Source organism: Benincasa hispida, chromosome 8, assembly GCF_027475165.1.
Source record: "Benincasa hispida cultivar pf3 chromosome 8, pf3_genome.v1.1, whole genome shotgun sequence".
NCBI lineage: Eukaryota > Viridiplantae > Streptophyta > Magnoliopsida > Cucurbitales > Cucurbitaceae > Benincasa > Benincasa hispida.
This window is the reverse complement of record NC_143485.1, coordinates 38,282,830-38,427,008: the sequence shown is the minus strand read 5'-3', so window position 1 is coordinate 38,427,008 and position 144,179 is coordinate 38,282,830. Positions and strand designations below refer to the sequence as shown.

The window sequence follows — 144,179 nt, the reverse complement described above, 5'->3', positions numbered from 1 at the left end:
TAGTTGTACTTACGAGCGATCTGTGAAGGGTTATCACACTGTTGATTGGTTGATATGGATACATAGTATATCTATAGTAAGAAGAGTTCAACTGTCGGTCTTTAGTGAAGTGTCTGGTAGTTAACGGATGATGGATCCTGTGACTAAAGAGTTTAGTTAGTTATTCACGTACCATTGGAGCATCGAGCTACAGGTTCATAAGGTCCCCTTAGTAGCTCAATGGATTTAAGTTGAGAATCAGTTCTTGGTGTTGATTTGAAATGTTCAAATTGACAAGAGGTAATTCGATTATATATGATATGATCGGTGTGATGTATGAGATGCGTCAAGTGGAGGATTAATGTAAATGATATTTATATTAAGTTTCATGGAATAGAAAAAGAGCTATGGTATATATGTTTCATGAGATGAAATATTAAAACTATAGGTTATAAGTATACTATGATAAGTTGGTTATCATGTATATTTATAATAATATTAATTATTGGATAATTATCTCTTTTTCTTTAATAACCAATTGAGTGGGAGGTTATTGGTAGTTTCATGGTAACCGTTAGATATAAGGAAAAATGTTTTCCTAAATTTAGAAGTTGAAAGAGTTTCCATTTTCGGAAGATCTCACGGTGGCTGTCAAGTAAATACGATTTACTAAACAATAGCTAAAGAGAGACTAGACAATTATGGAGTGTTTCTATATGATAGTCACTCAGCTGGCCGATTAGCTAAACGATTGTGCAGCTTTTGCTAAAAGATCGCATAACCTTTGTTAAACGATTGGGCATCGTCTATACGATAGACTTGACATCTCCCACTTGCTTAATCGTTTACATGATTGTTCCTCTAGTCTCTTCCTCTATCCAAGTCCACACAGAGCCCACACTTCTAGATTCTCACACTGAGAATACCAAGGTAGCCATTGTGGTGTTGTCATACTCAACTCGACATTGTTCGAGGTTATTTGGAGGCCGTTCGTTGTGTTTGCTGTGTTTGTGATCTTGGTGATCTCTGTGTTCGTGGTCACTGTGATTGTGTAGTGTAATAGTCGTAGTGTTTGAGCATTCGGGTTTGCAGTCTTGTTGATTGTTCGAGCATTTTTGATCAAGGGAGATTGAAGATGAGTCTTCAAAGATAAGTGTATTCTTTCCCTTGATCGTATAGTAAAGCATGCTGTAATTTTGGTTTGTGCATAGCCTGTATGTTTCCATTTCTTGATTGTAATTGAGTATGTTCATATATGAATGAAATTTGGAACGATCCTTCCACTACTCATGGAAATCCTCATGTCCGATTTTCTTAAAAAACATGCAGCGGAAGAAAACAGGATCATTAAGCATTGTAATTTCTTAATTTTGACATCAAAATAAGTATGTTCATAGGGTATTAAGAGGGTTTCAACACATACCATTGAAGAATTCCTCCAAATCCAAGTTGCTCCTCACGTAATTTCATCTCCAAATCTTCAGTGAACCACCAAGAGATCTTTGCTACTATTCTCAACCTTGAATTTGAATGGTGGAACTCATAATTGAGCTGAATTTGTGAAGAATTTGGAGTGGGTTTTCAGGTGAAGAAGAATATTTGTTGCAGAAACAATTTTCCAGCAGCCTCCTACTCTCAATCTCAGTCGTTGTTTTTTTTCTTCTTCTATATGTAGGCATTGAAGAGCAACCCCTTGCATGAAGTTAATGGACAATGTGTGTTAATTTAGGAGAAACACCTCCTTACTTCACCAAAATGTGGAAAAGTCCACTACCAAGTTTCAAAATTTCAAATTCCATTTTCAATCTTTAATTTTAATTAATTCAAAATTAATTAAAAAAAACCAATATTTCAATTTTTGAAATTGAAATAAAAATGAAAATTAATTTTGATTTTTTAATTAATTAAATAGTAATTTAATATCAAATATTAAATTGATCACATACCTAATTTAAACATGAATCCTATTCATGTAATTAATATTTAAATTAATATTTAAATACTATAAACTCTCCAATTTCGTTTAATTTCGATAAATTAAACGTTAATTAATTATATCGAACATAATTATATAAACCCTAATTTGAATTTTAACTATTCAAATTCAAACCCTAAATTCAATTTGAACATTTTAAATTGAAATTCAATTTGAACACTTCAAATTGATATCATTCAAAATTCACTCAATTTACTAATTTAAGGTGTTCAGGTTTTACGAGCTAGTAGAGGGACCTTGTGGACCTACAGAGCATAAGCTCCAACGATTTGAGATTAATTGGCTAAAAATCTTTAGATTGAATTAATCAATATTCATTAACTATCGAGTCACACCACTATAGCTCAATGGTTGCACTCTTCTCACTGTAGATATATTTATGTCCACTTGATTTAACCATGATCAGTAAGTTGACCCTTCACATGTTGTTCGTAATAACGACTGGGTCAAATGTTGTTTAACCTCCGAAATTACGTCTTTCTCCTTAAGTTCCACTGATCCTCTAATGAACAATTGGTTTTTGATCGAATCACTAAACCGGATCCCTCTCGAGCCAATGAGAGGATGGGACCCCTTGCTCAATACCTGGTTTCAACACTTAAGAGAAAAACTTTACTCCTATCCCTAAATCGGGTACGCACGAATTCCATCTTGCACCCTATGTCCCTAACTATTTATCCGGTCTTACCCCCAAAATGGGGCTTGTTGAGTAGTGTTGTTGGACTACTCTCACCTATGCAGATCAAAAGATAATCTCGAATAAACAGGAGTTCATAGTTGACTCAGGATTAAGGTTAAGTTACCTAAGTCATCGTTATGAAATAGTCAGTCTTAAACAGTAAACAACGTTATAAAGTAAGAGTGACTTATTTCTTAGTCCGATCTTATGCAAACTCATTGTACAGGATGCCCCCACTCCTTATGATAATACATGAACGAATCAAGATCACTTCATTTGTAGCACCTTACAACAGATTATAACAACTACAGAGTAGGCCGCATCCGATAGTGTTACCAGAATAAGGTACCCAAACTTATTCATATACTATAGATCATTTTGGCTATTTACTCAAACTTGATCCATCTTTATTTCCCCACATAAATTTCAAGTATTCATATAATAACCATGCATCTAGTTTATTGGATTTATTTCTATAACTAAATAAACAATACATAAATTCAATAACAACTTTATTGAATCAAACTTCAATAATAACTTTATTAAATTTCAGAATAAGTTTACTGTTTACAAACCACGAGTTTTAGGACATAAAACCCAACATAGAACAAACTGTGCCTCTCCCAAAACTTTCATTCGGAATTGGGTCGCTGGCCGATTTTTAATTTTAATTAGTAGACCTACATCATTCTCAATGAGTAGAATATCATCTACATATAACACAAGGAAAGTTACTGAACTGTTGATGATTCTTTTGTACACATAAGATTTATCAACATTCTGATCAAAGCCATAATATTTGATCGCAATATCAAATCTTATATTCCAAGATCGAGAAGCTTGTTTCAATCCATAAATGGACTGATTAAACCTGTAAACTTATTGCTCTTGACCTTGGGTTATGAATCCCTCAAGCTGCTCCATGTATATGGTCTCCTCAAAATTGCCATTCAGAAAAGTAGTTTTGATGTCCATTTGCCAAATCTCATAATCATAATATGAGGCAATGGACGGGAGCATCTGAATAGACTTCAACATGGCAACAGGTAAGAAAGTCTCCTTATAGTCGACTTCCTCAACTTGGGTATAACCCTTTGCCACAAGTCTAGCCTTGAAGGTTTGCACCTTCCCATTAAGACATCATTTTCTCTTCTAGATCCATTTGCAACCTGTAGGTTTAACCCCATCAAGTGTTCTACAACATCCTCCATTGCCTTCTTGCAAAATAATGGATCCTCAACTATGATAGCTAGAGTTTCTGTTAAACCCATATAACGAATAGGCGGGTTTGCAACCCTCCTACTACATCAAGGGTCCCTCAATGTTTGAGGTGGATTTCATCTACTAGATGAAAAACTTCAATAACTCATATTGAGGTATTCGACTCTTCAAAAACTCTTGTTGAAGATTCAGTAGTTTCATTGGAAAGTTCATTTAACAATCTTACTGTGAGCTTATGCTCCCTTAGGCCGTCTTCTTCTAAAAAGGTAGCATTTGTCAACACAAACACTTTATTATTTTTAAGATCGTAAAATTAATAAAAGGGTTCGAATCCCACAACAGAAGCGTTCTTGTGTGAGATTGCCTTGTATCCCAAGACTTGATTTTTACAATAAACAAAAACCGTTGTACTAGATAGAGTAGATAAACACGTAAATTAGCATGCTATTGAGGAAAGGGTTAGAATAGTTCTTGCCTTTGTAGATTTCCCAAGTGCCATGAACAATCCTCTCCAAGGTTCCAATGAATGGATCTCCAAATGGCCTTGATCATGAACAACCCCTTGAGCGATCTTGAACACTACCATGAGAGTTACCTCGTTATTCTCTGAGATTCCAATAGAGGGATAGGTGGTATCCAACTATTGAGAGAGAGAGAGGAGAAAAGTGTTTTAGAGAGTTGAGAGGATTTTATGGCTTAGAGAAAATTATGCACAATAACACTAAGTAATTTTGTATTGTCAGAGTTTCTCTACAATCAAAGTTTATATTCTGTATATTCCTAAAGGGCCATGGGGAGGTCTTTATATAGAGAAGGGTCAAACATATTTCCCAATATATTTTCCTTTTCTATAATTAATTAAATAACATTTATTTAGTTAATTCGCCAATTTAATTAAATAACACTTATTCAATTAATTATCCCAATTAAATAACACTTATTCAATTTGCACAATTAAATAACACTTATTTAATTATTTTTGTGTGTGTGTGTGTGTGTGTGTTATTCTCAATCCCTAAGGAGAATACAAGAGGTTTCATTTTATGGTGGTCCCCATCTGGGATTTCAAATTAGAGATCTAAGAGAAGAAGATTCGGGTCGAGGGAATACATGAGGAATTGATTGGCTTCAAGGGTAAGTGTCATCTTCTTCCCTAATTCTCCCTCAAAAGCATGTTGTAATTTTTGTTTATTAATGCATAATCTTTGTTTTGGATCTATAAAATTTATGAATTATATGAAAACTAAAATGGGAACGATCTCTGCTTCCGCTATGAATCCTTCGTTGGTTTCCTTTCAGTTTATGATCTCTTATATGATCTTCCTCTAAAAATGTAGTATTTTTCGATACAAACACTTTATTTTCTTGAGGGGCATAGAACAGACCACCTCTCGTTTCCTTATGGTAACAAACAAATTGGCACAATCTTGAACGAGGTTCCAACTTTTTAGGATTTGTCACTAACACATGTGCATGACAACTTATAACGGGCAGAAGTGCACATTATTAAACAATGCTGGCTTGCATTGATAAAATATGTTAGATTGCGTCCAAAAAGCATTAAGTTTATAACATTGCGGTTGCATGCTTCTATCGCATAGAAACAGTTAATTTTTGTATTTTTATGCAGAATATGCGTTGGCGCAAGGCGAAAAGCGCGATCACAAGAAATCAATGGTCGAGCGCAACATCACCGCAAGGCGTTTCGGTGATTTATGTTCGCAAACATCTGCTCAAGAAGGATTGTCGCATAGAGTCACTGCAACTTGGCAGACGCATCTGGTGAAAGGCGTAATTAATCACGATGGGACAGAAAGCTGATGACGGTCGAATCCAAATTAAGTTGACAAGCCGCTAACGATAACAACTACATCCAACTTTTCGGTGATAAAATTCGGTGCATTAGTCAAAGAATTAAAGCCATCCCATCCGTGCAATCATAAGAGAAAATCTGCCTTTCACCCCGAAGCTCTATAAATACCGAAGGCATCCTTCAGAAAAGGAGTTCGAATACTTAGAGAATTTTCCCATAGTTTAGCCTTGTCCATAGTTTCCTTTTTGTTTTAAGGCGGAGCAAGAGAAAAGCCAAGATGCCGGAAGATCACTCAAGGAAACTCGAGAGAGAACCCTGAGGCGTAAAAGCATAGAGCGGGCCGACTCTCGTGAGAGCTAGAATATTATTTGAACACGAGTAGAAAGACAATGTAAAAAACCTGGGAAGCAAGAGATTGCTACCGGGCTCTTTATTCTTTTCTTGTATTGTTATTTTGTACTTCAACTTTATATTTATACAATGGAAGTTCTTATTCTACATATGTTCACTCTCTTAGCACGCATGAGTAGCTAAACTAGTCAAATGGGTTGAGAATAACTAAGTTAACATAACCTAGGATCTTCATCGCATGCGATTATCTTGTTTTATGTTGTGTCCAACACCCGTTTAGAGCTACTCAAGAGAGTGTCTAAAGAAAAAACCTAAAGATTCAAGAGAGTGAGATTAGATTGGTATAAGCAAGAGATAGAGACTTAAAGATAAGTTCTGTTTGTCAACTTGCATCGCATGCACCCTAGAGATAGGTATGATATTATGTGGTCGCATTATTTGTGTGTGTGTCATTTTTTCATCGCATAAATAAGAATAGAGGCTTATGTGTGGGCCCTATAAACTTAGCGCATATATCGCATGTGTTTTAGCATTAGAAGCCGTAGCATTCACACCTAGAGGTGGTTTACTATTGTATATGTGTTGCATGATCGCATAGCACGAACGCATCCTAGGAAGTGTTAGCCAAAACCCTTCTCAACCTGTTCACCACATACTCATCGCATCTTCCGTTTTATCAACTCTTTTCGATACTCCGCCGCATTTGTTTATTTTCATTACCACAAAAAAAAAAAAAATCACAACAACTTATTTATTTAGTTGGTTACCACAAAGTTTTCTGAAAAATTATCACTGCATACCGTTTCCCAAGTCCCTGAGTTCGACCTTGGACTTACCAGGAAACTCAGTGGGGTTTACACTTGGATTCCACTGAGACAACTTGAGTGCTCAACGCAACTCCATCATCGCATTTCATCCATAATTCCACATCATAAAATAACGCATCAACAACCCCAGATTCTGAAGTAATGTAAATTCGGTTTACACCTCCTTCATAACTCAAAAGGTGTTTCAGAACTACTCTTCGAGGGAACATTATTCAAGATGTGAACTATAGTCTCTATCGCATGCCCCCAAAACGAGTAAGGCAATTGAGCATAACTCATCACAAAACGAATTATATTTAATAAGGTTCTATTTTTTCTTTCTGATACACCATTTTGCTGAGATGTACCAGGTGCTGAGAGTTGGGATTGAATTCCATGTTCTATCAAATAGTTCTGGAATTCTAAATCCATGTACTCCACCTTGATCAGATCGAAGTATTTTAATTGTTTTACCTAATAGGTTTCCAACTTTAACCTTATACTATTTGAACTTTTCAAAAGCTTCAGACTTATATTCCTCCATTAAGTAGAAGTAACCATACCTCGAATAATCATCTATAAAAGAGATGAAGTATTCGTACCGTTCTCTAGCCTTTACATTCATCGAACCACATAGATCTGAATGTATGAGCTCTAAGGGCTCTTTGGCTCTATGACCTTTTCCACTAAAAGGTCTTATAGTCATTTTTCCTTTGAGACAAGATTTATATGGAGATAATGAATCATCTTCTATCTTGCTTAGAAGTCAATTCCTTACCAATCTCCCAATCCTATCGAGATTTATATGACTTAATCTTAAATGCGAAAGGTATGTATCATTGTTATTGGAGAAATTTTTCACCTTTTAGTTTGAGTATTAGCAGTTTTAAACATCTCATGATTTAAAAGTGCTTTTGATTGAGTTGGTCTTAAGACATATAAGTTGTCTTCTAGTAGCTGAACAAATAATCACATCATTTTTCATATTGAATGCTTTATTTGAATTAAAAGAGACAGACTATGATTGTTCAATTAAACAAGAAATAGAAACAAAGTTCCTCTTCATCTTGGGAACAATGTATAAGTTTTCTAAAAATAGAAATCTATTTCCAAAGGACAACTTAGTAAATCCCACTGCATGGCTAAAATGGCATCTCCCGTTCCAACCTTGAGCATCATTTCAACCTCTTCCAACTGCTGGAAGGAACTAATTCCCTGTAAAGAAGAACAAATATGATTAGTGGCTCCTGAATCAAGTATTTAGACATCATGGTTATTTTCTACTAAACAAGTTTCCAAGACCAATAAATCATACTAACCTTCCTTCTTTTTCTTCTCCTCAGCAAGGTACTTAGGGCAATTGCATTTCCAGTGACCATCCACATTACAGTGGAAGCATTTACCCTTGCCTTTGCCAGCAACGGGAATCTTCCCATTCTCTCCTTTTTTTTATGGATCTTCTTAGTATCAGAAGTTGAAGGAGCAGACTTAGTTTCAGAGGATGAACCCTTATTTAATCTTTTGGAATGACAACATTTGCCTCTCCTACTACTGGTCCTTTGCCTTTCATAAAAGACTGAAAAGTTTGTAACTCGTTCAGAAGGGTAGTCAGATTGTATTGTATTTTGTTCATTATCGCATTACTGCAGAACTGAATAAAACTCTTCGAAAGAGATTCCAAAATAAAGGATACCAGACTCTACTTGTTTATGGCTGCATCGTTCATTTTGACAACATTGAAATGGACCATCAGGTCGAAAACATGTTCTCTCACTGACTTCATATGCACATTATAAATGTATTTGAGGGCCTCGTGCCAGATCTGAGTGGACGGTTGTCCAAACATCATGGCTTCATGCTTCGTGGTAAGTATGTCAGACAGACTTGCAAAGATGTAGACTCGGGCCTTGTCATTGGCCTTCGTCCAATGGTCATAAGCATCCTTCAACACTTGAGATGCATTTCGAGCTAGGACTAGAGGACATTCCTCCATCAAGACAAACCACAGATCATCAATACCAGAATCGTATCTAGGTCAGATTTCCACATCACATAGTTTTACCGTTTAATTTCTCATTTTGAAGCACAAATATGATTGTGGAAAACATGTTAAAACATATAACAATCAATTGCCCTTATTAGTTATTTTTTTCATAACCTATTACTTAATTATCCAATCATTTTAGCAAAAAAAAAAAAAAAAAAAAAAAAAAAAAAAAAAAAAAAAAAAGAAAAAAAGAAAAATAACATATTTAATCAAAGAACCCTAATTAAACTATTGATTTCAGTTTTTTGCAACAATACTTCAGAGGTTTAGAGCAACAGCCACCAAAGAGTGATCAACTACTCTTCTCCTGAATTGAGACAATCTCAGTCAACGAGAATAACTCTTATTCCTATAATTTTTAGCTACTTTTGTTTCGATCAAGGATTAATTAACTATTAATTCCTCTCGTAAGTGTGACCAACCCATTTTTTAATCCCAGAGGTACACTTCAACAGGCTACCGAAGGGAAAGATAACTGTTGAAGATTAACCTAAGAAACCCTATCCATTGTTGGAGTTTGCATTGTTCTGACCATATGATGAGGCCCTCCTAAGGGATGGTCACTCTTAGATGACACACAGGCGAACCATAGGAATCTCATGGTGCAACCTAATGGTGGATACCGTGGGAAACGTTGACACACATCCCTTTCCCACATACTATGAATACTTTTCCATTCACCTTGTTATTGAACTATGCAAACACTCTCAGAAGGGAGGCCACTCCCAAGGCGACACGAAGTCGAGCATGAATCTCACTGTGTGAACTCTTAGGGACATGAAAGCTGAAATTTGATATACCATATATACCAACTTCCTCACACTAAAGTATTCTGATATTTTATTAGGATTTATAATATTTAGTTAAAACCCAGACTAATGAATTTTTCTAAGTCCTTTAAATTTGCTTAATATAACATTTATATTGAATAAATACTTGATTTCATTTATTAAACTCTTTTAATAAAGTCAATCAACTATTGCATGCTTATAAATTATTTTCCCAATTCACCTTCCAGGTCGGTTCTCAGGTAGAGATGTTCCGTTTCTGTCAGCTTAAATACCCCTTCCTAGATAGAACCTTCCTTATGGGCAATTATTTTATAAATTTAATCTTTTATTGAAAATCATTTTAATCCTATTAAAACAAATTTAAAGAAAATATTAACTCATCCCTAATCCCATTAGAAATAACATGAGTCAATTTTAAACAATTAATTTGACCTATGTTTACATGCAATCTAGATTATAGATTTCAATCAATCTCTTTATACTATAACTCTTTATAAATTAATGAATTATTAAATCTATAAACACATCAAGCATTCACAGAAATCATTCCACTATTTATTAGAACAATTTTAATATATAGTATGATGCATGGACATGCTTAGACTAAACATATATCACTAAAATAACTCTTATACTATGATGCATGAGCATGCTAATTTAATCATGCATCTACAAATATAATCCTTTATTTTTAATTATGATGCATGTACATGTTTATCCTAAGGTTGGTATTTTTGAATATATATGACATGCAAGATGTAATATGAATTAAAAATAATAATTTAAAAACATACACCCAATGCACAATTAAATTAAATAGCAACAATTGGACCGATTTTGGCAACCTAAAACAGATTGATTGATTAAATTAATATAACCATTATACTAATTTAATTAATTAATATAAATCAAAATTACAAGAGAGGAAAGTTAGGTCAAAAGTCTTCAACAGCCAAAACGCACGCGCGCTGCATCACTCCGTCTAAACTTCAAAGCGTTGCAACATTGAGGGCAACGTTGCAACACTACGACTGCTGTTCAACACCTCTACCCTGCAGCGTTGCAACGCTGTGCGATAGATTGCTATTGTTCTTCCTTGTTTCGGCTCCGAACTTATCTCAAACACTTCTGTTTGATCCCGATCTCTTCAACAATCGTTATTCTATCGATCGACATAGATTTACAAACTCGAAGAAATAATTAAATTTCCCAAAATACAACGGGCCCTTACAATTTAATCAAATTAAAAAGTAATATAGTGCCAAAATGACAACATCCAATTTTACAAACCAACATTCAAAAACTCATAATGTAGAATATTGAACCCACATCTACACGATTTTGTTTCGAAAAATACGAAGAATGAAGATACAAGGAATTGACTCTGATACCAATTGAAGGAATTGAATCTCGTAGTGGATGCATTCTCGTGTGAGATTGTCTTGCATCCTGCAATTCGAATTTTTATAATAAAGAAAAAAAATGATGTACTAGACGGAATAGATAAACACGTAAACTAGCAGGCTATTAGGGAAATGGTTAGAACGATTATTACCTTTGTAGATTTTTCCCAAGTTCTACTAACAATCCTCTCCAAGGTTCCAACAAACAGATCTCCAAACGATCTTGATCACGAACAACCCTTTGAGCGATCTTGAACACTACCACGAAAGTTACCTCGTTATTCTCTGAGATTCCGATAGAGGGATATGTGGTATTCAACTATTGGGAGAGGGAGGGGAAAAAAGTGTTTTTGAGAGTTGAGAGGATTTTATGGTTTAGAGAAAATTATGCACAATAATACTAAGAAGTTTTGTATTGTCAGAGTTTTTCTACAATCAAAGTGTGTATTCTGTGTATTCCCAAAGGGCCATGGGAAGGTCTTTATATAGAGAAGGCCAAATACTTTTCCCGATATATTTTTCTTTTCTATAATTAATTAAATAATATTTATTTAATTAATTAGCCCATTTAATTAAGTAACACTTATTCAATTAATTAGCCCGATTAAATAATACTTATTTAATTCACACAATTAAATAACACTTATTTAATTTTGATTTGTATAATAATTAAATAACTATTTATACATCAAACTCAATTTAATGTATACATCTAATTATCATATACATCCCATGTATATGTACAAAATCTCTGTATTAATTAATCCTTTGTGAATCTAATTCATTTGAATTAATTTGAATCTTATTCCAATATTATTCTCTAATTTAATTATAGATCATGCCCATAATTAATTATATATTAATCTCATTAATATATAGTTTTCTCAAATTAATTTGAACAATTCAAATTATCCCTCTTAAGTATTCTCTAGTGAGCTAACGAGGGGACCTGGTAGGCCTATAGATTAGAAGCTTCAACAATATGAGATTAATTGGTTAAATCATTAACCAAGTTAATCAATATTCGTTAACTGTGGGTACACTCCACTAAAGATCCACAACTACACTCTTCTCACTATAGATATATTTCTGTGTCCATGGATATAGACCAATACCATCCAGTTAGTTCTTCACAAGTGTTCGTAACTCTAACTTGGTCAAATTACTGTTTTACCATTGGGTTACCGTTGGCTCCTTAAGTACCAACGCTCCTTTAATGAACGATTTGTTTATGGTCCAACCAATAAATAGATACCCTCTCGAGCCAATGAGAGGGTAGGGCTCTTTGTTCAAGTCCTGGAGACACCACTTAAAGGAACACTCATCTACTTACCCTTAAGGTGGAAATGGGTGAATTCCATCTTGTATTATCATGTTCCTAACTCCCCACTCGGTCTTGTCCCTAAAATGGTAGGCATATTAGGTGGGTGAACTGATCATTCTCATCCTTTCAAATCAAAGGACAATCCCTCATGAACAGAAGTTCATAATTTACTTAGGATAAAGACTAAATCGCCTAGGTCATTCTATTGAAATAGAAACCTGACTAATCAATGGTGTTACATCTAGTGATTACTATTTTGCAGTCTAGTCTCATACAAACTCATTGCATAGGATACCCCCATTCGTGTGTCACCTATGCAAACGCATTTAGATCATTATGTTTGTATCAAATACAAAGTGAGACGTATCCATAATGTTACCAAGATTAACTATCCAACCTTATCCTTATATTATAGACTCTTTAGGCTATATCTTGAACATCAATCCCTGTATGTCTCCATATACAGTTTAAGACTCATAAGATAGTCTTGGATGTTAATTTATTGGATTTAGGATTATTAATACAAAATAGACAACAATAGAAGCAATAAAATGTATTGAATTTACATCTATAACTCTTTATTGATGATGATCAATTAATAATGTGACAACCCAAGTTTTGGTGTAATTTAAATTCAATTATTTTGTAATATTTGAGGATTGTTTTGAAATTTTGGAGGTTAAATTGAATTATTGTAAAAAGATAATTCAATTTTAAATTTTTGCTTAAGTGAAGACTTTTGCAATTTAAAAGATTTTAGGAAAAATTTGGGATTTGCTTTAATTTTAATTAAATTTGAATAATTGGATTACAATTGGGAGTTTTTGAATATTTGGATTTTGGAGAAGATAATTAGAATTAATTAGTTTGAATTGAAATATTTGATTTGAATTTAATTCCCAAAAAGATTTTAGATTTTTAAATCCAAAATTATTTTAGATTTTAAGTAGGGAAAAGGAAAGGGTTCTTAGGTATTATTTAAGTTATTTAAGAAAATAAAAAGAAAGGGGAAGTTAGAAAAGAAAAGAAAAAAAATCATATCTCTCTCTCCCTCTCGAACACGCATGCGAGACTCCCCCTATCTCTGTTTCTTTTCCGTAAAGTGCCACACTGCCCTAGGTTGCCTCGTTCCAGCCACTTCACCAAGCGACCAATTGTAAACGCCGAATTCTACGTTTCCTATATAAATATGTTTAGCCATGAGGATGTTATATTAATTATTTGATAAGTGGAAAATTTATGGTGTAGTTACAGGGAATTACAAATGTAGGAAAAAAGAGAAAGAAGAAGAAAGAAAAGACTAAAGAGACAATAGTTAAGTTTGGCCAGAAGCACTAAGTTAGTTTTAGATGAGGTGGCGGTTTAACCTTTAAACATGGGAGGTGGCAAGAAGTATAAAAGGAAGAAGAAATTCAGAAGCTCGGTTTTGGCAAATGACTTGAGCAAATTAAGTGAGATCAGTGCCATTCGAAAGCTAGAAGAATCTAGTTTTCGAGGTTGGTGTACCAGAGAAAGATCTCATAGGAAGAAGAGCAAAAAGCAAAGAATTCACAGAAGGGGTAGATTCTTAGATTAATCAAGGCCAGGGGTGAAGATTGGAAGCTCCAGGCCAAATTACAAGGAATTTAGGGCTGAGGTTTTAAGGTAAGAAAGCTAACTCAATTCTAAACAATTTGTAGATGAAGTTTCTTGAAAAGAGTTCTGAATTTTGAGTTATGAATTTTTGAAGTTGAAACAGAAAATTGGTGCATAAACAGGCAGCTACTTGGGAAGATCAAGCAAGCAGCTCACCATAGAAAGCGGGAACGAGATAAGAAAGATGTGGATCTCGCTCAAGACACAAATCTCACTGGTTTTGGACCGAATCTCGCTCTAGACAAAAATCTCGTTGGAAAATTTGGACTGAATCTCGCTGGAGAAGGCACAACTCTCGCTGGAAGTGGTCAATCTCGCTATGATGAAGTTTTGCTAGTGAAGTGCTTGATCTCGTTCATGAGGATTTCACTCATAATGATCATCTCGCTAGTAATGTTGATTTTGTTGATGAAGATTTCATTAGTAAACAAACTATTTGTAGCATTTTGATTGGTATTCTAAGGAATCTAACCAGGATTATGTCCTTTCAGGCCAAGAGCAGCTAGGAGAGGCATATAACCCGTTAAGAGCCCCGACGAGTAGTGAGTGACTAAAATGAACTTAATTCTTTCAATATTTATGTATAAAAGACCATGCAATTTACAATAATGTTGATGGTGAGTTTATACTCTCTTAAGCAACAAATGTTTAATGAATTGCCTAGCGTTTCTTCTCCAACTTGTATATGATTTAACGCATGCGAAGGTATATTTGTGAATTCATTACAAAGGCTAAGTTCCTATGATGAAGCATGCATGCCTGGAGAAAGGCTATGATGGAATGATACTTTATGTAAATGGTATGTGATTCGATGCTAGAAAATAACTCAGTACTGAAGGACACGGGGAAGGTATCTGGGTAATAGTACCTAAGGTGTTGACGGTACTTAGAAAACTCCACATGCACGTAGATAGTTCTAAATGAGAGGCCAAAGTATGGGTCTCACAGGCCATATACTAGCAAAGAGAGGCCAAAGTATGGGTCTCTTGGCCGGTTACAGACGTTGGGAACTAAAGTGATGTATGCTCGTTCTCAACTAAGAATTAATGATGTTTAATGATGCTTAAGAATGTTTATTAATGTTTATGTTTAAAGGAAGTTGGTTGAGATGTCCTCAATACATTTATATGTTTATAATAATGTAAAGCATGGTATAATATGATTTTATAGTCACTCACTAAGCTAATAGCTCATAGATTTTCCATATTCTCCTTTTCCAGGTAGCGGTCAGATTCCTCAAGGTTGATCCTACTGCTGCTTGCCATTGAAAGGTCTGGCTTGTTAAGAAGAACTTAGGTTGATGGTCTATATATATGTACACATGTTTTAAGAGGGATCATGGCTTTGTTAGTGAGTTTGGGTCCTATTGTAAATATTCTACTTGTAGATATTATGTCATGACTGTTTTGCATGTGATCATATAATATACATGAAGCCTTTTGAAGGCGAGCATTTTATATTCATTAATAATATCTATCAAGTTGGCACTCAGGTTAGAGGGTTAGGGTGGTAAGTGCTGGCAACAGAGCTAGTAACTGCTACCATCACATCTTCTTCTAGGTTATGAGGATAATCTGGGAGGGGATGTGACACCAGCAGCCACGCCTTTGTCGAGCTCCGCCAAGCCTCAGCCTAAATGTGAGTTTTGATTGAGGAAGGTGTCCTTTCTAGGACATGTGGTGTCAAAGGAAGGAGTCTCCGTTGATCCTGCAAAGGTTGAGGCGGTTACAAGTTGGCCTTATTCAACCTAAGTCAAGGAGGTGTACAGTTTCTAGGATTGGTAGGCTACTACCAGGGATTTGTGAAGGATTTTTCTCGCATAGCCAATCCATTGACTCAGTTGACTAAGAATGGAGCTTTTTTTTGTTTGGTGTAAGGCTTGTGGGGACAGTTTCCAAGATCTCCAACAAAAGTTGGTTTCAACTCCAATTCTTACAGTGCTAGATGGATCAGGTGGTTTGGTTGAAGGAAATTAGACATGAGGATTTTCATGAGCAGCAGAATGATCGTTCTAAATTCCATTCGAAATTGAACACTAACAATTACAGTACAAAATGGAAACTAACAGGTTATGCAACAACTAGAAATTATAGTATACTGACAAGATAACCAAGGGATAGAATATACATACCTTTAAAGACTCATTCTTCAAACTCCCTCGATCACTCCAATGCGTCCAAGAACAGAACCTCAGCCTTCAAACATAACGACCAGAACAACAACATGATCTTTTAGGTTATCATTTAAGGCATGATTCACTTGTATATCCCATATACATGCTTAAGTTTACATACAATAACCATGGATCTTTGTTTTTGGATATGAGTAAATGCAAAATAAAATAACTCTTATTCTATTCATAACAATGTGTACAGTGTTTACAAACTACGAGATTCCGGGAGAATTAGGACACCAATCCTAACATTTGTGAAGGAAAGGTTGGGGTATGTGTGAAGGAAACCAAACACGAGGATTTTCATGAGCAGCAGAATAGATCATTCCATATTACAATCATGTATGAACATTAAAAATTACAGTCGTAAACAAAACAAACAATTATGCAATCAATACAGAAATTACAGCATGAAACAACAACCGAACAAGGAGAAAAGCAGAAAAGCTATGAACGTTTGTCGACTCTTTCCACGATCCTTGCTCACGAACGCTCAAACACAACAACCTTGAACGCTCAAACAACACGACCGCTCCACAGTACGAATACCGCGCATTGGCATTCTGCGATCACCTTGGTCACGAACACCCCAGCAACATGAACGGCCTCTACAAAACCTCGACGGTGTCGAGTTGAGTATGACACCACCAAGAAGGTTACTTTGGTATTCTCGGTGTGAGAATCCAGAGGGTGGGCTCTGTGTGGACTTGGTATGAGGTAGACGAAGGAGGATTCAACAATTGTGTACACGATCGGGCTAGTGGGAGATGGCTGAAACCTATCGTATAGGTTAACAACCAATCATTTAGCGAAAGCTAAGCGATCGTCTAGCAAAAGCCAAGCGATCGTTTAGCAGCGTGTTTATCGCCTACAAACACTACATGATCGTTTACCTTTTGTCAAGCTGTCGTTTAGTAAATCTGTATTTTCTTGACAAGCTCCATGAGTTTCTTTTTTCGAGAGAGAAATCTCAAAACAATTTTATCAAAAAACTTATTAAAATTAGGAAAAAAAAATTTCCTTTTATCTCACGGTTACCATGAACCACTAATAACCCCCCACTCAATTGGTTATTAGAGAAAAAGAATTAATTATCCAATAATTAATATTATTATAAATATAAATGATAACCAACTTATCATACTATATTTATAACTTATCGTTTTAATATTTTATCTCATGAAACATATAAACCACTGTTCTTTTTCTATTCCATGGTACTTAATGTAATTCTTATTTACATTAATCGTCCACTAGATGTATCTCATACATCATACCGATCATATCATATATAATTGAATAACCTCTTGTCAATTTGAACATTTCAAATCAACACCAAGAACTGATCCTCAACTAAATCCATTGAGCTACCAAGGGGACCTTATGGACCTATAGCTCAAAGCTCCAACGGTACGTGAATAACTGACTAAACTCTTTAGTCACGGGATCCACCATCCGTTAACTGCCAGACACTCTACTAAAGACCGACAACTGAACTCTTCTTACCTCAGATATATTATGTGTCCACCTTAACCAATCAAAAGTGTGACAACCCTTCACAGATCGCTTGTAAGTACAGCTAGGCCAATAACCGTTATGCCCCTATAGTTACATCTAACTTCTTATGTACCACTGATCCCTCTAATGAACATAAGTCATAACCCTACTATGACTGAGTCCTCTCTTCTAAAGAGAAGCTGTGGCCACTATGTTCAATCCTCGGAATCAACCCTTAAGGGAGAAATCTCTCTACTTATCCCTACTTTGGGAAAGGAGTGAATTCTATCTTGTGGATTGAGTTCCCAGCTCCCAGATTAGACAAGTCCCCAAAAAGGTAGACATGTTGAGTTGGCAATCTGGCCACTTTCATCCATACTAATCAAAGGATCGTCATCAAAGACAGGAGTTCCCAAAACATTCAGGATTGAGGTTGTGTCACCTATGGTCATTTAGGTGAGATGTAAGTCTCTAGTATCAACGGCGTTATATAAGATTCTAGTCATCTCGTGGTCCAAGTCTTATACAAACTCTTTGTATAGGACACCCTCGCTGGTATGTCTCTACATGAATGGTCAGGATCTACCATCTGTAGTAGTTTACAACACTTGCAAACCTCTACAAAGTGGACCGTATCCGTAGTGTCACCAGGATCAGGTATCCCATATTAATTCTTATACTACATACCTATTTAGGTTATCAATTAAGACATAATCCACTTGTATATCACATATATATGCTTATGTTTACTACAAACCTATTTGTTTATTGGATATGAGTACATCACCTTAATACTTGTATATCACCTTTAATCTTATACTACAGACCTATTTGTTTATTCGATATGAGTAAATGCCAAAATTAAATAACACTTATTTTATTCATCAAACAATGTATATCTTTACAAAAAAACGAGACTCTGGGAGAATTAGGATACCAATCCCAACAGTGTGCTGATGCACAAGGTAAGGTAGTTACTTATGCATCTTATCAGTTAAAGAACAATGAACGGAACTATCCGACGCATGATTTGGAATTGGTAGCGATGGTTTTTGCCTTAAATATTTGGAGGCATTATTTAGATGGAGAGAAGATACAAATTTTTACCGACCACAAAAGTTTAGAATACCTCTTCACCCAGAAGAAGTTAAATATGAGATAGCGCACGTGATTAGAGTTGGTGAAGGATTATGACTGTGAGATTCTGTACCATCCAGGAAAGACAAATGTAGTGGCAGATGCTCTAAGTAGGAAGGTAACTCATTCAGCAACCCTTATTACCGAATAGACTCATGTATGTAAGGAACTTGAACGGGTTGAAATTGTAGTAGTAGTGCGAAAAGTCACTGCACAGTTGGTGAAGTTGTCAGTGCAACCGAGTTTGAGACAGAGAATTATTGATGCTCAACGGAGTGATCCTTGCCTGGTTGAGAATGTTCATAAGGTGGAGTCAGGGCAGGGTGGTGAGCTCTCTATATTCGCAGATAATGGTCTCCTTTATCAGCGACGTTTATGCGTACCAGCAGACAGTTACCTGAAGAATGATTTGTTGTTGAAAGCTCTTAGTTTCCCATTTTCGATACATCCTGGCAGTACCAAGATGTATCAGTATTTGAAACGTTGTTATTGGTAGAAGGACGTGAAAAGAAAGATAGCATGAAAGCCTTGAGGCAGAAGCCAGCAGTCTTTTTGCAACCCTTAAGCGTATGAGAGTGGAAGTGGGAGCATGTGTCTATGGACTTCATCATGGGGTTACCTTGAACAACAAAGGGCTTTATTGTAATTTGGGTTGTGTTAGACAGGCTCACTAAACTAGCACATTTTATTCCAGGGAAGTTTACTTTTTCAGTGAGTAAGTTGGCGTAGATATACATGAAAGAGATGATACGGTTGCATGGAGTACATATGTCCATTGTGTCAGACAGAGACCCTCACTTTATATCTAATTTTTGGAAGAGCCTTCAATCAGCGTTGAGTACTCGATTGGATTTTAGTACAACTTTTCACCCACAGGCTGATGGTCAGACAGAGTGTTTAAACCAAACGTTGGAGAATATGTTGCGCACCTGTGCGTTGGAGTTTTCAAGGAGTTGGGACTCCCACCTGTGGAGTTTGTGTATAATAACAGTTATCAGACTACCATTGGCAAGTCGCCATTTGAGGCCTGATAACGGGCAGAAATGTACGTTATTATAGTGCAAAGATATAAAACAATGAAGGATTGTGACGGTAAAAATATATTAAATTGCATCCAAAAGCATTAAGTTTATAACATTGCGATTGCATGCATCCATCGCATTGAAAAAAACTAACTTATGTATTTTGTGCAGAAAATGCGTTGGTGCAAGGCGGAATTGCGATCCAAAGAAATTAACATCTGAACGCATTAAGAGATTATGATCACAAGACTATGTGATCGTTTGCGTTCGCGAAAATCTGCTCAAGAAACTGGCCGCATAGAGCCAGCACATCAAGGTGAAAGTTTAATAAATCACGATGGGACAGAAAGCTGATGACGGTCAATTTCGAATTAAGTTGACAAGTTGTTAACGACACACTATAACAAGTACACTCAACTTTTTGGTGACAATTATTCACGCATTAAACAGATAATTAATGACATCCCATCAGTGCAATCATTTGAGAGAAAAAGCTCTTCACCCTGAAGCTCTATAAATATCAAAGGCTGCCTTTGTTGAAGGAGTTCACGCAGTTCAGAGAGTTCAACATATAGAAGATAGCTAGCCTTTATTCATAGTTTCCATATACTTAGAAGGCGGAAGTGAGAGAAGGGAAGAGACACTGGAAGATCGTCTTGGTCAGCTCGAGAGAGTGTTAGGGAGCATAAAAAGCAGAGAGAGGGCCGACTCTTGCGAGAGCAAGAACATCTTTTGAGCGGAGTAGAGAAGAACAATGTAAAAGCCTTGGGAAGCAAGAAATTGCTACCAGGCTCTTTATCTTTATTTCACATTGTCATTCTGTATTTTGATTTCATATATAGAATGGAACTTGCATTTCTACAGTTGTTCACTCTCTTTACAATATGCATGAGTAACTAAACTTTCGAATGGGTTAAGAAGTACTTAGCTAACATGACCTAGGATCTTCATTGCATGCGATCATCTTGTCTTATGTTGCGTTCCTCACCCCTTTAGAGCTACTCAAGAGAGAGTCTAAAGAAAGAACCTAAGAGTTGAGAAAGCTAGGTTAGAATCTAGACTTGAGAAAGCAAGATTAGATATGCATAAGCAAGAGATAGAGACTTAGAGATAAGTTCTGTTTGCCAACATGATGCGCCCTAGAGATAGGTTATGGTAGTATGCGGTCACCTTGTATATGTGTGTGTCAATGATCATCGCATAGACAATAATAGAGGCTTAGACATAGGTCCTATAGACATCATCGCATACATCGCTGCGTTCTAAAACTAGAAGCCATAGCATTTGCATTGAGAGATGACTTGCTGTTGTATATATGTAGCATGATCGTATAACATGAACGCATTCTTAAGAAGTGTTAGCTAAATCCCTTCTCAACCTGTTCCCCCGCATACTCATCGCATCTTTCGTATTATTAACTCTTTTCTCAACTCTGCTGCATAAACTTTATACTTCAAACAGCATATCAACCAACACATTGATTTATTTGTTATCGCAAAGTAATAAAAAATTAGTATACTGTTTCCTTAGTCCTTGTGTTCGACCCTGGGCTTATCAGGCAACTCAGTAGGATTTATACTTGGATCTTGCTGAGAAAACTTTCATACACAACGCATATTCCACCATCGCATTTTATACCATTATTTCATCGCATTAACAACAACGCATCAAGGCCTTATATGGAATGAGTTACAGGTCTCATGTATGTTGGGATGAGGTTGGTGAGAGGAAGTTTCTAGGACCTGAGCTAGTAAAGACCATGGATGAACACATGCAAATAGCTCAAAACAGGTGTAAAGATTTCAAGTTTGAAACTGGCGACAAAGTGTTATTAAAAGTGGCATATATGAAAGGTGTTTTGAGGTTTAGAAAAAAAAAAGGGAAGCTAAGTCCACGATTTATTGGGCCTTTCGAGGTCTTGGAGCAGATTGGCCTTATAGCTTATTGGTTGGCATTGTCACCATCTCCCTCTTCAGTTCACAATGTTTTTCATGTTTCGATGTTGAGGAAGTATGTGGCAGATCCATCCCATGTGTTAGACTTAAAACCAATACAGTTGAACGAGAACTTGAGTTGTGATGAGAAGCCTATTTAAATCCTCGCCAGGGAGGTGAAGACTTTACGCAACAGGGAGATAGCACTTGTAAAAGTTTTATGGTAGAATCACCAATTCAAGGAGGCTACATGGGAACGAGAGGATGAGACAAGAACCCAGTATACGGAGCTTTTTCAATAATAAACTTTCGAGGACGAAAGTTTCTTGAGGAGGGAAGAATATGACAACTCAAGTTTTTGTGTGTTTATATTAAGTTATTTTGTAATATTTGAGGATTATTTTAAAATTTCGGAGGTTAAATTGAATTATTGTAAGAAGATAATTCAACTTTAAATATTTCCTTAACGGAAGGATTTTGGAATTTAAAAAATTTTAGAGAAAATTTGGATTTACTTTAATTTTAATTTAATTTGAATGACTGGATTAAAATTGAGAGTTTTGGAATATTTGGATTTTGGAGAAGATAATGAGAATTAATTAGTTTGAATTGAAATATTTGATTTTGATTTAGTTCCCAAAAGGATTTGGGATTTTTAAATCCAAAAATATTTTTGATTTTAAGTGGGGAAAACGAAAGGGTTTTAAGCTATTATTTAAGTTATTTGAGAAAAGAAAAAGAAAAGGGAAGTTAGAAAGGAAAAGAAAAAAACTCAAATCTCTCTCCCTCTTGAACACACGTGCGAGACTCCCCCATCTGTTTCTTTTCCGTAACGCGCCATACGGCCCTAGGTCACCTTGTTTCAGTCACTTCATCCAACAACCAGCAACCCCGCCCTTGTCGAGCTCCACCAAACCTCAACAACCAGCAACCAGCAACCGCGCCAGCGTGTTTTTTGCTCGGAGTCAGCCACACGCCTAGCTGATCGACGTCGAGTGACACTGCTGTTCCAGATTTGAAGCCGCATGCTCTAGCCGACGTGTCGTTCTTCGCGTACGTTTGTTGGGTTCCTCCGCCATAGAGCCCAGCTGTCGTTCGTACGTCTCCGACTAGTTGTCTATTGTTGCACCGTTTTGAGTTGTTTTTCGCCAAAATCTTGGGATGTTAGGTAAGTTTTGGGTTTTATTTTTGAGTTTTCTTTGAAGATTTTGGTTACCTACTTAATTTTGGATCTAATTTTTTGACACCCATTTTGTTTGGGCTTTAAATTTGTTGGAATCGACAGGACCCTGAGAACGATGAACAGTAACTGGTCAAGGCACGACGGCCAAGCAAAGAGCAAAAACCTGCAAAACAGAAACTCGATAGCTCGCTCTCTTTAAGAAGTTTTGCGGCTCTGCCCAAGTTTGCAAACATGTCTGAAAATTTTCACGTCGTCCCTAGGATAAAACAACCAAGGAAACTCGATCGAAAATGCACTGTTACCGACCGTAACACACACCTTGCTAACTCACTGCTCGGAAAACTAAAATGGAAGAGTTAGGAGAGGAAAATTGGAATGGAGTGAATGAGTTGTGTTTTCGAATTACTGAAGGTCATGCCTTTTATAGGCCTTCAGCATGGAACGGTAAGGAGCGAAATAGGCAGTAAGCCTCAGAACGTGCACGGATCAATCGCTTGCACGAACGAAGCGGACTTGCACGAACAGGGAAGGCCTTTTCTTTTGTTTTTTTGGTTAAAAAAATAAATAAAATAAAAATATTTTTATTAAAATTAATAATCACACACTCACCTTGCCTAATCGGATCGGACGACGAAGGTGCGTGGGATGCCCACCGAACCCACATTGGTCTATCTTCTCACTCCCTCCAAAACATAGGTACCCCTTGGGGCCTAAACCCAAAACTCAAGATTGGAGTACATAAGGGTGACTTCCAAATCCAAATTTTCCAACCAAAGGTTGGTTCCCTGTTGTTTTTGAAAGTTAAATTTTCACCCAACAATCCTCCACTTGGAAATTTAATCAAAAAGAGAAAGAGAAAAAAGATTTTCATTGAGCAGTTTCAGTCTATATAACACTATGCATAAGAAAAGGTGTCTTACGACTTGAACCTTTACATAGTGTAGATGATTCAGAATATACTAGAGTAACCTTTGGTTTTGAACTCTATCTCTAACAGCATCTCACACAGAGTGTCATTAGTGTGTAGTACGAAAACCCGTGCTTTAAGGTCTAGCACGTGTATCCCGATTTAGTGAATACTCTAGAAAGTTATCCTAAAAACACCATAGGAAGCGACACTTACTTCCACATTCATACAGGTGAGTCTATCAAAAGTACTCATGGAGCTAGGTACCCCACTTGTCATCAAGCATAGATCTCATTAAGAACTGAGTTCAACCTTTCTTACGCTTCAGGATAACATGCTTAGACTGTAAGTCATAGGAATAGAACTTTGTGTTTGGTTTAGCATTATTCACTATATATCACTCGTGATCAGTTATTACTTGTTGAACTTGTTTCTTTGGATCTTTAGTCTACAAGTGGGGTTTTCCTCACCGTGATTCATCTTTCTATAGGCATGAGTCCCATCCTTTTTGAGGTTCTAAAAACCTTTTCTCTGGCCAGTCCTTTTGTCAAAAGATCTGCCAAATTTTCATCAGTTCATGTGTGATCCACTCTAACTACACCAGTAGTGAGAAATTCTCTAATGGTATTGTGCTTATGACGTATTTGCCGTCTCTTTCTGTTGTAGTTATGGTTCTGAACTTTTGTGATTGTTGCAGTACTATCGCAATGGATCAATATGGCTGGTACCGGCTTTTTCCATAAAGGAATCTTTGATAGCAGACTTCTAAGCCAGCCTGCTTCTTCACTAACTGTCACTAGTACTATCATTTCTGACTCCACCGTATATTGGGCTAAAATAGTCTATTTCTTGGACTTCCAAGAGACAGCTTCGCCAGCTATATTAAAAATATAGCCACTTGTAGCCTTTGAATCATCTGAAAGAGAGTTCCAGTCAACATCGCTAAACCCTTCCAGGATAGCAGAAAACTTTTGATAATGTAATCCTAGGTTTTGGATTTTCTTAAAGTATCTCATTACCCTTTCTATTGCATTCCAATGCTCTTTACTAGGTCTACTTGAAAACCTGCAAAGTAATCCTACAACATAAGCTATGTCAGGCCTAATGCAGTCAGTAGCGTATCTAAGACTGCCTATGATGCTCGCATACTCAGATTGATTAACACTGTCACCAATGTTCTTGAACAACTTGACACTTGGGTCATAAGGAGTACAGGCTAGTTTACAATCAAAGTAATTATATTTCTTTAGAATCTTTTCTATATAGTGAGATTGATCCAAAGAAATTCCCTTTTCAGACCTATTTATTTTTATGCCTAAGAATATATTAGCTTCTCCTAAGTCTTTCATGTTGAAGTTTGCACTCAATATGATTTCAGACGTGCATGTTCGACCCAAAGATCAATAAATCATCTACATATAGACACAAGATAGTGCAGAGGTTATTACCAAACTTATAGTAGATGCATTTGTCACTTTCATTAACCTTGAAACCTTTAGATAGGATAAGGTTGTCAAATTTTTCATGTCATTGCTTAGGAGCTTGTTTTAGTCCATAGAGACATTTGTCTAATTGACACACTTTATTTTCTTGACCATGGACTACAAAACCCTAAGGTTGCTCCATGTAAATATCTTCTTCAAGTTCACCATTTAGGATAGTGGTTTTTACATCCATCTGATGTACTATGAGGTTATAAAGGGTAGCGAGAGAGAACAGGACACAGATTGAGGTAATTCTAGTGACAGAGGAGAAGGTGTCAAAGAAATCTACATTTTCTCTTTATCTAAAGCCCTTTGCTACTAACTTGGTTTTAAATTTGTCGACAGTCCCATTAGGTCTAAGTTTTCTTCTTAAGATCCATTTGCACCCTATTGCCTTATAACCTGGGGGCAGATCTACTAAGTGCCAAGTCTTATTTGACTCAAGTGAGTCCATCTCATCAGTTATGGCTTCTTTTCATAGGTTAGCATCTACTGAGGATAGGGCAACTCTCAGATCTTTAGGGTCTTCTTCTACGTTGTAGGTCAGGAAGTCATTTCCGAAATCTTTGGCGGTTCTAGTTCTTTTGCTTCTTTTAGGTTCTAGGTCAATTTTCTCTCTAGGGTTAGGATTTCTAACTAGGGTTATACCACTTGATCCAGAGCCCCCATTATTCCTTGATTTAAAAGGAAATCTATCTTCAAAGAATTCGACATCATTTGACTCAATGATAATTTGGTTCACTAGATCATAGAACCTGTAGGCTTTATTATTTAAGGCATAACCTATAAAGACACATTCGTAAGGTCTACTAACCAACTTTCTCCTTTTTGGGTCTAGAAACCTTACAAAGGCTAGACAACCCCATGTTCTAAAGTAGGACAAGTTTGGTTTTTTATTCTTGAGAATTTCGTAAGGTGAAGTTTTGTTTTTAGACTTTGGGATTCTATTTAGAACATAACACATGGTAAGGACGATTTCACCCCACCAATAAGGCGCAACTTCTGAACTAAGTAAAATAGCAACCACGAGCTCAGCTAAAGTTTTATTTTTCCTTTCGACTTTTCCGTTCATTTCAGGAGAATAAGGTGCTTCGTGTATTATTCCATGTGAGTTAAAGAACTCATTGATGACATGCAGAAATGCATGTCATCTTAGGCCTTTTATTTAGAATTATGAGGACTGTTAAGCAGAATATGTGGCAATTATGTTAGGAATGCATAAGAAATTGAGCTTGTGACGTTCAACATTAAGAATCTCAGCTAACCCATTATTATGCATTATTATGCTTTCAATTGTCTATTTTTGTAGCTAACGTAAGAAGTGGACGAAAACCCGAAAATCGGACTACCGCATAAACGACCGCATGCGAAGAAACTGTCCATCGTAAAGCGAACGTGTTTGATCAACGCATGGGTGTTGCGGTAATCAGTCGCATGCGTCCATCGCATGGGAGTTGCGCTCGTCAAGCGATTGCGGTCATCGTGTAGAAGTTGCGGTATTAAGAGAATGTGGTCACTGAATGATTGTGGCTACACGATAACGCATACTAATGGGATCAACACAAGGTTGGTGGAATGAACGCATCAACGCATCTACCTCGGGAAAATCAAAATATGATCTTGACATTTCACCTATCACGCCATTAGCAGTAGAGATTTAGAAAGGACTAAACGAGCCGTGAATGTCAGAATCAGAGTAGTCCATTAATGATGTCGGCGATCCAACTCTATATAAAGAAGCCGATGAGCAGAATTCCAACTTGTTCGGGGATTATCCCTAAAACTCAGGGTTTCTCCCTACGACCCAGAAAAATGCGTGAGAAAAAGCTTGAGAGTTCTTCATCTCCCTCTTCCATTTCGAGTGATGACTGGAGCCTTCGACCGAAGCTAGATCTCGAAAGAGTCAGCTCCACTGCACATCCATGGCACCACCGGCAGCCTTGACGCATATCCGCTGGAAGCAAGTCTTTGCTTCCAACTGGTCATTTCATTTTCTCTCCTTTTCTTATATTGTATTGTATTACATTTTGTGATTAAGGAATTAATACATTATGTGTTTAATTCATTTCTGTGTTTCCTTCGACTCCATCTTCAACTTAGCATCTTTAACTTCATTGCATCACTTAGTGAGATTGCTAGAGTATCACTTACTTAGTCATGTGGATTAGGGATATTAAGCATGTAGCAAACCACCGGAAGGTGCGTGTTGCGTGAGTGTGTGAGAAAACCTTATTTGCTTAATGTGAAGCTGTAGCACGCTTGTCCATGAGTAGAGTCAGCAACAACTAACTGCCTGAGAGGGTAAGTGGTTGGTCTCATTATACAATGTAAGCAAGTATTCACTAGGAATAGGAATAATCTTACGTTAGCCAAGTTTATGTGGTTACCTTGTCTTATGTATGCTTCCATTGCACCTTTAGAGTTACTCGGGAGAGAGTCTAAAGAAAGAACCTGCCTCGAGAGAGCTAGGTTAGAATCTATGCTCGGAAGAGCTATGTTAGTGATATGCGGCCATCACGCTCATGTAGCGAAAGAAGCACGTGAGCGGGTTATAGGGGTTTAGGCTGGCGTAGGCTTCTCGGCACTTTCGCATATCCACCGCATACATCCTAGAGTTAGGTTCAAGTGTGTGTAGCATGATCGCATGGTTTGCGTTGACTAGGGTTGCTCTTGCGGTCACTCTTAAGTATTGCAATGAAAACAACTCCACATTTTATCTATTTTTCCATTCATTTTTTCATGGCAAGAGTTATCGTGTCTCTACCTCTCATTCATATTCTCATTTCGTTGCCTGTTAGCTAGGAGTAGGAGTAGTGTTAGCTTAACAAACCCTCCAACATTCTTTTATTCAATCGCTGCATGCACATTACTGCATTCATCCAGCTACAAGTCCCTGAGTTCGACCTCGGATCACCCGAGAAACTTGCGTTCACGTTATACTTGGCATGAGTGCAAGAAAACTTGTGACAGGACACATGGTCATCGCATACATTCGTTAATGCATTGTCATTCCAACGCATGACCATCGAGGCATGACAATCAACACATACCTTAAGAACATGCATCATTTATTGCGTCGATGGAATTTTAGTTGTTGAGTAATTGACTACTAATTTCCCGTCATCAAGTTTTTGGCACTGTTGTCGAGGACTTGGCAGCTAATTGTTTGTTGAGTTTTGTGTCTCTGCAGGCAACCTTTTTATCTTGGGAGTATTGAAGCTTGTGGACCAGGTTGCAAACAATATTGAAGTGTAAGCGATGCGTTGAAAGCCAGTATTGACCCAAAGGTAGAAGGGCAATCAGTCGCATGAGCTGAAGGTAATTCTAAGCACATGGTAGCAACATGTGCCCAACAATTGCCGGAAGTTCCAATGGTCAAGGCAACTTCACCCAAGCAGTTGAGAGTAATCTCTTGCATGGAAGACTCCTTGCGGTGCCAACACTCCTACTTTTCCAAGGATGTCTTCTACTCTATCTTTACCTTGCTTTCTTAGTTTAGGTTATTTTTATTTTTTTTCGTTATTTTGGATAAGCAGCTGCTTCCTTCGTTGTGGTGCGATTGTTCCTTGTAGGTGCATCAATAAGTCTCCTCAGTGCGCAATTCAACGGAAGAATTCCTTTCATCCTTCAACGCATGGCTTCAATCGCGTGAATTTCAACGCATAATCGCATGCGTTGTTCCGCCTAAGGTTCTTTCTTGTTATCCTTTATGCATTATCCTTTTGAAATTCTTTCCTTCCCGATTGCATTGCTTTGCGGTGTTTCTATGATGGTATGTATAATTCATCGCATCTTCCAATTAATCATCGCAAGGTGCTCCTTACTTTTATTAGCTTCTTCAAATTTTGAAAGTCTTAAGTTTTATTTTGTGCAAACCTTCGCTCAAACATTTATTACGACATTCCTGTGACTGTGCTTTTAGCTTTGCGGTGAGAACGTTGCCAACCTCTAAGTTTGGGGGTGGCAGCGGTATCGGAGAATTACGTTCATTACATTGCAGTCATAAAAAAAAATGGTGAAAAGAATTTTTTAGAATAATAACTCTACTGTCAACACAATGGGGAAACCTATGTTGATAAGAGTTAAGTTGTGAAAGACACTTACCCATGGTTAGATGTCCGCATGACACACGTGGGGACAAGCCAAAACAAAGGTAATTCAGTAGGATCAACGCATAAACGCAACTTCTCTGTCCGGCATAAGCCAAAACAAATGAGACAAGAGTTGAGTTGAATATGGAACGCAACCAAAGTTGGATGCCCGCATGACACACGTGGGGGTAAGCCAAAACGAAGAGCGTAACCAGGTTCAACGCCGCATGCATTCTCAAAAGCTAAATGCAAAGTTGCGGTGAACTGTATTGTTTTTCCTTAAAGGGGCTTCTGTTTTTTCTGTTGGTTCTGGTTGCTGGAGCCACGGTTCTGAATTTTGCTCTTTGTCCCCTTAGGTTTTTGGTTAGGTTTTACCATGGTAGAGGCGGGTATCCCAGGTATTGCATTCACCTCCTCCCTCTAGACCTGCTTCCGAGCTTCCTCCTCGATCCTTAGCAGAGTTATAAGACTCTCCAAGGAGAACTCCTTGTTCTTATGCCTCAAAGTGTTCTTAAAGTCCTTCCACAAAGGGGGCAGTTTATCAATAATAATAGCAACTTGGTATTGTTCGTCTAGAGGCATACCTTCAGTAATCATCTCGTGGGCTATCTTCTGAAGTTCATGGGATTAGGCCTCCACAGATTTGTCATTCATCATCTGGAACTTGAGATAACGACTAACAACATATTTCTTCAACCCGACCTCCTTGGTGTTGTACTTCTTTTGCAGGGCATCCCAGACCTCCTTCACTGTCTTTATTATACTATAGTAGTCATACAGATCATCAGTCAAACCATTTGAAATAAAATTCTTACAAAGAAAGTCTTTCTCCTCCCAGTTAGCAGCTTCTTTTATCTGTTACTCAGTTGGTTCTTCTAATGGGACGATCGGCTTAGCTCTAGTACAAGTTTCAGCAACCTTCTTGATAGTGAGAAAGAACAACATCTTTTGCTTCCACCGTTTGAAGTTCGCTCCTTCGAACCGGAAAGGACAGTTGAGGTCAGATATCATAACGTTATTGTTGCTACTGATGATGTGGCGGGAACGTCTTAAAATTTTGGAATCCGCAAGACCTTCAGAATGACAAACAGTAACCGATCAAGGCACGATAATCAAGTAAAAAACAAAAACCTGCAAAAAAGAAACTCGTTATAGGCTGAGTCACAGAACTTGTGCTCTTTAAGACATTTCGCGGCTCTACCCAAGTGTGCAAGTAGATCTGAAAATTGCCACGTCGTCCCCAGAATAAAGTAGTCAAGGAAATCCGATAAAAAATGCACCGTTATCGATCGAAAATGAACCATTACTGACCGGAACACACACTCTTGCTAACCCATTGCTTTGTAAACAAAAATGAAGAGTTAGGAGAGGAAAATTGGAATGGAATGAATGAGTTGTGTTTTTGAACTGCTAAAGGCCATGCCTTTTGTAGGCCTTCAACGTGGAATGGTAGGGAGTGAAATAGACGGTGAGCCTAAGAATGTGCATGGATGAATCGCTTGCACGGACGAATCAAACTTGCGTGAACGGGGAGGACCTTTTCTTTTATTTTTTTCGGTTAAAAAAATAATATAAATAATAATATTTTTATTAAAATTAATAATCATACACATGTGCACCTCGCCTCGCCCGACCGACTAGACGGACGACGTGGCGGTGTGCGTGTGGGACGTCCACCGAATCCATATTGGTCTATCTCTTTACTCCCTCCAAAACATGGGTACCCCTCGAGGCCCAAACCCAAAACTCAAGATTGGAGTACATAAGGGAGGCTTCCAAATCCAAATTTTGCAATGTGGGATTCTCCAACCAAAGGTTGGTTCCCTCTTGTTTTTGAAAGTTAAGTTTTCACCCAACAAAATTCGAGTTTCAGGAGAAGTTTGAAAGCTAGGAACTTCTTGTCGAACGTTACAAGGATCGATTTTTGGAGGATTTTGGTATGTTTTGGATGTATTTTAGCCCTTTGGGCATTTTGGATTAAGAGTAATTGTGGAAATTTTAGTTAATCAATTTTGGATTTGATTTATGTTCATATTGGACAAATAAATTGAACTTTGAAACTGGCTTTGAACCAAGCCACAATTCCGGTAAGTTGAATTAGTGACGTTTAGACCAATTTGGTTAATTGGGTTTGGACCTCAAAAGATAAGTTAAAATTTTGGATTCATTATCCTAGGCCATTGTTGCTAAACTAAATGGTGTTTTATGTTATAGAATTGATTCAAGTTTACCAAAGGTTTTAAAGAAGATTAATTTTGTGCACTAATATTTGTGATCAAATTTGATGTAAGTAATCTTATTACTGGAACTGCCTTTGTGCCAGGCGATAAATTTATGATTAATTTTGAGGATTCTAAGACTGTCTATACCGAGATGTATAAGGATAAATAAGTTGACCTTGATTATGTTTTAAAGTATGTTATGAACGCCAACATGAACAAAGTTAATTTGTTATTACGATGTGCTAGATGAACATTGAGCATGATGATATGCATTTGCATGTTATGGGACTAAGTTTTATGATGCATGTTATGTTTATGATAATGGTAGTTACCCTACCCATAATTAGATATCCACTCGAGGTGGCAATCTCATTCGTGATTTCACCAATGGTTTGTGTTTCCTTTGGAATTCACCAAAGGTGGTGATCTCCTTCGAGATTTCACCAGAGGTTTGTGTTTTCTTCGGGATTCACCAGAGGTTTGTGGGTACACCTAATCTATGGTAGAATGAGTTCAACTATGCACTAGTTAGCCATCCCATGGAAAATAGAGGTTTATGCACGTCCCACTAGAGAGTGGCATCTAGAGGACAAGTGATCCATCTGTATGTCTAACTATGTACGTTCAACTATGCACTACTTACTGAGTATTTTATACTCACTCTTCCTCATGTTTACTTTTTAGGTAAGGATAAAAACACACTATCGAATGACAAGTGAAATCTGTGATTGAGCCATTGGGATCAGTCATATGCTAAGCTCATGTTTTCAGGATTTCATTTTTAAAATTTCAAGTCTTGATGTTTGAACTCGAAGTGTTGGTGTTTTCGCTTTAGACTTTGTAAAAGAATTTTCTGGTTTTAAGGGTACCCTGCTAAATGAATTTCAATTATTTAGTTTTAATAAAGTTAATTATTTTATGCTATTTATTTGGTTTCACTAAGTCATGAAAAGATTTCAATTTGAATTGTATGCATGAATGTCTATAGTAACGACCTAGTTTAAGTCCTAGGGAGCCATATCGTTACAAATAACATTTACTATTTACGAGTTTTAGGGCAAAAAAACCCAACAGTAACCACCTTTCTTTCCTCTAGATTAACCTACAAATAGGTACAATTTTGAACGAGGTACCAATTCTTATTATTTACCTCAAGTACATATGTTAGGCAAACCCAGATCCCGAAATGGCGTAAACTACCTTTACGACCATTTCATAATTCCAAAGGTATATGAGTAACACTTTTGGATGGAGCACAGTTCAAAATGTAAGCTGCATTCTATACTGCATAACCCTAAAACAAATCAGGTAAGGAAGCATAACTCATCATAAACCGAACCATATTCAACAGAGTTCGATTCCTCCTTTCTGATACACCATTCTGTTGAGGTGTGCCAGATGCCGTGAGTTGGGATACAATTCTATGTTCGAAATGTTTTAGTTGTTTTATTTAATGCATTTTCAACTTCAGCCTTGTACTTCTTGAACTTTTCAAGGGATTTCGACTTATGTTGCATTAAATAAAGATACCCATATCTGGAATAATCATCAGTAAAAGTAATGAAATACTCAAGCCATCCTCTTGCCTTAACATTCATCGGACCATAGAGGTCTAGATGTACAAGTTCTAAGAGTTCTTTGGCATTGTGACTTTTTTCAGTAAAAGATCTTTTAGTCGTTTTGTCTTCAAGGCATGACTCACATAAAAGTAAAGAATTTTCTTCTAACTCAATTAGAAGTCCATTCTTAACCAGAATCTCAATCCTATTGAGATTTATGTGTTCTAATCATAGGTGCCAAAGATGGGCATTTTCTTTAGGTGAAATTTTATGTCTTTTATTATGAGTTACTGCAGTTTTAAAAAGTTCAGTATTGAGGAGAGCTTTTTTTGCCAATAGTCTTAGCACATAAAGATTATCTTTGAGATTTGCAGAACAAATATGCACATAAACATTCAAGTCTCTATTATGAATGGCGTTATATAATTAGACAAAAATTTTGTGGTTCGGTCTTATACAAACTCCTTTGTATAGAATATCCCCATTCACATGTCTAATACATGAATGATCAGGATTAGATCATTTGTAGCACTTTACAACATTTGTAACACCTGCAAAGTGGGTCATACTCATAGTGTCACAAGGATAAGGTACCTAGCCATATCTATATACTATAGACCATTTATGTTATCACTTAAACATGATCCATCTGTATGTCTCCACATACATGTTTAAGTTACAACGATGACCATGGATGTTAGTTTATTGGTTTGTGATTAATGTGACTAAAATATCATATATTTCATAGACAAAGTTAATAAAATATCAAATATTATTAATCACATATATGTTTGTTCATACAAGGTTTACAAACTATAGGACCCTACGAGATTTAAAGCATCAACCTCAACACTATCCAGGTTGAATAATCATTCTCCACTAAGCAAGTTTTTAATACAAGTAAATCGTACTTACCTTGCTCGGCCTTCTTTTTTTCTACCAAGTACTTGGGACAATTCCTTCTCCAATGTCCCTCCTGGTTGTAATGGAAACAAATTCCCTTTGCAGCCTTGGCCTTTTTGGGCAGCAGCTAGTAGGTTAGCTTTCCCTTTTTCACCTTTCTTCTTCTTCTTCCAGTTTTTGGTACTAGAAGAAGAAGGCACAAATTTAGTTCTAGAGATCGAGCCTTTGAAGAACTTTTTGGAGGACGAGGTAACATTTGCCTCACCCTTCTACTCTTTGACTTTCATCAAGGATTGGAAATTCTGCCGCTCATTAAGAAAGGTGCTCATATTGTAGTCAATCCCATTCATAACAACATTACTATGAAACTGTAAGATACTTTCAAGTAAAGTTTCCAGGATGAAGCTAACCTGACTGGCTTCATCAATGATAGACCCATTCATCTCAGCCACATTAAAGTGGACCATCATGTTGAGAACGTGTTCTCGAACAGAAGCCCCCTCTTGCATATGAGCATTGAAAATGAATTTAAGAGCATTATGCCTGAGTTGAGCGGACGGTTGTCCGAACATTCCTCGTAGAGACTCCATGATCTAACAGGCAGTGAACATGGGCTCATGCTTCTTGGCGAAGACTTTAGAAAGCCTTGCCAACATATATGCTCGAGCCTTTTCATTCACCCGTACCCAATGCTCGTATCCCTTCCGAACGTTTCAAGTGCCATTTTGAGCTAGGACTGAAAGACATTCCTCCACCATGGCAAATCTTAAGTCATCGATGATCAGAACTGTATTAATTGTGTTTTTCTAGATGATGTAATTATCGCCAGTTAATATGTCGGCGGCAAGCATATTTAAAGTTGTGGAATCATTTTGAAAATTGTTGAAACATACAATTTATTTATATTAGTAATCCATGCATTACCCACTTTCGAAAAACCAATGAAGATTAGCAAAATAATTTAATGCACCCTATGTGACATCTATTTTGCAATGATGTTTCAATGAGGCAGGCTAAAAGCCACTGTATGGGGACCAGGTACTCCTTCACTGAAATGAGACCATCTCAACCAATATACAGAACAACTTCTTGTTCTTTTAAATATTAGTCACCATTGATCAGTTCAGAAATTGTTAACTAGCTTAACATTTTCTTGTAAGTATAACCCCTCATTTTAGATTCTAGAGTTCCGCCACAATGAGCCAACCGTAAGGAAAAACCGATTGGGATAAAAACTAAAACAATCCTATCCATTTCTGGAGTTTGAGCAAAGAGTCATGCAAATGCCATCCGTAGGGGGATACAAGCAAAGGTGACTCGAGGCCGAGCATGAAAATTTACTACAAACTAATGAGAGAGACCCTGGGATGTGTTGACACACGTCCTGCTCCTACTTACTACAAAACACTCTCTCCATTAACCTTGGTATTGACCGATACAAACACCACCTAGAGGGGGACACAAGCAAAGGTGTTTTGAGGCCTAGGTCTCACGATGTGAACTATGAGGGAGAAACGTGAAAAGAAAAAATGATGTATCATATATCCCATTTTCCTCTTATTGAGTTTTTTACCTAGGGTTAATTTAACTTAGAAAAATATAGGTAATTATTTTTACTAAGTGATTGTTTAAGTTTGCCCAAAAGTAACACTTACTTTAGATAGTTAAACAATTTTAATTAATGTTCATTAAACATTTTAACAAACCTTAATCAACAATTGTATGCTTGTAATAAGTTCCCAGGTAGAGGTGTTCCGTTTCCATCAACTTAAATACCCAAACCTAGACAGAATTAGCCTTAGACAAAAGTCCCTTATAGATACATTTGCTACAATTTTAATCTTTTATTAAAACCAACTTAATCCTATTAAATTGATTAAAAAAGATCAAACTAATTTCTAATCATATTAGAAATATGTGAACTTAGATCTATGTGAATCATATTTTAAATTATTTTAAAAATGATTTTAACCTAAACTTGTATGCAACTTTGAACTATTGATTTTAATTTCTAATTTAATTTAATTATAACAATTATAAAATAAATGAAACAAATTAAAACCATTCATTGCATTTCAAATCATACTTGGGAAAAATTACAACAATTATAAAGTTACCTAAAGTAATGACATGCTTCATGCAATTCCCATTTCATTATTTAACATACATAATATTTATATACTAACACTATAATAATTTGGGTCTTTCTCAACGATGGAAACCGTGGGCAAAAGTTCAGAACACCGTCGGCCAAACCTTTCCTGACGGTCCGTCAATCGTCGGCCAAATCGTCGAGACACCTTCGTCTAAGAACCTTTCCCGATCCATAAAATTCATGCCATAGGGGAAAAAGTTATCTCGATGGATGGAAGATGGGGGGTTTTTTGTCGACCCTAAGACACCATCGGGATAAGCTACCTTATCCCAACGGTCGTAATTTATAAGGACTGTCGGGAGATAAGACTTATCCCGACAAATCGAAGACACCCACAAGTCCGCAAGTCCTTAACTCCAAAATAACATTACATGATAACAAACTACCTATAAAACACAATTATACAACCTAACTACGCTCGTCGGGAGATGTATCTTCAACATAAATCTCGAGATACCTACAAAATATAAATTTAAATAAGTTTAATACTCAATATACCATATACCAATCTCAAAATGAATATAGAATTTAAAACTCAACTAAGAACATTAATGAATTGAAATAAACCAACTCTCCCTTTAACTTCAAACTAAACTCAATATAGAACTTAAAACCCAATTTAAACTTAATCATAATTATACATTTACCCTTATACCAACTTTAAAACCAATATAAGAACATTAACAAATAAAACCCACTTTAACTTCAAACCAACCCGTATTTATAAATTTTAAACTCAAACTCAATACCCCCCTAACCATATACTCAATATAGCATATACCCATCTCAAAATTATTCTCAACAGCATAGAACTTAAAACTCATATGAGAATATTAAGAATTGAAAGAAACCAACTCATATCTACATATTTCAATCTCAAACCTAATATAGAACTTAAAACCCAATATTAAACCTAATTTACCAATTTTAAACCCAACATACCAATATGAACAAATTCAAATGAAGTTTATTAATGTTGGGATTGGTGTCCTAATTCTCCCGAAATCTCATAGTTTGTAAACCTTGTACACATTGTTATTAATAAATAAGAGTTATTTTATTTTCATTTACTCATATCCAATAATGGTTATTGTATGTAAACTTGAGCATGTATATGAGATATCGAGTGGATCATGCCTTAAGTAATAACCTAAAAGGTCTATAGTATAACGATAAAGGAGGGATACCTTATCCTGGTGACATTACGGATACGACCCGCTTTGTAGAGGTTTACAAGTATTGTGAACTACTACAGATGGTCTGATACTGAGCGTCCGTGTTCGTAGCATTACCAGTATAAGGTTTCTCTCCTTTATCCATATCCTACAAACCATTTTGGTTGTCACTTAAGACATGATCCACCTGTATGTCACTATATACATGCTTAAGTTACATAAAGCCAACCAAGGATATTAAGTTTATTGGTTGTGGTAAAATAAAACATCTAAATGTGTAAAGTCAAGAAGTGAAGTAAATATCATATATATTATACATCACAAGCGTTCGTACAAAATTGTTTACAAACTACAAGATGTTCTTAACCAGGACCCGTCTCATCACCTCATCCTCTTGAGGCGTCTTAGGACACATGTCCTTAGACAAAGTGACTTCATGCCTGAATGGTAATAGGCCCTTTTTGGAGTCCTGTATTGAGTACTTGAGCAAGATTTTGTCAATATATTATGCCTGAGACAACACTAGAACTTTGTTCTTACGATCTCGAAAGATTTGTATACCCAGAACAAATTGAGCCTCTCCTAAATCTTTCATTTGGAATTAGGTCGCTAACTAGTTCTTAAATGCAGTCAGTAGACCTACATCATTCCCAATGAGTAGTATATTGTCTACATACAACACTAAGAAAGCTACTGAACTGTTGACTATCTTCTTGTAAACACAAACCGAATACGATTTGATCGCAGTATCAAAGGAATATTCTAAGATCGAGATGCCTTTAGCCCATAAATGGACCGATTCAGTTTGCAAACATTTTTCTCTTGACCTTGGGCAATGAATCCTTGTGGTTGCACCATGTAAATGGCCTACTCAAGATTGGCATTCAGAAAAGCCATCTTGACATCCATTTTCCAGATCTCATAATTATAATAAGTGGCAATGGACAGGAGGATGCGGATCGACTTTAACATGGCAATAGATGAGAAAGTCTCCTCATAGTCGACTCCCTCCACCTGGGTATAGCCCTTTGCCACAAGTCAAGCCTTCAAGGTTTGCACCTTCCCATCAACACCCCATTTGCACTTGTAGATCCATTTACAACCTATATGTCTTACCCCATCAGGCTAATCTACAAGATCCCATATTGAGTTGAAGTACATCGACTCCATCTTGAGATTCATGGCTTTGACCCATTCATCTCGGTTAACATCCTCCATTTTCTGTTGATAAGACAACAGATCCTCAACGTCGCCATCTGCCACCATAGCTAGCATTTTCGTGAAACCTAGATAATGATCAGGCGGGTTCGTAACCCTCCCACTGCATCGAGGTTCCCTCAACTCTTGAGGTGGAACCGACCTACTAGATGAACTATCATTAACAATTCTTGTTAATGAAGCAGATCCTTCAATAACTCTTGTTGAAGTTTCAGTAATTTCTTTGGAAAGCTCACATAACACGACTTTAGATCGTGAACTATGCTACCTGATATGATCTTCCTCTAGGAAAGTAGCATTCCTGGAAAGAATCACCTTTTTTTCAGACGGATCATAAAAGTAACCCGCTCGTGTACCTTTGGAGTAGCCTACAAAGAGGCATAACCTCGATTGTGATTTCAACTTATTGGGATTTTTCTCAAGCACATATGCTAGGCAACCTCATATGCGGAAGTGACGTAAACTAGCTTTACACCCGTTCCACAACTCTTGAGGTGTTCTCGTAACACTCTTAGAAGAAACACAGTTGAGTATATATATACCACAGTCTCCACTGCGAAACCCCAAAACGAGTCAGGTAAGGAATCATAACTCATCATCGAACCATGTTCAACAAGGTTCTATTTCTCCTCTTCGCTACACCATTCTGCTGAGGTGTACCCAGCACTGAGAGTTGGGAAATGATTCCATGTCCTAATAAATAGTCCTGGAACTCAAAATCTAAAAACTCTCCACCTCAATCTGATTGAAGTATTTTAATTCATCTATCCAAAGCATTCTCAACTTCAGCCTTAAATAGTTTGAACTTTTCAAAAGATTCAGACTTACTTTGCATCAGATAAACATACCCATGTCTCAAGTAATCATCAGTAAAACTGATAAAGTACTCATAGCCTCCTCGAGCTCGCACATTCATAGGACCGCAAAGGTCAGAATGTACTAATTCTAGAGGCTCTTTAGCTCGATAACCTTTTCTAGTAAAAGGTCTTTTAGTCATCTTACCCTCAAGGCAAGATTCGCACACTGGTAAAGAATTTTCTTCTAATTCTAGAGGCTTGATGTGCCCTCATCGAAGGTGCCAAAGTTGGGCATTTTCTTTTTGAGAAACTCGTTGGTGTTTAGATTAAGTTACAACAGAATTAAACATCTCTATGTTATGGAGGGAACTTAAGGCTAACGGTCTTAGCATATACAAGTTATTTTCCAGTTTAGCTGTACAAATTTCAACACCATCCTTATGAATAAACACTTTATTCAATTTAAAAGAAAGAGTGTAATTGCATTGTAATAGATATTTTACAGAAATAAGGTTCCTTTTTACTTAAGGAACTACAAAGATACCTTTTAATACAAGAAACCTATTCTGTAAAGTTAACTGGATGCCTCTCACTACCATAGCTGAGACGACGTGCCCGGTAACTACTCACAACGTCATCTAACCAGCCTCCAACTATCGCCAAGATCTAATTCCCTAAAAAGAAGAGAAAATATGATTAATGGCACCTGAATCCATTATCCAGGCAGAATCATCATTATCCGCTAAACAAGTTTCTAACACATGTAAATCACATTTACTTTTGTCTGCCTTGGCCTTAGCCTTGGTTGTCTTTCTTTCTATCAGAGCCTCGTGCTTGAGTTATTCAGACGGCTATCTGAACATTCCCCACAGGGACTTCATGATCTCACTAGCTGAGACCATGGGCTCATGGTTCTTGGCCAACACGTCACTAAGACTGGCCAAGATATAGGCCCAGACCTTCTCATTTTCCTATGACCAATGCTCGTACGTCGCCCGAACATCTCAAGTAGCGTCCTGAGGTGGAATAAGAGGATAGTCTTCCATAAGAACAAACATCAAATCCTTGACAATGAGTATCGTTGTGAGCATATGTTTCCAACTCGAATAGTTTTGGCCATTCAGTTTTTCAGCGCTAAGTAAACTGATAGTGGCCGTAGCCATTTAAAACCGTCACTGAAAAATGAATAAACTTTTATAAGACTTTGCAAAACCACATTTTTAACCAATTAGTTTTAGCAAGACAGTTTCCAAGTACCCTAAGTGATAGGACTTCTATTTTGCAATGATGCCCTAGCAAGGCAAGACAAACGTCACCGGTGGGGTGATCAGAGTTTCCTTCACTAAGATGAGACATTCTCAACCATTAGGCAGAACCAACTCTTATAACTGTACCTAACAGCCACCATTTGTTCGGTCCAGAATTGTTAACTCTTAATAATTCCCCATGAGTGTAACCTCTCGTTTTCGGCCCCAGAGTCCCGTCCTAATGCACCCACCGTAGGAAAAAAGCAGATTAGGACAAGAGACTAAGTAACCTTATTCTCTTATAGGAGATCAAACAAAGAAACACGCAAAACAACCATCTTATAGGGGGACACTCCTAGGGTGCCTCGAGGTGATGCATAGAAACTTTATTTAATCCAATGAGAGAGACCATGGGATATTCTGTCGCACTTCCTGCTCCCATTTATTATGAACATTCTCTTCCATCCACCTTGATATTGACCTACCCAAACACCATCCTTTAAGGGGACACTCCCAGGGTGTCACGGGGCCGAGGATAGATCTCACGGTGTGAACTATGAGGGAGAAATGCGAGAGGTTTAAATAAAGCATCAAATGCCCCAAGTACCTCCCACTGAATGTTCTACCTAGGGGTTTATTAACTTAGACAATCCAGCTATTGATTATAATCTAAGACATTTATTAAGTTTAAACAAAAACAACTTTTGTCTTTGAAATAAAATAAGTTCAAGTAGTCACATTAAACCCTTTAATGGATTATTCTTAACTTGTATGCATGCATCAAATCTATCTAATTCACCTTTCCAGGTAGGTTCCCAGGTAGGGGTGTTCCGTTGTCGTCACCTTAAATACCCCAGCCTAGATAGAACCCGCCTTAGACAAAAGGTCCCTTATAGATAGATTTGCTACACTTTAACCTTTTATTAATTATTTTCGTTCAAATTTCATTTTATAATCATTATAAAATAAACAACTAAAAACCAAATGCCACATAACGAAGTATTTATAACGCTTATAAATATTACGCTAAATAAATAATGCATTCATAAATATAACCCTAATATTATATGATGCATGAGCATGCACTGACGTAATTTAAATCATGCTTCACTAAATCATAACACTTATAATAAAGAGAATATGCATGACCAATGCATAACCTAAGGTGGGATTTATCTATATATGCGTACCATATGACATAAAAGAAATATACATCGCATGTATAAAACCATGGATTAATGGACTGGGATGAACCAACACAAAACCAAAATAAAAAAAAAAAAAAAAACTATCTATTACAATATTTCATTGAACAAATCAGTTCACAAGTGAACTGGGTATTGAACCGCAGAGCAAAACACCCATCGTTTAGTAAACGCCTGCAAGTAAACGATCATGTAGCGCACACTAGACGATAGCGCGAAAAGCTAAACGATCACATAGACAACAATGAGGCCGCGAAGCCTGATCGTCTAGAAGATCGCTTAGCATGCAAAAGGTAAACAATTTACCACACATTTACTTCGCGATCGTATAGTCCGTAACTAAGCGATGAGGCTTGCTGAGCTATACGATCGTCTAGTGCGCAAGCCCATTAAACGACAGTCGAGCATCCGATACTCAGCAATCATTTACCTCATCGTCTACACGACACAACCAACGCTTAATCGTCTTCTTCCTCGAAGAAAAGCAACCCTTGCTCCAAACTTCATCACAAACGATTATTTTTCCTCCACTAGATATAAATCATATTTATATCCAATTTTCTCCAAATTAATGCATCTCATACATAAAGTTAATTATATCATATATAATTAACTAGTTCAGTTATACCATATATAATCAAACTCCCTCTTATCAATTTGAACATTTCAAAATGACCCAAAAAATAATTCTCAACTTGTATCCAAGCTACCAAGGGGACCTTATGAACCTATGGCTCAAAGCTCTAATGGTACGTGAATAACTGACTAAACTCTTTAGTCACGATATCCACCATCCGTTAACTGCCAGGCATTCCACTAAAGACTGACAATTGAACTCTTCTTACAATAGATTTATTTCTATTTCTATTGGATATAACTAATCATCAGTACGATGACCCTTCACAGATGCTCATAAGTATAGCTGGGCCAATTTACCATTTTGCCCCTGTAGTTACACCTTACTCCTTAAGTACCACTAATCCATCTAATGAACAATACAACATAGTCTTACTATGTGTGAACACGTCTTGGGCCATGAGAATGTGTGTGGCACCACATTGTTCAAGCCCCAGGATCAGTCCTTAGGAGCGCAATCTATCTACTTACCCCTACTTCGGGGAAGGAGTGAACTCCATCTTGTAAAGCTGAGTTCCCAGCTCCAAAATTAGACGAATCTCCAAAGTGGTAGGTTTAAGTTGGCTCTCTGGCCATTCGCACCCATGCAAATCAAAGGACCGCCCTCAATGGCAGGAGTTCCTAATTCACTCAGGATTGAGGTCATATTACCTATGGTCATTCTAGTGAAGTGAAGTCACTGTTGTGACAAAGTTATATGACAAAACGTTAACACTTCGTGGTCAGGTCTTATACAAACTCTTTGTATAGGATGCCCTCGCTCGCATATCCATTACACGAATGATCAGGATCATACCATATGTGACAATTCACAACACTTGTAACTATTCCACAAAGCGGGCCGCATCCGTAGCGTTACCAAGATAAGGTTTTCCTCATATATCCATATACTACCAGACCATTTTGGTTGTCATTTAAGACATGATCCACTTGTATGTCACTACGTATATGCTTAATTTACATAAAGACAACCAGAGATATTGGGTTTATTGGTTTATGGTAAAATAAAACATCTAAATGTGCAAAGTCAAAAAGTGAAGTAAATATCATATATATTATACATCACAAGCGTTTGTACAAAATTGTTTACAAACTACAAGATACGAGACTTTAGGGCACAAACCCCAATATATGGATGATATCCTACTCATTGGAAATGATGTAGGCTTTTTGACTGACATTAAAAAGTGGCTAGCTACACAATTTCAATGAAAGATTTGGAGAGACACAGTATGTTCTAGGGATCCAGATCATTCGGGATCGTAAGAACAAGAGGTTGGCTTTGTCTCAGGCACCGTAGATTGATCAAATGTTGATCAAGTTTAGGATGCAGAATTCCAAGAGGGGTTTATTACCCTTTAGGCATGGAATTGTTTTGTTTAAGAATCAGTGTCCTAAGACACCTCAAGAGGCTAAGAAGATGAGACGGATTCCCCATGCTTCGGCTGTTGTAAACTTAATGTATGCAATGTTATGTACCAGACCTGACACTTGCTATGCAGTAGAGACTATCAATCATTATCAGTCCAATCTAGGATTAGATCACTAGACGACGGTCAAAACAATCCTCAAGTATCTTCGGAGAACGAGGGACAACATGCTCTTGTATAGAGATAAGGATTTGATCCTTACAGGATACACAGACTCTGACTATCAGACTGATAGAGATTCTCATAAATCGACATCAAGGCCAGTGTTCACTCTGAATGGAGGGGCTATAGTTTGGCGAAGCATCAAGTAAGGATGCATCGCGGACTGCACTATGGAAGTCGAATACTTAGCCGCTTGTGAAGCTACTAAAGAGGCTATTTGGCATAGGAAGTTCCTTACAGATTTGGAAGTTATTCCAAATATGTCTTTCCCAATCACTCTCTATTGTGATAACAGCACGGCTGTGGCAAATTCAAAGGAACCTTAGATTCATCGTAGAGGCAAGCATATAGAACGGAAAAATCATTTGATCAGGGAGATTGTGCATCACGGTGATGTGATAGTCACGAAGATCACGTCAAAGCACAACGTTATTGATCCATTTACAAAGGCTCTCACGACTAAAGTGTTCAAGAGTCCTCTGGAGAGTCTGGGTCTACGAGACATGCAACATCTTATCTAAAGAAAGTGGAAGATGATATTAAGGTATAGAGTATGCCCTAGTTTATTGTACATTGTACTTGTTTTCATGTATTGTACATTAGTCTCCCGAGGCATTAGAACAAGTGAGAGATATTTGGGATTGGTGTCCTAATTCTCCAGAGTCTCGTAGTTTGTAAATTTTGTACACATTGTTATTAATAAAGTAAGAGTTATTTTATTTGCATTTATTCATATCCAATATACAAAGATCCATGGTTATTGTATGTAAACTTAAACATGTATATGAGATATACAAGCGGATCATGCTTTAAGTAATAACCAAAAAGGTCTGTAGTATAAGGATAAAGAAGGGATACCTTATCCTGGTGACACTACGGATACGGCCCGCTTTATGGAGGTTTACAAGTATTGAGAACTATTACAGATGGTTTGATCCTGACCATTCATGTGGAGACTAGAGATGTCCAAGGGGCGGGGCGGGCCCGAGGATGCCATTCCCCATCCCCATCCCCGCTTCCCATTTCATTTCCCATCCCCGTGAAATTCCCCATGGGGATAGGGCGGGGATTCCCCACGGAGAATTCACGGGGATCGGGTTCCCAGCGGGGAATTTTTCCCTGTTACCTTGTTTTTTTTTTTTTGTAAAAAATCAATTAATTTAAATCACTAATATGAGCAAATTGTAATTAAATAATTAACTTTATCACTAAATTAGTTATTATGGTTAGTTTTACATGACAATTTGAATTTAAAGATAAATTACTCAAATTTTGGCCTAAAAAAGCTAATTAAATTTTTTTAGTAGAAATAAATCAATATAAATCAAATTATTCACATATATAATCTAAATTCAAATATTCCATTTAAACATATTCATTATATTTTGCAGTAAATAATAAAATCTGAAATTTAAATATAATATTTATATAATAATAATAACAATATAGCATTAGATAACTATACTAAATAAATATATAGAAGCTAATCGGGGCGGGGCAGGGGGGACGGAGAATGTCCCTATCCTCGTTTAGCTCATGGAGAATTTTTTCCCCCACTCCCTCCCCCATTCCACCTAATCGGGGAATCCCTGCCCCACGGGGCAGGACCCCGCGGGGCCCCGTCCCATGGGAAAATTGGACATCTCTAGTGAAGATATGCGAGCGAGGGTGTCCTATACAAAAAGTTTGTATAAGACCGAACCACGAGATGATTAGTCTCTTTATATAACGTCATTGATACTTGAGACTTACATCTCACTTAAACGATCATAGGTGACATGACTTTAATCCTGAGTGTTTTGGGAACTGCTGCCTATAAGGGCTGTCCTTTGATTAGTATGGGTGAGAGTGGCCAGATTGCCAACTCAACAAGCCTACCTTTTCGGGGATTTGTCTGATTGGGGAGCTGGGAACTCAGTTACACAAGATAGAATTCACTCCTTCCCAGAAGCAGGGGTAAGTAGATAGATTACTCCCTTAAGGACTGATTCCGGGTCTTGAACATAGTGGCCACATCCTCTCTTTGGTAGAGAGGACTCAGTCATAGTAGGACTATGACTTATTGTTCATTAGAGGAATTAGTGGTACTTAAGGAGTTAGATGTAACTATAGGGGCAAAATGATAAATTGGCCCAACTGTACTTACGATCGATTTGTGAAGGATTATCGCACTATTGATTGGTTGATATGGACACAGAAATATATCTGTAGTGAGAAGAGTGCAGCTGTTGGTCTTTGGTGGAGTTTTCGGAAGTTAACGGATGGTGGATGTCGTGATTAAAGAGTTTAATCAGTTATTCATGTACCATTCGAGCTTCAAACTACAGGTCTATAAGGTCCCCTTGGTAGCTCAATGGATTCAAGCTGAGAAGCAGTTCTTGGGGTTAGTTTGAAGTGTTCAAATTAACATGAGGAAATTCAATTATATATGATATAATTGGTGTGATGTATGAAATACATCAAATAGAAGATTAATGTAAATATGATTTACAATAAGTACCATAAAATAGAAAAAGAGCTATGGTTTGTATGTTTCATGAGATGAAATATTAAAACTATAGTTTATAAATATAATATGGTAAGTTGTTTATCATATTTATTTATAATAAATTAATTATATGATAATTAAATATTTTTTCTGTAATAACTAATTGAGTGGGAGGTTATTGGTAGTTTTATGGTAACCATGAAATAAAAGAAAAATGTTTTCCTAATTTTATAGGGTTACTTCATTCGGAAAGTTATTCACGGATTAAGCTATCAAGTGAAAGAGTTTCACTAAGTGGTAGCTGACAGAGACTAAACAATTGTGGAGCTTTGACTATACGATAGTTCATCAGCTGATCGTAGCTAAACGATCGAGTGGCTAAGTCTATACGATAGGTTGTCATTTACTAAACGATCGAGCACATCGTCTATACGATAGACAGCTTCCTATCTCCTACTTGCTCGATCGTCTACATGATTGTTTTCTTCCAGTCTCTTCCTCGAGCCAAGTTCATACAGAGCCCACAACTCCGGACTCTCACACCGAGAATACTAAGGTAACCATTGTGGTGGTGTCCTCACTCACTTCGTGGATCGAGTTACATACGATGTGATCCTAATTTGTACATGTTATGACATGAGGAGTGGAGGCGTCCTATGCAATGAGTTTGCATAAGATCAGGACCAAGAAATAAGTCACTCTTAATTTATAACGCAGTTTACTGTTTAAGACTGACTATTTCACCTAGATGACCTAGGTAACTCAATCTTAATCCTGAGCTAACTATGAACTCCTGTTTATTCGGGATTGCCCTTAGATTTTCATAGGTGAGGGTTGGCTCAACAGCACCGGCTCAATAAGACTCCCATTTCAAGGGTAAGATCGGATAGATAGCTGGGGACATAGGGTGCAAGACAGAGTTCATCCCTACCCAATTTAGGGATAGGAGAACTGTTGTTCTCTCAAGCACTAAATCCAAGTCTTGAACAAGGGGCCTCACCCTCTCACTGGGCTGAGAGAGATTGGTTTAGTGATTGGATCACAAACTAGTTGTTCATCAGAGGATCAGTAAGAACTTGAGGAATAAGACGTAATCTAGGGGATAAAACAGATATTTGACCTAGCCGTTATTACGAACAACCTATGAAAGGTTGACTTGCTGATTATGGTTAAATCATGTGGACATAATATATCTATAGTGAAGGGAGTACAACTATGGGGTTTAGTGAAGTAACCCATTAGTTAACGAATGGAGATTAATTTGATCTAATGAGTTTAGCCAATTAATCTCGGATCGTTGGAGCTCATAATCTATAGGTCCGCGAGGTCCCCCTATTAGCTCATAACAACTAGCTCTAGAATAGCGTGATAAGTTAATTTGAAAGATTCAAATTAGAATGAAGGGAATTAGCAATTATATGAGATATAATTACATGTTTAATTTGAGAATTAACTAGAATAGGAGAATTTATATATTTAAATATGGTTTAAATATATAAAGATGAATATGTGTTAAAATTAATTTAATATTTGATATTAAATTAATTAAGCTTTATTTAATAATTAATTTATGAAATTAATTAATTTTTTCAATTTAAAAATCAAAATAGATTTTATAAAGTCATTTTTTGATTTTATTGAAAAAGTAAAAAGCAACACACAAAATGGAAAAAGAAGATTTTACATTATCCATCTTTGAAGTAGCTGACACAAAATGCATTTTCCTTGTCTTGTCTTCTCCAAGCATGAGCTACAACTCATGCAAGTCTCTCCTTTGCATATTGATCTACAATATAATGAAGAGATTGGAGTGAAAATCGAGCATGCAATCTAAAGAGAATTTTAGAGAAAATTTTGTTTGAAGAAAGGGTTCTTCATCAAGATTGTAGCAGTGAGCATTTCTCCTTCATCCCTTGATTCAAGCTTGTTTTGAGTCCCACAACTCAATCTGGAGCACCAAGATAACAGTGGGTAAGATCTTGAGATGGTCTGCAACAAGATTCGGAGAAGATAGCAGCTGTAGAAGGAGCTTTGAAGAAGTTCTACAAGAGGTATGTCTTGAAACTCAATTGTTTTTTTACAAGAGCATGCTTTATTTTTGCCAAAATTAGTGAATTTGAATGCTTAAATGATCCTTGTGCTTCCGCTGTTGCTGATACAATCCTACAATTATTTGACACTTGGAGATTGATCGAGGAATTCTTGAAGAATGTTCTTCAAAGGTATGCATACCCTGTCCCTTGATACTCATGTTAGCATGTTGTAATTTCGTGTTGTGCATGACCTATTAGTTTCCATTCTTGTACTATAATTGTTTATGTTCAACTCGAATGGAATTTGGAAAGATCCTTCCGCTGCTCATGGAAATCATCATGTTTGATTTCCTTTAATTGAATCCTCTTCCCCCTCAAACTTATTTTAATCACAAACTCAAATGCAACTTTAAAACTGAAGGTGATAATGTAAACATAATTAGACAATCACCAAATTTTAAACCCAACTTAAGAATATGAACAAATTCAAATGAAATTTATTAACTGAAATCCCCACTAATTTTAGCACAAACCTCACACACACGCATACGCATATTTTTAGCACAAACCCAATATAGCATATACCCCATCTCAAAATTATTCTCAATCTCAATATAAACCAGATAACTCAACTGAAAACCCCACTAATTTTAACCACAAACTCAAATTCAAACTCAACTTCAGAACAATAACTATACTTTACATAACTATACGTTTATGTTGTTACCATAACTGCAGGATAACAACATATGCAATCTTCTTATTAGTTTACTATGAAATTTGAAGAGCTCATACCTAGTTTGATTTATCTCTCATGAGCTGTAAGATCATAGCTTTCATATCATCCATCTCAGATTATATTCTTTCTTTCAGTTCGTCTAATCTAGCTAATCTAGCTTTTAAGAATTCTATCACTTGTTGTTGCTCCTCTATAACTTTTGATGAGGATGCATTGGACAATGATTTATTTATTTTTGTTTTGTTACCCTTTGGTGTCCTACAAAGGTCACTCCTGCGCCCAACACCTACTCATATATTTCTTCTTCCGATATTAGTTCAGACACTTCCTGGGTGGAGGCTTCCCTTAGCTCGACCATTTGACTCTACATCAATAATTAGGACTAATTATTGTATGAAAATTGTATATATAATAAAGATACATTACGGAATAAGAACTTACATATGCATCATTAGTGGCCCGATTAACAAACGAGTTGTCATTCTTAAAGTGCGTATGCTTAAATAAGTCTATTTGGTCCATTGGTTGACCGCCGGGTCCTTTCTGTAAAACAATTCACATAGAAGATATTAATAATATTTTCTTAGAAATCAAATATAGAAATACTTTTATTTTTACCATGGATTCTCGTATGCGTATAAAAGTCTTAGAACTAGCTATATGAGGGGACTTTAGAGCTGATTGATTCCTTTGATTAGCCTCTGTCACTTTCTAAGAAAATGAGTAATTAAGAGGAAATGAGTAATTAAAATGTAAGTAAATCTCCCCCCCCCCCCAAAAAAAAAAAAAAAAAGACACACACACAAAAGTTCTTACTCTCCATTTGGTTGATTCAAACTTGGTGCATAAAAAGTGACAATCTTCAATGGCGTCTTTAAGTCGATCAAGTGGGTGTGCTCGTGCCTCTTCAGGACTTGCATATTTTTTATAGTGTTTGTGTAATTTCCCCCTATACTCTTTAAACGAAATTTTCATCTGTTCATCGATGAAATCATTGACCAGTTGGCTGGACAATTCAAACAAAAAATGGTTCTGAATTAAAAAGAAAAGAAAAACCAATTAATATCTACACAAATGCATATATATAATTTGTAAAATATCAAATAACCATCTTAACATTAATTGACTTTTAACTAGCTCTCTAGTTTCTATTAGTACCTCTCTCCATGTTCCATAACGAACAGAAAAAGATTCCCAAATGTTGGTACCAATGGCATTGCTAAACCTTATTGCATTATTGCAAATTAGTTTCTCCCATACAAGGTCGATCTCGATAGGAATTCTCCTAAAAGCTTGGACATATTTATGCAAATCAACATTTCGAGAGTATCAGTGTCCCATGCTATTAGTCGTACAACCAGGCTCTGAAGAAATTATACATTGTTAGTTTAATTAAACATTAGTTTATATACAAATTATCGATTATGGATCTAAAATAAAATGTAGATCTAAAATAACCTGAATTATCTCCCACAGAGGATGATGCATCTATATGCTCGAACTTTAAATACTTGATGCAGTATTTTATGCAATGATATAATGAAAGGAAATTGTGTTGATGGGAAATGCGTTGTGCAACAAGTTTTCTCAGCAGAACCCAAGTATAAATCCTACTGAGTTTTCTGGTAAGTCTAGGGTCGAACTCAGAAACTAAGGGAAACAATATGCGGTAATAATTTTTAAGATGACTTTGCTATAACCAATAAATCAAAGAGTTGTTGGGTTGTTATTTGCAGTAAAAAATGTATGCGGTGGAGTTAAGAAAAGAGTTAATACTACGGAAGATGCGATGAATATGCGGGGAACAGGTTGAGAAGGGGTTCAGCTAACACTTCCTAGGATTGCATTCAAGTTATGCGATCATGCTACACACATACAATAGCAAATCATCTCTTAACGCAAATGCTATGACTTCTAGTTTTAGAACGCATATGATATATGCGATAAGTCTATAAGGCCTACACATAAGCCTCTATTCTTGTCTATGCGATGACGAATGACACATACACATACAAGGCGACCGCATAATACCATAACCTATCTCTAGAGTGAATGCAATGCATGTTGGCAAACAGAGCTTATCTCTAGTCCCTATCTCTTGCTCATGCAGATTTAATCTTGCTCTCTCGAGTCTAGATTCTAATCTAGCTCTCTCAAGTCTTAGGTTCTTTCTTTAGACTCTCTCTCGAGTAGCACTAAAGGGGTGTTGGGCGCAACATAAGACAGGATGATCGCATGCCATGAAAATCCTAGGTCATGTTAGCTAAGTTCTAATCAACTCATTCGATAAATTTAGCTATTCATGCGTGCTTTTAAAAGAGTGAACAGATGTAGATAAGCAAGTTCCATTTTATAGATATAGAATTGAAATACAGAATAAAAATGCGGAATAAAAATAAAGAGCTAGGTAGCAATCCCTTGCTTCCCAAGGCTTTTTACACTGTTCTTCTCTACTCTGCTCAAAAGATAATCTTGCTCTCGCAAGAGTCGACCCTCTCTCTGTCTTTCCATGCCTCTTGGGTTCTCTCTCGAGTTGACCAGGGCAATCTTCCAACATCTCTTCCATTCTCTCGCTCCGCCTTCTAAGTAAAAGAAAAACTATGGACAAGGCTAAGAAAATTATCTAACTGTCTAACTCCTTCACGAAAGTGGCCTCTAGTATTTATAAAGCTTCGAGGTGAAAGGCTTCTTCTCTCTTATGATTGCACTGATAGGATGAGATTAATTCTCTGTCTGAAGCGCCGAATATTTGTCACCGAAAAGTTGAGTGTACTTGCTACAGTTGATCGTTACGGCTTATCAACTTAATTCGAAATCGACCGTCATCAGCTTTCTATCCCATCGTGATTTATTATGTTTTTCACCCAAATGCGCCCACCAAGTTTCTGGCTCTATGCAGCAACCTTATTGAGTAGATACTTGTGAGCACAAATGACCGAATAGCCTTGCGTTAACGCAATCTCTTAATGGGCAGATATAGCCTTGCGTTAAGGCAAACTCTTGATGCGCTTGGCCGTTGATTTCTTTGGATCGCATTTTCCGCCTTGCGTCAATGCATATCCTGCACAAAATTACATAAGTTAACTATTTTAATGTGATTGACGCATGCGACCGCGATGTTGTGAACTTAATGCATTTGGACGCAATATTATATATTTTTATCAATGCAATCCTACATTTTTTTATAACTTTGCGCTATAATAACGTGCATTTCTGCCCGTTATCAATACTCCATTACTACCTCCTCATCAGTGTGACCTACCATTGTTCCTGTGAAAACAACAATATATTGTTATACTGTTGAGGTTGATGCCCTAATCTCGTAGGGTCCTATAGTTTGTAAACATTGTATGAACAAACTCATTATGTATTTAAGGAAATATGTGATATTTTATTCATTGTCTATAAAATATATGATATTCTGGTCGCATTAACCACAAACCAATAAACTAACATCCAAGCTTATCTTTGTAACTTAAACATGTATGTGGAGATATATGAGTGGATCATGTTTAAGTGATAATTTAAATGATTTGTAATAGATGGATAAGGTTGGGTACCTTATCCTGGTAACACTACGAGTATAACCACTTTGTAGGTGTTACAATTATTGTAAAGTGGTACAAATGATTTGGTCCTGATAATTCATGTATTAGACATGCGAGCAGGGATATTCTATACAAAGAAGTTTGTATAAGACCAGACCATGAAATATTTAGTCTCATTATATAACATCATTCATAATAGAGACTTATATTTCATTAGGATGACCATAGATAATATGACCTAAATCTTGAGTGAGTTGTGAACTCCTGCCTATGAGGGCAGTTCTTTGATTTGTATAAGTGAGAGTGGCCAGGTCACCAACTCAACAAGCCTACCATTTTGGGGATTCGTCTGATTGGGGAGCTGGGGAACACAACTACATAAGAAGAAATTCACTCCTTCCCTGGGGCAGGGGGTAAGTAGATAAATTGCTCCCTTAAGGGCTGAATCCGGGTCTTGAACAATGTGGTGCCACACCCTCTCTTGGCTTGAGAGGAGTTTAGTCATAGTAGGACTATGATCTATTGTTCATTAGAGGGATTAGTGGTACTTAAGGAGTTATATGTAACTACAGGGACAAAATGATATTTTGGCCTAACTGTACTTACGAGCAATTTGTGAAGGGTTATCGTACTATTGATTAGTTATATCGAATGGACATAGAAATATATCTGTAGAGCGAAGAGTGCAGCTGTAGATCTTTAGTCAAGTGTCCGACAGTTAATAGATGGTGAATAATGTAATTAAAGAGTTTAATTAATTATTCATGTACCGTCGGAGCTTCAAGCTACAGGTCCATAAGGTCCCCTTGGTAGCTCAGTAGGATTTGTTTGAGAATCAGTTTTTGGATTAATTTGAATTGTTCAAATTAATAGAGGGATTTAATTATATATAATATAATTAAATTATTTCAATTATATATGATATAATTGTCATAATATATTTGATACATTATAGCTTAATCGGAGGAAATAAATATTCGAATGAGATTCAAATATATTTTCTATGAATGGGATTGATAGTTGTTAAATTTAATATAAATAAGACTTATATTAAATGTCATATAATAGAGAAAAGAAACTATAGTTTATATTATGTGTGATGCAATATTAAAACTATATGTTATATGTTATATTTGATATAACATATAATTTAATATAAATATAATAATTCCAGTTAGTTATCATATTTATTTATATTATATTATTATTATTATTTTGAATAATAAGGAATAGAGTTATAACTCCCTTCCCCATCTTTTCTCTCCATACACATTAATGGGTGGTGGTTAATTATGACAAGAGGAATAAAAGAAAATTTGTTTTTCTTCTTCCTCTATGTTTTTTGCAAGGGTGTTGAATGATTGAGAGAAAGAATTTTTACAGAAAAGTTCTGTGAGTCTATCTTGAGAGTTCTCAATCTTCTTCCTCCTCCACATTAATTTCCCCTCTAAACCAAAATAGTCAGAGCCCACCACTCCTGGGTTCTCACCTAGAGAATACCGAGGTTTCATTGTGGTTGTGGCCGGGTTTTGGTTCGAGAAAATCTTGAAGAAGGTCTTCAAGTTGTTCGTGACTGTTCGAGGGAGAAATGCGAAGAAAGGTTCTTTAAATGTGAGGTTTCTTGAAACCCATTTTCGTTTAAAAACCATGTTGTTGTTTAATTTAAATGCATATGTATTTGTATGTTTACTGTAAACTTTGTATTCGATAATTAATGGAATTTGGTCGATTCGCTTCCGCTCAAGGTTCTCCTCATACGAGTTCCTTCATATATAACAATACATAAGTTATGAAACGAAAAGGAAGATATATATTTACATGCTTATTCCGTATCATTAAAATGTGATGTTCATCGAAACTCAAATTCATATTAGAAAATGATTTTACATCCTCTTCCTCGTCATTTATGAAGTCATCATCAACTCGCTGAATTATCTATTCTTCTATGACTATAGGATCAACATCAACTCTACATAAACTGATATCATTCATTGATTCATTGATTGTACAAGTAATACTATTCACAACTTCTAATAACTCAGGTTGGTCATTATCATGTTCTTCCACTTTTGGCATGTCCCACACATACTTGTTTTGAACTACTTACACCACTTTCCAATTATTACCATATTTGGAATTGTTGATGTAAAGTAAATGCTTAGCTTGACTGGCAAATACAAAAGGCTCATTAACAAACCAATGACGAGCTATATTAATTTACATATACCCTCAATCCATGTGTACTCTATTGGTCTTTTTAGGGTCTGTATCGAACCAGGTACACTTAAAAATAATTACACGTCTTCTCTTGGCATACTAGAAGTATAATACTTCATTGACAACACCATAGAAATTATGGAGATCTTCTCTACCTTCACTTTTTTAAGACACCATGATACCGCTATTTTGTGTACTCCGACAATTATCATGCTCAATACTATGATAGTGTACTCCATTAACAATACAGGTTTTCAAATGACCCAAAAACCCGAACAATCTAAACTACCCAACCCAAACTATAAGGGTTGAATTGGGTTAGTTTTGTTTTTGGGTTGGGTTGGTTTGATTTTTTCCTATTTTTGTTGGGTTGGGTTGGGTCTAGGGTTGAATAAATTTTTTTGGGTTGACTCAACCCAACCCGAGTTACATATATACTAATAAAAATATATATTTCTTTTAGAATTGATAAATTTGTGAATTCTTTATGTTTTTCTTTTAAAAATATTTATTTTTTTTTTATAAACTTCGTAATAGATGTTATAGATATTTGGTATGTAAGAATTGAGTTTTATGAGATTTTAATTATTGGATAGAATTGAGTTTTGTGAGATTTTAGTTATTAGAAATGTGTTGTAGATAAAATTTAAGTATTTTAAATTAAGAAGAAAACAAGCAATAACCCGACAACCCAACCCAAACCAACCCAAGTTCTGAGGATTGGATTGGGTTGGGTTGGAGAACATGTTTGGGTCATTAGGGTTGCCAACTTGACCAACCCAAATTTCTAAGTTGGTCAAAAAGTATACCACAACCCAACCCAACCCAACCTATGTACACTCCTAATTAACAATACATCCACTGTATGAGCGCACTTCTGAAGCTGGCTCCATTGCTAGTGAATATATATCATCAGACATGTCAGCATTTTCACACAATGAAAGAACCTGTTATTCAGTATAACACAATCGATCTTAAAATCTAATCACTCACATTAATTCAATTGAATTTTTACTTGTCTTTTATATCCATACTTACATGAGATTTGAATCAATCAGGAAAACCTCGTTGGTGCTTTCTATATAAATCATCCTGACTTTTAGTTTCATGTCGAATTATTCTCAAATATTGCATATAAGAAAGAGACATGTCTCAATTTTCTATTTCACACTTTGAATCAAAATAATCAATTACAATAGAATGTTCAAAACATACTTTCGATAAGCTTTTATTTTCATGCAATTGTTCAAGATGTACCAATGTGCACTACATTTCTCTTCTCTCGATAATGTCCTTACTTTTGGTGCTCTTAATGGTCGTGCATTTTGTCTGAACATTGAAAATTCACCACATATCTGATTCTCTGGAAGTCTATCATCATTTTTTTTCATCTCTATTGAACCTCGTTTCAATTCCAGTTATGTACAAAAAAACAAAATACCAACAATTCATTTATTATATATACTTCTGCTATAGATACCTTAGGACGTGCTTTGTTTCTTACATATTGTTTCAATGTCCGTAAGCTTCTTTTGATAAGGTACATCCAACTATAACTAACTGGACCTAAAAATTTTGTTTCATAGGGAAAATGGACTGCTAGGTGTACCATTACGTCAAAAAATGCCCGTGGAAATATTTTTTCTAACTTACAAAGTATGATTATAATGTCTCTTTATAACCGATCCAAATTCCTTATAGATATTGTTTTTGCACATAGATCACAGAGAAAAATTTGCATAACTCAACGACAACAATGGAGACATCTTTTTTTAAGTATGCTCGAACACTGATTGGAGGAAGCCTTTGAAGCAGAACATGTGAGTCGTGAGTTTTTAGCCCCCATAGCTTTTCATCTTTCTCACTCATACATCTTGATATATTTGATATAATCCCATCAGAAAATTTGACTGATTTCATCCACTTACAGAATGCAACTTTGTCACTAGTAGTCAATGCGTATGCAGCGTATGGCTTTACAATTTTATCTCCTACCTTTTGCAGGCTTAGTTCTTTTCGTATATTTAGATCTTCTAAATTCAAACGAGCATTAGTTGTTTCCTTATTCTTTCCCTCAATATTTAACAACGTGCCTACCAAATTATCACAAATATTCTTTTTGATATGCATAATATCCAACTTATGTCTCAATAAAAGTTTCGACCAATATGGAAATTGGAAAATATACTTTTTTTATTCGAATTTAAACTTCGTTTCTGTTTTTTATCATGTTTCTCCAGATGTTTACTAAGCACATAACAGTTTAACAAGTTCACCTCTCGTAAGATATCTTCTCCATCCATGAAAACTAGAAGAGGTCTACATTCCATTTTTGCATCATATTGTTTGCTCTTGCGCTAGCTGGGATGATCTAGAACATAACGTTGATGCCCCATAAAACATTGATTTTCTCTTAGCCTCAATGATGATGTATCATCTTTAAAAATAGGGCATGCTTAGTAACCTTTAGTACTCCATCCAGATAGGTCACCATACGCAGGAAAGTCATTAATAGTCCATAATAAGCTTGCACATAGTTGAAAGTATTCATTGCTAACACAATCATAAGTGTGCACACCATCATTCCATAACTACTTTAACTCTTCAATCAATGGCTGTAATAAATATCAATTTATTTTCCAGGAGATTTCAGTCCAGGTATAAGAAGGGAGACAATGAAATTTGTCTCTTTCATGCATTTCTAAGGTGGCAAATTATAAAGAATGAGCACCACTGGCCACATACTATACGAAGTACTCATGTTCCCGAATGAATTGAAGCAATCTAAAGCTAGTCCTAAACGAACATTTCGTGGGTATGAAGAAAACTGAGGAAACTCACGATGAAAATGCTTTACCCTTTAGCATCAGCTGGATGTCGTAAACTGCATTAGTTTCAACATATTTATATCTATGGCACCTCATTTCAGGTGCAATATATTTAGATGCAAATAATCGCTTCAATCTTGGTATTAAAGGAACATGTCATAAAATTTTATGTGGAATCTTTTTACTTTTTCCATCTTCAACTTTGTACCGAGATTCACCACATATTGGGCATTGTTGCAAATCGACAAATTCTTTCCAAATAGGATGCAATCGTATTTGTAAGCATGAATAGACTAATAACCTAGTCCTAAGTCATGTAATTTTCTTTTAGCTTCACAAAATGAACTAGGTATAGATGCTCCAATAGGAAATGCTTCTTTTAACAATTCAAGTAACAAATCAAATGACTTGTTAGTCTAACCACTAAGAACCTTATATGCATAAACTTCACCAAGAACAATAATGGAGAGAATTTTGTACAACCAGGGTACAACTGGTTGCGTGCTTCATTTATTAAGTCTTCAAATAAGCTTGAATTATTATCTCTTTCTTGGGTATTGGTGTGCATCTCATTCTCGTTATCTTCTTCATTTACATTGGCAATTCGACATTCGAGATCATTTATAATATTCAAAATTTCATTTTCTTCATCTATAACAATCATCTCTGTTGTACTTAATCCATCATCATGTATCGATTAAGATGTGTGACTCTTGTATCCCCTAGAAAATCAACTAGTTCTCCATGATATACACATTGATGATACGATGGAAAATTCCATTAATGAATAAATGTTGTTCAACTTCATCTATTGGCTCCCACATTGAATTTATACATTTTCTTCATGGACATCTTGTTTTCCTGAGTTGTTAACATGAAGTTTAGCAACTTCAAGGGATCGGTATACTCCTTTTGCATACTCAGTTCATAACTTGTTCCTAATCTTAATCCACTCTTTATCCATTTTTAATAATATATGTGATAAGTGTTGGGTTGTATGTCCTAAAACTCGTAGTTTTGCAAATAGTAAACATATATGAAATTTATTCAAATAAGTGTTGTTGATTGTTTAATAACTCTAAATCCAATAAACTACAAACTCACGGCTATTGTCTAAATACTTGAACTTTATGTGGAGACATAAACTAGATCAAGTTCGAGTAAAATAGCCTAAACAGTCTACAGTACATAGATTAGGTTGAGTACCTATTTCTGGAGATACTATTGAATACGGCTCACTTTATGATTGTTAAATGTTGTGAAGTGTCATAAACAATGTGATCAGTTTGTTCATGTAAAGACATGTGAGTGAGGGTGTTCTACACGATGAGATTGTGTAAGACAAACCACAAAATAATCACGGTGATGTATTAACACTGTTTATTGTTAACACTGATTAATTTCACTTTTCGATGACCTAGATAACTTGATTTGAATCTTGAGTTGTCTATGAACCCTTGTTTATTCGCAATTGTCCCTTGATCTTCCTGTTTATTCGGGATTTTCCCTTGATCTGCATAGGGTAAGCTCAACATCGCTGCTCAATATGCCTCCCATTTCAAGGATAAGACCGGATAGATAGCTGGGGATATAGAATTTGCAAGATGGAATTCACTCCTACCCATTTTAGGGATATGATGCGTTGTAAATGTGATGCGATTATGGTATGAGTTTTCATTGATGTGTTATGCATTGCACATGCAAGTTTTCCTAATAGGACCCAAGTATAAGCCTTACTAGATTTCCTGGTAAGGCCAGGGCCGAACACAGGGACTACTGAGTAAATATGCGATAGCTACTTTGATTCTCTTGTGGTGGTGAAAACCAATAAGTTGGATGGTGTTTTGATAAAGAATATTTCCTATGCGACGGAGTTCGAACAAAGAGTTAGAGGATTGAGAAGGGGTTTAGCTAACACTTCATAAGATTACATACAGGCTATGCGATCATGCTACCACAAACAACAACATATCATCTCTTAATGCAAATGTCATAATTCCTATTTCTAGGACACATGCAATGTATACGAAAAGGTCGATAGGACTTATGTCTAAGCCTCTATTCTTGTCTATCCGATGATGCATGATGCACACATAAAACAAGGTGATCGCATACTATCATATCCTATTTCTAGGGTGCATGCGATGTGTAAATAGCGATAGAACTTGTCTAAGTTTCTATTTCTTGCTTATGTGGTTCTAATCTGACTCTCTCAAGCCTAGATTCTAATCTGGCTCTCTCAAGTCTAGATTATATCTTTAGACCACACTCTCAAGTATCTCTAAAGGGTGAATGACGCATACATAAGACAAGATGATCGCATAGAATGTAAATCTTAGGTCATGCTAGCTAAATACTTTTCAACCCATTCGGGAATTTAGCTACTCGCGAAGTATGGAGAGATTGAAAATAGATTGAAATGAGAGTTCCATTTTCTATAAATAAAGTGTTGAATACAAAACAACAATGGAATTTAGAGATAAGAAGTTCGATAAGCAATGTCTTGCTTCTCGTGGCCTTTTACACTGTCTTTTTCACTCCAACTTTGTCCAGATGAATATTCTTGCTCTCGCAAGTGTTGGCCTTCTCTCCGTGTAGCGCTTTCCGGTAGTTTTTCGATCTGTCCGATAATGATCTCTCGGCTTCTTCGTCTCCTAGCTCGTCTCCATCCTCTAAATCTAAGTATGTAAGTGAACAGACTAACGACTCTCTAACTTGTATATATGGCGATCCCCGTTACAATGGTGACCTTCAGTATTTATAGAGCTCAAGGTGAAACAACCTCTCCCTCTAATGATTGCAATGATGGGCGGTCATTAAATCTCCTACTCTGATGCGCCGATTAATGGTCACTGAAAGTTGAGTGTACTTGCTACAGTGTGGCTTTAACGGCTTGTCAACTAAATTCAAATTCGACCATCATCAGCTTTTCGTCCCATCATGATTTATTATGTTGTCACCTTGATGCGCAGTCTTTATGTGGTCACCTTCTTGAGCAACTTCTCATGATCACATACGATTGCGATTGCAATCATTCAAGCACGCTGACGCCTAATTCCTTGGATCGCAATTTTACTTGCGCCAACGCATTTTTCCTGCACAAAATAAGTAAATTAACTGCTTTTATGCGATGGGCGCATACGATCGCAATTTCTTCAGTTTAACGCTTTTGGACATGATATTGTTTATTTTTATCGCTGCATTCTCTCATTGTTTTACTTATTTGCGCTATAACGTGTATTTCTACCCGTTATCAGGACAGTAGAAAAGTTGTTCCCTTAAGGGTTGATCCTAGGTCTTGAACAAGGGGCTTCATCCTCTCGTTGGCTTGAGAGGAAATAGATTTAGGGATTAAGATCCTAAATCAATTGTTCATTAGAAGGACAGTGGTACTTAAGGAGAAAATATTTAACTTAGGGGTATTTTGTCATTTGGCCTAGCTGTGGTTACAAACAACCTATGAAGAATCAACTTATCGATGACGGTTATATCAAATGGACACATAATATATCTATAGTGAGGGGAGTATAACTACAAGCTATAGTGGATAGTCTTGTTAGTTAACAAATGTTGATTAACTAGGTTAAAGAGTTTGATTGGTTAGTCTCAGAATGCTAGAGCCCATGATCTGTAGGTCCATCAGGTCTCCTTACTAGCTTACTACGGACAAAATTGAAGAACTAGGTGAAGTAAGATTTTGAAATGTTCAAATTTGGGCCTTAGGAAAAATGGTATTTTATAAGAGATATAATTTACAATTAAATAATTAAATAATTAATTATTTTTTTTTAGAGTATTTTTGAACACTAGCATGAAAGTGTTTTTTTAAACTTGACTAGTATGATTAATCAAAGTTAGGTGTCAAAAACAATTTAATATGTGATATTAAATTTATTTTTTTAAATATTTTTTAAATTATGAAAAATAGTTTTCATAAAAATTGATTTATTTATTTTTTAAATTAGTTAGTGGAAAAAGTCAATTGTTGGATGATCCCACTAACTAAGTGGACCTTGAAATGACACTTCCAAAACTTGACACCTAAAGATTACATGCTAGTGGAGTTTGAGGTGGAAGACATGCAAGATAGGATTTTGCATGTAATTTGTTTATAAATGATTTGGTTTTTTATTTTTGTAAAAATTAATGCTTCTTTGGACTTTGACCTAAATTCTTCCACAAAATCTCCATTACTCTCCATCTTTCTAAAGTGATTTTCCCTTTAGTTCACTAACAAAACGATTCCACAACCGTGTTCTTCAACCGGAGAATAGTGAGGATTTATCGTTGATGGTGTCGATCAAGCTTGGTAGAGGAAGATTGCAGTGGATTCTACAAAAGTTATAATTTCTAACCCTTTATGCATGCTTATTCTTGTTTTTATGTAATTAGAACGTTATCGATCTTCGCTTCGCTATTGCATGTGTTCTTTATATTCCAACAATAAGTTAAACCTATATGATTTAGACAATTAGTTATATTAGAACACATAGTTGTCGCAATTCAACATTTAAAGAGATGTTTGGAGCAATTAGTCATCTACTCACTCTGATTCTAGTAGTAGAATTTCAAAATTATCTCTGTATAGAAATGATTTAAATAGTTCCAATATCATTTATTGATGTTGCTAAAGACTGGGATGTGTTATGGATCATAAATGGATTTCCTAAAGGTATATACAAGGATTGACCTCTTGTTGTTGATGTAGAAACAACATGATAACTATGATATGTATATCCAAATACCTAAATCCTAATAACCATGATACGTATATCCAAATACCTAACAACATCCTAATACCCATGATATGTATATCCATTTATGAACAGCATCACAATCAGTCATGCATATAAGGTGACACCACATGTGAGTAACTATTTGGATAACCAACAACATCTCAAGTATAAAAAAATTGTTTGCTAACTAATAACACCTACATATCAAAGACAATTTGCTAACTATCCAAATATCCAAATAGCAAGTAGTCTTGAAGTGATCAAGTACCCATTGACGTACGTATAATGATATTACTGGAACATTGGTCCCATTAAGCTTGGAGGATCATATAGTTACCATATAAAAAATTTTGGAGATACACACTCGCATTTAAATTACTCGAACATTGGTCCCATTAAGCTTATGAGGGAAGGGGGGTACATTGGTCAATAGCACATTTTTTTGTCAAATAAAATAATATCATTAAATATTTGTATCAAAGATAACCCCAATACCCAAGGCAATACGTCCTAATATCCATTTGGTTTGGACAAATTAAGTGGATTTTTACCCATTAAACCCAACCCCTGGGATCGTCTTGCCATCCTATATTAACACTTTAGAATGCATGCAAATAGAGATAGACAATGTAAAGTAATATGGTCTCAATATCCAGTGGTCAGATCATGTTGAGTAGTTCAGTGCCTAATGGAAAAAGAAGTAGAAAAAATAATAACAAACAATTGCATTTCAAACTTGAAATTTTGATGAAAGTATGCTTTTACTTGAGAATAAATAAAAAGTAAAATGTCATTCAACTTACAGCCTCTACATTGCTTCTTCATCCACTTTTCATGCACATTGACAAAGAAAATAACTACTTAAAAGCACTTGTAATAGCAACTTTAAATTACATCAAAGAAAATAACCACCTAGAACACTTGTAATAAATGGCCGATTGTCTCTTCTTTTACTAATCAAGGGAAAATTTTGAAGTTGAAATACCAACAGAGTGTATTCTGTGAAAAGTGGTATAGATGGTATCAAAAATCAAGAATTTGTATTAATTCGTTGAGCTTAAACACAATGGAAAGTATTTAGAAGAATTTAAGGAATCTACATACCCTTGTCAAAATTAAACACTTCGTTCAAAGGAGATTAATCTGAAAATAACTTCAATGACACCTCAAACTGGAAAAACGTTGAAAATTTTAACTGGAAAACTGGGGAAAAAATTAAACTAAAAAAAGAAAAAAGAAAAATTAAACTAGAAAATCGGGCGAAATAGACAGACGAAAAAGAAAAAATTGGAAAAAAAAAACACACCGGACGATGACAGATGACAATGACGAACCTGGTTGCAGACGACAATGGACAACGAGAATCGAAGAAGCTGCAGACGACGGGAATCGGCAAAGAATATGTGGAAGAAAAACGAAGGAGAATAAAGTGGAAGAAAGAAGAAGAAAGAAATTATGGGTGGCGGATGGTTTTAAACGAACCTAGCTATCCCGACGCTCACAAAATCGTGGAAGCAAAGAAGCTTTCCAACGGTTGTTTGGACACCGTTGGGCTAAGTTGCTTCTCCCGATGGTGATTTTGGTCACCATCGGGATAGCTCTAATAAAACCCTATTTTCTTAAATACACCATCTCCTGACCATGGCATAACCGTCGACTTTTTCTAGCTCTCCCAACGGTGCTTTCTAAACTATCGGGATAACTCTACGAAAAAATCCTCAACGAAATACATTATCCCGACGGTTGGTTTACATACAGTCGAAAAAAGTTTAAAATTTTGATACTTTTTTTATTTATAACCTTCGGGCGAAATAGCATTATCCCGACGGTAATTTGGGTCACCATCGGGATAGTTCTAACAAAAATTTCAAAACCCTATTTTCTTCAATTAATTATCCCGACGGTGCTTTCTAAACCATTGAGATATCTTTACAAAAAAAATACTAGTTTTTTTATTTATATTTACAACATAACCGTCGGGAGAAATAATGTTATCCCGATGGTGTTTTCGCCCACCATCAAGATACGCTAATACCATTTTTCTAAAAACTTTTTTAACTTATTAACTGTCCCGATGCTAAAAAATGGTCAGGATAGCCATGCTATTCTGACAGTAAATTTAATTACCGTCGAGTTAACTCTAATGAAAATTTTTCAACCTTCCTTTAAACCTGGATGACTCGTCTATACCGTTGGGATTGGTAATATCTCCCAACTACAACGAAAGCATCGGGAGTGGTCAGTTGATGCCGACGGTTGAAGAGAAACGCGTGGAGATAGCCCATTTATCCCGACGCTAGTCAATTTTCCGCTGAGATTAGTTTTTCTCCCGACGCTTCAAGTTAACGTTGACAAAAATGAAATCTCCCAACACTTTTGCCTACTCGGATAATATTTTGTAGGAAAAAACCAAAATTCTTGTAGTGTAAAGTAATGAAATTCATAATGACATTCATCCAAACATGCTAACTATATATTATAACAATTATAATATAATGATGAATGATAATGTCATTAATGCATGCAAACATATATTATAACATTTATATTATATGATGCACGAGTATGCTATAAAATTAAATCATGCCACTAGATTATAACATTTATAATATTCATGATGCATGGATAAATGCATAACCTATGGTGAGATTTTCTATATGGCATACATTATGACATATATTAGATAAAATTAAATCAAACACCAAATGCATAATTTAAAGAAAAATATATGGACCAAGATTGGACTCCTAAACAATTAATTAAATTAACATAACATTTATATTACTTTAATTAATTAAAAAAACTAACTATTACAAAAAAAATAGCTTCAAAACACCAGACCAAAGCTCGAACTAAGTTGTAAATCGCTCAAACCAAGCGAACTGGACACGAACTGGCTGAACCACGAACCAGACTGCTCGCGAACCACACCATTTTTCCGTCTCGGAGCGTTGCAATGATGTGATCTAGCATTGCAAAGCTACGGAAAAAAATTCCTTTTGTCTCTTTTAGAGATGTCTACAGGGCGAGATGGGGCCGGGGATGCCATTCCCCATCCCCATCCCCACTCCCCATTTCATTCCCCATCTCCGTGAAATTTTTCACGGAGATCGGGATTGGGATTCCCCACGGGGAATTTTTCTCCGTTACTTTTTTTTTTTTTTGTAAAAAGTCAATTAATTTAAATCACTAATATAAGCAAATTGTAATTAAATAATTAACTTTATCACTAAGGTGGTTATTATGGTTAGTTTTATATGACAATTTTAATTTAAAGATAAATTACTCAAATTTTGGCATAAAAAAACTAATTAATTTTTTAGTAGAAAGAAATAAATATAAATCAAGTTATTCACATATATAATCTTAGTAGAAAGAAATAAATATAAATCAAGTTATTCGCATATATAATCTAACATTAAATATTCAATTTAAACATATTCATTATCTTTCATAATACATAATCAAAATTTAAATTTAAATGTAATATTTATATAATAATAATAATAACATAGCATTAGATAATTATACTAAATAAATATGTAGAAGCTAATCGGGGCGGGAACAGAGGCGGGGGCGAGAACGGGGAATGCATTCCCCGTCCCTGTCCTTACCTAATCGAGAAATCCCTCTTCCATTCCCTACTTAATCGAGAAATCTCGCCCCCTCCTCCCTCTGGTGGAGAAATTGGACATCTCTAGTCTCTTTGCACCATTGCAACACTAGGGCACAGTGTTGCAATGCTGCTATATAGTCGCCTATTGTACAACGGCGATCTCCATCATTTCTGCTTTGATTTGGACCTCAATTTCTCTAGAACGTTGTCAAAAAAACTCACGAACAACACGAATATTAACAAATACAGACTCGATCACAAATTAATGTCCAAAACAACGAGCCCTTACAAACCAAATTGGAAAATCAAGTCGTAAATTCTAAAGACCAATCCCAAAAACATCCATAATTACAAAACCCATAATCATTCATCAACAAGAACATCATATAATAATGCAAATCCCACCATAAACTGAATTTTAATTATGGAAAATTAAAATTGGGAACCAAAAACTTGGTTCTGATACCAATTGAAGGACTTTGAGGTCCAATGCGGAAGTGGGGATCGTGTCCCGATTTCAAATCTCACAGAGAATTAAAATTACAGACCCCTAGTTTATACATTCTAAAGGGAAAAAAATAATTTTATAGCATGTTTTTAAAACAGTAAAGAAAATGAATTAGGTTTGGATTACACTAACCCTTGAAGTCTAGAGATCTTTACAAAATTCCTCTCTATCCGGTCACGAACTCTTCAATGGTAATTTATCACAGAAAACAACAACTCCACCAAAATGGCCACCACCGTAACGAAATGTTGGTATTCTCCTTTGGTTAAGAATCCACAAGAGTTTTGTGGACTCTGTGTTAATATTTGGGAAGAGAGAGAGAGTATTTTGTCTATAGAGAAAATTCATGGAAGAAGCCAAAGCCTTCTGTGATTTTTGGGGAAGAAGAAGATCACTCCCTAAAACCAACCCACTCACACGTTTTTTATAAGAGAGATTTGTGGAAGGAGTTACATACCTCCCTCCCTATTTTAATAAAAATATATGAATTATATATATATATGTATGTATGTATGTATGTATGTATGTATGTATGTATGTATAATTAATATATACATAACTAATCTTATGTTATATCAAAATATAACATATATAACCTATAGATTATTATAATATCACATATAAAATAGTATATGGTTTATTATCTCTCAATAATAAATTATTTAATATAAACTAAATTTATATAAAAAAAGTTAATTATATGAATCAAATTCATATAATTAATATTTAAATCATATTCAAATAATTATTTCCTCTCAAATAAACTTTATATTATAATGTATCAAATACATTATATTAATTATATCATATATATAATTAAATTTAAATAAATTATATCATATATAATTAATTCTCTCAATTAGTTTCAACAATTCAAGTTAACCCAAAATTAATTTGATTCTCAATTATCCCAGTTGAACTACCAAGGGGACCTTATGAACCCATAGATTGAAGCTCCAATGATACTTGATCAATTAATTAAACCCCTTTAATTAAATTGATCAACTTCCATTAACTGTCAGTCACTCCACTAAAGACCGACAACTACACTTTTAGTACTATATATATTTTTCTGTGTCCATTGGATATAACTAGTCATTAGTGTAATAACCATTTACAAATTACCCGTAAGTACAGTTAGGCCAAAATTACCGTTTTGTCCTTATAGTTACATATAACTCCTTAAGTACCACTAACCCTCTAATGAACAATAAGTCATAGTCCAACTATGACCAAACTTCTCTCAGGCCAAGAGAGGTTGTGGCGCCACATTATTTAAGCCTTGGAATCAGTTCTTAAGAGAGTAATTTATCTACTTACCCCAACATTAGGGAAGAAGTGAATTCTATCTTGTGTAGCTATGTTCCCAGCTTCCCAATCAGACGAATCCCTAAAATGGTATGCATATTGAGTCAATGATCTAGTCACTCCGACCCATGCAAATCAAAGGACCACCTTCATAGAAAGGAGTTCACAACTCACTCAAGATTCAGGTCATGTCATCTATAGTCATCCTAGTGAAATGTAAGTCTCTATTATTAACGGTGTTATATAATGAGACTATTCATTTTGTGGTCCGGTCTTATACAAATCTTTTTATATAAAACACTCCTACTCACATTTCTCTACATGAATAATTAGGATCAGATCATTTATAGAACTTTATAACAATTGTAAAATCTACAAAGTATGTCGTATTTGTAGTATCACTAGGATAAGGTACCCAACCTTATCCATCTACTACAGACCATCTAGGTTATCACTTAAACATGATCCACCTGTATGTCTCTACATATATGTTTAAGCTACAGAAAATAACCTTGGATGTTCGTTTATTGGTTTTGTGGGTTAATGCTACTAAATGTCAAATAAAATACCTCAGATTTTATTAAATAAATAAATTATTTGTACTTAACAATTACAAACTACAGGACCCAAGAGATTTGAAGTACCCTAACACACCACCTATTCAAAAGAGTTCAACCATGGATCACCCCATGACTACTTTTGAGGCTTCACTATACTTTATCATTATTCGGCACACGAGGATTCTACCTGGCTAAGTTAGAGGCATGATTATGATACCACTTGTTAGACACAATGATCATCCAGAGATCTCCTTGGTATGATATTGTCCACTTTGGACATAAACCCTCGTAACTTTGCTTTTGGTTTGATCCCAAAATGTCTCGTACCAATAAACATAGTTGTCCTTTTATCTAGTTAATATGGGACTTTGGTCGCATTCCCAACATATTCGATACAAAACTAAAAGTGAAAATTCTTATTGGACAGATTCGATTTTATGGTATTAGATTCATTAATTAAAAAGGTATAGAGTATGTTTATAACACTTTGATAAAAAAAAAATAGAAAGTTTAAGATATCTTAAACAATTTTAAAGTTCAAAAGTTTAATAGATATATTCAAAATTGAAATTTCAAAAGGCTTATTAAACACTTCTTAGAACTCAACGCATGAATCTATTGGTTGCAAACCTCAAAGTTCAAACACTAATTTTATAATTTAACCTTTTGTTAACATATTTATATTTAAGTTAAATTTGAATATACATAACTTAATGAACAAAACACACTTGACTACCTTAAGTTTATGGTTGGATGCTTGATTAGGGAACTAATTACAAGTTATATTTTGATTAGTGTCTAATCTAATCATCATTTAGCCAATAATATCAATCAAATTCAAGCATGAGTGATCAACAAATAAGATATCTAATACATCAAAGGGAACTTAGCTCAATAGTGATTTACATGCACTTATATGTTAAAGGTTCCATCTTCTCAATCTCTATAAATATATATTTTGATTTTTGGACCTTTTTTAAAAAGTATCGAAAATAAAAATACATTGAAAATAGAAGGGTAATTGACAAAAATGACATTTTCCAAGTTTTTATTTTGATTTTTGGACCATTTTTAAAAAGTATGTTTTTTTGACCCCACAATTTTGAAGATGAATGAAAATTACCCTAATACCCTTCACATTTCAAAACTCACTCAAACCCTCCAAACCCTCACTTTTCTTTTCCATTTTCACTATTCTCCATTTCAAAAGTCCTCAATCTCACTCCATTTCATTCTTCCAATTCTACATTTCCTTGTCGTTCTCCTTTTCATTAAAGATCATTGGGATTTTTCAACTAAGGTATGGATTTTCATTTTTTTTCACTCAATGTGCTAGTTTATGTTAGGTGTTCTTGTGTGAATATTTGAAATCTATGTTAGATCTATGTTGAATGTTTTTTTTTCCCTAAAAATATCATGTTCGGCATTTTCTGAATAAGTTTGAGCCTAAAATGCGTCTCCAGAAATCGGTCTTACCCAGCTGGGCTTCATACCATTGTGACCGGGTATGTGACTAGACGGGCAAGTTTGAGGTTGCTTGGGGATAGATTTGGGGAAGAGAGATTATGCCCAGTGGTAGACCAGTCGGGCCGTATGTGTATTTTGATCAGGTATGGGCGGGAAAGAGAGGAAAGGACGAGGGGTATAACACTATACGATCGTTTAGCTACGACACGCACTAACCGATGTGATGAAGTGCTACGCAATAGCGCTGAGTGATCGTTTAGATGTAGAGCTAAGCGATCGTGGTGTGGGAACTAAATGATATGTTGGATTTTCTAAACGATGGCACTACACGATCGTTTATCTACGACGCGCACTAAGCGATGTGATGAAGTGCTACGCGATAGAACTGAGTGATCGTTTAGATGTAGAGTTAAGCGATCGTGGCGTAGGAACTAAACGATACGTTGGATTTTCTAAATGATGGCACTACACAATCATTTAGCTACGATGCGCACTAAGCAATGCGATGAAGTGCTACGCGATAGAACTGGGCGATCGTTTAGATTAGAGCTAAGCGATCGTGGCGTAGGAACTAAACGATACGTTGGATTTTCTAAATGATGGCACTGCACGATCATTTAGGTACGACGCGAGCCGAGCGATGAGATTGTTTAGATGTAGAGCTAAGCGATCGTGACATGGGAACTAAACGATACGTTGAATTTTCTAAACGATAGCACTACACAATCATTTAGCTACGATGTGCGCTAAGCGATGCGATTGTTTAGATGTAGAGCTAAGCGATCGTGGCATGGGAACTAAAAGATACGTTGGATTTTCAAAAAGATAGCACTACACGATCGTTTAGCTACGACGCACGTTAAGCGATGCAATCGTTTAGATGTAGAGCTAAGCAATCGTGGCGTGGGAATTAAACGATACGTTGGATTTTTTAAACGATGGAGCTAAGTGACCGATTTTCTCAAGGTGCAATCTAATTCAGCCTCAAAGGGTTTTTGGAGCGGTTTATGCCCCTTATTAAATGCCCACTTTCAATTTCAACCACCAACCTACCAAATTAATTCATATTCCACCTAAAATTAATTTGTCCAGAAACCATTAACCAAAAACTTTTCTCACCAAAAATTAAAAAATTCTCCACCAATTTTTTCTTCACAATCCCACAAAAAGTTCTCTTCATCAAATTCTCCACTAAGAAGTTCTCTTCATTAAAATGTCCAAAACTTGTATCTCACGAAGCTGTAATTTTGTACACTCTGTCATAAGAAGGTATGTATTTCATTTTTATATATATTCTCAATAGTACACTAATTATTAGAAAAATTGACAATGCCCTACATTTAATATTTATTTATAAATTTTTGGAGGTTGATTTTTGGAGTTTGAGTTATGGTTGCTTTGTTAATTGTATGTATTTTTTTTTAATCATTTAATTGTATTGGCAAAATTTTCTTGCTCCAATCCTCATTATAAAATCTATTCCAATCGTCTATGATGGCTAAATTTTCAAAATCCATTTGCTTTTTCCTCTCTCTACCCATCATAGCAAACTGAATAAAATAAACAATGCAATTTTCACTGCATCAAAATCATTTTCAAACTCAAGACTTGGAAAAATAGAGTCCAACTCGTATGCCTTTATGCCCTCATTATCATTCAGATACTTGGCTCTAAGTTTAACAAAAGAATTTTCTCCCCTCACATTTCTAGTTTGATGTTTTAGTCCTGTGATAAGGTTAAACTCTACTTGGCTGAAGGATACTTTATTCCCCATAAGATTAATGCTAATAACATCTCTCCTAGGTTCCTTTACCTCCCGAAGAAAAATATAATGAATTAGTGGTCCATTGAATATGATGTTTGTGTCAAGGAAATGACCAAAACATGTTTGTCTAAACATGGCTAATTGTGCCGGAGATAGTTTTTCTTAATTTTAGGGATAGTCTTTCCTATGTGGGAACAACATGAAAGGGCCGCAGGACAATGGTCATTAAGATGTACCTTCATATCTAGTTCCATTATAACCTACATTTTTCATGAAATAGATAAATTAGAAGACAATATATCATGATCATCAATGCATACTTAAAAAAAATTATATATAAATATAAATAAATAAATAAATGGCATGTTCCATACCCGACCAGGTACAGGGCCGGGTGAAAAAACAGAATACCCCTACCCGATCCAATACCCGGTCGAGCTGGGTCGGGCCAAATTCCAGAAGCATCCCCTACATGGCTCGCCCCCCTCTACCCGATTCCCCTCCTCCTACACGGCTATTGTTTAGAAAATCCAACGTATCGTTTAGTTCTTACGCCACGATCGCTTAGCTCTACATCTAAACGATCGCTCAGTTTTATCGCGTAGCACTTCATCGCATTCTTAGCGCACGTCATAGCTAAACGATCGTGTAGTGCCATCGTTTAGAAAATCCAACGTATCGTTTAGTTCCTACGCCATGATCGCTTAGCTCTACATCTAAACGATCACTTAGCACTATCGCATAGCACTTCATCGCTTAGCGCACGTCGTAGCTAAACGGTCGTGTAGTTCTATTGTTTAGAAAATACAATGCCTACGCCACAATCGCTTAGTTCTACATCTAAACGATCACTCAGTTCTATCGCGCAGCACTTCATTGCATCGCTTAGCGCCCGTTGTAGCTATACGATCGTGTAGTGCCATCGTTTAGCAAATCCAACGTATCGTTTAGTTCCTCCTACGCTAAAGCAATGTATCACGCCCCCTCTCTACCTGCTGCCCTCCCCCTACCTGGTTCAATACTCGACCGGGCACCACCTACTCCTACGCTAAAGCTCTCGCAGGTACACGATCATTTAGTTCCTATGACAAAGCTAAACAATCGTCTAACTTTTCTTCACATCGTGTAACGTCCAAAACTAAACGATTGCTTAACTATTTCTTCACATGGGAAGCTTCAGTGAATATTCGTCTAACTTTTTTTCACATTGCTATATGATCGTCTAACAATTTTTTCATGTTTTTTTCTATAAAATATCATTATGGAAATAATTTGGTGAAAAGAACTTTTTGTGGGGTTGTAAACAAATTAAATTTGGTGGAGGAATTTTTAGTATTGGAATGTGAAAAGTTTTTTGTCAAATATTTTTGGATAAAATATTTTTTTGTGAATAAATTTAGAGTTTATTTGAGGTGGAGAATTTTTTAGGAATTAATTTGGTAGGTTGGTGGTTGAAATGGAAGGTGAGAATTTACTAAGGGGCATAAGAGTAATTGTACAACCAATATTTTCCATGCTTACATCACTTTCATCATCAAAGGGGTAAAAAAAAAAACTTGTGTTTCAAAATTAGGTAAAAAATACAAAATCATACTCCAAATAGGTCATTTTTATCAATTTTCCAAAATAGAACACATGGTCCGATCGAAACCAAGAAATTTGTACGGATGACCCAAAAATTGGGCCCAAAATTTCAAATGACCCATTTTTAAAAAAATAATGTCAATTGACCCTCTACTGACATCATTACCATACCAAATTATGTAAATTGCCCTTACACCGGCCTCACGAGGTAAATCTCGCTCTCATTTAATTAAATGCTCTCGCTCTCGCTCTTGCTTGAAATTCCTTGGTTTGATGTGATTGCTCGTTAGTGTACTGTTGATTTGACAAAATGTCAGGATGGAAGCCTCAAATCAAATCAATAATACCTAAACACAATACAATGGTGATTTCTTTAAACTTAAACTCCATTTCAAAGGTAATTACTTCTCTGGTTTTCGACGGCATTTTGTTGAACAGAGATTTTTCGAACCGGGATTTCCAAGACGAGGCTTTCTCAGAAAGGAACAACTTTTTCAGAAAGGTGAATTATTTGAGTCTATTTAATTATTTTTTATGTGTTATTTCTGGAAAGGTAGCATTACAAAATTTTGTATTGGGAGAGAGTAAGAAAGAGGAAGAGTAAGAGAAAGAGCGAGATTATGAGAGAGAGAGCGAGATTACGAGAGAGAGCGAGATTTTGAGAGAGAACAAGATTTTAAGAGCGAGAGCGAGAGCAAGATTTTGAGAGAGAGCGAGAGTACACTTCAATTGCTTGTACAACTTAATGACAAATGTTCTCTTGCTTTGTATGATGACAAAAAAGTGTCTATTTATTCGATTTGGAGGTGATTAAGATGAAAATGAAAGTTCGTATATTGGGGGACAGTTGAAAATCGTTGTGCCCCCTACAGTGAATTATGAAGAACTTAAATCTCGCATTTACAGGGCTACAAAAGTCAGTTCTTCAGAGTTTAATCTTATCCTAAAAGTTAAATATAATCTTGAATTTGAAGCCCCTCCACAATGCATAATGGATGATGATGATGTTCATTCTTCTTTTGCGAGAAGAGCTTAATAGACTTCAGATAACTATAACGTTGAAATCTAAACAGGACGAAGAGGTTGGAATGGGGTTTGGAAATGTGAGTTCTGATGATACGGTTGTGGACAAATGATACGAGGAATTATACCAATTTCGTCAAGAAGATGATGATATTCTATTGTCTACCAACACTGATATTCCATTGTTTACCAACATTGTACCATCAACATTCGATTATAGGGATTGTGGTTCTTCAGTGGATGTAGATGTGAATGAGCAACCAGCAGGATTGAATGAAATGGATCATGATCATGGAGATGTGCATTGTTCTACAGCAGCTTCAGTGGTTCCACCATCTGTGTCTTCAAGTCATAGAACAGAGTTGATTATGCCTAGAACCTCTTCATCTGGGACAGAGGACGTTGAAGTTAGTCAACTATTTTTTAGCAAAAAGAACTTGAAAATGAGATTATCTATTTTGTCCATCAACATAAATTTTGAATTTAAGATCAGGAAATCAACCAAATCTCTGTTCACTGTCAAATGCATTGGGGAGACATGTTTGTGGAGCCTTCATGTAGTCAAAATGGAGGGGTCTGATATATTCAAGATTACAAAGTACTGCAGTTCGCACATATGTTCCATAGGAATTTTGAATCACGACCATAGACAAGAAACTATTACGGTTGTTGGTCAACTCATCAAAGATAAGTTCACGGGTATAGGACGTATTTATAAACCTTGTCATATCGTTGAGGATATGAGGAGAGATTATGGCGTGAACATAAGTTATGATAAAGCGTGGCATGCAAGGGAAGCCGCGTATGATCTCACTAAAGGTACTCCAGAATACTCATACTCCATACTACATGTTTATGGAGAAGCGCTAAAAATAGAGAATCTGGGTACAGTCTTTGATATCGAACTTGAAGATGAGGTGCATTTCAAGTATATGTTTATGGCATTAGGGCCTTATATTAGAGGTTTTGCAAGCTATCAGCCTTGTATTATTGTTGATGGATCGCATTTGAAAGAAAAATACAAAGGCACCATGTTGGTTGCGGTTTCTATGGACGAGAACAATCAATTATACCCACTAACATATGCAATAGTGGACAATGAAACTGATCGATCATGGAAATGGTTTATGTCAAACTTGAAATGTAGTATCGAAGAACCCGATAATCTGGTGTTTGTGTCTGATCGAATGGTATCTATCAACAATACTATTCGTGCATTTTTTCCCAAAACATTTCATGGATTGTGCACATGGCATATAAAACAGGATCTGGTTACAAACTTTAAGGATAGCACAGTTGTCAGGATATTTAGAGATGCAGCAAGGGCATTTCGCATGACAGAGTTCCAGACAAAATGAGACGAACTCCCAGTTTTAGAGACGGTGCTGTCACGAAATATTTGGAAGACATCAGTCTTCAAAGGTGGGCACGGGTTTATCAAATAGAACGAAGATATGATAACATGACATCCAACAGTGTAGAGTGTTTCAATTCCTTAACTAAAGAGTATCGACTAATGCCCATAGTATGCTTTATTGAACATGTTAGAGGAATGCTCCAATCGTGGTTCTACGAACGGAGGAATTACTGGGCATCTCGTACGATATTGCACTCTGACTACTGTGAAACCCGATTGGCAAGTGAAGCCGATAAGGGCAGACGATATCAGGTGGAGCCTATTGATTGTTATCAAGTACACGTGCGAGATAATCGATTGGACGATATTGTCAATCTTCACACGAAGGAATGCACTTGTAAGGAATTCGACTCACTTGGTATCCCGTGTTCCCATGCAATTGTTGTTGCCAAGGAAAGAAATATACCCATCCACAGACTTTGCAATCGATTTTATATAGTGGACTCTCTAATGACTGCGTATGCGGAGCCTATAAATCCACTTGGCCACATATCTGAATGAAAAAGACCTTCTGGATACGTAGAAAAGATTATCCTTCCTCCGAAGTTTGTGCCAAAGCTGGGCGACGGATTGTGAGAAGAATACCATCTAGAGGAGAATTTCGCAGACAAATGAAATGTGGTCGGTGTGGAAAATATGGACATAACGACCAAAATTGTATTGGACCGCTTACAACCGTACGACGTGCCAAAAATTCCAGAGACCGAGACACAAACGCCCCTCATCCAATTTAGTTATAAATACCATTGATCATTTTTTCATACGTCATACTTGTAACATACTTCATACTTTTGTATACTTGTAACATGCGTCATACTTTTTCATACTTGTAACATACTTCATACTTTTTCATACTTCATACTTGTAACACTTCATACTTCATACTTTCATCTTGTAAACAAAAAACAATAACAAGCTGGAGTATTTATATAATAGCAATATTCATACTCTCTCAATCTTCATACTCTCTCCATCTTCATACTCTCTCAGTCTTCATACTTGTAACAAAAATGAATAACTTCATACTCTCTCAATCTTCATACTTGTAACAAAAAACAATAACTTCATACTCTCTCAATCTTCATACTTGCAACAAAAATGGATAATCTCGTTCAATCTTCATGCATAATCTCGCTCTCTCTCAACATCTCGCTTTGTCAATCTTTGAACTTTGAACCTTGAACCATATAATGTTCTAAGCTCAATTATGCATGTTCTGATAAAATTATGATATTGAACTTTGAACTTTGAACTTACATAAAAAATACATGTTCAATTATACAATGAAAAGAGCAGTAGCTCCATTATACATAAAAAAAATGCATGTTCTGATAAAATTCTGATATTTAACTTTGAACTTTGAACTTTCATAAAAAATATATGTTCAATTATACAATGAATATTTTTACATACATAAAAAATAAATGAATGTTTTTACATACATAAAAAATACAATAAAAAATACATGTTCTATACATATAAAAATTATGGAGTGTTTGCTCATAGTTGACACGCTAATTGCATCCTATATTCATTTATCTTCTCCTGAGTGATTAGGATGGATCAGCACCAGTCACCAGGTGTTCCAATAGTTTGATTGCGAAGATGCCACAATCAAGCGACCCGTGTTGTTTGTCGATGTCCATAGGTCACGAGATTTTCCAAGGGGCTGTGGACAGGTCCGGCTTCGATCGATCCACATCACATTAGTGAAGTAGGGACCATCAATGGCTCCAGCCAATTCACCAGCTTTGTCATTGGTGTGTATGACAGAAGTGAATCGAACACGAATGTGGCCTCTGTTAATGTCCATTGCAAGGACCATCCAGTGGTCACTGATATTCATCGCCGTATAAACAAAATCCACATCTGCCCATTTGACATCGAATTTACCAGTGACGTAGTCCTTATACGTGTCTTTATCTTCCTATAATAGGGCAGCCTCCAGAAGTGACTTATTCTTTATTCATTTAAATACCCCGCCATGAGCATTAAGGTGACTCTGTTAAATAAAATGAGAAGTTAAGTAAAGAAGTAAAGATCAGGAAACTTAATGAAATGAGAAGTTAAGAAACAAAATATCAAAAATTACCGTTACACCAATTGGCAAAATGGTGAACTTGTGCATGCATATGTCGGGTCGGGTATAAAATTTATCTTTCATAAAATAAAATAAAGTATTTATGGTCTGCATGAAAAATTAATATGTTAATAAAAGTACAAGATAGCCAACATGTAAAGACGTAAAGACTAGGATACTTACATCGCACTCGACCAACGAATTCGGGGTAATCAATTCCTTAAAGAATTGCTTCGCGAGTGGTTTAAAGGAGTTCTCTCAAACCTCGTTGTCTGTATTGTCGTTCGAGATCCATCCCATCATTTCTATCAGGATATTGTGTGGAACATCGTGTGCTACGTTATATGTGACGATCGATCTGGATATTGACGTAGCTACACCTGGGAAAGGATGTTCAACCACACTTTTCTTCTTTATTTGGGCTGGGGGTGTATATTTACCAACCAGTTTTCTCTTATGACTAATTCTTCGAGATTTCTACATAAACAGATAACAAAAGGTTACTCATCAAGAAATATAAAAATATAAACAAAGATTACTGATCAATAAATTACTCACCAGTGGAACTTCTTCTGTGGTCGTAACAATCCCAGAAGCATCGGCCTCTGGGATGCCAGACATGTCAGCCTCTGTATGTGGCATGGTGAGTAAGGTAGACATGTCGGACTTTGTTTGTGAGACGTCGGCCTGTATAGGTTTGACGTCAATTGGTGATGTCATGGCAGTGGTGGTATCGGGCTGTACAGGGGGGTAGGAGTAGGTGAAGTGGTGGTATCGGGCTGTAAAGGGGGGATGAGGATGGGAGTGTCAGAGGCAGTCGTAGTCGTATCGGGATCCCGAGATGAGATGAGTGACCTGGTCATCTCCTCATTCACCGTGGAACCCTTCAATTAGTAAAGTAAAATGGTGAGTTCACAAACACGTAAAAACTAAACATATAAAGACATAAAATGATGCAAACCTTGCACATAGACTGCAACAATGACAGGATGGCCGACAATTGCCCTTTCATGTCAGTCATGTTTTCCTCCATACTGGATACACAACTATCTAAACCCGATATACAGCCATCCAACCTCGATAGTGAGTTGTCAATGGACCGTAGGTACGAATAAATAGACTCGTCGGGATTGGCTCCCTCCCTGCGGCATGCAGCACACTTAGGACACTCCTCATCCACTGGTCGCTTTGTACCAAAGTCTGCAAGATAGATATCAACTTGGTTCAACTCGTCCTCCTCGAGTACGTCCCCCATCATATCATGGAACATATCATCACTAGGTGTGTATGTCCCTCCTTCCACCCTTCCATATTCAACATCCTCGTGCTCAGAATGCTCGGGTTTTTCCCCTCCCTCCACCCTGACAACCTCATCATTGTCATCTCCACGATGATCATCATCGTCACTTTCACTTTCAGGACTACCCCCCTCACTCGTCGACCTATTGCCACTTTCAGAACTATGATCATCCGCACCTAGCTCAAATATAGGTTGTCGTTCCACTGGGGTATCCCGAAACTCCCTTTCAGCATCTGACATGACAGTGCCCTTTTTAACCTTTATCTGCATTAACAACCCAGTAAACTGGTTAGTGTCAATTTAACAACCAGATAAACATATTATGCATAGAGTAAACGTACATTGTTAGACTCGAATATCTCTCTCTCGAGTACTTGAAGGACACTGAGTGGGAGCATGACCATCATAATATGCGGGGCAAAGCCACCTTACTCTTTCGCTCCATAATGTTCCTAACTATCGATGAAGTTAGGATCTTGTACATCCATACCTAAATAAAAATTAAAATATATTAAGAACAATAGTAATATTAGATCAAACAACACGATTATTATGCTAATCAAATTTACCTGGAACGCTTGTGGAAATCCACATAAAGAGTACTTCACAATGTAGTTTTTATTTGCTTTGACCCTCGTCTTGTACAAACTGCTCTTATCATTCAACGCGGTCTTTAGAGCATCCAATGTCCTCTCCCAAATAATGGTATCCCAATCAAGACTATTGTAGTACTCCAAGTTTTGAACGTCCTTGAAATGTTTGAGGTCGATTGCATTTTTCTGTTTGTTTTTCCCCATCACTGTGACCTCAGTATAGTAAACTAGGTTGATCTTCACAGCATCATCATCATTTTCAAACTCTAAGTCCTTGTATTTCTCTTCAAGTTGACGGAGGTGTAAACTGTCCTTCGTCACTCAATTACCAAAATACTTGATAGCAAGTTCATATGAGGACTGTTGGTTCAGATCAACTCGTGTTGGGGATTGCCACAAACCAATCATCACCAAAAAGTCATCCTTCGAAAAAGTGACAATCTTCCCACAAACAGAGAATGACATTGAGTCTTCACTTCTCTAAGCAACATGTGATGGACAATTGGGCTGTTAAACACCATGTCAACATCTACAAATGGCCCAAAAACTGTTCTCTTGAACATGTCCAACTGCGTTGGCGTGAGCTTCTCTTTAACAATCTTGTTTGCATTAGCAATGTGGGCCAAGCTGGTTACTTGACCGGAAAATCGGTCGGCTTTGGCTATTCTGAAATGTGTAGCCATCTTAAATCACTCCTGCATGAAATAAAAAATCAATCAGTAAACTCCTTCAGAAAAAAAAAATGTAAAACAACATTCTGTTTAAATCTCGCTGGATTCGCTCTCGCTGGCATCACTCTCGCTGGTGTCGCTCTCTCTAGTATCGCTCTCTCAAGTATCGCTCTCTCCAGTATCGCTTTCTCCGATGTCGCTCTCTTCGATATCGCTCTCTCTGGTATTGCTCTCTCTGGTGTCGCTCTCACTTATCTCCCTCACATTCTCTCTTTTTACTCGTCTTCAACCACATAACACATCGAAAACCAGAAAAACAAACAAAAAAACCATAGGTTCATTTATCTCGCTCACATTCACTCTCTCCGGTGTCGCTCTATCGATTTCACTCTTACTTATCTCGCTCACAAACTCTTTTTACTCGTCTTCAATCACAGAACACATCGCCAAAAAAACAAACAAAAAAAACCATATGAGTGTATTTCTAAACCCAGAACGACCCACAAAGCCCCATTACCAATCAGTGTAAGACATTTTCAGGCACATATAGAAAGATTTACCGATCAGATTCGATTTACCGGCGACAGTAGAATCGTTTGCAAGCCGAAAATAGTTTTTTCGTTTATGAGCGATACGAATTCGTTAGCCTTGGAAAATTTGAATGAAGAATAGTTTAGAAGGTGGGTTCTCAGTAAAAATGTAAGAAAACGAAGAAGTAAGGGCATTTTACGTAATTTGGTATGGCGAAATATCAGTAGAGGATCAATTGACATTATTTTTAAAAAATGAGTCATTTGACATTTTGGACCTAATTTTTTTGATCATGCGTACAAATTTCCCACCGAAACCCAACCCCGAAACACTGTCCAAATTCGGAATCGGGTCATGCTTTCTAGGGTTTAAGCCATTCACTGAATTTCTGAATCTCTCTGTATATTGTCAATCACAAGACGATGACCTCCATGGCTGCACTGTCAAGAAGGCTTTGCCGCTCTCTCCTGTCGAATTCAAAAGCTTCTCATCACCATAACATCCTCCCCGTAACCTCTTGCACTAATAACCTTTCCTTCCGCTCGGTATCAGACATCACTGAGTCCAGTATTGAATCGGACTTGGACTCGGACTCACATTCAGTAACTAATCCACCTTCTCTCTCACCTTCCTCGTCTCAATCATCTACCCAGTCGAGAACGATCTACAATCGACCTCTGGAAAATGGCCTCGATGCTGGTGTTTATAAGGTAGGTTGGAAGTACGAGGGTTTTGGGACTTTTTGTTCTCGATGTTTGGTTACTTACATTTTCATCTTAATGACATTTCTTGTTTGCGTGAAGGCTATATTGGTGGGTCAGGTGGGGCAAAGTCCATTGCAGAAGCGGCTGAAGAGTGGGATAACAGTGACGCTATTATCAGTTGGGACGGGCGGTATTCGTAATAATCGGAGACCCTTGGCTAACGAGGAACCCAGAGAGTATGCAAATCGGTGCGCAGTTCAATGGCATCGGGTTTCGGTTTATCCTCAGAGACTGGGCAATATTGTCATGAAGCATGTTGTGCCTGGGTAAGCATTTCGGTCTTGATCATTTACCTGAGGTGCACGGAGATAATACCATAGAAATTTGTTTGTAGTCTGCCATCAATTGCCGTGAGTTTCTTAATTGCGAGCTTATGTTACATTATAAAGTGGTGCGAAGCTCCATTTAGTTAAAATTCGATTCCAAACTGTCCCTGTTATTGACTTTGTAGTTATCTTGTTTTCTGGTTCATGTTATCCTGTTTTTTTTTTTTTTTTTTTTTTTTTTTTTTTTTTTTTTTTTTTTTGTTTGAGGGACGAATCGGAGCGACAAAGGGGTTCATGTTATCCTGTTGCTCACAAAAGATATTTCACTAGTCTTAGTTTCCTCATTTCTTTGTTGCAGCTTCATATCTACTGTGTAAATTTATCTTTTTCAGTTCAATTTTGTATTTGGAGGGGAATTTGGAGACCAAAATCTTCACTGATCCAACCACTGGTCTCGTTCGAAGTATTAGAGAAGTTGCAATTCGTCGCAATGGTACACTTTTTTCACTCACCCTGTTTTATGAACATATAGGTCCTCATGTATTCTTGCTACTTAAACTACATACCATCAGTGTCATGTTTAATAAAAAATATTCGGTAAATTTTGTTTTCAACTGTGATGAAGGTACAGCCTCATTACGATGTAAATGTCCTTTCTTGGACGTGATATGTATTTTAACTAAAACAAACAGATTTAATTTTCTTGTGTTTTGACTGGTGGTCAAATACTAATATTGGGTTCCTGATTTTTCCATTTCCCTTTTCTTGTTTCGTGGCTTTTCATGGCCTGTTCCTCTGTAAACCCGAGGGATTATAATGAATTTGATTGCTTTTGTGCGACTTGGCATTCATGCATGTTGAAATTAAATGCCCCTAAGATCACATATGATCTCCATTGATAAAGTTTGGTTATCATGTAGGCCGCCTTGTATTTTTGGGGAAGGGAGAAGTTAATGGTCAGCAGTCCACTCCATCAGAATTCAAAGGTGTTGGCTATTACTAAGAGATGATGTTTGCAGTTTTGTCATCTGAAGGTCTGAATCACCCACTTATCTCTATAAATGCTGTGATTTCACTTCAAATTAGTTGTAACAAGGCATTCTGTGATAGTTCCCTTTTCCCCCACCCTTTGTTAAGTGACAAATATCTTTGATATTTATATGATTCAAATGAATTTGATTGAGAGAGAGAATTGGAATCCCAAGTTCATTTTGCTTTCTCATCGCAACTTATTGCGACTTACTGGTTCTTTTGTGATGCTTTTTCTATGCTTGCCTGTATAGTTGCAGTGGTCATGGGCATAGTTCCGGTTAGACAGAGTGAATGCTGGCTTTCTGTGAAACAATATCAGTATTTTTCAAACCTAGAGGCAGATGTATAAGTAATGGAGCCACATAATGTATGAGTATGAATACGTGATAACTGATAACATAAAATAAAATATGCCTTAATTGGGAATGATAGGTTTTCGTATATTGATGCCATGTATTTTCAATAATCGATAATGAATTCAAGTGGAATTTTCTAGTAAAACAGAGTTTTAAGCCAAGGTTGCCTTTCGTTGTAATGGTGCAGAAAGGGACAAAAAAGTGATAAATCTACATATAGCAATGGGATAGCGACCAGGATGATTGCTCGAGCGAAGTTGCGTGTCATAACTCTTTTAGATTAGATTATAAAAAGTAACTTTGCCTTTGATGAGAATTTTTTATTCTGAAAATTAAATTTATAAATAATACTTCTTGAGTTTTTTTTTTTTTTTTTTTGGATATATACCTTCTACTAACGTTTTCAAAAAAATCCCGTGAAATTTTAAAAACTAAAAAGAAAGTTTTTGTTTTTAGAATTCCACTTAAACCGAAGTTAAGACCAAAAAAAAATAAAAAATTATAATTTAAAACAGGAGAACAAAATCATTATTAATGGATACAAACTTGAAGTTGAAACCACACAGTGATTAGCTTTGTGTTCGGTGTACATTGTTTGGCCCACATTACTCTGTTACGAATCTGACGATTGGTAGGCAAATAATAAAACATGTTCATATACCACAAGAAAATCTGCATTCTATCTTCTGTGGTTATCATTTTCTACATTACTTATCCACAAAATCTCCTTCCCCAAAAGACTTGAATTTCCCATTGAAAATCAACAAATCAAGAAAACAACACTGCAAATCAGGACATGTTGCGAAGCCCCAAATTTCTTCATTCCCCAAACTATCCACACCCTTCTTCAACCTCTCAAACTCAAAAGCAAAACATCCCCATTTCCCCAAAATTTCCACTCATCAAACAATGTTCCACAATCTCTCGCCGGAATCTCACCATGGGAACCAATTCCCTCTTACTTCTTCTCTTTGGTTCTCAGCTTCAAGACCCATTTTTCATGTCCTCAAAAGCAGAGGTTGAAGAAGAAGAATTACGGAGTACCAAAGATGACGGACCTTTGTGCACAGGGAAGAGCCCCACCAAGCGAGCATTTCTTGATATCTCCATTGATGGAGAGCCTGCCGGTCGCATTATCATTGGCCTTTATGGCAATGATTCCCCTGCAGGAGTTGCAAGATTTAGTAATCTTGTAAGTGGAGCTGCTGGGATTTCTTACAGAAGAAAAGATTTTGTAAAGATCACTTCAAATTATGTCCAACACAGTGGAGTTAGATCTTATGGTGTGGATTTTGAGCTTGCAAAGAGGAATGGGAATGAATTAGTATCTGAAACTCTTAAGGATGAATGGGAGAGACTGAACGAGCAATGTTCTGGGACTAAGAACTTGGCTGGAACTGTGGGAATCATTGTGAGAGATCCTTTAAAACCACCTCCTAAGTTGAAGTTGGTAGCTAGGAAAGGGAAGCTGGAGGTTGACCAGGAACAGGTCGGTACTGACCCGAACGGAACGGAGTTCACGATATCCATTAAAGATTCGCCGGAGCTGGATGATTCAGCTCTGGTGATTGGAACAGTTTTGGAAGGAATGGAAGTTGTGGAGAGGATTGCACAAGTGAAGACTGTGAAAGATAATACTACTTCTCCTTACTTCAGGTAAAGTTTATGTTTTTTTCTAAGATAAAATTATGGGTTAATGACAGCATGTTATTTAGGAACAAACGTCAAATTAGATTATACCAATTTGAATCATAAACTTTCACTTTCGTCCAAACTCTAAAATTTAATAAATGTTGCAATTTTTACTCTCGACTTAATTTTCGTTAATTCGGCTACTAATTTAAATAGAAAATATTGTAAACATCTTAAACTCACTACTTTCAATGGAACTGCACAAATTTAACTATGAGTAATACTTGATTCTTCATGCATTTTCTTTAAGTATATAGTAAAAAGAACTAAAAAAAAATTAGTGGACTGCACAAACTATTGAACAATTTTACGAAAACTCATATAATTTCAACAAAATATTTATACTTATGTTTTATAATTCTTTTGAGTGCTGAACTTTTTTCAATGATATTTAAAACGAAAACTTATTAGAAGATTAGAGTCCTTTTAGAGTTTAGCGCTAAGATTCCAACACTCAATCTTTCTAAACTTGACAAGTTTGGAATCAAGATTGATCTAATTTTCCTATTAATAATTGATTTAGTTAGAGTATGTCAATGAATTAGGAATTGACAATGAGGTTTGGATTGATGAGCAGGGTTGCAAAGCTAATAGGCGATAAAAGAGCTGTTGTTGCAGAAAGAGGATTCAACCGTCCTTATTCAAAAGTGATCGTCACAAACTGTGGGTTGCTAGAACAATGACACTTCTTCTTTTTTCAATCTTTACATCAATTGAATTATGCTTATTTTAACTAAGATGAGATGATTATGCTCCCAGTTTTGTCGAATTGTTTAAATGTAACTATATCCTTATAAATGAATGAGGTATTCTATATCAATATTTTAATATAAAAATTCTTCTGAATTTAATTTATCGGATAATAACCTTGTATGGTATTTCTTGTTATAGTTCATAGATTCAATTCCCTGCCGCATCCCTCGACCCCTTGTTTGTGATGTATATTACAATTTCTAACACATACTTAACATGTGATTTCATTCTACGCATATGGTTAATGAAGAATTGTTATATTCTGGTTTCCTCTCTATGAAGTTAGAATTGTGGAACATGGAAATTGGGTTTGCCAAATGCTCCAACTTTTTTCAAAATAGACTTATTTTTTAAATTATTTCAAAATGCATTCTAAATACACCTTAAATGATTATAAAAAGTTGGTTGTAATTTAAGTGTGGGAATTTTCTTTTATTTTTTAAGGACTAAATTAAGATTGTGTGATTTCGTTTTACAGAATTTGACAAAACGAAAATCTCATGGTCGATAAAAACATAAAAATGAATTTATATCATTTATTTATTTTTGAATAGGTAATATTATTATACAACAATAAGTGGGATCTCATAACCTGGGATCAAGACACCACAACATTCAAGCCACCTATATAAACATCGCACAAGCATAACTATAATCAAAAGACTTCCCAAAGGAAAAACAAACAAAACCAACCAGAAGAGAAATCCCACAAGCCGGGGAGCACACAAAAACCAAAGTAACCAAGAGAAAACTAAAAGCAACGAAGAGAAAGAAGCTAGAGAAAGTCATGAAAATCAATCTGCCAAGAAGTAGAACGCGCACAAACCATAGAGACGATAAACTGAAACAAGGTATACGCCATTCTCGGACGCCCTCCATGCAGCCGACGATTCCTCTCCTGCCAAATAAAGTAAATTGACGCACACCAGAAAACTCGAAATAACTGACTTTGCACACCCTTACCAGCCCCCATCCGACACACCCAACTCAACTCTACATCTCACCCAACAACTCGATAAGACGAACTCAGCAGACGCACCACACCCTCCTAAATCTCCCTCCTAAACACATAGTAAAAAAACAAATGATTCCGAGACTCTACCTATCCACACAAAGCAGACAGAGATTCCACCTCCTCAACCAATCCCGAGTACCTAATCTATCCTTCACTGCAAGCCAGACACAAAAAGAATGCCTTGGGACATTACCCCCAGACCAAACCAGACGAGTCCAAGACACTTTAGGACGCCTAGGACGCAAACTCTCCCACGCATTAGCAATAGAGAAGAGACCATTACCACTTAGAACCCAAACCCAACTATCCTTCACACTCACTTTCAGCACCACTCCCTAAACCAAACCCCATTATTCAAGAAGTTCCCAAGAAACCGAAGGCCAATGCCAATAACCATCAATAAATAAGAAGCCTGACAGTCTAGTCTCACGACAACTATCAGCATCAAAAATCACATGCTCCCCATAATTCTCCAAGATAGACCCCACAAGCAGCCACGGATCCTATCAAACAAAACATCTCCTACCATTACCAACCTGCAACCTAACCAACGGCCTAATCCTATCTCGACAGCATAAAATTGCCCTCAAACACCACGATCGCCCAACCTCGACACGAACCACCCATAAAGACCATCCTCTAAGAACATACTCCTCCATCCAAGTAACCATAAGGAACCAGACCGCACCAATAATAACTATAACAATTTCAAGATTGTTGCCTCATTCCAGAAAGAAGTGTGATGGATACCCAAACTCCCTTCAAATAACTTCAAACAAACCTCGTCCCGAGCAACACACACACCCCCTTGCCATCAACCCATCCCCTCCACAAAAAAACCCGTAGAATACGATCAACCTCATGGCCAACAGAAGTAGGCAACACAAACACACTAGACCAAAACACCTAGAAGCTCTACAACACTGACCTAACTAATTGCAAGCGTCCCGCAAAAGAGAGGGATCTTGTAACCCAACTCCGAACCCGAGCTGTAATCTTCTGAATCAATGGGGCACAATCAATAGCTTTTAGCTTACCCAACAACAGAGGAAGTCCAAGATAACGAATAGGCAAAGACCCGAGAACAAATCCCATACTAGTAGCCAGATCCCTTGCCACATTAGAAGAAACACCAATAACAAACATAGAACTTTTACTAACATTAGCCACCAGCCCAGACAGCTTCACAAACTGACGTGACACCTGCCTCACAAAACTCAACGAACTACAATCCACCCCACAAAAAATCATAAGGTCATCAGCAAACAACAGGTGAGTCAATCTCACCTTTTCACACCTATGATGAAACACAAAGAAGGGAGGAGGCCTATTCAACAATCGAGATAATACTTCCATGACCATCACAAACAGAAAATAGGACAAAGGATCCCCCTGCCTTAGCCCTTTCCTATATAGAAAGTAACCCCCAAGAGAGCCATTGATCATTATAGAGAAAAAAGGAGAAGTAACACAAGCATAGATCCAGCTCACAAACTTCAAAGGAGTTCCAATGGCCAAAAGAACACCAAACAAAAAGTCCCAATTAACTGAGTCATAAGCCTTTCAAAGATCCACCTTTAACACACAACAAGGCTTACCCTTATTAAGCTGATAACCCTCAATAAGCTCTTGGCACAATAAAATGTTATCCGTGATACACCACCCTTACATAAACCCCTATTGATTCTCACTAATAAACCAAGGCAAACACACACGGAGTCTGTCAGCAATCACCTTAGAGATACACTTATACACCACATTACAGCAAACAATGGAGCGAAAATCCTCCATACGATCAGCACCAAATCTTTTAAGAATCAAGGTAAGAGTCGTGGCATTTACCCCATAGGGAAGATAACATGTATCAAAGAAGTGACGAACGGCAGAGTAGAAATATTCCCCCACCACACTCCAAGAAGATTTCTAAAACTCCACTGGAAAACCATCCGGACCAGGAACTTTACCCGATTTCATAGATAACAGGGCATTACGCACCTCATCCCTAGCATCAGGTCTGCAAAAGTCCCAAATACATTCATTAGGTCACTGAAACTGCACAATATCATTTATCTAGGTTGTAAGGTCTCAATATCCCATATTCTACGACCCCAAACTCCCACTAAAGTAATTAACAGCCATATTTGCCACCCTACTATAAGTCGATTAACAAATGTCATCAGAATTAATCATCGAGAAAAAACCATTCCTAACTAAACGCGTCTGCACAGACCGATGAAAGAACAATGTGTTTTGATCTCCCAACTCCAACCACCGAACATGAGACTTCTGACGAAGGGAAGCCTCCTCCAATATCGCTAACCTTCAAAAATCATCAGTCAATAAGGCAACCTCCCCAATCAAAATCTCAAAAGAAGGGTTATACTCCGCAGCAACCTGAGCTGACTCCATCCTACTTCTAGCCTCTCACGTCAAGCACCTCAAACCCTCAATACGCTTACTAAAAGTAGTATGCAATACCGGTTTTAAGGCCTTCAAACTTCTCATCAAACTAACCAAAGAGAACACACCGGGATAGGATTTCCAAACAGAGACAACAATGCTCAAGAAATCAGCAAAATCAACCCAATGATTAAAATACCGAAACATGGGAACCAGACGATCAACACAAACATCAATGTTAACCAAAATGGGGCTATGGTAAAAAATCCCCCACGGCCTCACTCTAACCTCAGTATATGGACTCGAAGTTGTCCACAACTCATTCACTAGGAACCTATCTAAACGGCACAATATACTAGCACCCTTAACCTTACTCGTCCACATAAACCAATTCCTTAAACCTCCAACTCCACCAGATCAGCCTAAAAAATAACTTTATCAAAATCCTCCATCTCCCCCTACAGGGATTACCCCCCAAAAGCCTATGAAGGATTACGAATATCATTAAAATCACCCATAACTGCATCTCTGATTTTCCAAGTAGAACAAATATCAACCAATGATCGCCAAAGGCCACGCCTCTCAATCACATTATTGGAAGCATAAACAGCAGCGACATTCACAGTAGCAGAAGAACTCAACTCTCTGAGACACCTACAATACACTGACCATCAAAAATCGAAGGAGAAAAGTCATACAGATTCTTCTTCCACATAACCCAGATACGCCCCACACCCCCAGGCTATGAAACATAGATACTTTATGTGAGGCAAAGAATCAATATCAGACACGTATCAGATACAGATATTTCCAGATACTTCCCAGATACGTATCTGACATTCGATTTAACGCATCTATTTTTACGCATACTTTTTTTTAAAGAAAAAAGACAAGCAACTCATCTAATCTTTCCCAATCTAAAACTAACAATCTATTTAAAAATCTCACTACTCGAGACCAAAACTAAAAAGGAAAAAATAAATAAAATACCAAACCTTAGAATCATCTAATCTTCATCTTCACATTTGAGTCCTCATAAAGTCTACCAAAATATAAACCATTTAGGTATCTTCATCAATTCAATGAAGAAGTTCTTTGTTTATCTTCATACTTCTCCCTCTAGTCTTCTTCTTTTTCTTTGCAATATAAGTCACTCTTGTATTACATTTTATTAACTATTGTACTTCAACATCTTAAATGTTGTTTTTTTGTATTGAAATTTCAGTGTTTGTATTCTATTTTGTGATATTGTTATTAACTTGTATGCTAAATTTATCTATATCCTAGATTCTTTAAAAATGTCTTCAATGTATTAGTATCCTCGTTTTTTGAATTATATATATATTAAAAATTAATAAAAAGATGACGTATCCTTAGACGTATCCGTATCTTAGTTTTTTAGAAATTGACAAATCACTGTATTTGATCGTATCCATATCGTGTAGTCGTATCTGTATCTGTGCTTCATAGCCCCCAGGGATATAACTACACACATAGGTCCAAGACTCTCCTAATATTCGAAACACCAAATCAAAATTCTCCGCACGCACCCTGGTCTCAAGCAAACAACAAAAACTTACTGCAGAAGAACAAAGAAAATCCGCCACCGCTCTACATTTAACAGGGTCATTCAAACCCCGGACATTCCATGAACACCAGATCATGATACTAATAAGAAGTCTCTTCTACTACCCCCCACAAGCCTGTTACCTAAACTCCCAACATCCATTCCTATAACAAGCAACGGATCAGGGTCAGCCTGCACTAAAACCAGCAACTAATTATACTCATCAACATGCTTCACAAACCCCAAAATACCTGGGGATCCACAAACTATTCTACTACCTGGAGGCAAGATCCTAGGGACCGAAGAACACTTCTAATGACAACTGGACCTCCACTAACCACCCTATCACGTAGGCAACGACTAACCAATGTGAACTCATCAGCACATCCTACCCTACCACTCAAACAAATTGGGCTAACATCATAAACAACCCTCCCTACACCACCCCCTACACACTCAGGTGCACAGCCACCCTCATCAACACCCATCTCCTCAGAACAACCATCACTAGCCACCACTATACTAAAATCATTAACCTTCAACATATTCTGATTCTCACACATAACAGTAGTATGTCCAAACGAACTGCAATAACCACACTTACGAGGTTTTCACTCATACAATATTGGAACAATAAATTCTTGGCCTCGCATTCTAACTGTAACCGTAGGTGGTATCATCGAATCACCATCCACCTCCAAAAAAACTCTAGCATACGATAAAAGACGCCTCTTTCGGGTTACAGCATCAAGAGATATAGGTCTACCTACTACACTAGCAACCACTGCCAATCCCCTATCCATCCACAACTTCAGTGGTACACGTTATAATTTAATCCATACCGGTACAGAATCAAAAATAAAAGTTTCAGGAACAATACCTGAAGACCATTGTCGAAGTAATATAGGCTTACCACCCGGGTGCCACAGACCATTATTTAATACCCAGTCACACGATTCCGTTTTGGGGAACTTAAAAGTAATCAAGTCATTCTCCAAAAGTGTAATAGTAGGCATCTCCACACGACCCCATATCCTTTAGACAAGCCGAGAAATCACCAAGTAAGGGAGCTTCGCATCCACAAACTGACCCCAGGCACTTTTCCCACATACTAATACTCGCATCAAGTACCTCCTCACATAGTTGAATAATAACTCTATCATTCTCAACCAATTGAGGGGTAAACTCCAAACTTTCCTTCAAATTTGATCCAAATAGTGCATTCCACGATTTTTTCCCCCAACGAACCGCGATTCGGTCCACTAGAAATGGCTATTATACAACCTAACCGGCCGGCCATTTCAGATGATCCAGGTCCGACCTCCTCCATCGCTTGAATCGAACCATCTGCAGGCCCAAAAACCCGGTTTAACACAACCAACTCAGAGCCCTGCGTTCTCTCAGACCCAAACTCCATGCATGACCCGCTCCACATGTCCCCCCACGCGACCATCCAAGCGAGCCTCACCTTCCTCCCCATCAAAAAGCCCAAGCCTAGCTTTTGACCCATCCCCATATCGAGGTCCCTCAACCCCACTCAACTGACACTGCCCACTCAGCCCACTCAGCCCAAACACATTTAAACCAACCACCTCCTCCAGTTGGGCCTCAAACCCAGAAGGCCTACAAGACCCAACACTCTCCAGCATATCCTCAGGCCCAGGCCCTTCCCCAAACCCAGACGTCGGTCCACCCCATTCCCGGTTCTCAACAAGCACCCGGTTTAGCACCGGTTCAAAGGCATCTTTCTGATTCATCTTCACGCCCACGTTTGCCGCCACCACGCCTCCCCTAAACGTAGATGTTGTCGAGCTCCCAAGACAACCAAACAAAACAAGCACACAACCAAAACGTCCAGACTAAACGACAAAGGAAGTCTACATGCAATGATCATCAGTCGCCTACTCGAGAAGAGAAAACCCTAGGTCCATATATTCTCTCTAACTCTTCCCCACAAATTTGTTATATCATTAAATTTTGGATCACATTAATTAAAATTTCAATCAATTTAAGACTTTACTCTCTTTGGTAAATTTATTTGGAACAAAGATGTGAAGTTGAAATATAAATTCTTTATATATGGAAAATAAGTAATAGGTTAATAATAATGAAAATAAAAATAAAGCAAAATTTGAAATGTCGATCTCGACAAAATTTCCAAAGGTTTAATTTCATAGAAATATTGATAGAAATATCAACAAAATGTCGATTCGTGTTAATCAACATTTCTGGAAAGCTATAAAAACAAAGAAAAATTTTTAGGAAATAAATTTAATTTAATAAATAATTATTTGATGATTTTTAAATAAGTTAACATGTCTATCATTTATAATATATTTACACCAGTGATATTTTGTTACTTATTTTTATGTTTCGTGGATTTGTATACAATGTAATGAAAATATTTATTCACCCCTCATATTAATGTCGAATTCATGAAAATGTAAAATATCGATGAAAATATTGACATGTTAGACAAAAAAATTAATAATATGGAAACAAGTAATGAATTAACACTCCATTTCTTTTTTATTTTAGAAAGCATTAACACTCTAATTTCTTTCTAAGTATTACCTCATTTTCATTTAAGATTTCTAGAATGATACCCAATAGCTTCACCATTCCAAGGTCCACTTCGACTTGCTTTAATTTTTTGGAAAAATATCATTTTGTACTTTAAACTAATGATTGTATCAATTTAAACCTTAAACTTTGAAAGTTGTATCAATTTAAACCTTAAACTTTCAAAATTGTATCAATTTAAACCCCAAACTAATAATTGTATCAATTTAAACCTTTAACTTTCATAAGTATATCAATTTAAATCATGAACTTTCATAAGTGTATCTAAATAAAACATAATGGAGGATTTAAGTTGATAAATTATGAAAGTTTAGGATTTAAATTGATATATTTATAATAGTTCAAGATTTAAATTGACACAATTATTAGTAAATACTTTGATCATATCTCATATCTCATTCTCATTTAATATATTGGATGTAGAAATAAATGGTTAATTAAAGATATTTCTTTCATAAGTGTATCTAAATAAAACATAATGGAGGATTTAAGTTGATAAATTATGAAAGTTTAGGATTTAAATTGATATATTTATAATAGTTCAAGATTTAAATTGACACAATTATTAGTAAATACTTTGATCATATCTCATATCTCATTCTCATTTAATATATTGGATGTAGAAATAAATGGTTAATTAAAGATATTTCTTTTGATCTCATACAAAAGCAAGTCTTACTTCTTTTATTTTATTTTATTTTTTTAAAAAAAAGGTTAAAATTTCTTGTATGATAATAAGTACTACTGATTTTTTCTTTTTCATACAACAATCAGAAAAAAAATTGTCATCTTCTAATAAGTAATAAACAAGGATATTCATTAGAAGTCAATGGTGTGGAAATCTAACACACGCATATATATTAAGTGAATTTTTTATAGTTTATATTAACAACATCTAGGGTAAATATATATTTAATAATTAGATAATTTTTTAAGGGTAAATTACAAAAATCATCTCTAAATTTGGTGATAGCGGTAATTATACCCTCAAATTTTTAATGGTAAAAGTTGAGTCTACAAATATATTTAAGTGTTAAAATGGACCCTCAAACTTACATAATCGTAGAAATTAAAATAATTGTATATGTTTGAGAGTTTAATATTCATCATTTTTTAGTTTAATGAGATCCAATTTTAACGTTTATAGAAGTTTGTGAACCCATTTTTTACAATTGAAAGTTCGATAGTGCACAACTACCACTATACTTTAAGGATAGTTTTTGTAACTTGTCTTTTTTTCAATTTAGTCTTGTCAAAATTTTCTAATTCAATATATATTGGTCTTTTGAATATCACACTGTTTGGTCAAGAATATATATTTTATGTTAGTTGAACTTGAGTTATAAAATGTGAATCGTACTTGTTTATGTTTTAAAAAAAATTTTTTGTTACCATTAAAAATAGTTTAAATTGGCTTGTCATAAAAAAAAATGACATAATAATTATAGGTAGAAATTTGGAGGAAAAAGTACGTTTCTATTAAAATTTTCACCAAACTTTTCAAAATCTTGGACTATGAATTAGAAAATTTTCTTGCGTAGATGGCCTAATTTTTATGTATACCATAAGTCAATTTTAATATTTTCCAACGATAAGATGTAACTAAATATTGTTAAAAACATATAAAACTAAATTGAAACGTTTTAGATTTAAGGACATAAATGAGGAACTAATTCTTTTGAAGAACCACTAAAACATGCACGTCAATTGATATTTAAATTTATTTCATCTCTCAAAAGGTGGTAAAAGCACATTGGTTAAGAAATGATAATCTTTTTTTTAATAATGATTTTTCTACTCATTGCTTTATTTTTTTTCTTTTTTTCATGATGAAGGGATTTTATTACTAAAAATTTGAAACCATTCAACAAAGAGTATGAAGAATGTTCCTTTGGGTATTTCAAACTCACAGGTGTGAATGTTGGCTTCGGTTATATATATATATATATAAGTACTTTAAATACTTTCGATTTTTGTTCATCTTGTTCTACTTTCAAAAGGTTCATTTGTTGATGCATGTATTCTCTAAATATTGATTTCCGTCCATATCCTTTTAACTTTCATTCATTTTTATCCACATACTTTTAAGTAGTGATTATTTTTTCTCCTAGAAACGAAAATAAAAATGAAGATTAAAATGGCATTTTTTTAAGAAGTACAAGAAACAAAAATTGGCATTGTGATGAATTTACCTTAAAAGAATGGCCAGTCAACCACATCTTAACTAAACTCTTTGTTTCAGTTTGCGACGCACGGGTTTAGATCGTACTTTGAACCTGCTTCTTTCCTTGAAAATATAGAAATTAAAATGAATAAAAAAACTAAAGTATTTTTTTTCCAAATACTAAAATAGTATTTAAACACACACATAATTTGATTTAGATATATTCTTCTCACCAACATTTAATGCCACATTAAAATTGGAAAATATATTCAAAGTTGGTTTGCAAAATTCAGTACTTTCAGCTCTCAAAATTCCCTTTTTGTTGATTTTCTTAGTGGCAAAGATCAGAGGTAGGAAAATTTTGCCACACTAAGTAGTTGTCCCCCTTTTTTTTCTAAAATGAAAAAGTAATAATAATTATTTTAGGAAAAAGTATTTTCAAAACTGGCAAACAAGAACTGGAGAGTGGCTTTGGTTGATGGTCTCACAATATAAATTTGAAGGCAAGAGAATTATCTTATATTTTTTATTCCTTCTGATTGTTTTCAAATATATGTTTTATAGGCAAATCTACCCTTGAAAAAAAGGGACAAATATCAATTTAAACCTTAAACTAATAGTTATCTTAATTTAAACCCTGAATATTAGGGATAGTATTAATTTAAACCTCAAACTAATAATTGTATCAATTTAAACCTCAAACTTTAATAAATATATCAATTAAACCTTGAACTTTCATAAGTATATCAATTTAAACCCTAAACTTTCATAAGCATATCCAAATAAAACATAATGGAGGGTTTAAATTAATACATTTATGAAACTTAAGGGTTTTAACTATTATACTTATGAATGTTCAAGGTTTAAATCTATGAAGTATAGGCATAGATACAGAAATGTAATAGAATACGATAGGATACGACGATACCTTAATTTCTAAAAAATTAGGATACTGATACATTAAAGATACATTTTTTCTTTCAAAAAAATCTAGGATATAGGTAATTTTAACATAAAAATACTAAATATTGTTAAAAATAAAAGAGTGGGGAAGAGAATAACAACACAGTTACGTGGAAACCTAGTACAGGGAGAAAAACCACGATAGGAATAACAACACAGTTACGTGGAAACCTAGTACAAGGAGAAAAACCACGATAGACACTGATTTTTATTATTAATTCTGATACACAAAGTACAAGAGAATAGGCTAAATAAATAGACTAGTGGGAAGCCCTAGGGTACACATAATTACTAAAAAGACCCTAGGGTTATAAGCTGTTTTTCGACACTCCCCTCAAGTTGGGGCGTAAATATCAATAAGACCCAACTTGCTGACACAGTAATCAAAGCTTTGTCTCAGTAATCCTTTTGTGAGCACATCTGCAATTTGCTGATTTAAGGGAACATAAGGAATGCATATACTTCCGTTGTCAAGTCTTTCCTTGATGAAGTGTCGGTCGATCTCAACGTGTTTTGTTCTGTCATGCTGAACAGGATTATTTGCAATACTTATTGTTGCCTTATTATCACAAAACAATTTCATTGGGAGCTCATTGTCTTGATGAAGATCTGACAACACTTTCATCAATCAAATCTCTTCACATATCCCTAAACTCATGGCCCGATACTCAGCTTCTGCACTACTTCTGGCCACAACTCCTTGTTTCTTGCTCCTCCAGGTCACAAGATTACCCCAAACAAATGTGCAATACCCTGATGTTGATTTTCTATCAACAACAGACCCTGCCCAATCAAAATCAGTGTAGGCTTCAATGCAGCATTTATCAGACTTCTTGAACATTAACCCCTTACCTGGTGTACCTTTCAGATATCAAAGGATGCATTCAACTACTATCATATGTTCTTCATAAGGAGCCTGCATAAACTGACTGACGACACTCACTGCATATGAAATATCAGGTCTCGTATGAGATAAGTATATCAATTTCCCAACTAACCGCCGATACCTTTCTTTATTGACTGGAACACCGTTACTAGTATTGCTGAGCTGTGAATTATATTCAACTGGGGTGTCAACAGGTTTGCACCCAGTCTTTCCCGTTTCCGTTAGAAGATCAATCGTGTATTTCCATTGAGATACTGAGATTCCGTCCCTAGATTGGGCTACTTCCATTCTGAGAAAGTATCTTAACTTACCAAGGTCTTTAATTTCCAACTCTTTGGCCATTTTTGCTTTGAGTTTCACAATTTCAACATCATCATCACCGGAGAGCATAATATCGTCAACGTACACAATGAGAACTGCTACCTTCCCTGAAGTTGACTTCTTTGTAAAAAGTGTATGATCTGAGTGCCTTTGGGTATACCCTTGTCCTTTGACAAAGTGGCAAATCTGTCAAACAGGCTCTCGGAGACTGTTTCAACCCATATAACGGCTTTCTCAGTCGACAGACTCGCTGTTTGAACTGATCTTCAAATCTGGAAGGAGGATTCATGTAGACTTCCTCCTCAAGTTCTCCATTGAGAAAGACATTGTTTACATCCAGTTGATGCAAAGGTCAATCTTTGTTAACTGCAACTGATAGCAATACTCAGATAGTATTGAGTTTAGCTAGAGGAGAGAAAGTCTCGGAGTAATCTACCCCAAAGGTTTGAGTAAACCCTTTGGCAACTAACCTGGCTTTGTATCGATCAACGGTCCCATCTGACTTGTACTTTATAGTGAAAACCCATTTGCACCTAACCGTCTTATGCCCTTTAGGTAGGATCACCTGGTCCCACATTCCATTTTTCTCCAGAGCTCTCATCTCCTCTATAACAGCAGCTTTCCAAACTTTAATTCCCATTGCTTCCTGTATGTTACTCGGTATCACCCCTGCATCTAAACTAGTAGTAAAGGCCCTAAATTCTGATGACAAGTTACTGTATGTCATGTAACTATGCATGGGGACCTTGTACATGACCGAATGCTTTTCCTCAGGGCTATTGGAAGATCAAGAGAAGCATCATATTCCTTCAAACTGTCAGAATTTCCATTGTGATCACTAGTCTCCTCTTCCTGTTTCTCATCTTCAGAAATCACACCTTTTTCACCATTATCTTTAGTATCACTCACATTTTCTAGAGTTGTGTCTGAATCGTCATTCACTGTCATCTTCCCATCTGCTATAGTGGTGCTATCAACACCTTTCCCTCCTTTTTCCTCTCTACACTCGTTAGTACAAGTATCAATCTCATTAATTTCAGGAATACATGTACCTGATGTCGGGTTTGACTCATGGACCAGAGCCGGAGATGCAACAGGTGACGTTGTTTTCTTCCTGAGATTTTTCCTATAGTATGTTATCCATGGGACTTGATTGGTAGGAAGGACAGAACCAACATGTTCGGGAATAAGGGCAGACTCCAAGGGAATTGTATATGTGGACCAATTAGTCTCTTCACTAGAGGTCTCCCCCTGAAGATGGCTAACAGGAAAGAAGGCCTGATCCTCAAGGAAGGTAATATCCATAGAAACAAAATATTTGCGAGAGGATAGGTGGTAACATTTATACCCGCGCTGATGGAGTGGATATTCAACAAAAACACACTTTTGAACACGGGGGGTAAATTTCGTGCGATTTGGACCATGGGAGTGAACAAAGGCAACACACCCAAAAACTCGAAGTGGTACATCGAAGACTAAACAAGTCGTAGGGTATGACTCTTTTAAACAGTCTACGGGGCAAAATTGAGGACCCAGGAAGGCATTCAGTTGATTAAGTGAGCAGCAGTAAGGATGGCATCACCCCATAGGTAAGATGGGAGTGATGTGGATAGCATTAAGGACCTAGCAACTTCCACCAAATGACAATTTTTCCTCTCTGCTACCCCATTTTGTTGGGAAGTCTAGGCACACGAACTCTGGTGGATAATCCCCTTGGAAGTAAGAAACTCCTGGAAGGAAGCGTTACAGAATTTCCGCCCATTGTCACTTCTCAAAATACCAATCCTGGCATTAAACTGGGTTTCCACAGCGGCATAAAATTGCTGGAATACAGATAACACCTCAGACTTATCAGTGAGAAGAAAGACCCAAGTAAGCCGAGTGTGGTCGTCTATAAAAGTGACAAACCAGCGTTTCCCTGGAGATTGTGGTTGGTGAGGGACCCCAAACATCATTGTGGACTAAGGTGAAGAGTTTGGATGGTTTATAAGACTGGGAGTGAAAGGAGACACGACTCTGTTTGGCACGAATACACACTTCACACTTTAAAGAAGACACATTAATACTGCGAAATAAATGCGGAAATAAGTGTTTCATGTACTGAAAGTTCGGATGTCCTAAGCGGTAATGCCATAACAGAAAATCATTCTCAGAGATAGAAAATTTAAGGAGACAAGGCTAGACCTATAATCGTTCCTAGAGGAAACAACATCAATTAGGAAGTAGAGTCCCCCATCGTGCCGAGCAGTGCCAATTGTCGTCCCCGAGCTTAGATCCTGAAATAAAATAGAGTAGGGTGAAAAAACTGTCTGAAATTCAAATATCTTATAATCTTACTGATGGATAACAAATTATATGAAATTTTAGGAACATGCAAAACGTCCAGCAAAACCAAACCCTCAAACGGAGATAAATCCCCTTTTCCTGCAACAGGTGCGAACGACCCATCTGCAATCCTAATTTGTTCGTTACCAGCACTTGGATAATATGAGAGAAACTGATCAGAGGTACCAGTAAGATGATCTGTTGCCCCTGAGTCAACAATCCAAAGTTTTTTTACCGTTCACACTAATAAGACCAAAAGACTGTATATTGCTTGACTGGGCGATGGTACTGATTCCAACCGTACTCAGGCTGGTTGTACTGTTAACTGAGGGAAACATAGGCAAGATATTTGTAGTAGGTAAAATAGGGAAAGAATTTACCGGACTTTCATCTGGGTATTGGGTCGAGCCCCAACCGATTCGAAACGGGGCAGCCACTAACGGCTGGAAGGTAGTCACCGGCTAGAGGCGGTTTTCGGCCTGTTGTTGGTCGAATGTGCCTAGGGCAGAATCGGAGAGGTCTTGTTCTCTTTTCCGGACGAGTGGGTTCGCCGGATCTGACGCGAAAACCCTAGGATACGCCAACGCAGTTGAGTTTTTGCAGGTCAAAGCCGAAGCCCTAGGCGCAATCGGAAGCTGTCGAAGGTCTGAAGCGCGATCGAAAGCCCACCCTGTTCGTCGATCGGAAGCTGCAGGTCGAAGGCACGATCGGAAGAAACTCTGTCTGCTGAAGGGTTGCTGCGGATGCGAACGTCCCCGATCAGAGCCAGATCTGGTCCACCTCGCGATGGGTCTGAGAGGTTGCTGCGATCGTACCTGATCGGAGCCGTACCTGAGGGATCAATGGGTCTGAGAGGTTGCTACGATCGTACCTGATCAGAGCCGTACCTGAGGGATCAACCGACGACGACGCGAGACGAGGTAGATCGGCTCTATTTGTGTGTTCTTCAGATTTGTCCATGTACGGCTCCTATTGACGCGGCTTTCTGTTGACTGCAACTAGACGACAGAAATTAATTCCGGTAAGGCAGCTTGAAAACACTCCTTTACCGCGGCTCGAATAGCAATTTTCATATCAAAACTAGAAGATCCACCAGCTGAAGGGGACTGTGGATGGTTCTCTTCCATAATGACTAGCGTTTCGTCCCCTTGCTCTTATACCATGTTAAAAATAAAAGAGTATGGAAGAGAATAACAACACAGTTACCCTAGTACAAGGAGAAAAACCAAGATAGAAACTGATTTTTATTATTAATTCTGATACACAAAGTACAAGAGAATAAGCCAAATAAATAGACTAGTGGGAAGCCCTAGGGTACACATAATTACTAAAAAACCTCTAGGGTTACAAGCTGCTTTTTCAACAAATATAATCCACTAAATCTGTAACAACCAAAATTTCTATTATGTTTTTAGGACGCTACTAGGTGCATGCATGAGTTTGATGATGAAATCCTCGAAGTAAAATTAAATAAAAGAATTAAAACATTGATTTCATTAGATAAACTTAAATAATAGATAAATCTTGAAAACACCGTTCGAGGTACCCCTGACCCAAAACTTAAATAAATATCAATTAAACAATTTAACAAATGAGATAAAGGAATATCCATAAATTTCAAAAATACTATACCTCTAGATCAGACCCTATCAGATGAAACCTAAGTGTGGAAGCGACAACGTGTCCAAATGGCCGAGGTCATGGATCCCTCTTGTCATTCACCGGTCTATCTCTACCTTTACCTGAAAACATGAAAGGAAAATGATGAATATATAAGTATACTCAGTAAGCGGCCCATTACTAGGCCCATTAGATGAACTATTAGCCCTCCCATTAGGACTAGAGTGCACAACCGCATCGTAGGCATAGGCATAGGCATAAGCAGAAGGGGCGAACCCGAAGGCGCATTTTCATAAGTAGTGACCCTGGAGGGCACAATCATAAACAAAAGTATCCCAAGGAAACACCATACATAAGCATAAAATATGGGTCCGAAGGCTCACAACATGCAATGTGTATAGCCAAATAAAAGTGCTAACAGTCACTATTAATCTCACATAGCCATAAACATATAATCAAAGTCGTAAATCATGCTTAGGTTTCAAAACAGTTTCATAAATAATCCATCCATCGAACACCACAATGGCGCATAATATTGAAATTCCATGTAATAAACGTAAACTTTCAAAAACTTCCAACTGACTAACAAAATATCAAAATATTCTAAGTTAATGCAGGAACCACAACTTAACACATACTTGGGTTCATGGGCGAACCGGTAATACATCACTTACCTAAAATTAAACCAGCATAAGCAATTTAATTTCTTCTTTTAGTTTTGAGAGACCCTAAATCAACCATTAATACCTGAACCAAAATCCAATTGAACTTATTAGGCTTAAATCCATACTTAAAATTATCTTAAACGTCCTCAAGTCATCTACCCAAAACGTAAAGTGACCCCCAAAAACCACCAAATGTCAAAATACCTATCCTTCGGTGATATTTAATTTCAAGGATTAAAGATCCCAATTCCATCAACCAACATCGTTACCAAGAGGCCTCCAAGGATTACTACTCATCAAAACTCCTTTGGAGCAATCTCCAACAGCTGGAAAATAAGCCCCTGATCTCCACAACTCGAATCTAACAACATAACACCAAGAATCAGGCTGAGAATTTATTGGGCAATAATGAAACAACCAGGGACAGACCTAAAATGTTCCAATTCTTACCCCAAACAACAGAATCTGACGAAAACTGACCACGATTCAGTGATAGATGAGGCTATCCACGTCAGATCGGTGAATGGGCGCTTGGGCTAGGCTGGCGGTACAGCAAAAACGTATGGATGAGGGAGCGGCGGCGCGAATGACTGGTGAACTCGACAAGGAACGCGTGGCGCTGGGCAACGGCTGGGCGAGCGAGTGACTGAGACACGACGAGGAAGCAGCGGCACGGCACAGATGACCTACTGGGGCACAACTTGAACAGCCAACGAATGTGGTGCGGCTTCACCTCCGGTGTGGACTTGACGGTGCACACAGACGGTGAGAGGAGGGAGAGAAGGGAGACGACGAAGACACACGAGAAGAAGGCCCTTTTTCTTCTAAATTCCTTTTTTTTTCTTTACTTCACGTAAACTGAGACTCCCCATTTAAATAAACAAAGCCCCTAAACCCTAAATTCTTTTATATAAATATATATATATATATTCTATCCCCCATTTTCCTTTTTCCAAAACAAAACTAAAACCATCAAATCTTATTTTAACAAATCTTCTCCAAGCAATGACCAATTTAAAACTGAACCAAACAAATCATTTAATTGCTTAAAATTTGGCCTTGAATAAAAAAGAAAATCCAATAATTTCATGAACTAATTTAAATTTACCTAGATCCCGATATGTTACAATCTTTCCTCCTTAAGAAACTTTCGTCCTCGAAAGTTCTAGTCCTGGAAGAGCTTTGGATACAGTGTTCTCATCTCGTCCTCCCGCTCCCAAGTTGCTTCTTCAAACTAATGATTCTGCCACAGAACTTTCACTAATGGCACTTCTCTGTTGTGTAAAACTTTCACTTCCCTTGCAATAATATGTACAGGCTTCTCTTCATAACTTAAGTTTTCATTCAGCTACAAGGGTTCAAAATCCACCACATGAGATGGGTCCGTTATGTACTTCCTCAGCATGGAAACATGAAAGACCTTATGGACCACAAAGAGAGATGTGGCAAGGCCAAACGATAAGCCACAGGGCCCACTCGATCTAAGATCTCGAATGGCCCAATGAAACGCAGATTTAGCTTTCCCTTCCTCCCAAACCTCAGAACACCTTTCATAGGTGCTAATTTCAAGAACACTTTATCTTCTGCCTCGAATTCAAGATCTTTACGTCTAACATCAACGTAACTTTTTTGTCTACTCTGCGCTGCTAACATTCGAGTTCTAATCTTCTACATGGCTTCATTCGTCATCTTCACTAACTCAGTTCCGACCAACTTTCTTTCACCAACTTCACTCCAGAAAACTGGAGACCTGCAACCCTACCGTACAGAGCTTCAAATAGAGACATGCCAATGGTAGCATGATAACTATTGTTATAGAAAAACTCTGCTAAATACAAGTGGGAGTCCCAACTCCCAGAAAACTCCAATGCACAAGTGCGCAACATATCCTCCAACGTCTGATTCAAGCGTTCTATTTGTCCGTCAGCCTGAGGGTGGAAGGCTGTACTAAAATTTGACTGTGTTTCTAATGCTGCCTAGAGGCTTTTCCAAAAACTGGCGGTAAAACGAGGGTCCCTGTTGGACACAATTGACACTGGCATGCCATGCAACCTTACTATCTCTTTCATGTACAACTGAGCTCACTTACTCACCAAATACGTGGACTTCCCTGGAACAAAATGTGCCACCTTAGTGAGCCTTTCCACTACAACCCATATTACTGAGAAGCCTCGTGTCGTACTGGGGAAGCCCACAATGAAATCCATGGATACACTCTCTCACATCCATTCTGGCATATTCAATGGCTATAGTAAGCCCGCTGGCTTCTGCCTTGGGGCCTTCACCTATTGACAAACTAAACATTTGCTGATATAGTCGGCCATCTCCCTTTTCATATTACCACTTCAAATCTTGGTACATTTTGGTATTGCCTAGATGTATCAAGAATGGGGAATTGTGAGCTTCTACCAATAATTTGCCCTTCAGGCCATTACCTGCAGGTACGCATAACCGTCCCTAATACAGAAGGCCCTGGTCCACAGATATTGAAAATTCACTAACTTGGTTTGACTCAACCTGACGAAATTTCTGAACAAGGTCTAAATCATCCTACTACGCATCAATGTTCCTCTACCTCAAAGTTGGTTGTATAATCAACTGGGCTAGCTGCAAGGTGACTTTCCCCACTGCCATTGCAATTTCTGCTTGTTCCAAATCATCACATGACGAACTTGCTTAATGATCAAGGCAGCTGAATGAGCAGTCTTCCTACTAAGAGCATCAGACACCACATTTGCCTTCCTCAGGTGGTAGAAAATCTCATAATCATATCTTTTACTAACTCAAGCTACCTGCGTTGTCTCATGTTTAACTCCTTCTGGGTGAAGAAGTATTTCAAACTCTTCTGGTCGGTAAAAATTTGGATCCTTTCCCCATACAAATAGTGCCTCCAAATCTTCAGGGCGGAAACCACCGTTGCCAGTTCCAAGTCATGAGTAGGCGTAGGCAACCACTCTACCATGCTACATAAGCACACAACCCAAACCCTTCTTAGAAGCATCACTGTAGATCACAAAACTCCCAAAGCCATCAGGTACTGTAAGAACCAGTGCTGAAACCAACTTCTACTTGAGGTTTTGAAAACTATCCCACAAGTTTTGCTCTAAATAAATGAAGCTTTTTTCTGGTTAACTGGGTCAACTGTGAGGCTATGCTAAAGAATTTCTCTGCAAACCTGCGATAATATCCGGCCAACCTCAGGAAACTGTGCACCTCGCTGACTATTGTGGGGTGGGGCCAATTTATAATGGCTTCAATCTTTGTTTGATCCATCGAAACCTCATCCTTCGACACCACGTGCCCAAGAAAAAACACCTTACGTAGCTAGAATTCACAATTTGAAAATTTTGCATATAGCTTATTCCTAGGACTTTCCGAATATGTTCCTCATGTTCGGCCTCTATTTTAGAATAGACCAAGATGTCATCAATGAAAACAATTACAAAGGTGTCAAAGAAATTTTTGAACACTATGTTCATCAAATCCATGAACACTGCCGGAGCATTGGTCAAACCAAACGACATTACGATGAATTCGTAATGTTCGTATCTAAATCGAAATGTTGTCTTCGGGATATCCTTATCCCTTATCCTCAGTTGGTGGTAACCTGACCATAGGTCAATCTTGGAAAATACAGTAGCTCCCTGTAACTGATCAAACAGATGATCGATCCCTGGGAACGGATACTTATTCTTGATGGTTACTTTATTCAACTCCCTGTAGTCTATGCCTAAGCGTAAAGATCCATCATTTTTCTTTACAAACAATACTGGTGCACCCCAAGGGGATACACTGGTTCGTATGTACCCTTTATCAAGTAGTTCTTGTAACTGGACCTTAAGTTCTTTCAATTCGGCCAGAGCCATTTTGTATGGAGCTTTGGATATGGGAATAGTGTCTAGCTCTAACTCGATCGCAAAATCAATCTCCCTGGGTGGAGGCAAACCTGGAAGTTCCTCTGGAAACACATTTGGGTATTCTCTCACAACTGGTTCTGTGGTTAAGGTAACCTCAGTTTCTCTGGTGTTAATTACGCTAGTCAAGATGCTCCAGGTACCTTGGTTAAACAACCTCTTGGGCTTCACAGCTGAAATCACCTTGGGGAAGACCATAGTCCTGACCCCTTTGAACTTAAAACTAGCTTCCCTATAAGGGTTAAAAATCACCTCCTTACGTGAACAATCTATGCTGGCATGATTGGCAACCAACCAATCCATGCTTAAAATTACATTAAAGTCCCACATATCAAACACTATCAGAATCACATCAAGGGTGTGGTTCGCTATTTCTAGCTGGCATGCTTTTATCCTTTCGCTTGCTATCAAAATTTCTCCTGACGGAGTCAACACTGACAAAACATAACCCAAAGGCTCTAAAGCTAGCATAGCATGCTTTACAAACAATGACGAAATGAAAGAATGGGATGATTCAGAGTCAAATAACACCAAAACATAGTGCCCCAAGATTGGGAGTGTATCTATTACTACTGTTCCCGAGTGCTCAGCTTCTCGACGGTTGGTGGCATAGACCCGATTGTTTTTCTGTGGTCGGCTTAAACTGCCTTGATGTGAACTCAGGGGCTGACCCCCTACAGTCTCAAAACCACTACTAGGGCATTGGTCAATCGTGTGTCCTGCCTGCTTACATCTGAAGCAAGTCCATGTGCCAATCAGACAATGTCCCCAATGATGCTTCCCACATGACTTACACATCAGCCTATCCATCCAGACCCCTCCTAAAATAGTAGCTTACTGTTTGATGTGCCCTAGCGATCTGTCTGTGCTCTAAACCTTCTAAGGAGGTCCCGATGCTTTCTGTTCAGCTTTCCTCTTCTGACCTGGGGCAGGTTCTTCCGTCAAGGATTTCAGGAACTCTATCCTTGAGGGACAACCCACTCGTGTTGCCGCTTGCAATGCTGCTACAAAGATGGAAGGCTCAAGAGCTTGCACAATACCTCGCACCCCGTCCCAAAGTCCCTGCACAAATCTTTCAGCCCTCATTTGCTTCAGTAGACACTAGATCAGATGCGAAGCAAGACAATCTATCAAAATCCTCTTCGTACTCCTCTACTATCATGGTCCCCTACTTCAGATTCATAAACTCAACCTGCTTGTTATACCTTATGTGAGCAACGAAGTATTTCTCATATAACTGCTATTTGAATTGGTCTCACGTCGCTTGGGCCCCACTAGCTTCAATCATTCTTTCAGCTGAACGCCACCAGTACTTCGCATTATCAACGAGAACAAAGGCAACACACTGCAACTTCTACTCTTCTGGGCACTTCATGTACTGAAAAATCTCTTCCACAATTGACAACCACAACTCTACTTTAGTGGGGTCTTTCAGCAACCCATTAAACGTCGAAGGGTCATACTTCTTGAAGTCCCGTAGATATTCGGCCTCCAAGGAAGGGCCTGCCATAGTTTGATTCGGTACGCTATCTTGATTATGAACTTGTGGTGTTGGGACCGGTAGGGGTGGCACCTGCTGCGACTGTGCGTGTTGAGCTATATGCTCGGCCATAATATCCCTTAGTTGCCCTACCACATGATGACATTCCCAATAGTTGCAACCATGGCAGTGTACTCTGCCGGAATCTCTGAGGTTGATGTCCTGACAAAGGCACGGTCGAATTTTAAGGCCCGCTTCTTGCTCTAACCTTTTGCCAAGTTGACCTAGAAGGTTCAAGAGGCCGGAGGTCTCGCATTTCTTGGCTTTGCACCACAGAGTCTTATACGTCAGGGTCCTGCTCCCCAATAACATTCTTACCTCAACTGCCCCTTCCTCTAGTTCGTGGTGCCATACTTGATAACCACATGGAACGCTTTAACAAAACGCTTGTCGGGAAACTCGTCAAATACGACTATACAATAGGAAAAGTTTCATGCATAATTCCCTAGAGGACTTAAGGGACATACCTAGCGATAACGAGAGATCCATTTATGACCATAGGAACATTTTGGACTCACGATATAAGTCAGTTTACAGAACCTAAAACTTAGGCTCTGATACCAACGATAACAACCCAAATTTCTATTATGTTTTTAGGACACTACTAAATGCATGCATAGGTTTGACAATGAAATCCTTGAAGTAAAATAAATAAAAGAATTAAAACTTTGATTTCATTAGATAAACTTAAATAATAGATAAATCCTGAAAACACCGTTTAGGGTACCCCTGACCCAAAACTTAAATAAATATCAATCAAAAAATTTAACAAATGAGATAAAGGAATATCCATAAATTTTAAAATACTAAACTCCTAGATCAGACCTTATCAGATGAAACCTAAATGCCAAAGCGACAACATGTCCAAATGGTTGAGGTCACGAATCCCTCTAGTCATTTACCGGTCTATCTCTACCTTTACTTGAAAAATATGAAAGGAAAAGGATGAGTGTATAAGTATACTCAGTAAGCGAACCACTACTGGGCCCACTAGGTGAATTATTAGTCCTTCCGTCGAGACTCGAGTGCACAACCACATCGTAGGCATAGGCATAAGCATAAGCATAAGGGGTGAGCCCAAAGGTGTGCTTTTATAAGTAGTGAACCCGAAGGGCACAATCATAAACATAGGTGGTGATCCCAAGGAAATACTATACATAAGCATAAGATGTGGATCTGAAGGTTCACAACATGCGATGTGCATAGCCCGATAAAAGTACTAACAGTTACTATTAGTCTCATATAGCCTTAAACATACAATCAAAGTCTTAAATCATGCTTAGGTTTCAAAACAGTTTACAAATAATCCATCCACTGAACACCGCAACGGCGCATAATATCGAAATTCCATGTCATAAACGTAAACTTTCAAAAGTTTCCAACTGACTAACAAGATATCAAAATATTCCAAGTTAACGCAAGAACCACAACTTAACACATACTTGGGTTTGTGGGCGAACTGGTAATAGATCACTTACCTCAAATTAAACCAGCGTAAGCAATTTAATTTCTCCTTTTAGCTTTGAGAGATCCTAAATCAACCACTACTATCTGAACCAAAAATCAATTGAACCTATTAGGCTTAAATCCATACTTAAAATTATTTTTCGATTTCCTCAAGTCATCTACCCAAAACGTAAAGCGACCCCCAAAACCACCAAATGTCAAAATAGACCTATCCTTAAGTAATATTTAATTCCAAGGATTAAAGACCCCAATTCCATCAACCAACATCGTTACCAAGAAGCTTCCAAGGATTAATACTCACCAAAACTCCTCTGAAGCAACCTCCAACTGCTGGACAACAAACCCACGATCTCCACAACTGGAATCTAACACATAACACCAAGAATCAGGCTGAGAATTTATTAGGCAACAACGAGACAACCAGGGACAAACCTAAAATGTTCCAAATCTACCCCAAACAGCAGAATCTGACGGAAAGTGACCACGATCCAGCGACAGACGGGGCTGTCCGCGTCAGATCGGTGAACGGGTGCTTGGCCTAGGCTGGTGGCGCGATGACTGGAAAACTCGGCAAGAAACGCGTGACACTAGGTGACGGTTGGGCGAGCGAGTGATTGGGATGCGACGAGGGAGCGGTGGCACGGCGCGAATGACCTACTGGGGCGCGACTCGAACGGCCGACGAACGAGAAAAAGTCCCTTTTTGTTCTAAATTCCCTTTTTTTTTCTTTACTTCACACAGACTGAGACTTCACATTTAAATAAACAAAACTCTTAAACCCAAATTTCTTTTATATAAAAAATATAAATACATATATATATATATATATATATATATATATATATATATTTTATCCCTTATTTTCCTTCTTCCAAAACGAAACTCAAACCACCAAATCTTCTTTTAACAAAACTTCTCAAAGCAACGACCAATTTAAATTGAACCAAACAAGTCATTTAACTGCCTAAGCTTTGGTCTTGAATAAAAAAGAAAATCCAATAATTCATGAACTAATTTAAATTTATCTAGATCCAGGGATGTTACAAAATCCATGAATCATAAAATGTCAAGTTAATGACAATAGTACAAAATACAATACAAAAAAGCAATATTAGAGATATTGAAGTATAATAGTCAATTGAATGCAATAGAAAATGGACTCGATTGATCAGAGAAGAAGAAGATTAGAGTGAGAAGTTTGAAGAGGAAGGAAGAACTTTTTTATTAAATTGTTAAAGATATTCAAGTAGGTTATATTTTGTAGAACTTTGTGGGAAACTCGAACGTGAGGACTAAGATCAGATGATTCTAGTGTTTGATTTTTTTTATTTTAGTTTTGGACTAAGGTAGCGAGCTTATTAAATAGGTTGTTAATTTTGGGTTGAGAAAGATTAGATGAGTTGCCTTTATTTTTTTCTTTAAAAAAATGAACGCTAAAAAAGATAAGTCAAATCGCGTATCTGGAAAATATCTGGGAGTATTGGTATATGATATGAATCTGATTTGGATTTTTTTGTCTCGCATGAAGTATTTGTGATTAATAGGTATAAATTAATACAATTTTAATTTGAGATTTAAATTGATACAATTATTAAAATTGAGGGTTTAAATTGATACAATTATTTAAAATTTAAATTGATACAACCTTTAAAGTTCAGTGGTGTAAATTGATATTTATCCAAAAAAAATATAGCAAATTTAGAGATTGATCACGATTTTATAAAGTTAATAAAAATATCTTAGATAGAATATTTTTAAATCATAAAATAAGTCTAGTTATTAATCATTCATTTTTCTTTTGGAAAGAAATGAAATTATGTTTAAATAAGCAAATATGTCATGATTAAAAGTCTATCTATTGTATATAGGTTTTAAAGACATCGTGGCATATCCATCAAGTGAAATAGGGACCTAAAAGACTAAATGGAACGATACAAAGACAAGAAAAACTCTTATAAATTCAAAGTTAATTCTTATTTATTTTAATTAAAGGGATTCGTCACTCCAAGAGAATTAGGACTATTAAACAATTTCACTTTTTTTAGATTGTAATTGTTTTTCTATATCTAAAAACGACCCAAAAAATAATGAAGGACAAATATCAGTTTACATGTTAATTAAAATTATGAATCTATATCAATTTAAATCCTAAACTTTCATAAGTGCATCAATTTACACCATCCTTCAAATTTCGATCGACCAACATCGTGTGAAACTAATAATTAAGTTAATTAAACCCCTAAATTTTCATAAGTTAATCAATTTAGATCCTTCATTATAATTACTTTTGAAATCACTCCTGCATTAATTTTCAAATATGTGTAGACTTCTTTAAATGTCGGTTTAAGCAAATGGATATAGAGTAAATGCATAGACCATTTTCATAGCCTATTATATTTAAAAGTCTAAATTGATTCATTTATGAAAGTATTGGTACAATATTATGTTTCATACTAGGTTTTTCCAAAGGAAATGTAAGAGTAAATTGATACGGTTACAAAAATTTAGGGATTAAATCGATATAATTATTAGTTTATGATTTAAATTAATAGAACTGTTAAAGTTTATGGATATAAATTGATATTTTTTTAAAAAAATAATAAATAATGAATAACATCCAAATGAGAACAAACACATTTTTTAAAATCTAATGTCAAAATGAACTAAGTTAATAAAATGTGGAAAATGAAGAAAATAGATATGATGAAATAAAAGTGATGCCAATGCATGGAATTTTTTCAAAGCCGATTTCTTTAAATTGTTTAGAAAAAAAAAATATTTGAAAGAATATTTAATATTCACACCAAATTAGAAGTTTAACCGTCATTTTATGGAAACTCGTTTTTTTAATGCAATATTAAAACAATTTCGTTTAACATTTTAAAAAAATTATTATCTCATTTAAAATTCTAACATTAACGGTTGTAGAAATTAACGAGTGAAGGCCAACCTTAACTTTTATTTAAAATGGAAAATGAAACTACTAGTAATCTGGGACTGGCCAACAAATTTGTAAATTAATGTTATTGTAGACATTTTTGATAAATCATACATAAACTTTGATCCATTTGTGGAATTACCCTTTAACTTCCATACATGAAAAATTAGTATTGCACATGAATTTTACTGTTTAAGTTTGGAAAATCAACACTGGCAATGTTGACAATAATAGCAACCTGCAATAAATTGTTCACTTTTTTTTTTTCCTAATGTAAAAAACAGATAAGAATTATAGCAATAATCAAAGAGATATACATACAATAATAACAATAAGACACCAGCCAGCAGTTTCCTAAGAGAGAACTAGTAGCAGTCAATAAGACACCATACATAAACTTTGATCCATTTGTGGAATTACCCTTTTACCGAGTGCGAAAATCGAACTGATGAACTCGAAGTCAATAATATAAATTTTATGTAAATTGGTTTGAAATAATTATTTATGCAAAAAATAATTTATCAAAAATTGAGTCTTAAACTACAAGTTCCAAATTTTGAAAGGTGTTTATTATCATTAAAGCCATGTTTACTCTGGGGTAAAAGTAATACATGAATGGTAATATAAAAAGTGATCCCAACAAATTACCTTTATTGTTGTTTTCCTTGTGTTCTGTACTTCTATTGACATGTGGGACACACTGTCCAATCTGTAATAAAAAAAAATGCAAACTAATTGATGAGTCGAGGTTGATCGGTCTGTTTGCATTTCAAAATTAAGTTATTGTTACTGTTAGTGTAATGTGTTGAAGGAGCTGTGAAGTTCTGCAGGGGAAGCGGAATCGTCCCAATTTTTAGATTTACACAGAATAAAAAACTTTATAGAACATAAAGATTATGCATAAACACAAAAATATAGCATGCTTAGAAAAAGAGGAGAAATAGGGATGGGACGGTGACTCACCCTTGAAGAACAATTTCTTCACAGATTCCCTCGAAATAGTCACAAACCTTCTTAGAAACACGATCTCCAAAAAAAATGCAGCAAACCAAAATAGTCACCACCACAAGAGTTTCCTCTGTATTCTTTGTAGGGGAAGAGAATCACAAGAGATGTGGGCTCTGTGTATTTTGGGAAGCGGGAGAGAGTTTGAGAGAGGAAGAGATTCTTTATATTACAATGTATCAAATACATTATATTAATTATATCATATATAATTAATTCCCTCAATTAATTTGAACAATTCAAAATAGTCCAAAATTAATTCTCGATAATTCTTGTTGGAATCTTATGAACCTATAGATTGAAACTCCATTGGTACTTGAATAATTAATTAAACTCCTTTAATTAAATTTTAATTAAATTATTCAACATTCATTAACTGTCAGTCACTTCATTAAAGACCAACAGTTGCACTCTTCGCACTACAGATATATTTCTGTGTCCATCGGCTATAACAGTCAACAGTGTGTTGACCCTTCACAAATTGCTCCTAAGTACAGTTGTGCCAAAATTATCGTTTTGTCCCTATAGTTGCATCTAACTTTTTAAGTACCACTAATCCCTCTAATAAACAATAAGTCATAGTCCAACTATAACCAAACCCCTCTCGGGCCAAGAGAGGTGTGGCGCCACATTGTTCAAGCCCCGAAATCAACTTTTAACAGAGCAATTTATCTACTTATCTCGACATTAAGGAAGGCATGAATTCCGTCTTATGTAGCTATGTTCCCAGCTCCCCAATCAGACGAATCCCCAAAATGGTAGGCTTATTGAGTCGGCGATCTAGCTACTCTCACCCATACAAATCAAAGAATTGTCTTCATAAGCAGGAGTTCACAACTCACTCAGGGTTCAAGTCATGTTACCTATGGTCATCCTGGTGAAATGTAAGTCTCTATTATTAACGGCGTTATATACTGAGACTAGTCATTTCATGGTCTGGTCTTATACAAACTTCTTTGTATGAAATAACTCTGCTCGCATGTTTCTACATGAATGATCAAGATCAAATCATTTGTAATACTTTACAACAACTAAAACATCTACAAAGCGGGTTGTACTCATAGTGCCACCAGGATAAGGTATCCAGACTTATCTATCTATGTAGACCATTTAGATTATCACTTAAACATGATCCACTTCTATGTCTCTACATATATGTTTAAGCTACAAATGATAAGCTTGGATGTTAGTGATTTGTGGGTTAATACTACTAAATGTCGAGTTAATACTACTAAATGTCGAATAAAACATCTCATATTTTATTAAATAAATAAAATTTTTTGTACATTACAATTATAAACCACAAGACCTATGAGATTTAGGACATCAACCCCAACAATGTTACAGTATGAGAAATATGAATCTATCACATTTATTGTTACTGTTACCAATACTGTTATTGTTCGACCCTAAATGGTAATGATAATGGTAAATATTGCAGGGTTTATAATTTAAGTAAACGTGATTAAAAAAAATAATCCAATTAGATTTACAATTACATCAATTTTCATTATAGATTGGTATATGTGACCTAAGTTCATTTCAATTTTAAGGGTAAATTAGATAATAGAATTGACTTGTTTTGTTTTGTGTAAACATCTTGAAAATGCCTCGCTTTAGCTAACTAGCTATAAAACACGTGCGATGCACATGGCTAAAAATTTTTAGAACATCAATTTTGTTTATGAAATGTCAAGAACAAATTAACTTAGATTTTATTAAGTATAAATAACAAATATCTAACATGAGAAATAAAATAATGGGCAGAACTATATATATCTTATTTTAGGTTATTCACGACAATATAAAATGAGTTGCACGTTTTTTTGGATATGTAGAACGCTTGAAACATAAATTTTGATGATTGTTGGTTTTGCTAGTATGTTTGTATGATTCAACCGAAGTTATTTTCTTCCTACAAAAATAGTACAACTCTTAATATTAGAGTAAATTTGAGAATAAAGTAAGATAAAAAGTTAGAGATATGTACTAGTACATTTATTTTAGATTTTTTGAATCTATCAAATTTGATTATATTGTTCTCTATTGTTGTCATAGGTAGTTCTCCTAACATAATGAATAAAAAAAATGTTATGTTCAAACACATGAAAACCAAATAAATATTTTGGCTCAAACATATTAATAAGATATTTAAGATTTTAATAAATTAGAAATTTAATCAAAGATCTAGCTAAAAATAATAAAATAACAATAATATAAAATTTCACGAACTAACAAAGACTACATGCTCAACATTAAAATTATAATTTAAAAATGAGACAAATATATGAATCTTTCTTATGGTTGAAAAGAATACTCATATAATTGTGCACTAACAAAAGAAAAGAAAAAATCAAAATAGACTAAATAATTTACCAATTAGGAGAAGATCCATTCGAAAACTTGAAAATTAAAGTAAGGAATAAATTTGTGGCATCTTTTAGGTTTCATGTCTTCTACTGCCACACCCCTTCCCAAAATCTCTTTGTATCCTAAGAGAAGATGTAAAGACAGTTGATGCCAATCCTCTTATGACATCAACTGCCTATGCCTTCACTCTCAACCCGTTCAACAGAATCTTAAGCATCTAATAAGCAGTTATAAACTTTTATCTCCTCAAAATAAATAACCAAGACAATTTAAATAGATGTCAAGCTCATACATGAAAATAGTAAACAAACTCATACACAGACTATGATCCCAATTCCAAACTATTCCAGATCCCTAATAGTACATGAAGGACAACCGTTAACAAAACAACTTAGCAATCTAAGTTTCACTTCACCTCAACCATTGTACTCTAAGTGGCAGACTAGCAGAACAACTATCCTCTAGAGTGTTGACCGCTACTTAAGAAAAAGAAAACATTGGAAAGAGTGAGCTACTAGCCCAGTGATTGACTACCTTAAAGCATACATATTGAGCATCAAATAAACATCAACTTCCTTAAAAGCTTCAGGGCTTAAAACAAATATACTCATATATATTTAAAACATGTAAAATATTCAAACCCTGAAAACTCAAACATTAACATTTCTATTGGAAATTCTCATCATTCACACTTTGTTGAGAGAGCCCTTTTGTTCAATCCCTCAACGTCAATCCTTAGCTGATGTAGAGTAATCTTGATACAATCATCGTCAATAGTATAGTACCTACGTGCATGTGGTAATATCCTGAATACTATCATACCTTAGGTATCAGGGGACCCAGATGTTGAGGATGATACCCTAAACTCTCGTGTCCTATAGTTTGTAAACACAGTTTTGTATGAATGCTTGTGATGTATAATATGTGATATTTTCTTCACTACTTGTCTTTGAACATTGGATGTTTTATTTGCTTTACCGCAAACCAATAAACTAAAATCCTTTGTTGTCATTATGTAACTTAAGCATGTATGTAGTGACATACAAGTGGATCATGTCTTAAATGATAACCAAAATGGTCTGTAGTATATGGATATAGGAAGGAAACCTTATCCTGGTAACGCTACGGATGCGGTTCACTTTATGGAATGGTTCTAAGTGATGTATCTTGCTACAGATAGTCTGATCCTGATCATTCATGTGAGGATGTGCGAGTAGGGCGTCCTATACAAAGAGTTTGTATAAGACCTGACCACAAAGTGTTAACGTCTCGTTATATACCATTCATGATAGAGACTTCACTTCACTAGGATGACCATAAGTAACATAACCTCAATCCTGGGTGAGTTGGGAACTCCTGCCTTTGAGGGAAGTTTTTTTATTTGCATGGGTGCGACTGGTCAGGTCGCCGACTCAAACCTACCACTTTTGGAATTCTTCTGATTTGGGAGCTGGGAACTCAACTACACAAGATGGAATTCACTCCTTCTCCGAAGTAGGGTAAGTAGATAGATTGCTCCCTGGTTGACCCCTGGGCTTGAACGATGTGGTGCCACACACCTTCTCATGGCCCGAGAAGTGTCCACACATAGTAGGACTATGTTGTATTGTTCATTAAAGGGATCAATGGTACTTAAGAAGTTAGATGTAACTACAGGGGCAAAACGGTAAATTGGTCCAACTGTACTTATGAGCATCTGTGAAGGGCTATCGTACTATTGATTGATTATATCCAGTGGACATAGAAATATATCTGTGGAAAGGAGAATTCATTGTCGATCTTTAGTAGAATGTCTGGCAGTTAACAGATGGTAGATCTCGTGGCTAAAGACTTTAGTCAACTATTCACATATCGTTGGAGCTTCGAGCCATAGATCCATAAGATCCCCTTCGTAGCTCAATGGATTCAAGTTGAGAATTAGTTTTTGGGTCAGTTTGAAAAGTTCAAATTGACGAGAGGGAGTTCGATTATATATGATATGATTGAACTGGTTAATTATATTTGATATGATTGACTTTATGTATGAGATATATTAATTGGAGGAAATTGGATATAAATATGATTTATATCTAGTAGAGGAGAAAACACTATTGTTTATATGTGATACTAAACTATAGGTTAATGAATATTATATGATTATATTTATTATTTTAATTTGACAATTATGAGATAATTGTGCATGTCGTTTTCTCTGTAACCGTGTGTTAGTGGGAAGTTCCAATCAATTTTCGTAACTGAAGTATAAAATGAAAATTGTTTTCATTTTGCATAAGACCACGTACTTCGCTCAAGCATAGAGTATACTGCCCATCGCTTAACTAACCGAGAGACTATACGATAGCTCTAAGTTGCTACACGATAATATACAAACACGTGTCTTTCTAAAAGATCGCCTACGTTTTACTAAACGATCATCTAGTGCCCGAGCATTTATTAAATGATCACAGCCTTTTTCCTACACGATCGTGTACTTCTTCTAAACGACCAAGCATTTTGTCTATACGATAGACCCTACTCTTCTCCCACTTGCTTGATCGTTGTATACAATCTTCATATCCTCCTCCCCTCTACCAAATTCCAACAGAGCCCACTCTTTAGATTCTCACACTGAGAATACCAAGGGTTTCAAGTGGTGGTGTCATCCCCATATTTGTTCTATTCATGTGGAGACCGTTCGTCAGTAGACGACCAAATGTTGGTGAACGATTGGCTTGACGTTCCAGCAAGAGCGAAAGGAGCCTGTTCGCTTGGAGTGAACGAGCTTTCCTATGAAGAAAGAGTCTTCAACTAGTATGTATTCGTTCTCTTGTTGGTTATTTGTTAAAAGCATGCCGGTAATTTTATAGTTTGATACATATCTATTTGTTTGAATATAAATGTGGTAATTCTATCACAATGTCTTTAGAAAGAGCCGCTTCCGCTCAGAGGTACTCTTGTATAAGAGTTCCTTCACCAGATACCTTCATACTTTCAGTATTGGGTTTCCTCATTATATCATCGTAACTCTTCTTTTGGATAAGAAAACTCAACCTTTGAACATCAAGCATTCCAATCAAACAAGTCTTAAATGCATTTATCATGAAAGACTAACATAAGTTAAGGAAAGCCAGTTAACACATGCTTCATAAATCTCAATGCTCAGAAAATATTGGACTATGCGTCCGCACATACTAAAGCATGCGTCAGAATAGTGCTTAAGAAATCATGTTTTACTCAGAAAATTCATCGCAAAGCTGAAAGCTCATGCGTGGTACATTATTAGGAAAACATCTTGAAAACTAGCTCAATAGTAAATCATGCGTTGAAAACACATACGAGAAAACATTCATAAACTTTGTCACTCACTATCTTAGGTTACTTCTTTAAAGGATGATAGGCTTCTTCTATTTTTGTTTGCCCTGTAACATCAGTAAATACCCTTGGTTAAAACTAATAGCTCCCTCTTGAGCTTAACTTACTTATTTAAGTTTAACATCACCCTTAGTTAACCTTCACAACTTTCATCATATATTATACTTCTTCGCATAGCATACTTCATCACAACACGATATTTGGACAATTTACCTTTTGCTCAGCCCGTAAGTTACAATGCACTCACAACACTCACTTAGGCTCTAGGACATGTCCACGGTGCCTATGTGTTAAACGTTTGTCAATGTTGCCCTTAGCGCGCTCGACCAATGTCTATATTTCCCTCGCAATCTTGCGCCCACTTTGCACACACACACCACAGCCAGCACTTGCGCTCAACCGCACATAGCCTCACCCTCAGCTATGTGCTTATCCTTCATATGCAGCTGCCTGCTTGTTCAAACATCAAATTTCCATATTCAACTTCTAGCCTTAATAACTTAAATTCCATACATTATCTCACATAATTTCCTTCTAAGAACTTGGTCATAAACATTTTAACTTTCTTACCTTACAATTTGAGCCTTTAATTTCTCCTATCATGCTTAAAATTTCTCAATCTTCTTCACCTGCCCGAGAAATCTGGAAGCTTGTAACACTTAGGAAAGTCTTTAAGCTTCAACTCGAATTCATAGGAAATTCTTCTTGGCAGCCCCAGCTCCTCTTCAGCACTGATCAAACCTCAATTCGATAGCAACCTTCCTCTCTTAGCACATGTGAAAACACCGAGCCAATCTCTTCTATTTGACTTCCCTTTTATACTAGTGCAAGCATGTCCAAATAGCTTATTAGGGTGACAACTAAGCCACTAAGTTTTTCTTAGGCCCTAAACACACCACCTGAACCATTAGTCTTGATAATTAAGCTGAGCACCTCTACCTTATTTCAATGCATCGATTGTCTATCAGCGCGTAGGTTGATACTTATCCCATTGGCCTGCCAATGCACTAGCTGGTATTCGCCGCATAGGCCTCTCTTTCTTGGCCATCACCTCACAAGCCCATGCCTAGGCCTTTGATCACTTGTCAACCTAACCTCTTTGCCCCTCGGTCAAAGCATACCTTGTGCCTTGCGACCCGCCTAGCCCTTGCTTTGGCGCCTCACATATGCTCTCTTAGGCAAGTTTGGTTACACGCATCCCACATGTCTTAGCCTTCACTAAGTTCGTCATGGTCCTCAACGCAAGCCTCACACTTAGCTATTTTTCCTCTTTGTAACCTTGAACGCTTGGGAGAAACACAACCAACCTCAGGCTCTCTTATTCTTCTAAGTGTCATATTGCTCCCCTTTACTCGAGAGCCTAAGCTTCCCATACTTAGAATATTTTTCCTTCAAAAACCCCTAAACCCTTTTCTACATACAACATACCTACAATGGAATTAACCATACATCAATACATTAACTTAAACATACTTACTTAGTAAAATAAGGTCTAGAGTTTACATCTACAGTGTTGTTTTGAGGCCAATTCTGAACTATTATATTCATGAATACAAAATATCATCATTGTTAACACTCCCTCTTGAATCTTATTCTTTACTTTCACATCTCTTATTCAACCTCTTTTCTCCTTTCAAACTCATTTTCATTTCTTCTCAGAAGACTCCGTTCTTGTTTATTTTTTCTTCTTCTTTTTCAATCTAAATTATACTTTATAAATTAAATAATAGGCCAATTTGGAGAAAACTCATTTAGCAAATTGAAAAGGAAAAAAAAAAACTTATTGTAATTTCTCTGAGTCGTGTCCTTAAAATTCATATAAAAAGACAAAATATTATAGAAATTGGTCATTACCTTGCTTGCAGAAGAGATTTTTTTTAGTACAAATAGGAGTGGAGAATTTGAACCATGAGGATGAATGTTGCAAAAGAGATATTTAATTTGCTAGTATGTTTCTATAAAGATATAGTTTTTCTAAAACTTTCAAAATGGAGGGATGAAAAAAATAGTAATCATTTCACATAAAAAATAATGTAAAATTAAATGAAAAAAAATAATAAATTTATACATAATACTTACAAAAAAATTTGAAACTGCAACTCCTTCTGCTTCACATTAATTAATTTTGTACGGATAAAATCAACATCAACATGACAGTGGAAGAGAGGAGATCGATGTGGTTGAATGTGTCCGGTGTGAATGAATCGAGAATAAAAAAAAACAAAGAGAAGAAAAAATATTAGGGAAAGAAATAAGAAAAAATCAAGAAAGATTTAAAAAACTATCTAACCAAATACATGTGTTTTAGAGACTCACAACTTATATATTTAGTAAAGTATATTTATTCTGACCATTTATATGTATAAACATTAATATCATATCTCAATGGCCAAGTAAATCTCAAAGCAAATCCACCATAATAAAATTCTATCACTTCTCTTCACCTATTCTATGACTTCTTGATATTAATTGATTGGTGTATTTTATTTTTTTAGTCTTTTTTTTACTAAACATCCTCCCTTGTTCTCTTACTTTCCAGAAGAAGAAGAAGAAGAAGGAAAAAAAAAAAAAAAAGACGAAGAAACTCACCTTGATCAAGAGAAGACTTCACTGTGAGAGCCTTGGGTATTGGTGACAATAGAAACCCGCTGAAAAAAACAACCAATGCAACCAAGATACAAAGGAGGATCAAGATCATCATGAAATATAGAACGAAAACTTGACCAGATAAAAAGTAGAAAAGTTGTTATTTATTATTTGAAAATTTTGCAGTTATAATGTGAAGGAATATGTATGCAATTTTGTAAATGTATGTATCTGTATGGAGTGATGCAAGAGAATTCAAAAGGTGTGATATCATACATAAGATAGAAAATATTAAATGAGGATAAAATAGGATTTTTAAGAGACATAAGAGAAAAAAGAAAAATAAAAATTCTTCCCACATTCTCCTTTTTAATATAGTATAGATTTGGTTTTTAATCTAATATATTGTTTCAGTTTACCTCATATTTAAATAAAAAGCAAAGTTAAAGTTTCCCCAAAAAAATAATAATAATAATAATCAGTCTAGTCAAATGCACAAGATCGAGAATTGAATGAATTATCCAAAACTCACAAACTTCGATAAGAATCAAGTTCTTGCCAAATATTCCTTATTTGATGTGTTTTATTTTCATTAAATGCTTTTGAATATATTTTCATGGATGGTATTTTTAAATGAATCGCTACACTTTATTAAAATTAACCGTGAAAGTTGCAATATTTAACGAAGATTAAATTGCAATTTGATGAAACTAAAAGTGAGATCAAAGCTAAATTTGACAGTTTCCTATTTCTTTTCATTTTTAAAATTGTTATTGAATTAACAACTTAATAAAGATTAAATTGCGATATGACGAAATCAAAAGTGAGCTCAAAGCTAAATTTGATAATTTCCTATTTATTTTCATTTTTTAAAATTGTAATTGAATTAATAATGGGTATAACGTATGAGATAATAGAGTAAACTGATTATATCAATCATTCCCAAATAAACTCAAGACTTGGTAGAGAATCCGAAAATAAAAATTTGAAAACAAGGGCTTCAATGAATTTTTTATTAAACTATTTTAGATATGTATTTGGTAGAAGATTTAGAAAGTAGATTCTAATTTAAACATTTATTTAAAACATACTTGATACTATATTTATTAATCATTTTACTAGGTTTTCTTATTCAGTAAATATTAGTTGACAATAAATTTTGATTAAATTATTTATAAACATGTTTTATATTAAACAAAAATTGTATAATTATTATTTTGTAATATTATATATTTTATAATACATTACATGAAAGATATATTAATTTTAAAAACATGATACCTGACATAATGTGTTTTTAAATATTTTACTTTTATTTAATATAATTATGCGTTTTAAATTTTGAAATTTGAAATCTACATGTAACAATTTAAGAATTTACACTATTTGAATCACTAAAATCCAAAATAATTTTTAAAATGAAATCCAAATTGTCTATCAAACACATATTAGTTGAACTTGACTGAAAACATAAAATAAAGTCTAGATTTGCCCTTAAAACTCAAAAAATGTACGGTACTGAATTGAATTTGGGGATTTGGTAGGAGATAATAGAGCAACAAACTTAAGAAATGAAAATGTTTAATTCAAATGAAGAGTAGACCATAGAATACAAATTCAATGGCTAATGTCTAATACCATAAAAGTCTAATCAAAGTTGAATTGCACCCCAATAATGGCCTATTTAATATCAAAATTTCTGAGACTGTTATGGTAATACAAAACAGAAAAAAAGAGGACCTAGTGATGGATAGTCAAAGAATGATTGTAATCTAAAATGCTACAAGACTTTGAAGAAGGAAAAAAAAAATGGAATGTCAATATGAACAGTAATCAAGGAATTACCACTGAAGGAAGCAAGAAACTGAAATCTAGGTGAACAAAGTTACAACGTCTCGACGGTATCCTCTTACAATCAAGAGCCTAGGCACATTCTCGACCAACAAATCCAAGTACTCCATATAGAAGTAAGCAGGATGGTTGACAGGAGGTGGTGGGAGACTGACGAGCACGACCGCAGCCATCCTTGAGTATCTCAGAATTGTTGAGTTCAACTTAAGAGTTGTATTTAGAAACTTCTCAACCTGCTGCTCATTCACACTCACTGGCTTCCCATCAGCCATGAGTGTGGTTCCTCTGCTCTCTGCTGTTGTCTTCATTTCACTTAAATAACTAGCAATCCTCCCTTGTGCGGCGGTGAAGGCTTCCATTGATTCGTCTTGTTGCGTGCCCTCAACTTGTGTGTCCCATGATTTTATCGTTATAACGATCACCTCAGCTTGCATCCGAAGATCATACAAAAACTTTTTGACATCAGCTTTGAGGCCCTCCGCATCAGAATCCTCCTCCGCAATGCAGAACACCTGAATCTTACAGCTTTCAAAGCTCTCCTTTGTAAGGAGAAGCTGAGAGAGGAGAAGCATAAGACCACCATCTCTCACAATCCAGTACAAGTCTATAGTTCCATATTGCCTTTGAAATTCATTAGGCCATTCATCCAGACCCTTAACAATGACAACTGCCTTGTTAGCATCAATGCAGTCATTGATTATTCCAACAAAGGTAGCTGGAATTTCTATTAGATTTTCACGACGCCATATTTCTGGGTATCGCATAACCACAATATTCGGCTTGAGATTTCCAAGACCCATCGTCTGAACAATCCCTCGGAAACCTTCAGACATTGTGGGAGCCACAACAATCTCTGCCACACCTTCACAACGTTTGTAATCGATATATGTAGCAAGCTGCTTGCAGGCAGCTTTTGCATCTTCAACCCGTTCATGGTAATCTCCATCTAGTATGGAGACAAATATGGACATTCCACGGCCTTTTTTCTTCATGCAGTTTGCAAAGTCTGCAAGTTTAGGGTGACACGGTACGTTTTCCGGCAGCTTTCCCCATGGCCGGCAAAATATCAAAGGAATGGGATACCAATTCTTTGGGTGGACTTGGCTCGCTGCAATATAAGTATATAGCTACATTAACAACACGACGTCCCACTACTTTTCCACAAACAGCTACAAAGCCAATAACAGTGCAGTGGGAAGAGCTAAATAGCTAAGTCAAATTAATGAAACCAAGAACTCTAACATAAAGCAAATGACCCAAAAAATATAGTCAAGAAAGCGTTTAAGTGATAGTAGGATACTCACCTCCAAGCGAACGAAGACTGCGGAGAGCAAGTTGGAAATATGCACTCTTGAAACCATCACCCCAGTCCCCAGCCTTACCTCTTAGGCACACATAATAATATATAAGGCTTGCAAGGGCTAGAGACACTATAGTGAATGACCACGAGATCAAGAACATTATCACTGTAAAAAAGAAAAAACAGATTGAGTAAAAAACAAATTAATAATGGTTCGGAGGGAGGGACAGAGAGCCATGCAGGAGATGATGGGCAAATAATTGGTTCTAATGACTAGCAAAACGTTTCTCCTGTTCAACAAACAACATAGTCAGTTGATGCAAAATTCTCAATCCTTAGATTTTGGGAATGCAATCAGTCGCATGTCCGATAGAAACATCGGAAGGAAAAATATTGCCTTATTCTTCATCTATGATCTTACATGAATTTGTTAAATATGTTGCACGAATTCATCATTAATTCATTGGCAATTGTACACACGTAAATAAAAGAGGGAAAAACTATAAAGATTTCCGTTATTTTATTATTAATACTACTTGTACAGAAAGTGTGTCAAATAGGCACTGTGAGATCTCAAGTAAAGAAACAAAATAGAAATCGAACTTGTTAATTGGTCAAAAGGGACTTGCCAAATTTTCTGAGCTAAAATGAGAAAAACTTAACAATAAGGACTTGAATCTAAAAAAAATCACTCACTATATATTTGAAAGTATAGCATACCTACACAAAGTGATGCACCAAGAAGAGAGAGGCTCCAGTGATGGAATCTCCACCGTGGACGCCAACTGGGAGCATCCAGTAGATCCAAAAGGAAGCAGGATAAGTTCACACCAGCATAACACAGTAGGAAAAACATGGTTACAGTTGGTGTGATAAGATCAAGATTCCCAATTATGACACATCCGATGCAGAGGAATGCAGTAAAGAGGGTTGCAAAGTATGGCTCACTGCCATCTGCTACTTTAAAATAGTTTAGAATAGGCAATATATCATCATTGGCTATGGCTGCTAGTAAGCGAGGGGCTCCTGTCAGGCTCTGAAGGGCAGCTCCAAGGGTTGATAAAATAATTCCAACATAAATAATTGCTGGGAAAGGCCAAGCAACCGTAGCAGTAAGAAGCCTACATAAGAAATTTTGGTTCAGTATAGAAACATTTTGAACTGCTCGGCCAAAGCCTACAAAAATACAATATTAGTATCAAATTCCACCCTCCCCATCTCTAAGGACCGTTGAACTTTCTATTCATACTTCAACTTTGAATCCAATTCCTAACAATAACTTTAAAGGGAAAAAAACATAATGCTTGAGCTGTTGCATATTCTTAAGGATTTGGCCAATATAATGCCAGAGATCTTTTCCATCCAAATCACTCACTAGTAAATAGTAATAAATGAATATGGATAATGCAGTGCCTCACTAGCTCTAAGCCACTCAAATAGTCATGTATCAGAATTTCCTATGATCAACATTTACATTATTTCACTTGGTACTATGATATATTACCTATCTGTCAACAATTTATCTCTGGTTGCCAGTGCTCCAAACAGCAAAACAGAGACCAGATACAATGCAGTTGTTGTTAGAGTTGCAGCCAATGTTCCAATAGGAATTGAACGCTGAGTATCCTTCAATGAGGCTGATCTATTAGAACCAGCCATTATTCCCGTCACAGCAGGGAAAAAAAGACCAACCAATGCACTGAAATAATAAAAAATAAATAAATAAATATAAAAAAAAGGCAGAAGTAGAAAATTAATCCTCAAGAGTTTCCTCGGAAATGTGCTATCCAATCCATTATACTTTTAACCACTCAGGAAGCTAAAAATATGATAGTAATAAACTAATAGTTATGCAAGATAAATAGGTAGTCTGACATTATTACAAAATAATATCCAAAGCTTACTTGAAATTCCAATATACTTTTCCAAAAGGATCGGGAATTCCAGCACTGTTCGTCATCTGATAATCAGAACTCCAATTTTCTTTAAAAGATTCCAAACTCAAGCCTGTGATGCCCTCTGAATAACATATCAAAAGAAAGCACCAATTCAATTCCTCCACTACATGTATACCTTTGATAAAGGTGATGAAAAATCAAATAACCTCACTGTTCAATTATGTCATCGTGATTATATCCAAAAACGTAACCCGCAATCATATCCAAAAACGTAACCCGCAATAGCATTGTTCAAAGACCTTGACCCACAAATGCTTAAATATATATTAAGCACTATTACATCTAAAGAGCTAAGGGGTTATGGGTTCAATCAATGGTGGCCATCTACCTAAAATTTAATATCTTACGGGTTTCCTTGACAATTAAATGTTGTAGGGTCAGGCGGATTGTTCCGCGAGATTAGTCAAGGTGCGCGTAAATTGGTTTGGCACTCACGGATATTTTATAAAAAAAAAACACTGTTACATCCAAGTTCTCATACAATTTTATTCAATGCTAATTAACCATATGAAAATGTCCAACACAAATCTTTCTTCTTTGCTGCCAAAAGTCAACCAGGTATTGTTTCTCACTTTGATTTTAAAAAAATTAAAAAAATAACAATAATAATAATAATATTAAAAAAAAAAAAAAAAAAGTTGACCAAGTATTTCCAAATCTCAATGACACAAAAAAGAGATGACATGCAGAAGTATAGAAAACCATGTCAGAGACATGACAGGGATGGAGCACACAACTTATACACGTGAAACAATTGAAAATGGTAGAAATCAAAATTCCTATTATGAGATTAGTAAGCAGTTTGTAACATCATCATTCAACAAGTAAGCAGAAGACAAAATGCACAGCATTAACTCAACCCACTCTGACGTCCCTGAGCACTAGGAGGAGAGTGACAATATATCTGAAATAAGTTGAAGTTCGAAGCAAAATATGAGCCTAATACCCATCTTGCCAAAAAATTTTGATCAAGAACAAGTAACAAGTATCAAAATTAACATTTAGCGTATAGAATACCAATTCCTCTATTGAAAAATATTTCCTCCTATTTGATTTCTTGTGTATCTTCTTTCATCTCTCTATCAAAAGTTGTCTTTGATTATAACAAGTTATTATTATAATGAATAATATAATAGTTATTATAGTTAGAAACTCAAAATTAGAAATTATATTGTGACACATTTTTTTATTATTTTGATTATAGAATTTCTAATTCTATAATTTATATATTCTTCTATTATTTTATTCTAGATTCTATTCTAAGGTATAATAGGCTAGCTCTGCACTGATGTATACTATACATTGTAGATAAAACAATGTGGATAAGGGGACTTACTAAATAAGGGATTATTTCGTTTCCGATAGTAATTTATATGTAACATAACATGTACCGAAAGTTCCAATTTTTAGCATACACACACACACACAAACAGTCCATAAAAATACATATTAGAACAGAGTCGGAAGAATCAATTAGGAGCAGCCATTCGTAACACATCTCCATTCAACTTTAGAGGTCAGTGTAGTGCTTGAAATATGGCCGGTTGGTAGTTTGCAACATGCAGAATGCAAAACTAAAGAACCGTCAAGTGTATGTGGGACCCATATATTTAGAAGAATATGCTAATAAGAATTATTTTGAATTAAAAAGAAAGTGAAGTTACCTGCAGGGTCGTTTTTCCTTGCCAGAAAAATTCCAAGAAATATGCAAAGTACTGAGAACAAGACTGGAATAAGGAAAGCAGGAGCAACCCTATTAATCATTTTCACACCACCGAACACAATGAAGCATAGAAGAATCGTCACGATAATGCCATAAACTTGCAAGTCGTGTGAACTTGGACTTTGTATTGGCTCAACAGTTGTTCCATTAACTTTTGTTACAGTCTCTGCATCGCAATAACAAAATGATCAACATAGTGCAGCAGGCATCTCTGATGGAATTTAATTAAACGTGTCTTGCTAGTACCAAATATGGAAAATATCTAGAATCCCATAGTGCACGATTGTACGATACCAACAATTATAATGGACAAATAACTGCCTGTAGAATGGACAATAGCAAAAATTACATCTGAAAAGTTTTTAACGTAAAGGAGAAGGTGGTGAAATATTCTTATAATAAATTTTACAGTATCAATACTGTCCAAATCAGCATTATAGAACTCCATATGCTTCTATTATAGACCAATTTCTTTAAATTGGAATGCGATCCAATCCTTCGTTGCAATTACACCTAGAAAACTCATGTTTATTACTTCAAAATGAAATGACATTACTTCGTTGTAAAGAGAAAGCCACTGTGTCTTTGTGAGAATAAACTAGAATAATAATGCTTCATATGTTAAATTCTATCAACCTCACATACCAGAAAAATATATCTTTGATATAAATAAAAATTAGAAATTAAAATATGTTATATAAATACAAGTTATAAATGAAAACTAACGAGATCCACAACTGATAACAATATAAAAAGGTTTAAGTAGATACAGATAAGTTCTATGTCTATTGTCTAACTTTATAGCAACAAAGACTCATCATTACCTCTGAATATCCCTGCAGCTGGTACAGCATTCAAAAATGTTTCTACAGCTCCCAACACATAACTGAACCACCAAATTGGGGAGAAGGCAGAAGTTAAGATATACAGAGCTGGTGGACATTTAAACTTGAAAAAAGCAAAACAAAACAAAAGCGTAGCTGGACAATGAAAGAATGGTAAGACAACTACAACTCTGAAGTCTTTTATATAATACAAATCACAAATATCGACAACCATCAAAATTAAGTTAAACATCATATATACTCACAGAGCACCAGCAACTGCATTTCCGAGAAAGAAACATAGCCCAATGCTAACTCCGACCTCTGGACCAAGGGCACGACCTATCAGATAATATGGTCCCCCACCCTAGAAGCAAAATAAACGATAAAAAAACTTAATTGACACTGAAACATATTCTAGGGAAACTAAGCTGGTATTTTTCTCACTACCAAACTAATAGGGCATGCACTTTACGTGAAAAACTACTCCATGAAATTGTCAAGGAATAGCCGAGAAAACAAATTTCAATTGGATAAATTATCAATACAAAATCTTTGGCGACATCTACTTGTAAGTGGAGATTCAATTGTATTACTCTTTTTGAAGGAAAAAGATATTTTAGTAATATTCATTTGGTGCTTTTAAAAATTTTATTTGCTTTTTTTTAATATAAGAGACAATTTATTTGATAAAATGAACATACAAAAAAGTGGAGGCGTAGATCCAACCCTGGACAAAGGGGGATATAAAAAATACACCAATTGATTAAAAGAGAATTCAATCTATAATTGTTGAATGGAGGAACTTTTTTACGCCAAGAGCCAAAAAGAAAAGAGCTTTGAAAAAAAATCTCAAAGAACCTCTCTTTGTCAATTAAACCCTATCACTACTTACAAGCCAAAAAAAGGAAAAAAAAATTGCTTAAACAACTCCGAAATATAACTCTTTTCATCTTATCTTGCTTACTCATAAATAGAAAAAAGTACAAATTACTTTTATATCTTAAAATTATTGAAGCCAGTTGAATACAAAGTGCATTAGAATATTTTATAATTTATAGATGCAGCTATATTCTTCCTCGTTTAAATTGATGCTCTTAATCACTGACAAATTAGTAAGTTCTGAAAGAGGACGCCGGAGGTAAAACAACCACACCATTACAAATAATCTATGTATTTGGAAAGTTATAACTTATAATATGCTAATACATTTCAAACTAAAAAATGTACCTTCATAGCACCATTAGTTGCAATAGCACTTAGTGAAATCGAAGTCAAGAACGTACATAAACCACAAAACGCCACCAGCACTAATGACTCACCAATGCCAGCCATGCCAACAATCCTGCATTTTTGTTCATGATAGAAACATCTTTCATTTAAATAAGAGAAAATATACAATAAATTCCTATAAAACAAGGCCCACCAAACAGGCAACAGGCACCGAACTAACCATTACAAGAAGGAACCCCAATTGTTACTAAAAAAGAGGAGATTACAGAAGAAACTAGGCACGTGGACCCATGCAAATTGGCTCATAGAAAAACCAGATGAAATACGTTCATATAAAACAAAATGCCAAGGCATATATCACCATATATCAATCACTAAGTAATATATGTTCGACATATAGGGGTCTTCTATCCCAGATGGACAATTTAAAAGGATGATGTGTCTTCTCTGTCATGACTCATATTGACATACAGAAAGAGGAAGATATTGAAATTTCAACCCAAAACAGCAAGACTAAACGATTAGTGAAGTTAGGAAACTACCTATCAGACTAACCCACTTCCAAACCTCATTAATGTCAAAAAGGTTATGGCAAATGGGAAACATCTCCCTTGAAATGAAACCCTAACAAAAAACCATGGGGTAAAAGAACACCCTCGATCAACAATAATCAAGAATGAATTACCCAAAAAAAATAATAATAAAAATAAAAATAATAAAAAATAAATAAAAGAGCAAAATACTCCAAATGGAAGCAATATATTTTACAGGGGGGAAAATATCTATGCTATGCTTGATCCAACAAGTTTGAGATTAGGCCAAATCCATGGCCAAACAAAAGAAATGCATCCTTGAGTTGGGAGAACTCTCTAAAATAATATTCTACGTTAAAATGTGATTAAAAAAGCTTTCCCATTACAACTATAAACCGGCTACTTTCTTTCAAGAAAATAAGATAAATAACTAATTCAACTTAAAATAATAATTAATCGAAAATTAACAACTAAACAAATATTAACTCAAATATACCAATTATATAAGACCCTACATCCTTCTTCCCATTAACACCGACTTTTCTATATATGTGTGTGTGTGTATTTGTACAAAGAAAAAAATAAAAATTGTCCTCGAGTTCAGGGTGACAAAATGAAAATGTATGTGGTAAAGTCCAATTGAAAAATCACACTGCAAATCTTCGAGATCCAAACAAGTATAAAAGTCCAAGTTGGCATTAACATAATGGACCACCAACGTGTTGGAAATTTTAAGAAATTGTGGTGTTCTAATCAGGTTGGAATGTTATAGGAGAAAGGACGGCTTAGGAAATTTAGAATTTGGCCCAACAACTTGACCAACTGAATGAATTTGGCCCTCGTATATTGCAATTTGGTTGGAAAAGTTTCCAAAATTGCCACCCCCACATCTTCCTTCTTCTTCATTGTAAGCCACCAACACCCAAGCGCTTCCTTCTTACTAGTGATAGGCTGACAGCTATCCCTTCCCTTCAATTAAAGTGAAGGCGGCCATCACGCCACTTTTTGATCACGTGCAGACTCCCAGTGAACCAATGAACCTCCAAGGAAGAAGATGACCTCCCTCCGACAAGTTTGTAACAGCTAGAGTCGGTGAGTCACTAGTTCGTTTTCATCGAAATCCGACAAATCAGCCACCTCCAACAACATTGCAACATCCGACACCCCCTCTTCTCTTTTTGTCCTCCCTTCCTCTACATCACTGTGGTTTCAAATGATTTTTTTCTTTATCTTTGATTTTTTTTTTTTTTTTTTTTTTTGATAAGAAACAAAGAAAAGCATTAAACCAAGAAAGAAAGGAATAGCCTAAGGGCGGGGGTTGAGGAACAAAATCAAACAAGAAGAGCCCTCCAATTGTTTAAAATCATAAGGAGGCTATAATTACAAAGAATTTAGTGTAATTTATACACCACCAAAAGGCCGTGTTCTGAACCTGGGCCCAAAAAGAATCAAAAGAGATAAACCTATCATCAAACAACCTACTATTCCGCTCGTTCCATAAGTGCCACAATAACGTGCAGGTCGCACATTGCCAAAAAATTCTACATTTAGCACAAAAGTTTCCACCATTCAGGCCATCCATAAACCAATCATCAATCTGCTTAGGGAGGCAACTAAGCACCTGGTAAAAATACAATTCCAACCTCTAGACGCAAAATCACAATGTAAAAACAAATGGTCCACAGACTCCATCTCTTTAAGACAAAGAAGGCAGATGGAAGGGGAGAGGGGCCAATTAGGGAACTTCCTCTGAAGCTTATCATGAGTATTTAGACTTCTATTGGCAAAGGACCAAAGGAAGATCTTCACTTTTTTAGGAATTTTTAACCTCCAAATAAGGTTGACCAAAGGCATTTTGGTTTTCGAGACACCCATAGTCATTTTGAGGAAGGTGGATTTGGTAGAGAAATTGCCTAAGACTTCCAGATTCCAACGCAAACTGCCCCTACCATTTCTCACCACCCAATCAATTAGCAGTTGGGCAAGCGCAATAGAGCTACCCATCTCTCTGTCAAAAATACTCCTTCTTAACCCCAAATCCCACGACTGGTTCAAACTATTCCAACAATCTACGATGACAACATTCTTTTTAGTAGAAATAGGATAGATCTCGCTATAAAGGGAGGCAAGAGGTTGAGGAGTACACCACTTGTCTTCCCAAAACCTGATGTTTCTACCATTTCCCACCACAAAGTCCACAAACTGAAAAAACTGATCTTTTTGTTTCATAATGTCGTTCCAGAGTCTAAGCTTCCCTCTGTCTCTCGTCCTCAAAGAACTCCAACCATGGTCATCCATGTCGTAAATAGCTCTAATAACCTTCTTCCAAAGGGTCATCTCCTCATGGAAAAACCTCCACAGTCATTTCATCAACAAAGCATTGTTCTTCTGACTTAGGGACCCAATACCGAGCCCACCGTAGATCGTAGGGAGGGAAGACCACTACCACTTAACAAGATGAGAAGCCGGTTTAAAACTCCCACTACCCCACACAAAATCTCTAATAATCTTCTCCATTTTGTTGATATAACACTTAGGGGCTTTCAACAAAGAAAAAAAAATTAAAACGGTAAACTGTTAAGAACCGATTGCGCAAGAGTTAACCTTCCTCCTTTAAAAAGAATCAAACCTTGCCATTTATCAAATTTCTTTTTGAACTTCTCTTCAAGAGCGTTCCACGCACCTTAGAAGCATTCCTACCTCCAAGAGGGAAGCCCAAATAAATAAAAGGGAAGCAATCAACTTTACAACCCAAAAAATCCGCACTGGCAACAAGCTCATCAGGGCTCAAATTAGTCCCAATAAGGGAAGTTTTGGAAGCATTGAGGGAAAGACCCAAGCCCAGTAGGAACAGGTTGATAACCGACCACCAAGCCCTCAAATTCCCCACAATCCAAGAGCAAAAGACCAACGTATCATCCGCATACTGAAGAAGGGTAACCTCAACCGAAGGCCTACCAAAGGAAAAACCTCTTACCATTGTTCTTTCACTACAGTAAAGAATAAGACTACTTAGAGCATCCCCAACAATTGTGAACAAAAAAGGAGAAAGGGGGTCCCCTTATCTAAGGCCTCGTTGAGCCACAAGCTTCCCCCTCGATCTCCCATCGATAATAGAGAAATTAGTAGAGGAGATACAACCCCAGATCCACTTCCTCCATCTTTTGCCGAAACCTTTAAACTTGAGGACTGCATCAAGAAAATCCTAGTCAACCTTATCGTAAGCCTTTTCAAGGTCGAGCTTTAAAAGAGCCCCTTTCTTACCTAAAGCTCCACTCGTCCATAGATTCAGAAGCTGTCAAAACTTAATTTCTTTTCCTTCCTTCCTTCCTTCAAAGATTGGATTATACACTAAAGCTTGGATTCATGCCTAGCTAGTATACACTTTGCAGGATCTTCGGAGACCAAACAGGGCTTACGGTTTCTTTGCTTATACACTAAAAAATGTCAGAACACACTCTTCTATCATCTTCATCATCTCTCTTGGGTCTAAAAACCCTTTATCTAGAGAGCATATTACAGATACTGGATAGCCATAACTTCAAAGGAAATATAAGATTCTTTGGATAGAAGCTGTTAAAGAAATCTCTTGGGCATTATGGTTAGAATGAACTTCTGTAACCGACAAAAGAGGGAGGGGGATTGGAAGGAGATTTTTTACTTGACCAAGTTTCATTGCCCTTCATGGTATTCTTCGTCCAGTGACTTCAGTAACGGTTTCCCCCTTCATAATTAATGTTAATTGAGATTTTTTTTTTTTTTTTTCTGCAAACTCTTAGTGGGAGAAAATAGATTTCGTCTGTAGCTAATTATTCTTACATGAAAAGTGTCCTTTTTCTGAATAGAAATAGATGATGGAAATTTCAGCTAAGGTGTTATCTCCAGTTTTGTTCTGAAAGATGTGCCCAGCCCAAGGCCTAGACGAGACTTCAAGGGTTTTCCTTATTAAGCTCATCCAAAAATATGAACACGTGACCTCTAGGTAGGTATTACTCGAAGACCGTTGGCCTCAGGCCCTTAGCCAACGGGGCATAAGGGTTTTCCTTCTCCAAATTGCATGTAGTGTGTTAAGCATAAACATGTAAAATACAAAAAATAATAATAATAATAATAAACAAAAAAATAACCATAATAAACAAAACAAAAAACAAAAAACAAAAAAAAACACCAATTGCATTTAAACAAAAGACTTACCATGAAAATCGAATATAGTAAATGATTCCCAATATGTTCTGTAAGCATGGGATAAATACACCCATCAATGTACCTGATTTAACTTCATTGGTCTGCATGAAATGTATTGCAAGATAAGCATTAAAAATGTATAATTCAAAGGTTAAGAAGCGGCAACTGAAATGATACATCATTTTTAACCCACTAATAATTGCTTACATGTAAAGTGCATAAAAAAAAACGAATCCACTACACAGAGAACTGAAAACACGAAATTTCTCGAACAAATATTTCAAGCATTAGTTTATGTTGCTAGAAGAACACAATAACGCCAATTTCAGAAGTGAAACAAGGAAAGTAAAATAATAGAACAGGCCACTTTGTTGGAAAACTATCAGCGCCACAAATTTCTTCTAATACAACCAGAGCAACAATATTCTAATAATAGCTGCTTCAAGATTTACCATCATAAGCATTTATTAATAGATGCAGAGAAATTGATCCTGAAGACAAATGAAAAAAAATATTTCTGTCTAGTCTTCTTCCAGCGACATTTTTTTAACGAAAATCTTCTTATATAGTGACATTAAACTTAACAAATCAATGTCCAATGTAACTGAGCCAATTTCAGGTTTGACTGCCAGCTACTTACCAACAAAGTTAGTAGTAACAGCCCCAATGTCGCAATGAAGAGATCACCTAAAATTAACTTGCTCATGTTATTTATAAATCTACGTTGAAAAAATATTTTTTTACAAAACAGTAATCAATTTAATCAGGTAAAAATAATGAACGCATTTGTTACAGCTATAAAAAATTAGTTTCCATCACCGATGGTAGACAGAGTCAAGAACATATCTTCCCAAAATTCATGTCAACAAGTAATATCTCTTGAGAAGGCTGTGACAATAAGCTAGGTGGATGTTACCCACGGTAAATTCCAAGTCACTCCATGTGAGATGCTCCACAAATCAAATAGGAGGTTTTGCTTTTTCAAAGGAAAAAAGTTATTATGTTAAGTAGAATGAACGTACAGATAAGCCCTACAAATGAAGGCCAAAAGCCAAAATCCAGGCCCCCATCTAACAATCATACACAATACAAAAACCAGCCCCAGTCCTTGGTAATCAATCCAGTAGGAAAGCACTAAAGTCTAAAACTAGCAGTCGACAAATGAAGTTGGGTTCAATCCATGGTGACAATCTACCTAGGATTTAATATCTTACGGATTTCCTTGACACCCATATGTTGTAGAGGCAGGAAGGATGGCCCAAGAGATTAGTCAAGGTGCACGTAAGATGGCCAAAAAAAGCAATTAAAGAAAACAAAACAAAACAGAAGATGGAAGCATTGAAGCAAGCCACACTACCACCTCCCCTAATAACTTTTTCTGATCCTTAAATACCCTTGGATCTTTTTCCAGCAAGAAGATCAAACAAAAGAATAGAAACCCACTAGTCCATTAACCAAATGAGAGCACCTTTCTCTTCCAAATTTTCCCAAAAGAGACCTTGCATGAACTTCTCTAACAAAGCTCCAACTGCAAAAAGATTTAAAGATACACAAATAATCAAATGGGGTTTCAGTAGGGACCAATTGGGAGAGGCTGAGCTGCGTCTCCTCCTTCAAGTTCAAGATAGGCTTTCTATCAAGTTTCAAGATGCCAGATTCTAGACCTCAAGGACAATGGGATCAGACAGAAAGAAATCAACAATAATGGGCCAAAGGGAGTTCCCTGAGTAGGAAAAGGGCATGAGCAACTTCATAACTCACAAACGAAGACTATCGCTTGACCTCATTTTAATCATCAAAGAACCCCAACACCGGTCACTAGGATCTATTACTTATTGTTTTATATATAAGACATAACTTTCATTATCAAGGAGAATGATACAAAAGGAGGGGGAAATGAGGTAGCCACAAAACAAATTACAAAGAAGGAGCCCAACTAGTATAAATTTGGGTTAGACTATAATTACAAAAGAATTTAGAAGTGAAGGACCAAGTAGAAACAAAAAAGAGTAACCAAACTCCAAAAAAAGTCTCTATTAGTTTCTTGATCATAAAGATTCTAGAGTTTCTTCCAAGCCACAACCTCCAAAGGAGGGCAAAGATTCCATTGGAGGATCTATTACTTCTTGGACCATATATTTCTGTAAAATGATCAAAATCCAGTTTAGATTAGCAAAAGAGTCTTCCACACAGCTCAGAAGAAAATTTTTCACCAGCAAACTGCAAATAATCAGATGAACTATAGACTTTCTCACTCTAAACCCCTCAATTGGACCTTTTTCTTTAGAAATGATTTTGCTGACAATATTAGCATAGCAACCATGATAAAAAGAAAAAAGGATGAGAGTCCCCTTGTCTGATTAACTTCCTAGGGAAAAACTGAGAAACTGATTAGCATGAGGCTAGTCTTTAACTAAGTTCTCTATTTATATCCTAAACCCTTACTCCATAACAGCTTATCCAAAAAGCCTAAAGCAACATAGTTATAGCTTTCTCAGGATCGATCTGGTCCCTTTTTGTTTCTTGGCTAAAGTTCTCAATGACCCATTTCCAAGAAGTACTTTGTCCAGAATTTGTGTATATAAACCACCCTACAGCAGAAGATGGTGAAGGGTTAAAAAAATTCTGCATACTTTCCACTGACATCTTGGAAATGTTTACAAACTTCTAATAGGACTAAAGACTTTCACATCTGCATCTGCTTCCTCTAATTTCTTTAGGATAAGGGAAATGAAGGTCAAAAATCAGTTAACCCTCACCCATTCAACAAATACGTTTTAAAAATTCATCTCATGTGCCAACTTTTTTTTGCAAGAAGGCCAAAAAAAAAAAAAAACAATCACAGCCTGAAGCTTTACTCCTCTCAAATCTGATAACCACCTAGCCAATTTCCTCAAGGGAGGTGGTCTCTCTAGCCCCTCTTGTGGTTGCCAATCCAAGCCCTCAAAGGCCAAGAAGGGTTTGTGAATTAAGCTGTGCGGCTACAGAGATATTTTGTAATCACTCTAACTGAAGACAATGTAAATACCCAAATGGAGAATAGTAAGGAAAATAACACAATAATGCAAGTTCAGATAATTTACCTTTGGCAACCCCTGAGTGATAGAAACATTCTCACCATCACGAGGACTAGAAGGTGCTTGAATTTGTTCCCCCATCATACTATAATAGCAACAAACATACTAGTACCGTTACACAAAATTTGAACTGAAGAATTTAATGAAAATCTCTAAAAGCAAATTGCACCATATAGAAAGGGCCAATGAGCTAGCAATAGGTTTGTGGGTTGTCCACTCGAATTTTATGCAAAAGGTCCTCTCATTGATGCATTGAATACATCTAAAGAAGTTACTGGCAAAGAAAAAAAAATTGTACCTCTTAAGGCCAAGAATATTGACAAGAGAATCAAAACCAAAAAACTCCAGTTTGGATTCTCGCTGGGGGCCATTGACTTCAATACGAGTAGGAGAGTTCCCTTCTTTTTCAGTGCCAGTCTGAGAACCCACTTTTACCTTCCTGCCATAGAAGCAAGAGATCTTCAAACAAGCCGCATCTCAACATATATTCTCAAATCTACAGTACTTAATCAAAACAAGGAAAACTGCATCTTAACATACATCTAAAATACAAAATCCAAGATCCTTCCTTAAATTTATTGGTCAAAGGTACAACAAGAAACAATCATCCCTCTACAAATCCAACACAAAATTCACTTCGCCATCAAATTCATTCAAAACCCAACAAGTAAAGAATAGCACAATAGTAATCACAAGGCCAAAAGTAGAAGAAAAAACAGATTACTTGAGAGAAGGATGACTCATGGGGGGAATGGAGGAGGAGGAAGAAGAGGAACCCGGATCCATGGAAGACATTTCAAGAACAGCACGATCATGGGCTTCGACAGGGCGATACTTCCTACCTCTCTGCCCATGAAATTCCTCTTCCCCGCTCTCAATGTCACCATTATCCATTGTCAGAACAAACCAATACGAAATTGGAGAGTTGGGTTGTGAAAAAGATGGAGATCCAAAAGGAAGACCGGAAACAAATCAGAGATCCAAGTGAAAGAGAGCGTATATAGGAAGCAAGAGATGGAAGACCAATGAAAGAAATTGAAAGAAGAAGAAAAGGAAGAGAAGAAAAGGGAGAAATGGGAAATATATAGCTAAATTGAATCTTCCATTTCCATGGTAATGTCCAACAACAAAGGAAAGGGGCGGGGCGCCGAGAGAAACGGGTTTGAATGTGGGGAAAATGGCTCGCGAAGAACGAACCAGCAAAATGCAAAATTTTTGTGCGTCGTTGTTGTTGGACTGTGTTTTGAAAAACGTAGAGCAGCGATTGAGACTCACGGACGAACAACGCGCATGGACAAATGCTGCTCGGTTTTCGTCCGTACACACGATTTAGAAGACCACTGTGAAATTTACTTGCAACCGAAATTTTTTGGGCTAACTGCCTTTTTTTTTAATTTCCTCTTCTTTTACCACAGATTTTCTCTTCTTTCTTTTTTAGTAAAACATTTTTATTTATTTATTTATTTATTTTTGAGAAAATATCAATTTTGAGATGTTTGCTCGCATCGGTTTAGAGTCTAAATTTTCAATTTTATTAATTTTGACAATAAATTTATATATTTATTGCAATTTTAACCCTCAGCTCGATTTTAGTTAATTTATCCACTAATTTTAACCGCAACAAAAAAAAAAATTAATGTAAACATCTTCATGAATTTGTTAATTTCAATAAAATAAAATTTTTCTTTGACTATTACACAAGTTTACCATTGAATAACATTCCCAAAAAATCATAAATTACAACAAAAATTTTGCTCTAAATGTTGTTTTTCTCAAAAAGAAAATAAAACTAGCCGTTCTTCAATTTCACATATTTTATATTTAGGGTGTATTTGGATTAACTTTTCTCAAGTATTTAATTTTAAAAATAAGTCATTTTGGAAAAAATTTGACATATTTGGCAACCACTTAAAATAGTTTTTTAAACATTTGCAAAGTTTATTTTAAACCATTTTAATCAAAATAGTTTAAATAAACTTTTAGGAAAAACAACATTTTTTCCATAGTCAATCCAAACCGGTCTTTAATTAAAGACACTATACTTAAAGAAAAAACTTATTAGAAAGATAAACTTGCAATACTTTTTGAAGTTTAAAGTTGAAATTGCAACATTTATATAAGTTTAGAGTTAAGATTGATAAAAATTGAAAGTTTGTGGTCTAAATTGATATAACTTGACAAATTCTGAGTCAAAAGGGATATTTCTCCCTTTGTGTGTGTGTGTTTAGTTAAATCGAGTTGTATTTATTAAGAATGTTCTAAATTTATTAATTAAAGTTTGAGAATAAGTTTGATATAATGTAATAGATAAAACATCAAATACCGTTAGGATGATTTTCAGTTGATCTGAAAATAGGGAAAAAAAATGAGTTTCAACGACCAAGTTCACTTTTTTTTTAGGGTCAGATTATCTCAATTGGTTAAAAATTTTGCTAGTTATTTTTATGATTTAAATGATTAAGTGAGTTTGGCGTCAATTTTGGGAGAGATAGAAGTGATTAAAAGAATGTTGAATGTTTTTGTATTTGGTTAAACATATTATAATTAAATCTATTAAAATCACTTTTAAAACCCACACTCATTTCGCACACAATTATTTACAAATTTTTAGATTTATGTCCTATGATTTAACCCCAAAAAAAGATGTAAAAATCTTCAGAAACTTGTTACTTTCAATTAAAATTTTTCACAAAGATAAATTTGACCAATTCACAAATTGACCATCGAATAACCTTTCAAGCAACTCATAAATTACAAAATAAAATTTTGCTCTAAAATTATGTCTCTCTAAAAAAAATTATAAACTCATGAATTTCACATATTTTACATTTTATTAAACGCATATGAGCAACCATTTTTTACTATACTTGAAGCTAAAACTTATTAGAGGGCTTTTTTTTAGTATAAAGGAAAGAAATAAAAAGGAAAATCTTGGGACAAAACTAATAAAAAAAAAAGGGCATCATTAGCCCAAGAAGGGTGTTTTTCGAGTCAAATAGTCCAATAATCAAGCCTTCGAGCATGGATAGCTAACGTGTGAACAACATAATTACTCCTACAATTGGCTCATAGAAAACTAAGATTGGAATCACAATGATGAAATTGCCAATAGAGTCAACGAAAGCTTGTTGCTTGTACCTTATTAACAATAGAGTCATGAAAACTTATTAAAAGTTAAACTTGTCATAATTTTTTATATTTAAGGTTGGAATTGCAACATTTATATATATTTAGAGTCCAAATGGATAAATCGAATGTTTTTTTTTTAGGTTGGTCAAAATCCGCCTTTCACCCTTTTTTAAATATTTATTTAGCTCAAGCAAGTTGTACTTTTTTTTCTTTTTCTTTTTCTTTTTCTTTTTCTTTTTCTTTTTCTTTTTTCTTTTTGAGAACATACTTATTAAAAACATTTTAAAATACGTTAAGTTCTATTGTGAATATTATAATAATAAATAGATGTTCATTGCTTAGTGTCCCAAAAACTATGTGTCACCTTTCATGTTGTGCATGTGCCTTGTAGTTATTCATGAAGTCCACATCCTACTTGTCACTTTGCCTATAAGTAGTGGCATTTGAAGGATCTAAAAATCACACATAACATTGGTGAGAATTCTACTTCAAAATTCCACTAATTTTCATATTATCCAATTTTATAATTTTAATTATTTTATTTTATATTATATTATATATATTTAATATTATTATATAAATATATTATTACATTATATTTTCTCTATATCCATGTTCTCGTCGTGCTCCTCGATTTCACAACAAGTTATCAGCACGAGCTTCTGCCGTTTTCTCCGCTAAAGGTAGGTCCTAAAGGTATGTCGGTTTTTCCTCTTCGTTATAATTAATAAATTTTATTTTATTTTGCATATTTAATATCTATTAAATTTTTAACATAAGTACAATATTTTATGATAGTGTTGCCATGACAAATCTCACAAAATTAGAATTTTTCGCCCTTGATATTGACTGTAATAATTATTTGTCATGGGTACTTGATGTCGAAATCCACCTAGATACTATTAATTTTAGGGAGACTATTAAAGAAGGAAATACAACATCCAGTCAGGACAAAGCAAAAGCTATGATTTTCCTTTGTCATCATCTCTACGAGGGATTAAAAATTGAGTATTTTACAATAAAAAAATCCCTGTATCTTGTGGAAAAAATTGAAAGAGAGGTATGATCATAAAAAAAAATAGTTATTGTTTCTAAAGCTTGTTATGACTGGATGTACTTGAGGCTATAATATTTCAAATCAGTAAGTGATTATAACTCCGCATTGTTTAAAATCAATTCGAAATTGTTGTTATGTAGAGAAAAATTACTGATGTCGATATGTTAGAGAAGACATTTTCTACATTTCATGTCTCAAATATGCTCCTACAGTAGCAATATCGAGAGAAAGGTTTTAAACAGTATTCTAAATTAATTTCATGTCTTTTCGTGGCCGCATAAAATAACGAGTTATAGATGAAGAACCACGAATCTCGACCAACTGGAACAAACCATTCCCTTAAGTGAATGTTGTGAATATTAATAATTGTCGTCGTGGTCGAGGTCATGACCTGAAGGAACTCTTGTAAGGAGAACCTTGAACGAAAGTGGATCGACCAAATTCCATAAATTATCGAATGTAAAGTCTACAATAAACATACAACAGATATGCATTTAAAGTTAAATTACAATATGCTATTCAAGAAAAAGGGTTTCATGAATTTCACCTTTGAAGACCTTTTTCTTCATGAATCCTCCATCGAACGAACACGAACCCTTTTGAAGACCTTCTTCAAAATAATCTCGAACAGAAACTTGGACATAACCACAATGGAGTCCTCAATATTCTCAGGGTGAGAACTTAGGAGTGGTGGGCTCTAACTATTTTGGTTAGGAAGGAAAAGTCTTAAGGTGGAGGAAGAAGATTGAGAGCTATTATCAAGAACACTCAAAGATATAGAACTATTCTATAGAAACTCTCTCAATCGTTCAATCAAGTTCAACGTTAAAGAAGAAGAAGAACTGCTTTTTTTTTTTTTTTTCCTCTTGCCAAATTGAATAACCACCTCACTAAAGTGGGTGGATGGAGAAGAGAGTTGTAACTCCATTCCTTATTATTCAAATAATAATAATAATAAAATAATATAAATAAATATGATAACTAACTTATCATATTATATTTATATTAAATTATATGTTATATCAAATATAACATATAACCTATAGTTCTGATATTGTATCACATGCAATATAAACTTAGTTTCTTTTATCTTTTAAATGACATTTAATATAAACAAGTATGAATCACATTCATAGAAAATATATTTGAATCTCATTCGATATTTATTTCCTCCCATTAAACTATAATGTATCAAATACATTATGAAAATTATATTATATATAATTGAAACAATTTAATTATATCATATATAATTAAATCCCTCTATTAATTTGAACAATTCAAATTAATCTAAAAAATGATTCTCAACTAAATCATTTTGAGCTACCAAGGGGACCTCATGGACCTATAGCTTGAAGCTCAAACGGTACATGAATAATTAATAAAACTATTTAATTATATTATTCACCATCCGTTAACTGTCGAGCACTCCACTAAATATCGACGGTTGCACTCTTTGCATTACAGATATATTTTTGTGTCCATTGGATATAATCAATCAACAATATGATGAGCCTTCACAAATTATTCGTAAGTACAGTTGAACCAAATTATCGTTTTGCCCCTGTAGTT

General features: G+C 36.0%; 7 protein-coding genes across 19 annotated transcripts; 3 read left to right on the top strand and 4 right to left on the bottom strand.

Annotated features, from left to right (window-relative positions):
• The first annotated feature begins 75,956 nt into the window (after window positions 1–75,956).
• Window positions 75,957–76,520, top strand: LOC120084035 (uncharacterized). Its single transcript, XM_039039937.1, has one exon. The coding sequence runs from the start codon at window positions 75,957–75,959 to the stop codon at window positions 76,518–76,520; it is 564 nt and encodes a 187-aa protein (XP_038895865.1).
• Window positions 76,521–77,519: 999 nt separating this feature from the next.
• On the bottom strand, window positions 77,520–80,960 carry LOC120083845 (uncharacterized). The gene is made up of 7 exons (XM_090316628.1): window positions 79,969–80,960; window positions 79,741–79,889; window positions 79,061–79,663; window positions 78,658–78,983; window positions 78,283–78,576; window positions 78,112–78,207; window positions 77,520–78,021 (listed from the first exon to the last, which is right to left on the bottom strand). The coding sequence occupies exons 2-4, from the start codon at window positions 79,804–79,806 to the stop codon at window positions 78,816–78,818; spliced, it is 837 nt and encodes a 278-aa protein (XP_090172754.1). The 5' UTR covers window positions 79,807–79,889; window positions 79,969–80,960; the 3' UTR covers window positions 77,520–78,021; window positions 78,112–78,207; window positions 78,283–78,576; window positions 78,658–78,815.
• LOC150034561 (uncharacterized) lies at window positions 79,868–80,675 on the bottom strand. The gene is made up of 3 exons (XM_090316781.1): window positions 80,404–80,675; window positions 80,003–80,299; window positions 79,868–79,889 (listed from the first exon to the last, which is right to left on the bottom strand). The coding sequence occupies exons 1-3, from the start codon at window positions 80,673–80,675 to the stop codon at window positions 79,868–79,870; spliced, it is 591 nt and encodes a 196-aa protein (XP_090172907.1).
• A 559-nt stretch (window positions 80,961–81,519) lies between the features above and the next one.
• LOC120083794 (single-stranded DNA-binding protein, mitochondrial-like) lies at window positions 81,520–83,428 on the top strand. The gene is made up of 4 exons (XM_039039670.2): window positions 81,520–81,904; window positions 81,998–82,224; window positions 82,617–82,717; window positions 83,145–83,428. The coding sequence occupies exons 1-4, from the start codon at window positions 81,617–81,619 to the stop codon at window positions 83,225–83,227; spliced, it is 699 nt and encodes a 232-aa protein (XP_038895598.1). The 5' UTR covers window positions 81,520–81,616; the 3' UTR covers window positions 83,228–83,428.
• A 143-nt stretch (window positions 83,429–83,571) lies between these two features.
• On the top strand, window positions 83,572–86,140 carry LOC120083793 (Cyclophilin-like peptidyl-prolyl cis-trans isomerase family protein). Its single transcript, XM_039039669.2, has 2 exons — window positions 83,572–85,268; window positions 85,882–86,140. Exons 1-2 carry the CDS (start codon window positions 84,409–84,411, stop codon window positions 85,985–85,987), a joined length of 966 nt encoding a protein of 321 aa, XP_038895597.1. The 5' UTR covers window positions 83,572–84,408; the 3' UTR covers window positions 85,988–86,140.
• A 435-nt stretch (window positions 86,141–86,575) lies between these two features.
• Window positions 86,576–110,294, bottom strand: LOC120082842 (uncharacterized). 13 transcript variants are annotated; one of them, XR_016531257.1, is made up of 6 exons: window positions 109,940–110,262; window positions 109,789–109,852; window positions 109,499–109,571; window positions 101,914–102,023; window positions 95,815–95,909; window positions 86,576–89,086 (listed from the first exon to the last, which is right to left on the bottom strand). XR_016531257.1 is itself a non-coding variant. In XM_090316312.1 (5 exons), the coding sequence occupies exon 5, from the start codon at window positions 99,259–99,261 to the stop codon at window positions 98,680–98,682; it is 582 nt and encodes a 193-aa protein (XP_090172438.1). In that variant the 5' UTR covers window positions 99,262–100,232; window positions 101,914–102,023; window positions 109,499–109,571; window positions 109,789–109,852; window positions 109,920–110,262; the 3' UTR covers window positions 96,929–98,679. The 13 variants fall into 13 exon arrangements, 4 of the variants coding, with proteins under 4 accessions (XP_090172438.1, XP_090172440.1, XP_090172439.1 ...); XR_016531253.1 differs by having other exon boundaries at window positions 109,920–110,261; XR_005483297.2 differs by lacking the exon at window positions 109,499–109,571 and having other exon boundaries at window positions 109,920–110,260.
• A 13,105-nt stretch (window positions 110,295–123,399) lies between these two features.
• On the bottom strand, window positions 123,400–139,642 carry CCC1 (cation-chloride co-transporter 1). Its single transcript, XM_039038387.2, has 13 exons — window positions 139,146–139,642; window positions 138,720–138,860; window positions 138,428–138,506; window positions 135,354–135,445; window positions 130,624–130,738; window positions 129,660–129,760; window positions 129,394–129,455; window positions 128,511–128,735; window positions 126,793–126,907; window positions 126,393–126,587; window positions 125,609–126,009; window positions 124,893–125,054; window positions 123,400–124,696 (listed from the first exon to the last, which is right to left on the bottom strand). The coding sequence occupies exons 1-13, from the start codon at window positions 139,313–139,315 to the stop codon at window positions 123,609–123,611; spliced, it is 2,946 nt and encodes a 981-aa protein (XP_038894315.1). The 5' UTR covers window positions 139,316–139,642; the 3' UTR covers window positions 123,400–123,608.
• Window positions 139,643–144,179: the final 4,537 nt, after the last annotated feature.

What these genes read in the sequence shown, in the direction of transcription:
- LOC150034561 (XM_090316781.1), bottom strand. Translation starts at nt 80,675, where the DNA reads ATGGCTACACATTTCAGAATAGCCAAAGCCGACCGATTTTCCGGTCAA. An exon ending in TTTCGAAGGATGACTTTTTG is followed by an intron (nt 80,300 to 80,403) that starts GTGATGATTGGT and finishes GACGAAGGACAG; the next exon opens with TTTACACCTCCGTCAACTTG. An exon ending in AATAAAAACTACATTGTGAA is followed by an intron (nt 79,890 to 80,002) that starts GTACTCTTTATG and finishes ATTTTTATTTAG; the next exon opens with GTATGGATGTACAAGATCCT.
- LOC120083794 (XM_039039670.2), top strand. Translation starts at nt 81,617, where the DNA reads ATGACCTCCATGGCTGCACTGTCAAGAAGGCTTTGCCGCTCTCTCCTG. An exon ending in TCGATGCTGGTGTTTATAAG is followed by an intron (nt 81,905 to 81,997) that starts GTAGGTTGGAAG and finishes GTTTGCGTGAAG; the next exon opens with GCTATATTGGTGGGTCAGGT. An exon ending in AGTTGCAATTCGTCGCAATG is followed by an intron (nt 82,718 to 83,144) that starts GTACACTTTTTT and finishes GTTATCATGTAG; the next exon opens with GCCGCCTTGTATTTTTGGGG.
- LOC120083845 (XM_090316628.1), bottom strand. Translation starts at nt 79,806, where the DNA reads ATGATGGTCATGCTCCCACTCAGTGTCCTTCAAGTACTCGAGAGAGAG. An exon ending in AGATATTCGAGTCTAACAAT is followed by an intron (nt 79,664 to 79,740) that starts GTACGTTTACTC and finishes TTGTTAATGCAG; the next exon opens with ATAAAGGTTAAAAAGGGCAC. An exon ending in TGTTGCAGTCTATGTGCAAG is followed by an intron (nt 78,984 to 79,060) that starts GTTTGCATCATT and finishes TACTAATTGAAG; the next exon opens with GGTTCCACGGTGAATGAGGA.
- CCC1 (XM_039038387.2), bottom strand. Translation starts at nt 139,315, where the DNA reads ATGGATAATGGTGACATTGAGAGCGGGGAAGAGGAATTTCATGGGCAG. An exon ending in TACTATATTCGATTTTCATG is followed by an intron (nt 130,739 to 135,353) that starts GTAAGTCTTTTG and finishes ACAAAAATGCAG; the next exon opens with GATTGTTGGCATGGCTGGCA. An exon ending in AAAGTATATTGGAATTTCAA is followed by an intron (nt 126,588 to 126,792) that starts GTAAGCTTTGGA and finishes TTATTATTTCAG; the next exon opens with TGCATTGGTTGGTCTTTTTT.
- LOC120082842 (XM_090316312.1), bottom strand. Translation starts at nt 99,261, where the DNA reads ATGGATATTACCTTCCTTGAGGATCAGGCCTTCTTTCCTGTTAGCCAT.
- LOC120084035 (XM_039039937.1), top strand. Translation starts at nt 75,957, where the DNA reads ATGAGACGAACTCCCAGTTTTAGAGACGGTGCTGTCACGAAATATTTG.
- LOC120083793 (XM_039039669.2), top strand. Translation starts at nt 84,409, where the DNA reads ATGTTGCGAAGCCCCAAATTTCTTCATTCCCCAAACTATCCACACCCT. An exon ending in ACTACTTCTCCTTACTTCAG is followed by an intron (nt 85,269 to 85,881) that starts GTAAAGTTTATG and finishes ATTGATGAGCAG; the next exon opens with GGTTGCAAAGCTAATAGGCG.